This window comes from Dendrobates tinctorius, unplaced genomic scaffold (assembly GCF_039654945.1).
Source record: "Dendrobates tinctorius isolate UK_male_01 unplaced genomic scaffold, ASM3965494v1 ptg000107l, whole genome shotgun sequence".
Classification (NCBI taxonomy): Eukaryota; Metazoa; Chordata; class Amphibia; order Anura; family Dendrobatidae; genus Dendrobates; species Dendrobates tinctorius.
Window position 1 is genome coordinate 45,386,871 of NW_027361775.1, and position 144,179 is coordinate 45,531,049.

A 144,179-nucleotide genomic window follows, 5' to 3' on the forward strand; every position below is an offset into this window, starting at 1 on the left:
TCATTATTTTGCTGCAAAATAAATTTAGAGTCAATCAGATGCCTGTTTGATTGTTTTGCATGATGCCTAAATCTCTGTCTGAATTTCCCAGCATTGATGACTCCAGAAGATGGGCAACTTTGAGGACCATAGATACAGTAATAGGCCAATGACACTTAGAACAGCAAATAAATGACACATCAAGCTTACTTCCTCTCTAAATTGGAAGATTCCATCAGCGCCATCAGCTCAGACCTGGCAGCAATTTATGGAAAGCAGCTGCAGACAATTATTTTTCAGATAAATCTCTCCAGAAGTGGTCTTCATGGAAGAATTACGTCCAAAATGTATACCTTGAACATGGAAACAAGTTCAAGCCACTCAACTATGCATTAAAAGTAGTAACTTGAATGTAGAAAATGGTATCAGGGACTCTGGATTAATGTGAAATATTTTACTGTAACGAAAGGCTGCTTGATCACAACCTTCTGGACAGTGGTACAAAAATAAATATCTGCAGGCAACAGTGACGCAGGATGGAGGTTACTTACAAGCTTTGGGCAGCATTTCTGTGTATGGAGTTGGGAATTTAGTCAGGATTAATGGTGTTCCCAGTGATGAAAAATACAGGCAGATACTTATCCATCATGCAATGCCATCAAGGAGACATCAGATTGGTTTTAAATACATTTTGAGAGATGGAAGGACTTTTGCAAACTTACATCCACAGAATATCTGCGGTTAGTTCTCCAAGAAATTTGGAATAACCTCCCTGCCAAGTTCCTTCAATGTCTATGTGAAAGTATACCTAGAAAAATTGATACTTTGATGCTGTTTTGAAGGCAAAGGATGGTTACACCAAAAATTGATGTGATTTAAATTTCTCTTTTGTTTATTCAATTTGCAATTTGCAACTATTAAAACTTCCATTTTCTAAAGCATTCTTACTTTGCAGCATTTTTCCACTCCTGCCTAAATCTTTTGTACAATACTGTACATTTGTGAGAGTGATGCAGGAATGAATGGTCCGCAGAGCGTTGGTTCACAAATAAATTGTACAGTCTAGGTCTTCTCATATTAGAAATCTTTCTGATATTGTCAATATAAACCTACACTATGGAGGTTCTCTGGGCTATCTGGTTAAGATCTCACCACTATTATATATGAAAATAAAAAGATTGAAGGCTCATGTTCTATTTTTCTTTGTCTTCATTTTTTGTCTACCTTTATTTTATTGTTTAATGTTTAAATGGTTCAAAATTACACTCATATGTATGTGTTCATTAAAAAAAATGATGCAATAAAAGACAAAAGGCTAAATGACCAAAACATAATTTGACATTTGACATATGGCTCGTGCAAAAACTTGGATGTCACGCTTGAAACAAAAAAATGCTCACAACGGTTTCATTCTTTTAGTACTGCTTTAATGAAGCTCGTATTAAATCCATGGATAAATTATGTTCAAAATATCCATCCAATGTGGTAGCTGTAAATAATTTGCATATGAAAGAGACACTTTATGTAAGATGCACCAAAAAGTGTTACAAGTAGTACCTGCCCACCATGGAAGGGGTTACTTGGCTTTCCAGCGATCTCTCAAATCTGAGTAATCACAAGATCATCCAGTGTTAGGAAATAAAAGCTGGGGCTTCATGCATAGAAACAATAAATGGGTCTGCATTTTATTATGATAATATTGGATGTTATTCAAAAACAGCAATAATAACTAGATCCTGTTAGTCGGTGTTTACGCCATTTTTACTTGACCATTTTAATTCTAACTTATAAACGCTTGATAGGTCTGTTATACCAATCTGCGCTCTATGACCACCAATAATTGCCACAATAAAAAAGGCAGTATTGAGTTTCCTAGCATAGAGCCTATGCATACGCATTTATAATATTACTGACATACATGGTAAGTGGCTAATCATAAGAACATTGTTATATTATTTATGTCCAGTACTGTGGGAAGAAGCACCGAAGAACACGAGTGACTGCTGTGCTTGTTTTCCTGCCATATTCCAAAACCACAAATCAAGTCATGTAATCATTTACTCCATACAATAGGTTAAATGAACCTAACAGCTGATTCATGGCGCCGGAACACAGACAGCATTAATCAGAGTCCTACTCCAACTTTTTGGGCAGGTATGTTTCACTCTGAAATACTTTGGCATTTTATAGAAAACATACATATAGAAACCGGTCGAGGACCATGCCGCTTGGGTGACTAGTCCAAAAGTCTACATAGGTCTCCCCCTATACACACATTTTGGGAGAGACCAATCACTGTAGAGAAATGAGGTGGTGAGAAGTCCTCTTGCTTTAATCACCCCAGAGGCATAGTCACACAGACCACTTTATTTATGTCCCAGCACAGCTTTTAAAAGCAAATTTTCAGAATAAAAAAAATTAAAAAGCCTGTGGCTTGGACAGCATGCATCAGCTGTCAGGTTCACTTTACAGAAAAAGAGTGCCTGACAAAATTAAGCCCGTTCACATTTGCAGTTAGAATTTTCTGTTGGAGAACAATTCTTCATATGATGGAGGAGCGCCTAACTCCAGTTCCCCAAGTGATACAGAAGAAACTGAGGAATCGAAAGTTTGATGTGTGGACCATGACTGGGGATTCGGACACCCGGATGATTCTGTCACTGTGGGAAAGAAAAATGTGTGTTACATTCAATGTTTTCTAACACCAAGTGCACCACCTAGTGTACACTGTGCAGAAATAGCCCAATACATCTAATCCAAATGCCGTAAGATGATAAAATGTACCTGACGGGTTAGTTGTTAACCACTATTGAACATTACTGTGAACTTTATTCATTGCAAACAGGAAGAAAAACCTAAGCAGATGTATCCTCATACTGTATATTAGGCTACATAAAGAGTATAGGGCACCATTATTCATGTTGTTTCTACCATCAAGAAATTTTGAGTCTAAAATTCCTTGTAAATTTACATACCGTATACAGAGTCTGAGCCACTCACAGTGACAATTGTGACAATCTTTCTAGAAGACAATTTTACTGGTCTCTTGACACAACAATGGAAGCAGCAGGTAGCAACACAACGCACAATCACGAGTAACAGGACAAGCAGGAATATCCTGGAACACAAAAAACACTTACTTTAATGGTCAAATTGAGTTAATTTTTGACCCAGCATGCATGCTTTTTTAATGAGGAAGGAGGAATAAACTAATTTAACTATTTACAGGGGGTACAAAAGATGTTTAGCATATTCCACCTGGCCAGATACTTCTTTTCCCTTCATTGAAGTAATGTTAAAGAACACACATACAATATGTTACAGTTGTGGCCAAAAGTATTGACACCCCTGCAATTCTGTCAGATAATACTCAGTTTCTTCCTGAAAATGATTTCAATCACAAATTCTTTGGTATTATTATCTTCATTTAATTTGTCTTAAATGAAAAAACACAAAAGAGAATGAAGCAAAAAGCAAAATATTGATCATTTCACACAAAACTCCAAAAATGGGCCAGACAAAAGTATTGGCACCCTCAGCCTAATACTTGGTTGCACAACCTTTAGCCAAAATAACTGCGACCAACCGCTTTCGGTAACCATCAATGAGTTTCTTACAGTGCTCTGCTGGAATTTTAGACCATTCTTCTTTGGCAAACTGCTTCAGGTCCCTGATATTTGAAGGGTGCCTTCTCCAAACTGCCATTTTTACATCTCTCTACAGGTGTTCTATGGGATTCAGATCTGGACTCATTGCTGGCCACCTTAGAAGTCTCCAGTGCTTTCTCTCAAACCACTTTCTAGTGCTTTTTGAAGTGTGTTTTGGGTCATTGTCCTGCTGGAAGACCCATGACCTCTGAGGGAGACCCAGCTTTCTCACACTGGGCCCTACATTATGCTGCAAAATTTGTTGGTAGTCTTCAGACTTCATAATTCCATGCACACGGTCAAGCAGTCCAGTGCCAGAGGCAGCAAAGCAACCCCAAAACATCAGGGAACCTCCGCCATGTTTGACTGTAGGGACCGTGTTCTTTTCTTTGAATGCCTCTTTTTTTCTCCTGTAAACTCTATGTTGATGCCTTTGCCCAAAAAGCTCTACTTTTGTCTTATCTGACCAGAGAACATTCTTCCAAAATATTTTAGGCTTTTTCAGGTAATCTTTGGCAAACTCCAGCCTGGCTTTTTTATGTCTCGGGGTAAGAAGTGGGGTCTTTCTGCGTCTCCTACCATACAGTCCCTTTTCATTCAGACGCCGACAGATAGTACGGGTTGACACTGTTGTACCCTCGGACTGCAGGGCAGCTTGAACTTGTTTGGATGTTAGTCGAGGTTCTTTATCCAACATCCGCACAATCTTGCGTTGAAATCTCTTGTCAATTTTTCTTTTCCGTCCACATCTAGGGAGGTTAGCCACAGTGCCATGGGGTTTAAATTTCTTGATGACACTGCGCACGGTAGACACAGGAACATTAAGGTCTTTGGAGATGGACTTGTAGCCTTGAGATTGCTCATGCTTCCTCACAATTTGGTTTCTCAAGTCCTCAGACAGTTCTTTGGTCTTCTTTCTTTTCTCCATGCTCAATGTGGTACACACAAGGACACAGGACAGAGGTTGAGTCAACTTTAATCCATGTCAACTGGCTGCAAGTGTGATTTAGTTATTGCCAACACCTGTTAGGTGCCACAGGTAAGTTACAGGTGCTGTTGATTACACAAATTAGAGAAGCATCACATGATTTTTCGAACAGTGCCAATACTTTTGTCCACCCTCTTTGTTATGTTTGGTGTGGAATTATATCCAATTTGGCTTTAGGACAATTCTTTTTGTATTTTTTCATTTAAGACTAATTAAATAAAGAAAATAATAACAAAGAATTTGTGTTTGCAATATTTTCAGGAAGAAACTGAGTATTATCTGACAGAATTGCAGGGGTGTCAATACTTTTGGCCATAACTGTAAACACATTCAAACACACACACACTGCATGTAACACACACACACCCACACTGCATGTAACACACACATACACTGCACGTAACATACACACACCCACACTGCATACAACACACACACACACGTAATACGTACATGCGTTAGGCTATGTTCACATTGCGTTTTAGCCACAATTTTAGCCACAATTCAGTGACAACATTGGGGCTTCTTTTTTGAAGCTCAGAATTCAGCAGGTTCCACGAATGGGGGCAACTGACCTAATGAAGCAGAAGGAGTCAGCTTGTGATTTGTCTGACCTCCTTTTCAACAGTGTCTACCTTTTTTAAGGAGAGGACAAAATCATTGTCAAAAATGGGGTTAGCAAAGTGACTCCGTCTGCTTCATTAACCCCTTCACCCCCAAGGGTGGTTTGCACGTTCATGACCGGGCCAATTTTTACAATTCTGACCACTGTACCTTTATGAGGTCATAACTCTCGAACGCTTCCATGGATCCCGGTGATTCTGACATTGTTTTCTCGTGACATATTGTACTTCATGTTAGTGGTAAAATTTCATTCAAATAACTTGCGTTTATTTGTGAGAAAAACGGAAATTTGGCGAAAATTTTGAAAATTTCGCAATTTTCCAACTTTGAATTTTTATGCCCTTAAATCACAGAGATAAGGCACACAAAAAACTTGATAACTAACATTTCCCACATGTTTACTTTACATCAGCACAATTTTGGAACCAAAATTTTTTTTTGTTAGGAAGTTATAAGGGTTAAAAGTTGACCAGCGATTTCTCATTTTTACAACACCATTTTATTTTTAGGACCACATCACATTTGAAGCCACTTTGAGGGGTCTATATGATAGAAAATACACAAAAGTGACACCATTCTAAAAACTGCACCCCTTAAGGTGCTCAAAACCACATTCAAGAAGTTTATTAACCCTTTAGGTGCGTCACAGGAATTTTTTTGAATATTTAAAAAAAAATGAACATCTAACTTTTTTTCATAAAAAAAATACTTCAGGTTCAATTTTTTTTATTTTACCAAGGGTAACAGGAGAAATTGAACTGCAAAAGTTATTGTGCAATTTGTCCTGAGTACGCAGATACCTGATATGTGGGGGGGAACGACTGTTTCGGCGCATGGCAGAGCTCAGAATGGAAGGAGCGCCGTTTGACTTTTTCAATGCAAAATTGGCTGGAATTCAGATTGGACGCCATGTCACGTTTGGAGAGTCCCTGATGTACCTAAACAGTGGAAACCCCCTACAAGTGACCCCATTTTGGAAACTAGACCCCCCAAGGAACTTATCTAGATATGTGGTGAGAACTTTGAACCCACAAGGGCTTTACAGAAGTTTATAACGTACAGCGGTACAATTAAAAAATCATATTTTTTCCACAAAAATGATCTTTTCACCCCAATTTTTATTTTCCCAAGGGTAACAGGACCCTAAAAGTTATTGTGCAATTTGTCCTGAGTACGCTGATACCCCACATGTGGGGGTAAACCACTATTTGGGCGCATGGCAGAGCTCGGAAGGGAAGCAGCGCCATTTGACGTTTTTGGCTGGAATTGAGATCGGACACCATGTCGCGTTTGGAAAACCCCTGATGTACCAAAACAGTGGAAACCCCCCACAAATGACACCATTTTGGAAACTAGACCCCCTAAGGAACTTATCTAGATGTGTGGTGAGAACTTTGAACCCCCATGGGCTTCACAGAAGTTTATAACATAAAGCCATACAATTAAAAAATCATATTTTTTCAACAAAAATGATCTTTTCACCCTCAATTCTTATTTTTCCAAGGGTAACAGGACCCTAAAAGTTATTGTGCAATTTGTCCTGAGTACGCTGATACCCCACATGTGGGGGTAAACCACTATTTGGGCGCATGGCAGAGCTCGGAAGGGAAGCAGCGCCATTTGACGTTTTTGGCTGGAATTGAGATCGGACACCATGTCGCGTTTGGAAAACCCCTGATGTACCAAAACAGTGGAAACCCCCCACAAATGACACTATTTTGGAAACTAGACACCCTAAGGAACTTATCTAGATGTGTGGTGAGAACTTTGAACCCCCATGGGCTTCACAGAAGTTTATAACATAAAGCCATACAATTAAAAAATCATAATTTTTCCACAAAAATGATCTTTTCACCCTCAATTCTTATTTTTCCAAGGGTAACAGGACCCTAAAAGTTATTGTGCAATTTGTCCTGAATACGCGGATACCCCACATGTGGGGGTAAACCACTATTTGGGGGCATGGCAGAGCTCGGAAGGGAAGCAGCGCCATTTGACGTTTTTGGCTGGAATTGAGATCGGACACCATGTCGCGTTTGGAAAACTCCTGATGTACCAAAACAGTGGAACCCCCCACAAATGACACCATTTTGGAAACTAGACCCCCTAAGGAACTTATCTAGATGTGTGGTGAGCACTTTGACCCCCCCAGTGCTTCACAGAAGTTTACAACGCCCGGGCGTGAAAATAAAAAATTCGTATTTTTTCCACAAACATGATCTTTTAGTCACCATTTTTTTATTTTCCCAAGGGTACCAGGAGAAATTGGACCCCAAAAGTTGTTGTCCAATTTGTCCTGAGTATGCTGATACCCCATATGTGGGAGAAAACTACTGTATGGGCACACGTCGGGGCTCGGAAGGGAAGTAGTGACGTTTTGGAATGCAGACTTTGATGGAATGGTCTGCGGGTGTGATATTGCCTTTGGAGAGCCCCTAATGTACCTAAACAGTGGAAACCCCCCACAAATGACACCATTTTGTAAACTAGACCCCCCAAGGAACTTATCTAGATGTGTGGTGAGCACTTTGACCCCCCCAGTGCTTCACAGAAGTTTACAACGCCCGGGCGTGAAAATAAAAAATTCGTATTTTTTCCACAAACATGATCTTTTAGTCACCATTTTTTTTATTTTCCCAAGGGTACCAGGAGAAATTGGACCCCAAAAGTTGTTTTCCAATTTGTCCTGAGTACGCTGCTACCCCATATGTGGGAGAAAACTACTGTATGGGCACACGTCAGGGCTCGGAAGGGAAGTAGTGACGTTTTGGAATGCAGACTTTGATGGAATGGTCTGCGGGTGTCATGTTGCCTTTGGAGAGCCCCTAATGTACCTAAACAGTGGAAACCCCCCACAAATGACACCATTTTGAAAACTAGACCCCCCAAGGAACTTATCTAGATGTGTGGTGAGCACTTTGACCCCCCCAGTGCTTCACAGAAGTTTACAACGCCCGGGCGTGAAAATAAAAAATTCGTATTTTTTCCACAAACATGATCTTTTAGTCACCATTTTTTTTATTTTCCCAAGGGTACCAGGAGAAATTGGACCCCAAAAGTTGTTTTCCAATTTGTCCTGAGTACGCTGCTACCCCATATGTGGGAGAAAACTACTGTATGGGCACACGTCAGGGCTCGGAAGGGAAGTAGTGACGTTTTGGAATGCAGACTTTGATGGAATGGTCTGCGGGTGTCATGTTGCCTTTGGAGAGCCCCTAATGTACCTAAACAGTGGAAACCCCCCACAAATGACACCATTTTGAAAACTAGACCCCCCAAGGAACTTATCTAGATGTGTGGTGAGCACTTTGACCCCCCCAGTGCTTCACAGAAGTTTACAACGCCCGGGCGTGAAAATAAAAAATTCGTATTTTTTCCACAAACATGATCTTTTAGTCACCATTTTTTTTATTTTCCCAAGGGTACCAGGAGAAATTGGACCCCAAAAGTTGTTGTCCAATTTGTCCTGAGTACGCTGACACCCCATATGTGGGAGAAAACTACTGTATGGACACACGTCGGGGCTCGGAAGGGAAGCAGTGACGTTTTGGAACGCAGACTTTGATGGAATGGTCTGCGGGTGTCATGTGCGTTTGGAGAGCCCCTGATGTACCTAAACTATTGAAACTCCCCACAAGTGACCCCATTTTGGACACTAGACCCCCCACGGAACTTATCTAGATGTGTGGTGAGCACTTTGAACCCCCAAGTGCTTCACAGAAGTTTATAACACTCGGACGTGAAAATAAAAAAATCATTTTTTTTCCACAAAAATTATATTTTTGCCCCCAATTTTTTATTTTCCTAAGGGTAACAGGAGAAATTGGACCCCAAAAATTGTTTTGCAATTTGTCCTGAGTAGGCTGATACCCTACATGAGGGGGTAAAACACTGTTTGGGCGCATAGCAGAGCTTGGAAGGGAAGGAGCACCATTTGACTTTTTCAACTCAGAATTGGCTGGAATTGAGATCAGACGCCATGTTGCATTTGGAGAGCCCCTGATGTGCCCAAACAGTGGAAACCCCCAATTCTAACTCCAACCCGAACCCCAACACGCCCCTAACCCTAGCCCTAACCCTAGCCCTAACCCTAGCCCTAGCCCTAGCCCTAACCCTAACCCTAACCCTAGCCCTAACCCTAACCCTAGCCCTAACCCTAACCCTAACCTAACCCTACCCCAACACACCCCTAACCCTAGCCCTAACCCTAATGGAAAAATGGAAATAAATACATTTTTTTTATTTTATTATTTTTCCCTAACTAAAGGGGTGATAACGGGGGGTTTGATTTACTATTTATGGCGGTTTTTATGTTTGGCGGCTGTCGCACGCTAAAAGACGCTTTTTATTGTAAAAATAGTTTTTGCATCACCACATATTGAGAGCTATAATTTTTCCGTATTTTGACCCACCGAGTCATGTGAGGTCTTATTTTTTGCGGGACGAGTTGACGTTTTTATTGGTACCATTTTCGGGCACGTGACATTTTTTGATCGCTTTTTATTCCGATTTTTGGGACGCAGAATGAACAAAAACCAGCGTTTCATGAATTTCTTTTGGGGGGGTGCGTTTACACCGTTCCGCGTGCGGTAAAATTGATAAAGCGCTTTTATTCTTCGGGTCAGTACGGTTACAGCGATACCTCATTTAGGTCGTTTTTTTATGTTTTTGTCGGTTTTATGCAATGAAAACTATTTTATATAAAAAATAATTATTTTTGCATCGCTTTATTCTGCGAGTTATAACTTTTTTATTTTTTCGCTGATGATGCTGTGTGGCGGCTTGTTTTTTGCGGGACAAGATGACGTTTTCAGCGGTACCATGGATATTTATATGCGTCTTTTTGATCTCGCGTTATTGCACTTTTTGTTTGGCGGTATGATAATAAATCATTATTTTTTGCTTCGTTTTTTATTTTTATTTTTTAAGGGGTTCGCTAAAGGGGTTAACTAATGGGACAGTTTTATAGGGCAGGTCGTTACGGACGCGGCGATACCTAATATGTGTACATTTATTGTTTTTTTTTTTTATTATTTTCAAAAAATGAATTTATTGGGGAATATTTTTTTTTTTTTTTACTAATTTATTTGGCGATTTTTTTAAATTTATTTTTACACTTTTTTTTTAATTTTTTTTAACTTTATTACATAGTCCCAGGTGGGACATCACTGTCCTGTGACAGATCGCTGATCTGTCACATCACAGATCACTGTGACAGATCAGCAATCTGTCACAGGCAGTGCACAAGGCTTCCTCATGCCTGCGCTTTGCAGGCACTGAGGAAGCCAGCTTCCCCAGGCCCCCGAAGGCCCCCGTCGCCATCTTGGATTCGGGGGCCTGGAGGATAGGAGCCCCCCGCAGCAGCGCTGCACATTGCGCTGCCGTGGGGGGCTCAGGGAAGCACGGAGGGAGCCCCCTCCCTGCCGATGCTTCCCTTTAACTCCCTGGACACCGCGATCGCGTTTGATCGCGGTGTGCAAGGGGTTAATGTGTCGGGGGCGGTCCGTGACCGCCCCTGACACATTGTGCCGGGTGTCAGCTGTGATAATCAGCTGACACCCGGCCGCGATCAGCGGCGCTCACCACGTGGGCGCCGCTGATCGCGGTAGACGTACTATCCCGTCCCCGGTCATACGGGCCCGGGTACCGTGGACGGGATAGTACGTCTCATGTCAGGAAGGGGTTAAAGATAATGGTCCAGAGGCGTAAAAACCCGAACCCTATTTTTCAAGGCAACAACAAATTCACTGATATATTGCTAAAATGTGATGTGAACCCAACTGTTCTCCTAACTCCTAATTTTGGTGTTTCTACTTTATTGTTCGCGTGAACCTTTCCTTTACTTAGTAGCCTCTTTTATGTACAATATACTGTATATAGTCTAGGGGTTTGATCCTTCTCTCTTCTCCATGAAAGTCTTCATGATTTCCATACCTATCAGGTTAAAAAGACTAAAATTAAATACAATGATAAGGGAGCTATATGTCAGGAACAGTAAGGAGCAGGAACCAAAATCCCCCCCCCCCAAAAAAAATGGGGAAGGCTGATATTTAAACCAGGTACGACAATTAACTCTTAGTTAATCAGGCAAACCTGACTCCAACATATCCTTTCATCAAGAATGGCATGAATCAGTGTTTATGTGACCAGCATAATTCATGGAATCCCCTTTCGCAAAAAAAGGCTAAAAAAGGAAAAAAATCATTTTGTATAAAAATGTTTTGCCTTTTCGATCCTCTCCCACCTAGTTACTTACTGTCACTTCAAAATAGCCTCACTAAAAAGACCTAATGAATATTCACCAAACTAAAGAATTACTTGATCTTGGAAGCTTACATGCTGCACCATGTCATAGGCTCTGTTCATACGTCTAGTCACATGTTCAGTTTCTTTCTTTTCTATTAAGATAAACAGGATAAGAGATCCATGGTATCACTTATACAAATGTAGAAAGCGTAGTCCCATTTATTATTTTGGGGTCCGTCTGAGTTCCATTTTTAAGAATGGATGAAAACGTTCTGCATGCAGGACACCAAATAGACCCCATAATAATCAATAGGGCCCCTCTCTCTCAATTTGCAACAGTTTATTAATTCCATTTGTCTGCTCCTATAACGGACATGTAAACAGAAATGTAATATTACCCCAAAAATCCAAGTGAACATCAATTTATTCAATAGTTACTGTATGCTAACAATTGGTGATCAGGTCAGGTTCATGTACCCAGCATTTGTTTTGTTTTTTTACTAAACTGTAGCATATACCATAGCATCCAGCCAAGCAGTTTACTCTATTCTTTGAGCAAGCATGTGGCTACATGACAATGTTAGTAGCTCCTCTAGTGCCGTGTCCGTATATACTGGAACATTAGCTGTAACTACATATCACAAAACATCTTGTCAGCAAGGCGAGAGGTGCGCTCCTTACAATTCAGTTTTGGCATCTGAAAAGATTACTAAGGAGACTTCTGTCCTGTAAGATTGACTGACGCTGGTAAACCTGCCTCTCTCTGCGCTGCTAGGCACTTTTCACACTTACCGGTCACTCAACCAGGACCGCAACTTTAAAATGTAACATTCAGCCATCACCATCAGATAAAAATGATAAAGAATATTTGTCACTGCATACCTTTGAAGGATCAGACTTTATTTTTATTTTGGTGTTAGTTTTTTATGGCAATTGTAATGAATGGAAGTTAGGCCTTGTACACAGTGCCCTACTCTAGCCCCATGTGTCTTATCTTTATATGTAGTAAAAATGCAAATTGTCTCTTCAGAGAGGAAGAGGAGTATAACTCTAGCGCCACCTATTTGAAGCAGCAGAGGAGCTTGCATGGCTTGTAAGTCTCCTCAGTCTGACACGCTAAGCTCAGCTTGTAATTCTCAACAAGGAGCAACATAACCCCTTAGACTATATGAGATAAAGAAATGTTTGTCAATATGATATAAAAAGTATATAGCATGCTAGATTACACATGTATTTCTGACATGCCGCACCTAACAGACAACACCTAAAGAGCAGCAGTATACCCGACCATCTGTGGCGATGTTTGCTTCACGGTCCCAAAGCACTTGATTATGGTACCCCTGAGCATGTGCGCGTGTGTGCGATGTAGTGGGGTTGCTAACTACTCTTATAGAGGCCACAAGTGGTTTGATGTTATGGGAACCTTGCAAATAAACAGTGACAAAACAATGAGACCAGGATCCGTTGTAAAATGATCAGAACGTTTTTGCTGAGCCATGACAAACGATAGCTGGCACAATACTTTTGGAACATTTCTTCTGTGTAAAACAAAGGCGTTATGTCCTCACAAAATGAACGGGTTTCATATAGCTTAACAAGCAGCTAAACCGCTATACCAGGGTCCAATAAGGGACACTGTAGTTGAATCTGTCATTTATTGAACGTAGATATATATGTGTATGTTAAAATTACAAATAGAAACAGATACATAGAATCTGTATAGGATTCATGGAAATATACATTATACATAACATACAATCTGAGCTACTAGCTGAGCGGGGTTGCAACTAAGCTAGCTAATATAAGACAGAATATACAGGGAGAATAATTACATACCACCGATGCTAACGCAGGGGAATCAAAGCGATGAGGTGCTTCCAATCTGCAGGCTTAAAAGAAATGGCCGACTGAAGGAAAGAAGGGGGACGGGATAGACCATGATCCCTTGCAAAGTTACCCAGAATACATTAGGCATTGGAGGGAAATAATACAGGAAGTATAATACATAACATTATGCAGTAATATCTTTTGGCCACTAGATGGAACTAAGGAAACAAGAAACATTATCTAAGGAAAAACTGAATATCCTGTACATACAGCAATATGGTTATATGTTATCAGAACAGATGATTAAGAGTCATTTCTTATGTTGGAGACACAACAAAAGGCTCTCTTATTTTGCGTAACACACACGACATTTCGATGATACTGATATTATTTGTGAGTGACTGAGTAATTCTCAAGCTTCTTAGCTCTGACCTTGTGTCCCCTTCTGGTCAGATTAGGAACTGTCTAAACCTTCAGAACTGGTTAACATGGTGCCTGTTGTAGCCCACTCCTAGCTTCTTAGGAGAATTGCACGTCCCTCAGCTCCATTATGCTACAGCTGGTACTAAATAATGTTGAAAGGAAGCTTCTTAATACTCCTTCAATCTCTGCATTACGGCAGTGTAAGGCTAGGTTCTTATTAGCGTTTGAGCCCACAGCGCATCATTTGCATGCGCAAACGCGTACAAAACGCATGTTTACGCAGCGTTTTTTTATGCGCGTCATCTTACTCATGACAGAAAAAATGCTGCGTGTACATGCATTTGTATGCATTTTTGCATGTGGATCGGTCGCCCTCACCTAGGGCAGCGGGGTACTCGGTACCGGGCCCGTGGCGTTCAATGGGAGATGTCACGGTAGCTGTGACCCGGTCCGTGGCCCTGGGCGTCCATTGTAAAAGGGGAATGTTGAGTATGTGGATGATGATTAAAGTTTATTAGTGAATGATTCATGACGCCACCTGTGGTGTTCGGCACTGAAGATTAGAGTTGAGCGAAACGGGTCGAAAAATTTCAAAAGTCGCCGACTTTTGGTAAAGTCGGGTTTCATGAAACGAAACCCGACCCTAGGGTGAGGTCGGCCATGAGCTCGGCAACTTTAGCACCAAAGTCGCGTTTCAAAAGTTTGTTTTCCGCCCTTTTTCAGCCAATCAGGATCCACGGACACTGTGGGCAACGTGATGACATAGGCAGGGGTCACCACCATCTTTGAGAAGGGCATGCAAGTGATTGGCTTGCTTTGGGGGGCGTCACAGGGGGTATAAAAAGGCGTGCACGCCGACCGCCATGTTACTCATGGTGATCTCAGAATAGGGAGAGCTGCTGCTGCTGCTGATTCTGTAGGGAGAGCGTTAGGCAGGGAAGAAGACACCAAAAACTGCTTCTGCTGCTAGCGATTTTGCCTGTACAACACACCAGTCACTGTGTGTGCAGTGCAAGTGGAGGCTATATTTTGCTGGATCAGCTGTGTTGGTTGTTAGGCTGCCTTATAAGGCTTCCTGATAGCTGCATTGCTGTTTTCCCACTGCTCTGCAAACTGCTTTTTTAAAAGCAATCCAAATTTTTATTTTTGTCCTGGTGAGGTACTGAGCGTGCATTTTTTCACACCATACAGCGGTGTACGCTCCTCACACAGTACCGTGTAACGGCTGTTATCACGGCTACAGTGAAGCTATCTGTGTGTGACTCTGTAAGAATAAGTCGAGGACATGTTCCATTCTTACAGACCTCCACCTTCTAGTTTTGTCTGCTTTTCAAACAGTTAAGTATATTTGCTGTTTGATCACATTCAAAACTATAGAGAGACAGCATGTGTCAGTCCGTATACTTAAAAAACACGGAGCTTGACAACTTTACGGACACCGGACAGCGGTGTACGTGCACGCTCCTCTCTCAGTACCGTGTAACGGCTGTTATCACGGCCACAGTGAAGCTATCTGTGTGTGACTCTAAGGATAAGTCGAGGACTTGTTCCGTTCTTACAGACCTACACTCTAGGGAGATTCCTATTCTGCCCAATTCTATATACACCTTGTAGTTTGTCATACACTAGCCAATTTCTGCCTGTGACATAGCGGTGTGATATTCACTGGGCCTCACACAATCCAACAGTGTCCACAAGTGTGTTCAGAAATTCTACATCTACCCTGTCCTATAGTGACATTTTTCACACCTGCGACATTGAGCCTGTGACATAGCGGTGTGATATTCACTGGGCCTCACACAATCCAACAGTGTCCACAAGTGTGTTCAGAAATTCTACATCTCCCCTGTCCTATAGTGACATTTTTCACACCTGCGACATTGAGACTGTGACATAGCGGTGTGATATTCACTGGGCCTCACACAATCCAACAGTGTCCACAAGTGTGTTCAGAAATTCTATATCTCCCCTGTCCTATAGTGACATTTTTCACACCTATGACATTGAGCCTGTGACATAGCGGTGTGATATTCACTGGGCCTCACACAATCCAACAGTGTCCACAAGTGTGTTCAGAAATTCTAGATCTCCCCTGTCCTATAGTGACATTTTTCACACCTACGACATTGAACCTGTGACATAGCGGTGTGATATTCACTGGGCCTCACACAATCCAACAGTGTCCACAAGTGTGTTCAGAAATTCTACATCTCCCCTGTCCTATACACACCTTGTACCTTGTTTTACATAACTATATAGTTTGTGGGATTTTGTGTGCATTTTTACCAAAAATGAGGAAGGCTGGTGGAAGAGGCCGTGTAATTGGGTGGGGGTTGCCAGCTGGTAATGATTGTGTTGGTGGTGGATCTGATGGTAGTGGCAAAAGCAAAATAGGACCGAATGCAGGAGGTGTTGAGCCTGCATCATCGTCTGGCTCCACAAGGCCTCGAAGGCTTAGTTTTCTAGTAGTTGGCAAACCGTTTTTAAAGCCAGAGCTTCAGGAAAAAGTTTTGGCTTACATTGCTGACTCAGCCTCCAGTTCTATCGCCTACTCTTCTGAAGTTGTAAAAAATAAAAGCACTGAGTCGTCATTGGAGGCTCATGTTCATGAACCACACCTTTCCTTGTGTCCTTCACCCCAACCAAGATTGAAGGATGACGCAGGCCATACAACTGATTACTCCATGGAGCTGTTTTCACATACCATGCATGGGTTATCAAGTGAAATGGTGAATTACCCAGGTCAAGATGAATCTGACATGGAGTGCACTGATGCACAGCCACTGATAGATGATTCTGCTGGTACATTCACTCAGAGCACTACATTGTCCTCGCAGTGTAATGAGCCAGATTCTGACCCTGATGAGACTCAGGTGCCCATACTATACCACCATACACGGTGACACAGAGGAAGGTGCACATGACATTGAAGAGGAGGTGATGGATGACCCAGTTGTTGACCCAGATTGGCATCCATTGGGGGAAGAGGGTGCTGCTTCCAATAGCTCAGATGAGGAGGAGGAGCATCCACAGCAGACATCGACATCGCAACAGCTGTTATCTGGCAGGCCCGGAGCACTCCAAAGACAGGTTCCAAAAATGAAAAGAGTTGCTGGACAGCTTGTCTAGACGGTCAAAATAGCACAGCGTGCTAGGCCGCAAAATGTCTTCCAAAGTAGGAAGAGTGCAGTGTGGCACTATTTTGAACAAAATCCTCATGATCAGGCCAAGGTTATCTGTAAGAAGTGCGCAAAGACCTTTAGCCGAGGGAAAAATCTGAAAAATTTGAATACCATTTGCATGCTTAGACATTTAACCAGCATGCACTTGCAAGCGTGGACACAACACCAAACCTCAAGTACCACATGTGCAACTGATCACAAAGAAGGTAGTCAGCAACGCTACATTGTTTCCCCCACTGTAAGCCCACCGGTTAGCACAGCAGCAAATGTTGAGGTGTCGTTGCAAGGCCAAAGCAGTCAGGGAATCCCACTGTTATATCAACGAAAGACTGAATCTAGGCCATCAGAAAGAACACCAACTCCATCACCATCATCAACCCTCTCTCAGTCCGCCCTGTCCACCGCTAGTTCCACCATATGCAGCTCTCAAGTCCAGCCCACCCTCCCAGAAACTATGAGTAGGTCAAGAAAGTTCTCAGTCTCTCATCCGTGTACACTGGGTTTGAACGCCCACATTGCCAAACTAATCTCGTTAGAGATGATGCCCTATCGGTTGGTGGAAAGCGCAGCTTTCCACGAACTCATGGCCTATGCAGTACCACGCTATGACCGGGTTAATGTGGTGGATGCAGGGTCCACAGGGGACAGCGGTGGTGGGACAGTGCTGGCTAGCCCACGGTATAGGAAACAGTTGGCTGTAGGTGTTCGACCCTCCTCCTCCTCCTCCAGAAGCGAAAGCTCGTCCACAGAGCGCAGTCGTACGAGCACTCCATCTGCAGCTGCCACTGTTGCACACGAGGTGTCCCCCTATCGAGCAGCTAGTGGAAAGCGTCAGCAGATGATGTGTTTGGGCGACAGACACACCGTGGAGGTGCTGGCCGAGTACTTTCAGCGACAAACTGAGTCATGGCTGGGCAGTATACATCTTGAGGCAGGCAAGGTAGTTAGTGATAACGGCCGTAATTTTGTGGCAGCCATAGCCCTTTCAAAACTCAGCCACATACCTTGCTTGGCTCACACCTTGAACCTGGTGGTGCAGTGCTTCCTCAACAATTATCCGGAGTTAACAGCCCTGCTCCAGAAGGTGCGAAGACTGTGTGCGCACATCCGCCGGTCGCCTGTACACTCCATTCGTATGCAGAAGCTGCAGCGATTGCTCCACCTTCCCAACCACCGCCTCATTATCGACATTGCAACAAGGTGGAACTCCACCCTGCACATGGTTGAGCGGCTGTGCGAACAGAGGCAGGCCATAATGCATTTGTGGGAGGATACATGGCCAGGCACTTTGAGAGCAGACATGGAGTTGACAGGTGTGCAGTGGTCGAAGCTGAAAGACCTCTGTAAAGTCCTTCATTGTTTTGAGCAATGCACACGGCTGGTAAGCGCAGATGACGCCATCCTAAGCATGAGCATCCCACTTATGTGTCTGCTCATGCAAACTTTGATGCACCTTAAGCAGCAGGCGTCTGCAGCCAATGTTGACGAGGAGGAAGAGGAGGAGAGAATCCTTGATGACATTCAGCCATTATCTGCTCAGGGACCTCTCCTGGACGAGGTGGAGGAAGAAGAGGAGGAGGAGGATGATGATGGGGATGATTACTTAGGGGAGGAGGATGCATCTCGTGGGGCAAGTGAAAATGTTGGCGTGGCAAGGACTGATACAGGGTTTGTGCGTGACTGGAGGGATGTGGATTTGCCAGAAAGTGCTCCTCCAACCAGCATTTGCAGTGCATCATTGACACCGGGAACATTGGCCCACATGTCAGATTATGCCTTGCAGATCCTAAAAAGGGACCTCCGCATTGCCAAAATGATGAATGATGATGACTACTGGTTGGCCAGCATCCTGGATCCACGCTATAAAGGCAAATTACAAAACATCATGCCATAGGAGAACCTTGACCTAATATTGGCTAATAAACAAGCAACTCTGGTAAACCGGTTGGTTGAGGCATTCCCAGCACACAGCAGCGGTGATGGTTCTCACACGAGCCGTACGGGCCGGGGGCAGCTTGGCAGAGGTGTTCGTGGTGCACACAGCAGAAGTGGCGTTGGAGACAGGGGTTTCATGACAATGTTGTGGACTGATTTTCAAGTACCGCTCACACAACTGGTAATACTGCATCGATGGAAAGTGACAGGAGACAGCAGTTGTCAACTATGGTTACAAACTACTTTTCCTCCCATATCCATGTTCTCCCGCACAGGTCATTCCCCTTTGACTATTGGGCCGCTAAACTGGACACCTGACCTGAATTGGCACAATATGCCTTACAGGAGCTCGCTTGCCCAGCTGCAAGTGTGCTATCGGAAAGAGTCTTCAGTGCAGCTGGATCAATCCTGACAGAAAAAAGGACCCGTCTGTCAACCCAAAATGTCGATGATCTAACCTTCATTAAAATGAACCATGCATGGGTTTCCAAGGATTTTGTCCCACCTTCCCTTGATGACACATAGGTTGCCAGAAAAATGGCTTGCTTTGGTCCTCCTTCTATTCCGCGAACTTGACTTATTTCGCCTTTTGCAGCAACTGAATGTCCCACATCAACAGATGCCACTTTGTAAACCGCCCTAACTGGGCTGCCCCCCCCATGGCCGGGGTCACCACATAGCGCACGAAACTGTGCGAGTGCCGTTGCCCTGGACAGGTGGGTAGGCCGACTCTTGGGCGCGGGCACTGGCACAGGGTCCCTCATAGTGCAATCAAGTGTCTCTGACGGTGATGGTGCACACCCGCCGTAAGACACCCTGCCGTACTATGAGGGGCCCAGTGCCAGTACCGACGCCCACGAGTATGCCCCCTTTGCTTGGGCAGGGCCCCAGCATTTGCAACGTTTACCTCTCCCTGCTCCTCCGCTGTGTAGTCTGGGCTGTCAAATCCTTCACTGGGAGTGCCACTACAAATTGATTGAACTGAAAGATGATGGTTAAGATGTAGCTATGCCCTGTCCTGCTGGCCGGGCTCTAGCTCCAGATGATCAATGGCTTCCATTTCTTATGGACGTCGACTCACAATGACATGCAGTGGTGGCTTATCATCAGCTTTCACAGCTTTCCTACTCACAAACGTGTGACATTCCGGCGCACATTTTAAAATGTGACCTCTCATGCCAACCAAATAGAATCGCCTACAGCCTGTGGCTTCTGTCTTTTGCACTCCAACGTTACGTGACAGATCATGATAGCCAGTGAGCAACATGTTTACATCGCTCCCTGTGATAAAAATTTGATTGAGATGAGTAACAGTGATGGAATCAACGGAAGTGCGATACAGCAAGACTTTATTCACAAAAAAATGTTTTCACTGTCTCAACACACAAATTAATTGAGGGTCAGCATCGCCTATGAGAATTGTGATGAATGTTTTTCCCGTGAATAGTAATTCCTAGATTTCTGCAATCACTAGCCTTTATGTCAGTAATTGTATGCATCTCATTTCCTATTGCGGAGAGGCTGGACTGTATTACTGAGACAGAAATATATATGAAGATTTAAAAATAACACCAAAAGTATATAGTTGTGTACGCCTCAAATGCATTTCCTTTTTTCCACTTTTTAGATTGCTGTGTAATCCATACTGAGAACACGGAGATTTTACATGTTTAAACTATGCTATATATACCTGCTATCCAGTGATAAAGTACTGTGATAAAACACTCCGGGATCGCCTTTGCTGGGGTCAAAGGTCACATGCATTCAGCGTGAAACTCAGGCGCAGAGCTGGGATTCGGGTGTAACTGACCCTGGGTCAGGTTTATTAACGGTGAAAGCAATGCAAAAGGAAATAAAACATAAAACAAATCCTTGCCTGTCCGGCACTAACTAAACAAAGTACAACCTAACTACCAACTGGCGGGCTTCTCCCATCCAGCCAAACCACAGTTGCAGTGGGCACTGCTTCCACTCATGTGTGTCTCTCACACAGACAGGCTCTCTGTGTTCCCAGGCTGAGACACTCACACAACCACCTTGCATCCTTTTATATCCACCTCCCATTATTCATTAGCAAGCAGGTGCGATACTGACCAGACTAGGCTACATAGGAAAGGAATCTGGGCGAGATATACCTGCCCTCATCCACTATTCCCACATGATTCTCACATATCCCCCCCCTCTGCTCAGACCACTCTGGTCGAGCAATGACACCCGCCAAACAGTGCACTCGGGACAGGGCATCTGCATTTCCCCTCTGTACCCCTGGGCGGTGCTCCACCGTAAAAGTGTAGGCCTGCAGGGCAAGGAACCACCGGGTCACCCGGCTATTCCGTTCCTTGTTCAAGTGCATCCACTTGAGAGGGGCATGGTCAGTGATCAGCCTGAACTTTCGGCCCACCAGGTAATATTTGAGGGCCTCTAGAGCCCACTTAATGGCGAGGCACTCTTTTTCTATGACTGCATACCTTTGCTCGTGTTTATTCAGCTTCCTGCTGAGATAGAGGACTGGGTGTTCCACTCCGTCCCTCACTTGTGACAGTACGGCCCCGATACCGGTATCAGAGGCATCCGTTTGTACCACAAACTCACTGCGGAAGTCCGGAGTCACCAGTACGGGCTGAGAGCAAAGTGCCCGTTTTAGGCTATGGAAGGCTTCTTCAGCCGCTAAACTCCATTTAATCATGACGGAGTCTTTCCCTTTTGTAAGATCCGTCAGGGGGGTAGCGATGGCTGCAAAATTGGGTATGAACCGGCGATAATAGCCGGCGATCCCCAGGAAGGCTTGCACCTGCTTCTTGTTGACAGGTTGTGGCCAGTCCTGAACCGCCTGAATCTTATCAACCTGGGGTTTAACAACACACCTCCCAATTACATACCTCAAATACCGGGCTTCTAGCCCGATGTGACATTTCTTGGGGTTCGCGGTTAGACCTGCCTCCCACAGGTCATCAATCACAGCTTGTACTTTCTGGAGATGAGTCTCCCAGTCCAAGCTGTAAATGACAATGTCATCCAAATAGGCCGAAGCGTACCGCCTATGTGGCCTCAAGACTCGATCCATCAGTCTCTGGAAAGTCGCCGGTGCCCCGTGCAGTCCAAACGGCATATACACATACTGAAATAAACCTTCCGGCGTAGCAAATGCCGTCTTTTCTCTGGCAGCCTCAGCCAGAGGGATCTGCCAATACCCCTTTGTTAGATCTAGGGTCGTAATATATCGGGCTTTTCCTAACCGATCTATTAACTCGTCGACCCGGGGCATAGGATAGGCATCAAATTTTGAGACCGCATTCAGTTTCCTGAAGTCATTGCAGAACCGGATGGTGCCGTCCGGTTTAGGAATTAACACAATCGGGCTGGACCACGCACTGTGCGATTCCTCAATGACTCCTAACTCTAACATTGCCTTCACTTCTCGGGAAACGGCTTCACGGCGCGCTTCTGGGATTCGGTAGGGCTTTACGTGAACTGTGACACCAGGTTCCGTTACGATGTCATGTTTCATTAGCATAGTCTGCCCGGGTTTTTCTGAGAAAAACTTTTGGTTGTGAAGTAGAAACTGCCTGACCTCAGTCTTTTGCCGCTCCGAGAGAGTCTCTGCAACCCGTACCTCCGGTACGGTATGCGAGCAGACAGGACGGGCCAGCTCCGCTGACAAGGCAGACCGATCCTTCCAGGGCTTTATCAGATTTACATGATAAATCTGTTCAGGTTTCCGTTTACCTGCCTGGTATACTTTGTAGTTTACTTCACCAACTCTTTCCTTGATCTCAAAGGGGCCCTGCCACTTTTCCAGGAACTTACTGTCCACCGTGGGGACCAGGATCAACACCCTATCTCCGGGTGCAAACGTACGGATCTTGGCGCCCCTATCATATTCTTTTTTGGGCTCCTTGAGCCTGTATCATGTGTTCTTTGATGATAGGCATAACAGCCGCAATACGGTCCTGCATTTGTGTGACGTGATCTATCACTGTTTTAAACGGAGTGACCTGACCCTCCCAGGTTTCTTTTGCAACGTCTAACAGTCCGCGAGGACGTCGGGCGTACAATAGCTCGAAAGGCGAGAATCCCGTGGAAGACTGGGGTACTTCCCTGATGGCAAAAAGCAAATACGGAAGTAAATAGTCCCAGTTCTTCCCATCCTTGTCTATCACCTTTCTCAGTATCTGCTTCAGAGTTTTATTGAACCGTTCATCCAACCCGTCTGTTTGAGGGTGATACACGGATGTGCGTAACGGTTCGATTTGTAACAATCGGCAGAGCTCCTTCATTATCCTGGACATAAAGGGGGTCCCCTGGTCGGTGAGTATCTGTTTTGGTATACCGACCCGACTAAACACATGCACCAGCTCCTTGGCAATCGTCTTGGTGGCCGTGTTACGCAAAGGGATGGCCTCCGGGTAACGAGTGGCATAATCCAAGATGACCAGGATATGTTGGTGTCCACGTGCAGACCGTGGAAGGGGCCCAACTAAATCTATCCCAATTCTCTCAAACGGGACTTCAATAATAGGTAGGGGTACCAAAGGGCTACAGAACCGGGGCTTAGGTGCAGAGGCTTGGCAGTCAGGACAAGACTCGCAATATACACGAATATCGTAATGCATGCCTGGCCAAACAAAACAGTGTAATATCCTTTCGGTGGTTTTCTGGACTCCCAGGTGACCTCCCATCACATGTCCGTGGGCCAGGTCCAGCACCTGCCGCCGGTAGGGTTTTGGCACGACTAATAGTTGCACTGAATCTTCCCCCTTTTTCTCTATCTGATAGAGTAAATCATTCTCCAGAACCATGTAAGGATATGCCAGCCTAGAGCCAGGTTCTACGGGTACCCCATTTATCACTTTTACATTTGTCCTAGCCTGAGAAAGGGTAGGATCCTTTATTTGCTCGCTTTGGAAGTCATCTTTCTGAACTTCTAAATCCGGCAAACAGGGAGGTGGACGGCTGTCAGCCTCCTCCTCTTCCCCGGTCTCCTCATTATCACCCGCCATGACTGAAAACGGGAACTGCAGGTCATTTCCCACAGACTCTTCCCCCGAGTCTTCCGGGGAGACCTCTTCCAGGGGTTCGGGACCCACACGCTCCCTGGTAGAAGAATCATGTACACTATTACCCGAGGGCATCAACTGATTCTCCCACAATTGCCAGAAGTGGGGAAAATCCCGGCCCAGGATAACATCATGCAATAACGCCGGGACGAGTCCCACTTTATGTTGCACAGACCCATAGGAAGTTGTAATGCATATGACCGTGGTGAGGTACGAACAGGTGTCTCCATGCACACACGGTACAGAAAATTTGTCTGATGGTCCAGTCGGGGCTGACACCAGACTGGCCTTCACCAGAGTCACCACACTTCCCGAGTCTAACAATGCCACCACATTTTTGCCATCAACAGTTAAATCACACAAGTGTTTTTCCACATCCTTTTGACCGGCATTCACACTCACTACCCGTGCAACCATAGACATGCAGTTTTTAGAGTCTGTGACGTCGCACTGCATGGGTTCAGTAGTGACCGGACAGTTCGCAGCAATATGTCCCATCTCTTGGCAGCGGAAACACCTAACGGGCCCCTTGCTTAGACCATAGTTCGTTACTCTCGGCCTCGCAGTGCGGGCAGTCCCGTTTTCCTCCCCCACTGTCTTAGGGATTTTTCCATCTCCCCTACTCCCTGGAACAGTCTTACCGGTTCCACGTGGAGATGATGAAGAACGAGGTGGGGTAGCGTCGTCTCGGAGTCCTTCCGCCACGGAGTAACGTTCAACCAGATCCACCAGTTGATCTGCCGTCGTAGGATTTCCATGGCTTACCCACTTCCTCAGGGCTGGCGGTAGAGCTCTCAGGTACTTGTCCATGACGACTCTCTGGATTATCTCTGGCGCTGTCAGCACCTCGGGTTGTAGCCACTTCTTCGTCACGTGGATCAGGTCAAACATCTGTGACCGCGGTGGTTTATCCGGCTGATAAGTCCATTGATGCACTCTCTGTGCACGGACAGCGGTCGTCACTCCCAGCCGGGCCAAGATCTCGGCTTTCAATTTGTCAAAGTCCTGCGCGGCTTCAAGCTCTAAGTCATAATAAGCCTTTTGGGCCTCACCGGAAAGAAGCGGGGCAATCAGGCTGGCCCATCGTGCCTTCGGCCATTTTTCTCGCACCGCCGTCCGTTCAAACGTGGTCAGGTATGCCTCGACGTCATCTTCGGTCGTCATTTTCTGCCAGTACCGACTCACGTGAATCACTCTCGACTCGGCTTCCAGGTTAAGCTCAGGTAAGCTTGCCAAGCGCTGCGCCACCTGCTTGAGAAGCGAACGATCGGTAACTGTCATGTCCACCATCTCCTTCAGCTGGGCCATCATCACCCGATTAGCTTCTTGCTGGACGGCGGTGGACTGTACCAGCGCTTTCACCACGTCCTCCATGCCCATGCTTGCAACGTGATGCCCGCATTCTCCACCAAAATGTGATAAAACACTCCGGGATCGCCTTTGCTGGGGTCAAAGGTCACATGCATTCAGCGTGAAACTCAGGCGCAGAGCTGGGATTCGGGTGTAACTGACCCTGGGTCAGGTTTATTAACGATGAAAGCAATGCAAAAGGAAATAAAACATAAAACAAATCCTTGCCTGTCCAGCACTAACTAAACAAAGTACAACCTAACTACCAACTGGCGGGCTTCTCCCGTCCAGCCAAACCACAATTGCAGTGGGCACTGCTTCCACTCACAAGTGTCTCTCACATAGACAGGCTCTCTGTGTTCCCAGGCTGAGACACTCACACAACCACCTTGCATCCTTTTATATCCACCTCCCATTATTCATTAGCAAGCAGGTGCGATACTGACCAGACTAGGCCACATAGGAAAGGAATCTGGGCGAGATATACCTGCCCTCATCCACTATTCCCACATGATTCTCACAGTACCCTTTCTCAAGTTTGTACAATCTGGTCAAATCCATACTGGGCCTGAGAACATCTGAGTCTGCCTCCTGATCTATAGACATATATTTTTAATGTGTAAACTAGGCTTCATATATACGTGTTATCCGGTGAAACTGTACCCTTTATCAACTTTCTACAATGTTGTTGAATCCATACTGGGCCTGAGAACGGCTGCCGAGCTGCTAAGCAAGCTACAGCACCTGTGGTTTGGACACGTAATTTTTTCAGGAATGATGGTTAGGTCTAACTCCGGAATTGCGGTTGACCTGAACTTACTGGGAAATCATCGTTCGCGGGGAATAATCTGAATCCCAGATCCCCATCACTAACGGAGTTCAGCAGGTTATCTGCACCTGTAAGCGACAAAAGCTGGTCCTTTCAGTGCAGCATGCATGCAGCCCTGGACATGTACGGGAATGCTAGACCTATTATTGCTCGATCTCACGTGTCAGAGCCTCGCTTATCCCTCTAGTAAGCTTGACGCGTACTGCGGGGGCATGCCGGAGTCTCGGTTGTTAACGGAATAAAGCTGAGAAATCGCTAGCACAACTACAAACACACATACCACACCACACACAAAATGGACAAAGCTTTCAAAGTGTGCATGTTTTCTTTAGGTGGCATGGTTGTGGTTTCCCGGGTGGAGTCCAATTAAGCCACAGGCTCCACTCCTGGTGGTGCCCTTTTGGACATTCCTTTAAGGTTCAGCTTTGCAATCATACTGCCCCCGGAAACCAAAAACTTTGCTTTAATGAACGCTGTTTTAGGTTCGTGGGAATAACGCCGCCCGATCAGCAGTCGGCATATGGGTCGCCCTCCCAGGGCTGTGGGGTACTCGGTACCGGGCCGGTGTCAGTGGGATGTGTCACAGCAGCGGTGACCCGGACGGTGGCCCTGGGCACCCATGTAAATGGCGTGGTATAATGGTAAAGAGTTTATATAGATAGTTTGACGCCACCTGTTGTGTTCGGCAACATAGATGTTAGGCCAACGCTGAATGCAGATCCTCTGGGACTGATGGTGTTGTGCACCAAAGATGGTGAAGCTCCCCACAGGTGGAGCTGGAGTCGCAGGGAAGTGTAGATGTAGTGATGGGGGAAAGGCACAGGCGGTGTAGATGCTGGTACCCAGATGTAGCGGTGCTGGAATAACTGTAGGACACCAGAGCGTGCAGTACCAAAGCTTTACTCACAGTCTGCAGGTTACACAGATGCCTGCCTCCGTGCTGTGTCCTCCGGGTCAGGACCTCAGCCAACCTCCGGGACCAAAATGGAAAGCTCCCTTCCAACACTCCGCCAACATGTACCTTCCTGAACGTCTCCTTTCTAGCGATTGTGGGGGAAGCACTCACAGGACCGTGGTTCACTCAAGCGCCTCCTGTCTAACAGATGTTCCTCAGACTTTACTTGTATGGCAGACAGCTGTAGCCTTTTTCTTCTGGTTTCCACACGTCGATGCTGGGGCCTCTGAGCCTTAGTTGGGTACAGAGCATTTATAGCTGTTACTTCCCCCGGTTTCTGCTGCAGGAACGTCAGTATCCCTACAAACTCGGAGACCGGAATCGGGACCATGCGCTCCAGCTAGGAGTGAGCCTTAACTCTGCTCATCCTCCAGCTCCCCTTCTCACGTCCACACACTTCCCCTTCCCTGCACAGAGTGCCCTAACTTACCTCCTCCCGACCACAGAGAGCAGTTCCTCAGCAGTCAGGTTCAGAGGTCTCCCTGCTAGCCTGGAGTGGGAAATGTGTTGTGTGTTGGTTTCACTGCTAGAGAGATCCTTCGTTGCTCCCAAGCTTGACAACACACTCCCTAGGAGGAAGGTAATGCCACAGTGGCGACCGTACTCTCGGGGACGCCACAAGTGCACTGAGGCCCAGCCACTGCTGGATGCTGCTGCTAGTACATTGACCCAGACCACTACATTCCCCTCGCACTCTACACTGCCAGAATCTGACCCAGAGGAAACTCCGGTTCCCCTTCCCACATACTATACCACCTTACACGGTGACAAAGAGGAAGGTGCAGATGAAAGTGCAGGTTCCTTGAGCAGGTGGGGGGGCATACTCATGGGTGATGGCACTGGCACAGGGCACCGCATAGTACGCAAAAGTGTCTCTGCCGGTGGGAGGGCCTAAACAGCCAAGTGCAGTGAGATGGAAGATGGGGACGACAAGGAGTTCAGAATAGTGCAGGGATTCCCTAGCAAGGAGACTTATGTAATTGTTTTCAATGTTGGGACAGCAATTTTTGGGGAGCACTATACTCTGGTGAATGATATATGGGGCCCACCATACACTGGAGCATTCCAAAGGTGGACATCAGACACTGGAGCAGCATTTACAGGGCCCATTATACACTAGAGCAGTAGAAATGGGGCCCATTATATATGGAGCATTATTTGAGCCCATAAGACAGTGGAGCTTCATCCATTGGGACCAACATATACTATAGCATTATGTGGAGCTCATCATATACGGTTTGAAACATTATATGGGATCAATGATTCCATATGGAGAAATATATGGGCCTCATTACTCTGTATAGCGCACTAAGCGCTGGCCATAATACTGTATGGAGTTATATACTGTCCGTTTTTGGAGATATTGGAGAATTTAAAATGGATATCAGTCATGAGCTTAAGTAATAAGAATTGATGCTTTTGGCATTCAAATGGGTGTGTTTCCTGTCCTCCTTTCACTGCCGACTTTTATTCCCCATTGACTTACATTGGGTTTCGTGTTTCGGTCGGACCCCCGACTTTTCCCTATAGTCGGCCGATTTTGCTCGACCCGACTTTTGGAAACGCATTTCCTTGCGTACCAATGCATTCCCATAGACAGTAATGCGTTTTTTGACGCACTCATCCACATTCGCATGACTGCGTATATTTGAGTTTTTTGCCGCCTCAAAAAATGCACCATGTTGCGTTCGCCGGACACAGCAAAATGACGCATGCGTACGCAAAAGCATGCGAACGCATGTCCCTGCGTACACCATGTTAAATATATGTACGCATGACGCATGCGGATCTATGCAGATCAAACGCTGCGCACACAAACGCTACTGTGAGACCAGCCTAATACATCAGTTGCTTGTGAACTTGCTCTAGAATTTGCTATCCTTTGATCTTCCTGTTGCTGGACACACTTCTTACTTGTAGCCTATGATCTGGATAACAGTATATAAAACTTCATTCTTCAATAGTTTCCCTTCAACTCTCTCCTACAAACAGAAACTAAGTTCCTACATGCTCACTTAAAATTTCCAAACTTGGGCAGGCACTAAGTTAACTCTGTCCCCTCTAAATAACCAGGATAATAATATATGAGAAGTCTTCAGAGAGGTTGCTTAGTTGACTTCTCCATCATTGCACATGGTGGTGGAGAGCTGCAGGAGACACCTCAGTATAAGCTGCAGGGTACTGTGTGCATTCAAAGAGCCTCCAACACATGACAATGGCACCTATAAGAAACCTTAAATGGGTTCACTGATTTAGATAATCCCTATATGTCAGAAGAGTTTCCCGCCTATAACCAATCTCTGATGCAATGCCACAACAGTGGAAATTAAAGAGGCACACCAAGTCTATAAATGATCCCTTATTGATAGAATAAGTGATTACTGATTGATCTCTGGGATCTCTCCATTGGGAACCTCCTATTCTTGAGAATGGGGCTCTGCAGAGTCACATCTGAATGGAGTAGAATCAAAGTAAGAGCTACTCCACTCCTTGCATTATCAGTGGGACTGCTGGAAATTGATGTGCAAAGTATTTGGCTATCATTAGAAGTCTCTAAGAAAATGAATGGAGACACGCTGCATGTACTTTAAATCTGCTTCAATTAAATAGAGATCTTTAGCGCACCATTGTTGGGAGGTAGGTGGGGTCTCAGCCATTGGACCCCCAGAGAGCAATAAGCTATTCCTTATCCTATTGATAGCTGATAAAGATAGCTGATAAAGATAGCTCATATGATTAACACAACCTCTTTTAAGCTTCACAAAATTCTCATTGACATTAAGGTGCCTAAGGGTACCGTTACACTAAGCGATACACCAGCGATCCCAATAACGATATGAATCGCTGGTGCATTGCTAAGTGGTCGCTAGTGAGCTGCCACACAGGCAGATCTCACCAGTGACATAGCAGCGGTAGGGGGTCGCTACTTACCTGTCAGACGCGGCGATCCTGACGTCCTCCCGCCCGCGACCACGTGTCGCTCGTCGGCGCCACAGGAAGCCCAGCCGGAAGCGCCCGACGAGAAATGGTCCAGGACGTTCTCGCGCGATCAGCGATAACCAGCGGGGGAGCCGGTCGGAGGTAAGTATCAGACATAGAGATATCGCTGCTGCATCACAAAACCAGTGACGCTTCAGCGATATTGCTAGCGATCTCGCTGTGTGTAACGGGAGCTTAAGTTTTAGTATGATTATTTTCACTGGTTGCATAAGAGCTTATGTACATGGCTATATTATCTCTGAATTTCTACAATTTCATGAGGAGAGTTTTACTGTCTAAGGGCCCCGTCACACATAGCGACGCACAAGTGATCCCGATAACGATATTACCTTGTCAGGATCGCTGGTGTGTCGCTACATGATCGCTGGTGAGCTGCCAAACAGGTAGCTTCACCAGCGATCAGCACCAGCGACACGTGGGTAACAAGCGACGCACGTTGCTAAGTTACCAACTGTGTACCTTAGTTACCAGCGTGCTGGTGCAGGGAGCTGGTAACCAAGGTACACATCAGGTTTCTAAGCTGCGCGCGGCACTTAGAAACCTGATGTGTACCTTGGTTACCAGCTCCCTGCACCAGCGTGCTGGTAATTAAGGTACACATCGGGTTTCTAAGCGCTGCGCGCCGCTTAGAAACCCGATGTTTACCTTAGTTACCAGCGGCAGCTCGCTGATCGCTGGTCTCCCGCCTGTCACACGCAGCGATGCATGATGGCCAGCGGGAGACCAGCGATCATAAAAATGTCCTGGCCATTCCAGGATGATCAGCGATACCCAGCAGGGGGGCAGGTCGCTGAGAAGTGTCACACACAGCGATCTCGCTGGTGAGATCGCTGTTGCGTCACAAAGCTTGTGACTCAGCAGCGATCTCGCTAGCGAGATCGCTATGTGTGACGGGGCTTAATACATACAAATCCACTAAAAAACCAATCATGTCATGCTCCTGCAGACTTCATATGTATAGAGGAAGTCTCCACTAGAAGCATTAAATATATCTGTGCACATAATGTTTGCGAGTGCATGCAGAGTGGTACACGGAGGTTGGTTCTGTGCATTGCCATAGAAACATTGTGCGCAACACTGCCTAGCAAAATTTAAGTCTGCAGATCATATTCATGAAATCCTATCATATTATATGCGATGGTCGATCACCACCTCTGATCCACTGGATGAATGGAGTGGAAGTGTTCATAATCCACCACACTATTCGCATGGAACTCCTCAGAACCCCGGTTCTCGGGATCTGTGAGAGTCCCAGTGGTTGGACTCTTAGTGGTTGGGAAGTTAACCCCTATCTTCTACATAGGGAATTACTTCTAAACTTGGCACAACCCCTTTAAGTATCCTTCCAATGGGACCAGGGGTGTACATAGAAATCATCGGGCCCCATAGCAAACGTCTGAATGGACCCCCCCAAAAAAAATAAAATAAAATAAAAAAAAAAAAAATCAACAGGTGCTCTTAACTCTAGGCATGCATGTTATAGGTCAAACAATTAATTTTATAGCTAGTCTTTGGGTTTTTTCAGTTCTCAGCATGTATGTACTGCTGAGAACAATAATAATCTATGCACACAAAACAATCTATACTGATCATCCTGTGAGCATAAGAAATGCCAAAATGGGCTATCAGCTGTTGGCCAACAAGTAGCTGATTGATTGTCAATATATATAACACAGACATTTAGCAAGGCAGAATAAGTCATTGGTGGCTCAGTAGTGTATATATATATATATACATATATATATATATATATATAAAAAGGAAAAAAATAGGCAGCACTCAAATTAAATGTGAAAACAGTGGGTACTTTACTGATCCTCAGGTGGCAACGTTTCAACGGTAACCCGTCTTACTGGGTTACCGTTGAAACGTTGCCACCTGAGGATCAGTAAAGTATCCACTGTTTTCACATTTAATTTGAGTGCTGCCTATTTTTTTCCTTTTGTTATTTTGGCTGTTTGGACACTGCTGAATAGGTTTTGCACCTACTATATTATTTTGGTAGTGCTGCCCTTTTTTCACGATTTTTATATATATATATATATATATATATATATATATACAGTACTAGCTGAAGAGCCCGGCGCTGCCCGGGCATAGTAACTAACTGTGGTTAGTTATAGCAAATTATAATTATCCTCCATCCCATAGACCCGTGCCCATATGCTCATCATACATATCCTCCATGCCCATATACCCATCATACATATCCTCCATCCCATAGTCGAGTGCCCATATACCCATCACACATCCTCCATCCCATAGTCCCATGCCCATATACCCATCATACATATCCTCCATCCCATAGTCCCGTGCCCATATACCCATCATACATATCCGCCTTCCCATAGTCCCGTGCCCATATACCTGTCATACATATCCTCCATCCCATAGTCCTGTGCCCATATACCCATCACACATCCTCCATCCCATAGTCTCGCGCCCATATACCCGTCATACATATCCTCCATCCCATAGTCCAGTGCCCAAATACTCATCACACATCCTCCATCCCATAGTCAACCATTATGACTAGAGTTGAGGGAAACGGGTCGAAAAATTTCAAAAGTCGCCGACTTTTGTCAAAGTCGGGTTTCATGAAACGAAACCCGACCCTAGGATGAGGTCGGCCACGAGGTCGGCGACTTACGCGCCAAAGTCGCGTTTCAAAAGTTTGTTTGGCGCTCTTTTACAGCCAATCAGGATCCACGGACACTGTGGGCAACGTGATGACATAGGCAGGGGTCACCACCATGTTTCAGAAGGGCATGCAAGTGATTGGCTTGCTTTGGTGGGCGTCACAGGGGGTATAAAAGGGCGTGCACGCCGACCGCCATCTTACTTCTGCCGATCTCAGTATAGGGAGAGGTTGCTGCTGATTCTGTAGGGAGAGTGTTAGGCAGGGAAGAAGACAAAAAAACTGATTCTGCTGCTAGCGATTTGGCCTGCACAACACACAAGTCACTATGTGTGCAGTGCAAGGGGAGGCTATATTGTGGTGTATCAGTGGTGTTGGTTGTTGGGCTGCCTTTTAAGGCTTCCTGACAGGCTGGCATTGCTGTTTACCCACTGCTCCGCAAACTGCTTTTTTAAAAGCAATCCAATCTCCCTTATCCTGTAGTCACTTTGGTCACAGCTGTGCCATCGAGCCTGTCACATAGCGCTCAGATATTCATTGGGCCTCACACAATCCAAAAGTGTCCAGTGTCCAAAAGTGTGTGCAGAGATTCAAAATCTCCCTTATCCTCTCGTCACTTTGGTCACAGCTGTGCCATCGAGCCTGTCACATAGCGCTCAGATATTCATTGGGCCTCACACAATCCACAAGTGTCCAGTGTCCAAAAGTGTGTGCAGAGATTCAAAATCTCCCTTATCCTCTTGTCACTTTGGTCACAGCTGTGCCATCGAGCCTGTCACATAGCGCTCAGATATTCATTGAGCCTCACACAATCCACAAGTGTCCAGTGTCCAAAAGTGTGTGCAGAGATTCAAAATCTCCCTTATCCTCTCGTCACTTTGGTCACAGCTGTGCCATCGAGCCTGTCACATAGCGCTCAGATATTCATTGGGCCTCACACAATCCACAAGTGTCCAGTGTCCAAAAGTGTGTGCAGAGATTCAAAATCTCCCTTATCCTCTCGTCACTTTGGTCACAGCTGTGCCATCGAGCCTGTCACATAGCGCTCAGATATTCATGGGGCCTCACACAATCCACAAGTGTCCAGTGTCCAAAAGTGTGTGCAGAGATTCAAAATCTCCCTTATCCTCTCGTCACTTTGGTCACAGCTGTGCCATCGAGCCTGTCACATAGCGCTCAGATATTCATTGGGCCTCACACAATCCACAAGTGTCCAGTGTCCAAAAGTGTGTGCAGAGATTCAAAATCTCCCTTATCCTCTCGTCACTTTGGTCACAGCTGTGCCATCGAGCCTGTCACATAGCGCTCAGATATTCATTGGGCCTCACACAATCCACAAGTGTCCAGTGTCCAAAAGTGTGTGCAGAGATTCAAAATCTCCCTTATCCTCTCGTCACTTTGGTCACAGCTGTGCAATCGAGCCTGTCACATAGCGCTCAGATATTCATTGGGCCTCACACAATCCACAAGTGTCCAGTGTCCAAAAGTGTGTGCAGAGATTCAAAATCTCCCTTATCCTCTCGTCACTTTGGTCACAGCTGTGCCATCGAGCCTGTCACATAGCGCTCAGATATTCATTGGGCCTCACACAATCCACAAGTGTCCAGTGTCCAAAAGTGTGTGCAGAGATTCAAAATCTCCCTTATCCTCTCGTCACTTTGGTCACAGCTGTGCCATCGAGCCTGTCACATAGCGCTCAGATATTCATTGGGCCTCACACAATCCACAAGTGTCCAGTGTCCAAAAGTGTGTGCAGAGATTCAAAATCTCCCTTATCCTCTCGTCACTTTGGTCACAGCTGTGCCATCGAGCCTGTCACATAGCGCTCAGATATTCATTGGGCCTCACACAATCCAAAAGTGTCCAGTGTCCACAAGTGTCTGCAGAAATTCAAAATCTCCCCTGTCCTATAGACACCTTGTACCTTGTTTTACATTACTATATAGTTTGTTGGATTTTGTCTACATTTCTACCAAAAATGAGGAAGGCTGGTGGAAGAGGCCGTGGAATTGGGCGGGGGTTGGCAGCTGGTAATGATGGTGTTGGTGGTGGATCTGATGGTAGTGGCAAGAGCAAAATAGGACCGAATGCAGGAGGTGTTGAGCCTGCGTCATCGTCTGGCTGCATAAGGCCTCGAACGCTTAGTTTTCTAGGAGTTGGCAAACCGCTTTTAAAGCCAGAGCATCAGGAAAAAGTTTTGTCTTACATTGCTGACTCAGCCTCCAGCTCTATCGCCTCCTCTTCTTCAGTTGTAAAAAGTAAAAGCACTGAGTCGTCATTGGAGGCTCATGTTCATGAACCACACCTTTCCTTGTGTCCTTCACCCCAACCAAGATTGAAGGATGACGCAGGCCATACTACTGATTACTCCATGGAGCTGTTTTCACATACCATGCCTGGATTATCAAGTCAAATGGTGAATTACCCAGGCCAAGATGAATCTGACATGGAGTGCACTGATGCACAGCCGTTGATGGATGATTCTGCTGGTACATTCACTCAGAGCACTACATTGTCCTCGCAGTGTACAGAGCCAGATTCTGACCCTGATGAGACTCAGGTGCCCCTTCCCGCACACTATACCACCATACACGGTGACACAGAGGAAGGTGCACATGACATAGAAGAGGAGGTGATGGATGACCCAGTTGTTGACACAGATTGGCATCCATTGGGGGAAGAGGGTGCTGCTTCCAATAGCTCAGATGAGGAGCATCCACAGCAGACATCGACATCGCAACAGCTGTTATCTGGCAGGCCCGTAGCACTCCAAAGACAGGTTCCAAACATCAAAAGAGTTGCTGGACAGCTTGTCCAGAGGGTCAAAAGATCACAGCGTGCTAGGCCGCAAAATGTCTGCCAAAGTAGGAAGAGTGCAGTGTGGCACTTTTTTGAACAAAATCCTCATGATCAGGCCAAGGTTATCTGTAAGAAGTGCGCAAAGACCTTTAGCCGAGGGAAAAATCTGAAAAATTTGAATACCAGTTGCATGCTTAGACATTTAACCAGCATGCACTTGCAAGCGTGGACACAACACCAAACCTCAAGTGCCACATGTGCAACTGATCACAACGAAGGTAGTCAGCAACGCTACATTGTTTCCCCCACTGTAAGCCCACCGGTTATCACAGCAGCAAATGTTGAGGTGTCGTTGCAAGGCCACAGCAGTCAGGGAATCCCACTGTTATATCAACGAAAGACTGATTCTAGGCCATCAGAAAGAACACCAACTCCATCACCATCATCAACCCTTTCTCAGTCCGCCCTGTCCACCGCTACTCCCACCATATGCAGCTCTCAAGTCCAGCTCACCCTCCCAGACACTATGAGTAGGTCAAGAAAGTACTCAGTCTCTCATCCGCGTACACTGGGTTTGAACGCCCACATTGCCAAACTAATCTCGTTTGAGATGATGCCCTTTCGGTTGGTGGAAAGCACAGCTTTCCGCGAACTCATGGCCTATGCAGTACCACGCTATGACCTACCCAGTCGCCACTTCTTCTCTCGCAAAGCCATCCCAGCCCTCCACCATCATGTGAAAGACCGCATTGTCCATGCACTCAAGCAGTCAGTGAGCGGAAAGGTGCACCTCACAACTGATGCATGGTCCAGTCGGCATGGCCAGGGCCTTTACGTGTCCATCACTGCGCACTGGGTTAATGTGGTGGATGCAGGGTCCACAGGGGACAGCGGTGGTGGGACAGTGCTGCCTAGTCCACGGTATAGGAAACAGTTGGCTGTAGGCGTTCGACCCTCCTCCTCCTCCTCCTCCTCCTCCAGAAGCGAAAGCTCGTCCACAGAGCGCAGTCGTACAAGCACTCCATCTGCAGCTGCCACTGTTGCACACGATGTGTCCCCCTATCGAGCAGCTAGTGGAAAGCGTTAGCAGGCTGTGTTGCAGATGATGTGTTTGGGCGACAGACACACCTCCGAGGTGCTGGCCGAGTACTTGAAGCGACAAACTGAGTCATGGCTGGGCAGTGTACATCTTGAGGCAGGCAAGGTAGTTAGTGATAACGGCCGTAATTTTGTGGCAGCCATAGCCCTTTCAAAACTCAGCCACATACCTTGCTTGGCTCACACCTTGAACCTGGTGGTGCAGTGCTTCCTCAAAAATTATCCGGAGTTAACAGCCCTGCTCCAGAAGGTGCGAAGACTGTGCGCGCACATCCGCCGGTCGCCTGTACACTCCGTTCGTATGCAGAAGCTGCAGCGATTGCTCCACCTTCCCAACCACCACCTCATTATCGACATTGCAACAAGGTGGAACTCCACCCTGCACATGGTGGAGCGGCTGTGCGAGCAGAGGCAGGCCATAATGCATTTGTGGGAGGATACACGGCCAGGCACTTTGAGAGCAGACATGGAGTTGACAGGTGTGCAGTGGTCGAAGCTGAAAGACCTCTGTAAAGTCCTTCAGTGTTTTGAGGAATGCACACGGCTGGTAAGCGCAGACGACGCCATCCTAAGCATGAGCATCCCACTTATGCGTCTGCTCATGCAAACTTTGACGCACCTTAAGGAGCAGGCGTCTGCAGCCAATGTTGATGAGGAGGAAGAGGAGGAGGGAATCCTTGATGACATTCAGCCATTGTCTGCTCAGGGACCTCTCCTGGACGAGGTGGAGGAAGAAGAGGAGGAGGAGGATGATGATGGGGATGATTACTTAGGGGAGGAGGATGCATCTCGTGGGGCAAGTGAAAATGTTGGCGTGGCAAGGTCTGGTACAGGGTTTGTGCGTGACTGGAGGGATGTGGATTTGCCAGAAAGTGCTCCTCCACCCAGCACTCGCAGTGCATCATTGACACCGGGAACATTGGCCCACATGTCAGATTATGCCTTGCAGATCCTAAAAAGGGACCCCCACATTGCCAAAATGATGAACGATGACGACTACTGGTTGGCCAGCATCCTGGATCCACGCTATAAAGGCAAATTACAAAACATCATGCCACAGGAGAACCTTGACCTAATATTGGCTAATAAACAAGCAACTCTGGTAAATCGGTTGCTTGAGGCATTCCCAGCACACAGCAGCGGTGATGGTTCTCACACGAGCCGTACGGGCCGGGGGCAGCTTGGCAGAGGTGTTCGTGGTGCACACAGCAGAAGTGGCGTTGGAGACAGGGGTTTCATGACAATGTTGTGGACTGATTTTCAAGTACCGCTCACACAACTGGTAATACTGCATCGATGGAAAGTGACAGGAGACAGCAGTTGTCAACTATGGTTACAAACTACTTTTCCTCCCATATCCATGTTCTCCCGCACAGGTCATTCCCCTTTGACTATTGGGCCGCTAAACTGGACACCTGGCCTGAATTGGCCCAATATGCCTTACAGGAGCTCGCTTGCCCAGCTGCAAGTGTGCTATCGGAAAGAGTCTTCAGTGCAGCTGGATCAATCCTGACAGAAAAAAGGACCCGTCTGTCAACCCAAAATGTGGATGATCTAACCTTCATTAAAATGAACCATGCATGGGTTTCCAAGGATTTTGTCCCACCTTCCCCTGATGACACATAGGGTGACAGAAAAATGGCTTGCTTTGGTCCACCTCTTCCTGGGACTTCACCTATTTCGCCTTTTGCATCAGCTGAATGTCCAACATCAACATATGCCACTTTCTAAAACTCCCTAACTGTGCTGCCTCCCCCCCCATGGCCGGGGTCACCACCTAGCGCACGACACCGTGCGAGTGCCGTTGCCCTGGACAGGTGGGTAGGCCGACTCTTGGGCGCGGGCACTGGCACAGGGTCCCTCATAGTGCAATCAAGTGTCTCTGACGGTGGTGGTGCACACCCGCCGTCAGACACACCGCTGTACTATGAGGGGCCCAGTGCCAGTACCGACGCCCACGAGTGGGCCCCCCTTGCTTGGGCAGGGCCCCAGCATTTGCAATCTTTACCTCTCCCTGCTCCTCCGCTGTGTAATCTGGGCCGTCAAATCCATACTGTGCCTGACACCGTCTGAGCCTGCCTCCTGAGACATATATTTTGAATGTGTATGCTATCCATACATGTTATCCGGGGAAACGGTACCCTTTCAAACCTTTGTGCAATCACGTGCAATCCATACTGGGCCTAACACCATCTGAGCCTGCCTCCTGAGACATATATTTTGAATGTGTACGCTATCCATACATGTTATCTGGGGATACGGTACCCTTTCTAACCTTTGTGCAATCACGTGCAATCCATACTGGGCCTAACACCGTCTGAGCCTGCCTCCTGAGACATATATTTTGAATGTGTATGCTATCCATACATGTTATCCGGGGAAACGGTACCCTTTCAAACCTTTGTGCAATCACGTGCAATCCATACTGGGCCTAACACCATCTGAGCCTGCCTCCTGAGACATATATTTTGAATGTGTACGCTATCCATACATGTTATCTGGGGATACGGTACCCTTTCTAACCTTTGTGCAATCACGTGCAATCCATACTGGGCCTAACACCGTCTGAGCCTGCCTCCTGATGTATAGACATATATTTTGAATGTGTACGCTATCCATACATGTTATCTGGGGATACGGTACCCTTTCTCACCTTTGTGCAATCACGTGTAATCCATACTGGGCGTGAGAACGGCTGGCGAGCTGTTAAGCAAGCTACAGCACCTGTGGTTTGCACACGAAAGTTTTTAATTTTTTCAGGAATGACGGTTAGGCCTAATTCCGGAACTGCGGTTGACCTGCACTTACTGGGAAATCATCGTTCGCGGGTAATAATTGTAATCAGTGATCCCCATCACTAACATTGTTCAGCGGGTTATCTGCACCCGTAAGCGACAAACGCTGGCCTTTTCATTGTAGCGCACATGCAGCCACGGACATGTAAGGGCATGACACACCAGTTATTGGCCAATCTCATGTGCCAGAGCCTCACGTGTCCCTCTAGTAAGCCGGACTCGGACCGCGGGGCATGACGGAGTCTCGTTCATTAACGGAATTAAGCTTGCAATGTGTGCATCTGTTCTGTAGCTGGCATGGTTGAGGTTTCCCAGGTGGAGTCGAATTTAACCATAGGCTCCACTCCTGGTGGTGCCCTTCTGGACATTCCTTTAAGGTTCAGCTTTGCAACCATACTGCCCACGTAAAACAAACACTTTGCCTTCATGAACGCTGTTTGGAGGGTCATGACTCGTGGGAATAACGCCGCCCAATCAGTTAACCTGCTAGAGAGATCCTTCGTTGCTCCCAAGCATGACATCACACTCCCTAGGAAGAAGGTAATGCCACTGTGGCGACCGTACTCCTGGGGGCGACACAAGTGCACTGATGCCCAGCCACTGCTCGATGAATCTGCTGGTACATTGACCCAGACCACTACATTCCCCTCGCACGCTACACGACCTGAATCTGACCCTGATGAAACTCAGGTTACCCTTCCCATATACAGTTCCATCTTACACGGTGACAAAGAGGAAGCTGCAGATGAAAGTACAGGTTCGGCCCACCCGCCATCAGACACACCACCGTACTATCATGGGCCCTGTGCCAGTGCCGTCGCCAACGAGTGTGCCCCCCGCTTGCCCAGGATCACAGCACTTGCAAAGTTGAAATACTGTGCAGTGAGATGGAAGATGGGGACGACGAGGAATCCAGAGAAGTACAGGGATTCCCTAGCGAGGAGACTTATTTGATTGTTTTCAATGTTGGGACAGCAATTTTTGGGGAGCACTATACTCTGGAGAATGATAGATGGGGCCCATCATACACTGGAACATTCCAAAGGTGGACATCAGACACTGGAGCAGCATTTACAGGGCCCATTATACACTAGAGCATTAGAAATGGGGCCCATTATGTTTGGAGCATTATTTGGGCCCATAAGACAGTGGAGCTTCATCCATGGGGACCAACATATACTGTAGCATTATGTGGAGCTCATCATATACTGTTTCAAACATTATATGGGACCAATGATTCTGTATGGAGAAATAGATGGGCCTCGTCATGAGATGTAAAAAGTGAGGTATTTTTCATTGTACTATACCGCTATTTCTCTGCCGTATCGGAGCATGATGAGTTGTGGTATGTGTTAAAGGGGCGCTCTTTCGCCCAGGGCACATGAAAACCTGCAGCCAGCCCTCCCCCCCCACAACTTTAGCCAAATAACCCCCATTTTTCAGTGCGTAACTTGTATTATGAAGTTAATTAAGGTTGACAAGCTTAAGTAAGAAGAATTGATGCTTTTGGCATTCAAATGAGCACTGTAGGTGTGTTTCCTGTCCTCCTCTCACTGCCGACTTTTATTCCCCATTGACTTACATTGGGTTTCGTGTTTCGGGACGACCCCGACTTTTCCCTATAATCGGACGATCTTGCTCGACACGACTTTTGGAAAAGTCGGGTTTCACGAAACGAAACGTGACCCTAAAAAACCAAAAGTCGCTCAACTCTAATTATGACATCATAATGAATGGCGGGGCTTGCAACCTATGATGACATCAGTGTCGTCATGGCAACCATTATGACATCATAATGAGGGGCGGGGCTTGATACACACACACTATTTCCCCATTATGTAGATAGGGGCAAAATTGTTTGGTGAATTGGAGCACGCGGGCTTAAAATTTCGCCTCACAACATAGCTTAGGACACTCTCGGGGTCCAGACGTGTGACTGTGCCAAATTTTGTGGCTGTAGCTGCGAGGGTGCGGATGCCAATCCCGGACATACACACACACATACACACATACATACATACACACACTTGAGCTTTATATATTAGATATATATATATATGCATATACACACACACACCTGCAGTGCATGCAGGGCCCCCTCCACCCTCCACAGTGCATGCAGCTGGGCCCCCCTCCCTAAGGTGCAAAGTGCAGCCAGAGCCATTGTAAATGTAAAGTGCCAGACTGCCAGCAGGCGCTGAATATTAAACACAGGACACTGTATATCGCACACAGGACGCTGTATATCGCACACAGGACACTGTACATCGCACACATGATGCTGTATATCGCACACTGGACACTGTATATCACTGTATATCGCACACAGGACGCTGTATATTGCACACAGGACGCTGTATATCGCACACAGGATGCTGTATATCGCACACAGGATGCTGTATATCGCACACATGATGCTGTATATCGCACACTGGACACTGTATATCACTGTATATCGCACACAGGACGCTGTATATCGCACACAGGACGCTGTATATCGCACACAGGACGCTGTATATCGCACACAGGACGCTGTATATCGCACACAGGATACTGTATATCGCACACAGGATGCTGTATATCGCACACAGGATGCTGTATATAGCACACAGGACGCTGTATATCACACACAGGATGCTGTATATCGCACACAGGATGCTGTATATCACACATAGGATGCTGTATATCACACACAGAATGCTGTATATAGCACACAGGACACTGTATATCACACACAGGACGCTGTGTATCACACACAGGACGCTGTGTATCACACACAGGACACTGTATATCGCACACAGGACGCTGTATATCGCACACAGGACGCTGTATATCGCACACAGGACGCTGTATATCGCACACAGGACGCTGTATATCACACATAGGATGCTGTATATCACACACAGAATGCTGTATATAGCACACAGGACACTGTATATCACACACAGGATGCTGTGTATCACACACAGGATGCTGTATATCGCACACAGGATGCTGTATATCACACATAGGATGCTGTATATCACACACAGAATGCTGTATATAGCACACAGGACACTGTATATCACACACAGGACGCTGTATATCACACACAGAATGCTGTATATAGCACACAGGACGCTGTATATCGCACACAGGACGCTGTATATCGCACACAGGACGCTGTATATCGCACACAGGATGCTGTATATCACACATAGGATGCTGTATATCACACACAGAATGCTGTATATAGCACACAGGACACTGTATATCACACACAGGATGCTGTGTATCACACACAGGATGCTGTATATCGCACACAGGATGCTGTATATCACACATAGGATGCTGTATATCACACACAGAATGCTGTATATAGCACACAGGACACTGTATATCACACACAGGACGCTGTATATCACACACAGAATGCTGTATATAGCACACAGGACGCTGTATATCGCACACAGGACGCTGTATATCGCACACAGGACGCTGTATATCGCACACAGGATGCTGTATATCACACATAGGATGCTGTATATCACACACAGAATGCTGTATATAGCACACAGGACACTGTATATCACACACAGGACGCTGTGTATCACACACAGGACACTGTATATCGCTGTATATGGCACACAGCACAGTGAGGGGACACATTTAACAAAAAAAGTCCACCCCCAGCCGGGCTCACCGAGTCACCATCTTGTGTGTGTCCCTGTCTCTGAGTGAGTGAGGCTCATGATGAATGTTTTCTGCTTCCTGCAATGCATGCTGCTCTCTGGCTGCCAGGACGCATGGCGTTCTTATGCAAATTAAGCTAGAGACTTCAGCCAACTGCTGACCAGGAAACAAGGAAAGAGGAGCTTCAAGGGGCCCAGCCAGGGGGTATACAGGCGCCGGCGGCCGTCGCTTACATTTAATTAAAGGAGATAGTACTGTGTCAGCACAGCACAGCTGCCAAACCGCAGCGGCCGTCGCGGGCCCCCTCACCCCTCAGGGCCCCCTCACCTTTCCGGGCCCCATAGCAGCTCAGTGGTCTGCTACTATTGACAGTATGCCCTTGAATGGGACTTTCTAGTTTACACTATAATATTCTAATGTTCTAATGCAAACTCTAACACATTCTTTGCAATACCACTTCATGGTGCCATTTTTAGGTACCATAACTGAGCTGAGTGATGTGCATGACTCTGAAAATGACACTTTCTACATTCTCAGTGCAATTTATATTTGCTACTACATCTTAAAAGGATATTGCATCTACATTTGAAACTAGAAGTTTACATACACTTTATAAAAAGACACGTATGCATATTTTTCTCAATATCTGACATGAAATCAGGATAAACCTTTGCCGTTTTCGTTTGATTAGGATTATCATAATTATTAATATTTGCCAAATGCCAGAATAATGAGAGAGAATGTTTCAAGGCATTTTTATTACTTACTGCAAAGACAAAAGTTTACATACATTTTATTAGTATTTGGTACCATTGCCCTTAAACTGAATGACTTGGGTCAAACGTTTGGGATATCCTTCCACAAGCTTCTCACAACAGTTGGTGGCAATTTGGGCCTATTCTTCCTAACAAAACTGGTGTAACTGATCCAGGTTTGTAGGTCGCCTTGCTCCCACCTGCCTTTTCCGCTTTGCCCATATACAGTGGGGAAAAAAAGTATTTAGTCAGTCAGCAATAGTGCAAGTTCCACCACTTAAAAAGATGAGAGGCGTCTGTAATTTACATCATAGGTAGACCTCAACTATGGGAGACAAACTGAGAAAAAAAAATCCAGAAAATCACATTGTCTGTTTTTTTTTCATTTTATTTGCATATTATGGTGGAAAATAAGTATTTGGTCAGAAACAAAATTTCATCTCAATACTTTGTGATATATCCTTTGTTGGCAATGACAGAGGTCAAACGTTTTCTGTAAGTCTTCACAAGGTTGCCACACACTGTTGTTGGTATGTTGGCCCATTCCTCCATGCAGATCTCCTCTAGAGCAGTGATGTTTTTGGCTTTTCACTTGGCAACACGGACTTTCAACTCCCTCCAAAGGTTTTCTATAGGGTTGAGATCTGGAGACTGGCTAGGCCACTCCAGGACCTTGAAATGCTTCTTACGAAGCCACTCCTTCGTTGCCCTGGCGGTGTGCTTTGGATCATTGTCATGTTGAAAGACCCAGCCACGTTTCATCTTCAATGCCTTTGCTGATGGAAGGAGGTTTGCACTCAAAATCTCACGATACATGGCCCCATTCATTCTTTCATGTACCCGGATCAGTCGTCCTGGCCCCTTTGCAGAGAAACAGCCCCAAAGCATGATGTTTCCACCACCATGCTTTACAGTAGGTATGGTGTTTGATGGATGCAACTCAGTATTCTTTTTCCTCCAAACACGACAAGTTGTGTTTCTACCAAACAGTTCCAGTTTGGTTTCATCAGACCATAGGACATTCTCCCAAAACTCCTCTGGATCATCCAAATGCTCTCTAGCAAACTTCAGACGGGCCCGGACATGTACAGGCTTAAGCAGTGGGACACGTCTGGCACTGCAGGATCTGAGTCCATGGTGGCGTAGTGTGTTACTTATGGTAGGCCTTGTTACATTGGTCCCAGCTCTCTACAGTTCATTCACTAGGTCCCCCCGCGTGGTTCTGGGATTTTTGCTCACCGTTCTTGTGATCATTCTGACCCCACAGGGTGGGATTTTGCGTGGAGCACCAGATCGAGGGAGATTATCAGTGGTCTTGTATGTCTTCCATTTTCTAATTATTGTTCCCACAGTTGATTTCTTCACTCCAAGCTGGTTGGCTATTGCAGATTCAGTCTTCCCAGCCTGGTGCAGGGCTACAATTTTGTTTCTGGTGTCCTTTGACAGCTCTTTGGTCTTCACCATAGTGGAGTTTGGAGTCAGACTGTTTGAGGGTGTGCACAGGTGTCTTTTTATACTGATAACAAGTTTAAACAGGTGCCATTACTACAGGTAATGAGTGGAGGAAAGAGGAGACTCTTAAAGAAGAAGTTACAGGTCTGTGAGAGCCAGAAATCTTGATTGCTTGTTTCTGACCAAATACTTATTTTCCACCATAATATGCAAATAAAATGAAAAAAAAACAGACAATGTGATTTTCTGGATTTTTTTTTCTCAGTTTGTCTCCCATAGTTGAGGTCTACCTATGATGTAAATTACAGACGCCTCTCATCTTTTTAAGTGGTGGAACTTGCACTATTGCTGACTGACTAAATACTTTTTTTCCCCACTGTATTTCAATAGGATTGAGATCAGGGTTCTGTGATGGCCACTCTAAAACATTGACTATGTTATCCTTAAGCATCTTTGTTACCATTTTGGCAGTATGCTTCGGGTCATTGTCCAATTGAAAGACCTATTTCTGCCCAAGCTTTAACTTCATGGCTGATGTCTCGAGAATTTGCTTCAGTATTGCCACGTAATCTTCTTTTGTCATGATGACATCTATTTTGTGAAGTGCCCCAGTCCCTCATGAAGTAAAACAACCCCACAACATGATGCTGCCACCCCCATGTTTCACAGTTGAGATGCTGTTCTTAAGCTTCCAAGCTTCTCCCTTTTTCCTCTAAATGTAACAATGGTCATTAGATCATTATGCACAAAAAGTTAAATTTTAGTTTCACCAGACCCCAGGACATGTCTGAAAAAATTAAGGTCTTTGTTCATGAGTGCATTTGCAAACATTAATCAGGCTTTTTTTTATGTTTCTTTTGGAGTAATGGCTTCTTCCTGGCAGAGTGACCTTTCAGCCCATGTTGATACAGTATTGGTTTCACTGTGGATATTGACACAATCTTACCAGCTTCCGCCATCATCTTCACAAGGTCTTTTGCTTTTGTCCTTTGGTTGATTTGCACATGTCGGACCAAAGCACCTTCAACTCTGAGACACAGAACCTGTCTCCTTCCTGAGCGGTATGATGGCTGGACATTCCCACTTTGTTTATGCTTGCGTATTATTGTTTGTACAGATGAACGAGGCACATTCAGGTATCTTGAAATTGTACCCAAGGATGAACAAGACTTGTGCAAGTCCACAATTTTCTTCCTGATATCTTGGCTGATTTCTTAAGGCTTTCCCATGATGCTACACAAAGAAGCAGTGTGTTTCAGGTGTGCATTAAAATACATCCACAGGTGTATCTCTAATTATCTCAGATGTTTCCAAAAAACTTATCAGCAGCTTCCAAACACATGACATCACCATATGGGCAGTCCAGAACTGTTTAAAGGCATAGCAGTCTTAGTGTATGTAAACTTTTGACTTTGCAGTAAGTAATAAAAATGTCTTAAAACATTCTCTCTCTCATTATTGTGGCATTTGGCAAATATTAATAATTATGGTAATCCTGATTGACCTAAAACAGGAAATGTTTATTCTTATTTCATGTCAGATATTGAGAAAAATACGCATACGTGTCTTTTTATATAGTGTATGTAAACTTATAGTTTCAACTGTCGAAATTTGTGGCCAAAAATGAGAATATCTGTCTGTATGTGCCAGCTGCAAGGAATTGGGCTCTATTTTTGGAGTTATGGAAAAAGTCTAGCAGAATCCACTCGGTTGTTTCTGGAGCCCCAATTTCCTGTTGCCAGCACACAGAGGCAGATATTCTCATCTTAACCTTGAATTGCTGAGATAAAATAGGAATAATGCCTTAAAAACAAACTTTCAAAAGGTTTTTAGAGTCTGAACTAACATAATATACAGTAAGTAAAGCATCTAAAATATTGACTATATATCTATACCTTTAGTGAACACCACACATAAAGGAAAAACAAGGGGAAAACCAGCAGGGCAATCACACAGTGATACATGCAGACCCAGTGGTATCTACAGCTGATAACCTCACAGACTACATAATTATAATTGTTAGGACAGTCAAATCACTGAACACAGCACAAAACACAAGAACACATTGACCATAAGTCCTGAATGTAAAAATATATATACTTTATTAGTTTATAAATAAAGGTACTTGAGGTATTTTAAAAGTAGCAAAGCATCAGCGTTTTATAACATAAAAATATACATAAGAGGGCAGTACTATCCATTTCATAAGGGCATACTATTGCAGTAAATGGTGCTAACAAATATATATATATATATATATATATATATATCTCAACAGTGAAAAAAAAATATTTAAAAACCAAAATGATAATATATATTCATAAGTAAGGTGCATACAAATTAGTAAAAATTGTATATCAATTCCCAATAGGTGTTCATCATAATTACAGAATAAGAAAACGTATATAAAGTGCAAAAAATATAAAGGTATTAAAGTGCAATATTAGTGCAAAAATAGTGAACACCATATGTGTCACTGCATAGATATACCACATAAATAATGGGAATAATACCCAATAGCACCAATAGGTGTCAGTATATGCGTAGTTTATGTCATGGACCAGGAAACTTTCTGAAAACAGCATTAGACATCAAAGAGTATGGTAAGTATAAGGTATAACTTACAAGCTACACTGCACCTGGTCTAGACAGCCGCCCTCCCCAACACGTGTTTCGGCCCTTAGCCTTTGTCAGGGGGTGGTGCCTATAGGAGACAGGTAAGTATATATATATCTATACCTTTGTATTATAAATCCGTAGGAATCCATCTTTATAGCAATGAGCTGGAAGAGAAGGGGACCTGGTATGTACTTACAGAACTCAGCCCTTTCTATCTACTCCTCTTCCAGTTGCCAGCCTTCTGTCAGTGACCTATAGATAACACTTCTCTGTCACCTGCTCCCCCGCCCAAGATCTCACTCAGGTTTAGTCATTCCCTAAGGTAGCTCCTGCGCCTTAAGGTCCTGCTGATGTTGCAAGAGTTGGACTATCGACCTGCGTATACACTGCCTCGCCCGAAATGAAGGCGCCTGCACGAGATTTTAGGTTGTGGTGCAGGTCACAGAGAAGAGTGACCTGTCAGTCACTGACTGAAGGATGGCAACAGGAGTAGAAAGAGGGGAGCAGGCAGGAGAGCTGTAAATGCCGATCAAGCCTCCTTCACCTGTGAGCTTATTTGCATAAAAATTTACCAAAAGGTTTCTAGAAAATGGAGAAATGGGCTTACAATACAAAGGATTTGACATACTGTATATACTCGTGTATAAGCTGTGATTTTCAGCCCATTTTTTTGGGCTGAAAGTCCCCCTCTCGGCTTATACGCTAGTCATATATGGGGGTCGGTGGGGGAGGGGGAGTGCGGTGTGTCAGAGACCATACTCCCCCCTCCTGGCATGGTCTCTGCAGCCCCCCTGCTTCCCCCATGATCTCAGTGTCCCAGCTGTTCCTGCATTCAGCGGTCACGTGGTACCGCTCATTAAACTCATGAATATGCGCATATTTAATGAGCAGTACCATGTGACCGCTGAATGCAGGATCAGCCTAGAACGCTGACATCATGCTAGAAGCAGGGGATGAAGAGACCGGGCACCAGAAGGGGGGTGGTGAGTATGACGGGGGAGCAGAGCAATACTTACCGCTCCCTTTCTGTCGCTGTCTCCAGGTCCTCTGGCTGTGACATTTAGCAAAGGGCACGATGACGTAGTCAGTGCACGCCCTCTGCTAACGTCACTGCACAGGACCCGGGAGACAGCGATGGATTCAGGAACAATAAATATAGCCAATGCCGGGGGCCTGAGCCAGTGGCTACACCGGCACCTGACCCCCAGCGATGAAGAGGTGAGTATGTCTTTTTTTTATAGCAGCAGTGGCAGCAGCATATGCAGGGTATTTATGTATGTAGCATCTACTTGGGCCACCATTAACCCTTGTGCAGCATATGGGGGGTATTTATGTATGGAGCATCTACTTTGGCCACCATTAACCCCTGTGCATGATATGGGGGGTATTTATGTATGGAGCATCTACTTGGGCCACCATTAACCCTTTTGCAGCATATGGGGGTATTGATGTATGGAGCTTCTACTTGGGCCACCATTAACCCTTGTGCAGCATATGGGTGTATTTATGTATGGAGCATATACTTGGGGCACCATTAACCCTTGTGCAGCAATATATGGGGGTATTTACATAGAGAAGAAAGTGGATAGGCACATTCCGTCCCGTGCAAAATAATCCTTTATTGTGGCATCAAGTTACCAACAGCAGGCAGATAAAACCATGGAGCAAGTACAGACGACGATTGTTTGGCGCTTACATTGCGCTTCAACAGGATGACCTGTTGAAGCGCAATGTTAGCATGAAACAATCGTCATCTGTACTTGCTCCATGGTTTTATCTGCCTGCTGTTGGTAACTTGATGCCACAATAAAGGATTATTTTGCACGGGACGGAATGTGCCTATCCACTTTCATCTCTATGGATATACAGACTATTTTCCTTGGAAGTGGCACCCGTCTTCCCTGATGTGTGTGCAGCTTCATTAACCCAAGGTCATACAGCTGTGCCTTTGTCCTGCTTTTTCTCTTCTATGGTATGTGACATGGGGGTATTTATCCTTGGAACATCTTGTTGGGCCACCATTAACCCTTTTGCAGCATTTTATGGGGGTATTTATCTATGGAGCATCTTTTTGGACCACCATTAACCTTGTGCAGCACCACCCTCGGCTTATACATGAGTCAATAAGTTTTCCCAGTTTTTTGTGGCAAAATTAGGGGGGTCTGCTTATACGCGTGTCGGTTTATAAGGAGTAGATACGGTAATCAACATTTCAAATTATTTAAATAATTACGCTAGTTTAGGGTCAAAAACATGCTGACAGACTAATTTATTGGTAGAACTTGAACAGGCCCAATGTAACTGCAAGAGCACTCATGGTTCTTAAATAATCTCATTTACACAGAAGACTGAGCAGATGGAACCACTGGACACAAATGAGAAAAAAAAATGATTGTAGAACTTTAGTCTGAATTTCATGATCAGATCAGAAAAGAAACAGCTTTAGAGAATACTTCTAACCATATTACAGTGCACCGCCCACATTTAATTGCTTTCAATCTTAGATGTTTTTGCATACACCACATCAATAAAGTCTATTACGTTTTTTGCTAACCCATAAGAAAAACCCTATAATGGCAAGTGAATCCAAAGTTTGCTCCATTTAGGTTTGTTTCTGCTGGATCTTTGCGACCAATATTGTGTTGGAACCTGAGCCTACTAAAAGATTTTCTGGTGGCCTAGAGTGACCGTCAGTACAGCGACCAATGAAGTAAGGTTGGACTCACAGACATTTTTTGGTAAATGAGGATTAAGAAAAGTTTCAGCTAACATCAAGGACTGTGCCTTGTTCACATAGACTGGAACATTGTTACAGTATGTCCCAAAATATTTTGTCAGCAAGACGAGAGTTGCACTTTGTAACATTTAGACCTTGCAATTCAGTTTTGGCATCTAGAGTGATTACTAAGGAGTCTTCAGTACTGTAAGATTGACTGATGTCTGTAAACCAGCATCGCAATTTCAAAATGTAACACCCAGTCATCAGGATGAGATAAAAATGATAAAGAATGTACTGTCCCTGCATTCCGAGGAGGATGGGAATTTGCGGAGAAGTATGACCTTTTATTTTGGTATTTGTCCTTCAAGGCAGTTGTAATGAATGGACGTTAGAGCTAATGCACAGGGCACTATTAGCACTGCCAGGCACAGGGGCGGACATATCATTGGTACAACCTGTGTGGCCGCACAGGGGACCATTTCTACCTCCAAAGCAGCTGCAATTTAGCATTTTTAGGAGCTCTTGGGCTACAAAGGGCCCATAGATTGTTCTTGCACAGGGGCCCTTTTCTGTCAGTGTCCCCCAGTGGCAAGGCAGACATCTGAATAAGAGCTTATGTACATGGCTGTATTATCTCCACATGTCTCCACTTGCTAGAGGAGGCATAAAGATTTTTATTATCTAATATTGTACAAATCCACTAGAAAAACAATCATGGCATGACCATCGGATTTCATATGTATAGGGCCCCAAATGCTAAAATATTGAGTTCAGGATGTTAAACATGCGCGATCATCATTATTGCACAAAAAAATCCCAGAACCTCATGGGGGGACCTAGTGAATGACCTGCATAGAGCTGGGACCACCGTAACAAAGGCTTCTATCAGTAACACACTACGCTGCCAGGGACTCAGACTCGATGCCAAACGTGTTCCCCTGCTTAAGCCAGCACATGTCCTGGCCCATCTGAAGTTTGATAGAGAGCATTTGGATTATCCAGAAGAGTGTTGGGAAAATGTCATATGGTCTGATGAAACCAAAGTATAACTGTTTGGTAGAAACAAAACTCATCATGTTTGGAGGAGACAGAATGCTGAGTTCTCGCCCGTGGAATGGCAAGCTAAAAGAGAGGGAGAATGTAAGGAGGTCGACGAGATTGCGGGTACCTGCGTGCCAGGTCCGGAACTAAAAGGGCTGAATCTTTTGTTCCCGGGGGAAAGCCTGAGTGGACCGGACCAACCTCTGAACCCAGGAGGGCGGGGAAAACCTGAAAAGGGCACACAGCATCAGAAGCATAAGAGGAGAAAGCACACAAAGCAGGGGAGTCTGGCGCTGGCGGAGTGCAGTGCAGAGGACAGCGCAGAGAGCAGCACACAGAGCGGTGAGTAGCATGCCCTGCTTCCCCCACCAATGGGTACCGGTGTGGCAATGGGCCATATAGAAGGAGCCACGGTCGCCTGCAGAGAGAGCCGTGGAGAGTAGTTTTTAGGCTGGAGGTTAATATCAATGGCCCCTTACCAGTCTAAGAAGCCATGCCAGTGGAGCAGAGCCGTGCCAGCAGAGCACAGCTGTGCTAGCAGAGCAGAGCCAAGCCAGGTGCAGCAGCAGCCGGGGAGAGGAGTGTTCCATCCGGGGAGCACCAGCGCCACACAGACCAGCGACCGCTGTCATCCACCATCAACAGCGGGGACCAGAGGGAGAGAGATGGGCAGTGTGTGCCCAGCAACCATCATAAAGCCAGGTGCCAGACGCTTCAGGATCGTGAGTATCATGCACGGGCTGCCGGAAAGAGACTGGGAGCATGACCGTTATCCACACTCCGACTGCGCTAGAGAATACCTGCCCAGACACGTTTGACCTGACCTTACCAGCAAATATTTTATGGAGCCACGCTGGGCTCGTGTAGGACGGTGGCCCTCACCATTGTTTAGCCACTACAGTATATGGACTAGGAGCAGTGGAAGGTACCGGAGGCCAACCAGTGTCACCAGAAGATGGGGTATTGTCATTAGCCGGACCCCACTAGAAAAGACACAGTTGCCGGCGCTATTAAGTTCGCAGCAGGAGCTACAGTGCTAAGACTTCCTGATACGCTTGCTACCAAATTGCAGTTATTTGAACCGTTGCACTTCACTTTGCCATTTATACTGTTTAACTCTTTACCTCCCTGCGTGGAGTATTCCCCTGTAAATAAACCTGTTAACCCTTGCTCTGCCTCCCGTCCGTCACTGCATCCCGCATTCCTACAACTTCTACCCATCACTGCTCTAGAGGAGATCTGCATGGAAGAATGGGCCAACATACCACAACAGTGTTTGCCAACCTTGTGAAGTGTTACAGAAAACGTTTGACCTCTGTCATTGCCAGCAAAGCATATATAACAAAATATTGAGATGGATGGGATGCCTACCCACCTTACCTCCACCTCCAGGGTGTGTCAGGAGGGTAATAAATGCCCAGCCATTTTTTTTTCTCTGTCTGTGGTGTGGAGGAAGGAAGCCTCCAGACTGAAGCTCCTGTGAGAGCTGCCGTATGTGTTATCCTGGAAGGTGGGAACCATACTAGGAAAGACTGTATATGAACTTATTACTTTTATTTGAGCCAGAAAGACTGTTTTTCTGTTAGTAGTTTGGGCTAATTGGTGTATGATGCAATAAACCACCCAGAGACTGTAACCAATCATGCTCCTGTATCTACCTCGGGGAGCAGCTAAGTGAGCCAGCCTTCCACAGTAGCAATAAACATCTGTGATTAACCACAAACTGCAGTGTCTGTCGTTTATAGTGTGTTTAAAGACCCTATTAATCACATTTACATGGACCTTAAGTCCTCTTCACACAACTATGTTTCCAGTATGTGTGGTATCCATTTTTTTCACGGATACCACACATACCCATTATAACCTATATTGCTATGCAAATGTCCTTGTTCTTTCAGCAGCATGGATGATAAAGGCCAATGCAAGTCTACGGGTCTGCGAAAAACATGTACAGTACAGATTGACACCCTGCACCTCCACCGATCATCTCCTATGAGTTATAGTGGTGTATGGTTTAAATAAGGTATGGAGGAGAACAGCACGGCTCTGTACACTATTTAGTGAGGAGCAGAAAAAATATCAAAGTGGAGGGAGGGCAATCCCTTTTACTTTAACAATTCCATGCTTTATGTGTACATTATGCATTTATATATTTTTATAGAATTTATGAAAACATTATGTGTGCTCTAATTGGTAGTATATTAATTTAATTAGCATTCAACACAAACAATTCCTGCCACTATTCCACACTAGAAAGCTTTTTTTGGTGGCATTTGTACGAGAGGGTATGCACATTCTGTAGCCCGAAAACAGATGAATAAAGACAGGTGAGGTTAGATCATTCCAGCTATACTTACCATATATACCATACACTCAATGGTTGTTCAATATAACTGACACATCTAGAAGATACAAAATAGACATCTGAGATATAGAGGGAATTTAATAACGCAGGTCTAAAAAAACATTATTTTTGATGAGCCAATGTTTTTTGAATGGTTTAAGGGTGCTTGAAGGTGCTGAATAAAAAAATCCCTTACTTTTGCTGATTTGGTTCTAGTTTTTAAGATAATTCATCCATGAAAATAATTCCTCAATGCGACTTGTGTACGATAACAAATGCACTAGATTTTTGTATTTTGACTCTTTAACAGTGTCTTAGGTAATGAAATATCTCATATAATTATTTTGTATTTCAATTTGTAGGCTTACAATATTATAAAAGCAACTTTTTGAAGCTGGAATTCTACTGTAATTAATTAATTAATTAGCTTTTAAATATCTCAGAAACTGGGGCCAATCTGGAAAAAAATGCAGCCATATTCTTAATAAGCACCATAAACTTGAAATAAAACCGTTCAGAAATCGTTGGCACCAAAATCACTGTATACCAATATAATCAATAATTAAAGTGGAATTAAAGTAAACTTACATCTCAGACAGGTCACACAAATTAGAGCTGGAAGGCTGTGGATAAATAAAATGTTTAAGGTCAGTGTCAATTCTCTGACATTTAACCCCTTCACTACCAAGGGTGGTTTGCACGTTAACTACCGGGCCAATTTTTACAATTCTGACCACTGTCCCTTTATGAGGTCATAACTCTGAAACGCTTCCGTGGATCCCGGTGATTCTGACAATGTTTTCTCGTGACATATTGTACTTCATGTTAGTCATAAAATTTCATTCATATAACTTGCGTTTATTTATGAGAAAAACGGAAATTTGGCGAAAATTTTGAAAATTCCGCAATTTTCCAACTTTGAATTTTTATGCCCTTAAATCACAGAGATATGGCACACAAAAAAGTTATTAAGTAACATTTGCCACATGTTTACTTTACATCAGCACAATTTTGGAACCAAAATTTTTATTTGTTAGTAAGATATAAGGGTTAAAAGTTGACCAGCGATCTCTCATTTTTGCAACACCATTTTATTTTTACGGACCACATCACATTTGAAGCCACTTTGAGGGGTCTATATGATAGAAAATACCCAAAAGTGACACCATTCTAAAAACTGCACCCCTTAAGGTGCTTAAAACCACATTCAAGGAGTTTATTAACCCTTCAGGTGCGTCACAGGAATTTTTTGAATATTTAAAAAAAATTAACATTTATCTTTTTTTCACAAAAAAAATTACTTCAGGTTCAATTTTTTTTATTTTACCAAGTGTAACAGGAGAAATTGGACTGCAAAAATTATTGTGCAATTTGTCCTGAGCACGCTGATACCTGATATGTGGGGGGGAACCACTGTTTCGGCGCATGGCAGAGCTCAGAAGTGAAGGAGCGCCGTTTGACTTTTTCAATGCAAAATTGGCTGGAATTCTGATCGGACGCCATGTCGCGTTTGGAGAGCCCCTGATGTACCTAAACAGTGGAAACCCCCCACAAGTGACCCCATTTTTGAAATTAGACCCCCTAAGGAACTTATCTAGATATGTGGTGAGAACTTTGAACCCACAAGGTCTTCACAGAAGTTTATAATGTACAGCGGTACAATTAAAAATCATATTTTTTCCACAAAATGATCTTTTCACCCCCAATTTTTATTTTCCCAAGGGTAACAGGACCCTTAAAGTTATTGTGCAATTTGTCCTGAGTACGCTGATACCCCATATGTGGGTGTAAATGACTATTTGGGCACATGGCAGAGCTCGGAAGGCAAGCAGCGCCATTTGACTTTTTTTTGCTGGAATTGAGATCAGACACCATGTCGCGTTTGGAAAGCCCCTGATGTACCAAAACAGTGGAAACCCCCCACAAATGACCCCCTTTTGGAAACTAGACCCCCCCAAGGAACTTATCTAGATGTGTGGTGAGAACTTTGAACCCCCAAGTGCTTCACAGAAGTTTATAATGCCCAGGCGTGAAAATAACAAAAAAATTTTTTTCCACAAAAATGATATTTTTGCCCCAAAATTTTTATTTTCCTAAGGGCAACAGGAGAAATAAGACCCCAAAAGTTGTTTTGCAAATTGTCCTGAGTAGGCTGATACCCCATATGAGGGGGTAAAACACTGTTTGGGTGCATGGCAGAGCTTGGAAGGGAAGGAGCACCATTTGACTTTTTCAACGCAGAATTGGCTGGAATTGAGATCTGATGCCATGTTGCGTTTGGAGAGCACCTGATGTGCGCAAATAGTGGAAACCCCCAATTCTAACCCTAACCCTAGCCCTAACCCTAGCCCTAACCCTAGCCCTAACCCTAGCCCTAGCCCTAACCCTAATGGGAAAATGGAAATAAATACATTTTTTTAATTTTATTTTTTTTCCCTAACTAAGGGGGTGATAACGGGGGGTTTGATTTACTATTTATGGCGGTTTTTATGTTTGGCAGCTGTCGCACGCTAAAAGACGCTTTTTATTGTAAAAATAGTTTTTGCATCACCACATATTGAGAGCTATAATTTTTCAATATTTTAACCCACCGAGTCATGTGAGGTCTTATTTTTTGCGGGACGAGTTGATGCTTTTATTGGTATCATGTTCGGGCATGTGACATTTTTTGATCGCTTTTTATTTCGTTTTTTGGGACGCAGAATTTACAAAAACCAGCGTTTCATGAATTTCTTTTGGGTGGTGCGTTTACGCCGTTCCGGGTGCGGTAAAATTTATAAGGCGGTTTTATTCTTCGGGTCAGCACGGTTACAGCGATACCTCATTTAGGTCGTTTTTTTATGTTTTGGCCCTTTTATGCAATGAAAACTATTTTATATAAAAAATAATTATTTTTGCATCACTTTATTCTGCGAGCTATAACTTTTTTATTTTTTCGCTGATGATGCTGTGTGGTAGCTTGTTTTTTGCGGGACAAGATGACATTTTCAGCGGTACCATGGATATTTATATGCGTCTTTTTGATCGCGCGTTATTGCACTTTTTGTTCGGCAGTATGATAATAAATCATTATTTTTTGCTTCGTTTTTTTATTTTTATTTTTTAAGGGGTTTGCTTAAGGGGTTAACTATTGGGACAGTTTTATAGGGCGGGTCGTTACGGACGCGGCGATACCAAATATGTGTACTTTTATTGTTTTTTTTTTTTTTTATTTCCAAAAAATGAATTTATTGGGGAATATTTTTTTTTTTTTAATTTACTGTATTTGGCGATTTTTTTTAAATTATTTTTACACTTTTTTTTTATTTTTTTTTTACTTTATTACAATGTCCCAGGGGGGACATCACTGTCCTGTGACAGATCGCTGATCTGTCACATCACAGATCACTGTGACAGATCAGCGATCTGTCACAGGCACTGCACAGGCTTCCTCATGCCTGCGTTTTGCAGGCACTGAGGAAGCCAGCTTCCTGCAGGCCCCCGGAGGTCCCCGTCGCCATATTGGATCCGGGGACCTGCAGGAAAGGAGCCCCCCGCAGCAGCGCTGCACATTGTGCTGCCGTGGGGGGCTCAGGGAAGCAAGGAGGGAGCCCCCTCCCTGCCGATGCTTCCCTTTAACCCCCGGTACACCGCGATCGTGTTTGATCGCGGTGTGCAAGGGGTTAACGTGTCGGGGGCGGTCCGTGACTGCACCTGACACATTGTGCTGGGTGTCAGCTATGATAATTAGCTGACACTCGGCCTCGAATAATAATAATTCGTAATATTCTGTCCATGGTAATTAGGTCCATGGTCACATGGACGGAATATTACGTCATTTGTAGGTAAGGGGTTAATGTACTTCTACATTGCAGTCACTAAATAATTCATCATCCACTCACACTGTGGGGTAACTATGTGCCCTGATGGAAAATTTGGATCTGGGTCCCCACCCCACCATTATTTTCGTCAGATCTACAGGCACCTGTAGCTTTTTAGATGCTATAAAGACATATGTATTCTCCCCCTCGCCCTGATAAAAAAAGCTCCAAATAAAATATGTAAACCACATAGAAATCTTGGCAATAAAATCTTTTTTAAGTAATACTTGTAAATATTAGTGATACAGTTACCAAATACCAATATACAGTTAGGTCCATATATTTGGACAGAGACAACATTTTTCTAATTTTGGTTCTAGACATTACCACTAGAGATGAGCGACTTTGCCTTTTTTGGGGTCGAGTCGGTTTTCATGAAACCTGACTTTCACAAAAGTCGGGTCAAACGAAATCGGCCGACTGAAACACGAAACCCAATGCAAGTCAATGGGGACGCAAAGTCAGCAGGGAGTGGAGGACAGTAAACACATCTACAGTGCCCATTTCAATGCCAAAAGCATCAATTCTTATTACTGAAGCTTGTCATCCTTAATATACTTCCTACTAATAGTTACGCATTGAAAACTGGGGGTTATTTGGCTAAAGTTGTGGGGGGGTTGGGCTGACTCCAGGTTTTCGTGTGCCCTGGGCCAAAGAGTGTCAGTGCACCCCTTTAACACATACCACAACTCATGATGCTCCGATATATTTCTCCATACAGTATAATTAGTCACATATAATGTTCCATACAGTATATGATGAGCTCCACATATTGCTACAGTATATGATGGTCCCTATGGACGATGCTCCAGTTTATTATGGGCCCAAATAAAGCTCCATATATAATGGGCCCCATTTGTAATGCTCCAGTGTATAACGGGCCCCTTAGATGCTGCTCCTGTGTCTGATCTGCCCCATTTACAATGCTCCAGTACATGATGGGCCTCATGAACGATGCTCCAGTGTATGATGGGCTCTAATAATGCTCCATATATAATGGGCCCCATTTGTAATGCTCCAATGTATAATGGGCCCCTTAGATGCTGCTCCAGTGTCTGATCTGCCCCATTTACAATGCTCCAGTACATGATGGGCCTCATGGATGATGCTCCAGTGTATGATGGGCTCTAATAATGCTCCATATATAATGGGCCCCATTTGTAATGCTCCAGTGTATAATGGGCCCCTTAGATGCTGCTCCAGTGTCTGATCTGCCCCATTTATAATGCTCCAGTATCTGATGGGTCCTATTTTTAATTAACCCAGGCATGGTAGGTGAAAAGAGCTCCATGGAGTAATCTGAACTGTGTGCTGCCACATCCTTCATTTTTGGTGTGGGTGAAGGACACAAGGAAAGGGGTTGCTCCTGACCAGAAGCCTGCAGATATGACTCAGTGCTTGCATTTTTTACAACTTCAGAAGAGGAGGCGATAGAGCTGGAGGCTGTTTCAGCAATGTAAGCCACAAACAGTTCCTGATGCTCTGGCTTTAAAAGCAGTCTACCTACTCCCAAAAAAGGGAGCCATACAGGTCTTCCATAGCTACACCATGACGCAGGCTCAACATCTCCTGCCTTAGCGGCTATTGTGTTTTTGGCACTACCAGGAGATGCACCACCACCACCATCAATACCAGGTGGCCCCCCACGCCCACGTCCGTGTCCTCTTCCACTATACTTCCTCATGTTTTGGAAAATGGACCCAAAATACCAGCAGATATATGGCACTGTATCAGAAGCATACAGCTCTATACAGTCTATGGATAACAGTAAATCTCCGTATATATTTCATGAGGCATACACAGATGCTCACAGGCTCAGTATGGATTACCCAATAAAATAAGCTGAAAAAGGGTACAGTATCACCAGATACAAGGTATATATAGTGTGAAGCCTTTAACAGCTTTCTTCATAATTGTTTATTTATTGTCCTTCTGTGATTTCTTATGCTTGTCATTTATAATGCAACAGCGCCACCTACTGGCTGTCTGTACAAACAGCTTTGGAGTTCATTCTAGTCTACTTCTCTTGTTTGATCTATCCGGCCACCGTAGTCTCTACCTTTGACCCCTGGGAGACATCATATAACCTTATTCTCCAGGAGCCATTTTAGTTTTTCATTCCATGTGGTACTGAAGCATCTCTCTGCCTCCCGGCTTACAGAAGCACTGTCGGTAAGGTGATTCAGGTTTTGACTTAGGACTATCTATACGTCAGTGCTTTTGTGTTTCTCCTTTGTAGTCAGCATTAGTTAGATCTCGTTTCCGTTTAAATAGGAACTACTTATGTACATATCTGTGATTTCAGTTCATGTATTACTTTACTATGTATGTACCATGTACTAAATGCTCCTATTGTTGTTTCACAGTTTCACTCTGCTTCATTGCAATAAAAGTTGAATACGGAAACTTCTCCAATCAATGAGTTGCGTGAAGGGAGTTAGCTTTATGTCGATTTATGTACGCCTTACACATAAAGAGGACAGAACATATAGTATAGTGTAAACATTATGAATCTCCACTTACATTTCAATAACACAAACGCTCTCAGGCCCAGTATGGATTACAGAAGAATATGAAAAGCTGTAAATGGGTAATGTAACACAAGTGTACAGCTATATACAGTGTTGGGGTGATCTTAAAGCTCCAAATATATTGCTGGAGTAACAGACAGACGTTTACAGGCTCATTATGGATTACACCAGAATCTAAATAGCTAAAAAGGTTACTGTATCAGAAGCGTTCTGCTGTATACAGTGTTGGCCAAATTGAAAATCTCGGTATATATTTCCGGAGTCACCCTCAGGCACTCACTCAGTCTGGGTTTGACCATAATAAAAAATGTTGCAAAAAAGGTACTGGATAACAAGATATCAAGTATATATATTTTAGGGTACAATTGAAATCTCCGTATAAATAGTCCCGTAGCCATTCTCAGACGCTTACACAGTATGGATTTGACCATAATGCTAAATGTCAAACAAAGGTACTGTATAACAAGATACAGGCTGTATCGAGTTTAGTGTAAAAATTGGTATCTCCGATTCACCGTATATATAGAAGGCATAACCCACACATGCTCACTCACTATGGATGATGTAGGGAAGGTGGACTGACAGACAAACCTGCCTGTAGTGAGAAGCAGAGGAGTAGCGCAGTGTAGGTGTGAAACCGCTAAGATAAAGAGAAAGGGTGCAGTGTTTTTGCTTGCCCAGTGGAGAGTGTAGGAGTGGGACTGAATAACTGCCATTGGTCAGAGAAACTGTCAGGTGATGGTGGGCAGAGTTACCAGAACTGGAAGTATAAAAGGCTGAGGGAAGGTTCTGGAAGAGTCAGTCAGCGAAGGGAGCACAGTAAAGAGGAAGTTCTGCTGAGGAAATAGAGACAGTGGAAAGGTTCCAGAGAGGACTGACAGTTGAGGCGGTCACGGGGGGGTGGCCCAGAGGACGGTGGCCGCAGACGAAGACAGCCTGGGGCTATCATAAGGACGGTGTGCTCAGACTGGTGAAGCGCTGTGGTGGATGGGTCTAGGGCAGCCCCAGTGGAAGAGCCACAGAGGACGCCATGATTAGAGTAACAAAGGAGGGTGAAGGTACCGGGGCCTGTGTACAGAGAAATGTGAAACGGCTGTGGTGAATTGCTGTGGTCGACAGAAGGATGGGCAATAAAAATGGACCTGTTCAATACAAACTCTGTCTCAGTCTCGTGTTTGTCTGCAGCAAGAAGAGGGTCCCCCCAGTTGGTTATCCTACAGATGGTACCGTAATACAAATTTTTGAACAAAGTTACTGTATCAGCACATACCAGGTGTATCCAGTCTAAGGGTAAATTTCCATATATACTTACGGAGTCAGACACAGACACTCACAGGCTCACTATGTATTACACCAGAATTAAAAAAGTAGAAAAAGGGAAAGGTATTCAAAGCATACACCAGTATACAGTGTTGTGGTACTTTTAAATCTTCGTATATACTTCAATCTCAGTAAGCAAGTCCAGACTCTCCGCTACTGGAAACTACATGGATACAAGTAGAGATGGAAAGTCAAGTGTTAGCAGAAATTTTGGAATTACTCATTGCGGGAAAACCTCCCAGTAGATGTTGCAGAGGCGATGCAGACCCTCAATTACTGTGTCTGTGGAGAAAGCGAAAAAGGTTCTGTCACGTCGGCAGTGACCACTGCCGTTTCAGCAGCGGCGGGGCCCACCGCTGTCTCCACTTACCCGCCCAGGGCTTGTCGTGAGGTGCCCGCCTCCTCCACCTCGTTCCCGTCCTCCCGGCACGTGGCTGCTCTGCGCAGGCGCCCTAGGCCGCGGGCACACGCTCTGCAGGTTTCTAAACCCTGCAGTGCCCGCCCAGTGGTTCTGGCCATCCAATCATCCAGCGGCCTATGGAATATCAGGCATCTCCAAGATGGTGGAGACGCCTGATTATCGTATGCTAACCCTTGCTCTTTTCTGGCCAAGTTATAGGGGTCTCCCTACAACTTCTTTCTGTACTCAGTCCTGTACTCCGTCTTGTACTCTGTCCTGTACTCGGTACCCCGTCTTGTACTCGGTACTCAGTCCTGTACTCTGTCCTGTACTCTGTACTCCGTCCTGTACTCCTCACCCTGTCCTGTACTCCGTCTTGTACTCCGTACTCCATCAAGTACTCTGTACCCCGTCCTGTACTCTGTACTCAGTCCTGTACTCTGTCCTGTACTCCGTACTCCGCCCTGTACTCCGTACCCCATCCTGTACTTCATACTCTGTCCTGAACTCCGTACTCTGCCCTGTGTTCCTGATCCATCCTGTATTTCCGGTCCTTCCTGTGCTCTGGTTCCCCCAGTTGTTCTCTGGTCCTTTGAGCCGCCCCTCTTGGTTCTAGCTGTTGCGGTATCTGTCTTCCGATGGTCTGCCCCTAATGTTCCCTGTATAGGGGTCAGCTCCACCTGGCGCGCTCGCCCCCGGGAGCTCCAGTTCCGCGATCCAGAGGGTCCACTCTCGGACGTTGCCATCCTTGGTCGTCACAGGTTCTTTGTGAAGAAAGGATTGCTTTATCGAAGTAGCTTGGATCACATCACCATTACTCGTCTCCATCAAATTATGATCACAGGGAGAGATGTACCCTTGGTCCTCACTGCCTATCATGATGTGTCTGGTCATTTTGGAATGCAAAAGACAGAAGCTACAGGTCGTAGGCGATTCTATTGGATTGGCATGAGAGGGGACATTGAAAAATAGTGGTAGGAATGTCACACGTCTGAGACTATCACAACTGTGAAAGGTGATCATAAACCACCACTGCATCCGCTTGTAAGCTGACGTCCATTTCAAATGGTAGCCATTGATCATCTGAAGGTAGAGGCCAGCAGGACAGGCCATAGCTACATCTTAACCATCATCGATCAATACACCAAATTTCTAGTGGCCGTCCCTGTGAAGGATTTAACTGCCCAGACTAAACAGCGGTGGAGTACGGAGAGGTAAGTATTGCAACTTGCAAGTGCTGTGCCCATGACCAAGCAGGGGGGCACACTCATGGGCGATGGTACTGGCACAGGGCCCCTCATAGTACGCTGGTGTGTCTGACGGCGAGTGGGCCCCCCACCATCAGAGGCACTGTATTGTACTATGAGGGGCCCTGTGCCAGTGCTGTCGGCCATCAGTGGGCCCATCCACCTGTTCAGAGCAACGGCACTTGCCCGGGTGCGCCAGGTCTTGACCCCAGCCGTTGGGGGAGGGATGGGCAGCCCACATAGGGAGGTTTAAAAAATGGCATATGTTGATGCGTTGGCTGGACATTCAGCTGCTGCAAAGGGCGTAATTGGGGAAGTCCGAGGAAGAGGAGGACAAAAGCGAGGCAGTTTTCTGACAACCTTTGTGTCTTCAGGGGAAGGTGGGACAAAATCCTTTGAAACCCATGCATGGTTCATTTTAATGAAGGTAAGATCATCAACATTTTGGGTCGACAGAGGGGTCCTTTTTTCTGTCAGGATTGATCCAGCAGCACTGAAGACTCTTTCAGATAACACACTAGCAGCAGCGCAAGCGAGCTCCTGTAAGGCATATTGTGCCAATTCAAGCCAGGCGTCCAGTTTAGACGCCCAATAGTCAAATGGGAATGACCTGTGAGGGAAAACATTGATATGGGAGAAGTAGTTTGTAACCATAGTTGACAACTGCTGCCTCCTGTCACTTTTAATCGATGCAGTATTAGCAGTCGCGTGAGCGGTACTTGAGAAATCATTCCACAACATGGTCATTAAACCCCTGTCTCCAACGCCACTTCAGCTGTGTGCACCACGAACACCTCTTCCATTGTGCCGACTATGGCTCGTGGGAGAACCAGCACCACTGCTGTGTGCTGGGAAAGCCTCAAACAAACGGTTTGCCACAGTTGCTTGTTTGTTAGCCTATATTATCTCTAGGTTCTCCTGTGGCATGATGTTGTGTAATTTGCCTTTGTAACATGGATCGAGAATGCTGGCCAGCCAGTAGTCATCATCCCTCATCATTTTGGCAATGCGGGGGTCCCTTTTTTGGATCCGCAAGGCATAATCGCACATGTGGGCCAATGTTCCAGGTCTTAATGATGCACTGCCAGTGATGGGTGGAGGAGCACTTTCTGGCAAATCCACATCCCTACAGTCACGCATAAACACTGTACCTGACCTTGGAACGCCCACATTTTCTCTTGCCCCCTGAGAAGCATCCTCCTGCCCAAAATAATCATCCCCCTCAACCTCCTCTCCTCCTCTTCCTCTTCTTCCTCCACCTCGTCCAGGACAGTTCCCTGACCAGACAATGGCTGACTGTCATCAAGGCTTCCCTCCTGCTCCTCCGCTGCAGATGCCTGATCCTTAATGTGCGTCAAACTTTGCATGAGCAGACACATAAGTGGGATGCTCATGCTTATGATGGCGTCGTCTGCGCTTACCAGCCATGTGCATTCCTCAAATCACTGTACCAGTACCATCTCTATGCTGACGACACCCAATTATACGCTTCTTCTCCTGACATCATGCCAGCCTTTCTAGAAAACACTGGCAATTGTCTAAACACTGTGTCTAACTTCATGTCCTCACTATATCTGAAACTGAACCTGTCAAAGACTGAACTCCTTGTGTTTCCTCCTGCTACTAATGTACCTATACCTGACATTGCCATTTCCATGTGTGGTTCCACTATTACTCCCCAGCAACATGCCCGGTGTCTTTGGGTCATACTTGACTCGGAGCTTTCCTTTGTCCCCCACATACGATCACTGGCTCGCTCTTGTTATCTGCACCTCAAAAACATTTCTAGAATTCGACCTTTTCTTACTTTTGACTCCACAAAAACTCTGACTGTTTCTCTTATTCATTCTCGTCTCGACTATTGTAACTCCCTTCTAATCGGTCTCCCTCTTACCAAACTCTCCCCCCTCCTATCTGTCTTGAATGCTGCTGCCAGGATCTTATTCCTTGCCACTCATTACACGGATACCTCTACCTTGTGCCAGTCATTACACTGACCATCCACTCCAGAATCCAGTACAAACTTATTACCCTCACCCACAAAGCTCTTCATGGCTCAACACCACCCTACATCTCCTCCCTTGTTTCAGTATACCATCCTACCCGCGCCCTCCATTCTGCTGATGACCTGAGGTTAGGATCCTCAATAATCAGAACCTCCCACTCCCGTATCCAAGACTATACACGTGCTGCGCCAATTCTTTGGAATGTACTTCCCAGGTCAATACAATTAGTCCCCAATCCCCACAATTTTAAGCGTGCCCTGAAAACGCATTTATTCAGACTGGCCTACTGCCTCAACACATTAACCTAATCTTTCCCTATGTGGCACAGCCAAAAGTTTTTACCATAACCAGGTTCCCCGCATTATGTTCCCACATGCTTTATGCATCCATTAGCCCTCTGCATCTGTACTGTTGCACACTTAACATTATGGCTGTTCCATACAATCAGGGCAACTGTTACCACCCACCTTTCGTGTCTCCCCTTTTTCCTCATAAATTGTAAGCTTGCTAGCAGGGCCCTCATTCCTCTTGGTATCTGTTATGATGTATGTGATTATTGTTATGCTGTAATGTCTATTTTCTGTACATGTCCCCCCTGAATTGTAAAGTGCTGCGGAATATGTCGGCACTATAGAAATAAAATTTATTAACATTATTATTATAACACTGAAGGACTTTACAGAGGTCTTTCAGCTTTGACCACTGCACACCCGACAATTCCATGTCTTCCCTCAAACTGCCTGCCCGTGTATCCTCCCACAAATGCATTACAGCCTGCCTCTGTTCGTACAGCCTCTCAACCATGTGCAGGGTGGAGTTCCACCTTGTTGCAACGTCTATGATTAGGCGGTGCATGGGGAGGTGGAGCAATCGCTGCAGCTTCTGCATACGACTGGAGTGTACGGCCGAGCGACGGATGTATGAGCACAATCTTTGCACCTTATGGAGCAGGGATGTTAACTCCAGATAATTATTAAGGAAGCACTGCACCACCAGGTTCAAAGTGTGAGCCAGGCAAGGTATGTGTGTGAGTTTTGCACGGGCTATGGCTGCCACAAAATTACGGCTGTTATCACTGACTACCTTGCCTGCCTCAAGATGCAGACTGCCAAGCCATGACTCTGTTTGTCGCTGCAAGTAGTCGGCCAGTTGTCAAGTGGGCCAGTCCTGTGTGACACAACCCACAGGCCGGTAACTAAAACGACAAGACACGGGGGAAGGGGAAACAGTTACAGCGGTGGGCCCTGCAATAGGGAACGGGGACATGGAGACCTACTGCACTCCCCTGAGACAGTGTCCCTAACACTAATAACGTTAGTGTCAAAGGTCACAAATTTATGACGACCTTTGACACTCTCAATGCTGGAATGAATGTGTCGCATGGTTTTATGTCTTTTTACATCAATTAAGGAATTTGCTCCTAACACCTTGTAGGGGCATCACAACGCATTAGGAGACCCCAATCAGAGGACAATAAAACATCCGGGCTCCTTATCTATGAACTGGTCCAATATTTATGTTTCTCCCTCTCCCATAATCATAATTCTGCTTCACGTCACTTGTCTCATCTATTGCATTTTTTCTGTGCTGTATTGTGCATAAATATGTGACTCTTCAGATTTTGTATTAGTCTATGCCTGATGAAGAGACCTGAGTAGTCTCAAAAGCTTGCAATGTGTTACCATCTTTTCAGTTAGCCATTAAAAGGTATCAACCACTGAGGACTCTCGATCCTGAATATTTTTCTATCTACTGGCTAACAAGGTACAAAGATATACATCTTTCCTGTGTGTATATATATATATATATATATATATATAAATATATATACTCTATGTGTATATATCTTTTCTTTGCTACCCTGTCAGTGTGATTTTACTGTGCACCGCATATGAATTACCGGCTTTTCTTCTAACTATCTATCTATGTAATATAAATACATATATATGTGTGTGTGAGTCACAGACATGTATATATACTGTATATATGTATTCTATGCGTATATATCTATTCTATCTATTGTTTCAGTGTGATTTTACTGTAGCAGCACATGAAATGCTGACTTTTCAAAGGACACCGGTGCATTAAAATCGGACTGCACTTGCATGGTGCGAGTGCGTGCAATTTTTTTTCTCTCACCCGTAGACTTTCATTGGTGAGTCTCGGCCGACATACGCAGCAAATCGCAGCATGCTGTGATATCACTCACACGTATAATATGGCCGAGAATGCTGATGGGAGCTGCCCCATAGATAATCAATGAGCGGTCCGAGTGCTATGTGATGTTTTATCGCATAGCACTTGTCCATATTCCTCGCAAGTGTGACTCCGGCCTTACTCTGCTGTTAGCGTGTGTCATAAAGGTGATATAAAAAATAAAAAAAATTACATTGGTTAATTAAATAGAGAATATTTATCTATCAGTTGTGTGACTGGCGCAAAGCCTGCAGAGATACGCAAACGTTACTATTAACAAAAACTTTCCTGGTTCTGCTTTTGGCATGTGTCATAAAGGCAATATAAAAAAATTGCTCAGCTATTGGTTAAATAAATAGGGTATCTTTATCTAGCAGTTGTGCGATTGGCGTAAAGCCTGCTGAAGAACGCAAACATAATAAATAATAATAATCTTTATTTTTATATAGCGCTTAGACTGGTTTCACACTTGCGTTTTTTTGCGCTGTTTTTTTGCACAAAAAAGCATGCGTTTTTTTTCCCTATACTTTACATGGGTGCGCAATATACACATGCGTTTGTACGCGTTTGTATGCACATTAGTGTTGAGCGATACCATTCGATACCTAAAAATATCGTATCGGATGGTATCGCCCGATACGAAAAAAATATCGGGTATCGCCGATTCCGATACCGGAAGTCCCATTCAAGTCAATGGGACTTCCGGTATCGGAATTAAAAAAAGCCCTTTATTTCCTTGTTGGCTAATTCTACATAATTGAAAACAAATAAGAATCATGTAGAATGTATTGTGGGAGGTGGAGGAGACATTAAAAGCATAGTGGTTTATTCAAATCACATGGCATAGCATTAATTCCAATTTTTTTTTTCAATACGTTCGGAGTTAAAAAGATATTGACTATGTTAACCTTTTTTATATTTTGTCAGATATGTACTGTATGTTTCACAACTTCCATGCTCTTCACCTTCTTTTGTACTTCTCTCACACTTTCTCCTTCATGATCCGCAGCAGTAGCATTTTTTTCATCAACTTTTTCTTCACCTTATTCATCTTCTTCTTCTTCATCTTCTTCCCATTAATTTTTTTTTCCATTCTTCATATTCTTCTTATTCAGCTATTATTAATATTAATATGCTATTTCTTCATCTTCTTCCTATTCTTCTTTGTCTTCATTTTCTTATGGTGACAGGCATTACTGTAGTACTTATATATAAAAGTTATAAGATTACACCTAGGCCAAAGGCTCTGGCGAGAACCAGCAGACAGTGCTGGAACCCGGGTGAGTAGCAGAAGGTACCCATTCAAAGCAAAGTAGCCAGGCCGCAAGCCGGCCGCAGTTACCGAAACCCACAGTCCTACAGGGGGTCCATGTCCCATTGGCACTACGGATCCAGCCTTCAGTACCAGTTCCCGCAGCCCACATAGGAGTCACCTAAACTGCAGGCACCGTAGATTCGGCTAACCCGGCCGCAAGACGACAGGACAACGGATTGGTGGCATTGTGACCTTGACACTACCCGGAAACAGCAGGCGTGCTGGAACCAGGCTGGGCAACAGGGAGTCCCCGTGCCAAAGACACTGCCGAGCACCAACTGGCGTTGTTGGAGCCCAGGGACAATCATGGTGTAGGCCGAGGCCTACTTGGTGGTAGTTTTAGATTGTTTGTAGGCTACAACAGACTGTCAACGTGCTCCAATTAGGCATCTGTCTCCACTCTGTTTCCAGGATTTCACGTAACCACCAACACCGCCAGTTTATGCGTACAGCAGCCGTCTGCCCAATCCACACGTGTTCCTGGGTTACTGGGGTTCTGTAATGTCAGCAGATCCCCTGATGTGTGTCTGCCACTGTCTCCTGCTCTGTCCACATTCCCACCGCTTGCACTGCCGTCTGCCCAATCCACACGTGTTCCTGGGTTACTGGGGTTCTGTAATGTCAGCAGATCCCCTGATGTGTGTCTGCCACTGTCTCCTGCTCTGTCCACATTCCCACCGCTTGCAGTGGGAAGGTGGACAGCGCAGGAGACAGTGGCGGACACATATTGGGGGATCTGCTGACGTTACAGAACCCCAGTAACAAAGGAACACGTGTGGAATGCGTGGACGGCAACTGTGAGCAGGAACTGGCGGTGTTGGAGGTCAGGGGAAATACTAGAGACAGAGTAAAGACAGAGGCCAAATCAGAGAATGTTTAAATCTGAAGTAGTTACAATTTGGAGGCAGCAGCAGTTTGCCCTCCACACAGCAGGGGATCAGCTGACATTACCAAACCCCACTTTCACATGAACGAGTGTGTTTTTCTGTGTGGACAGCACTTCCGAGCACCAACTGGCGTTGTTGGAGCCCAGGGACAATCATGGTGCATGCCGAGGCCTACTAGGAGCCAGGAGTAAAGTTGAGGTATTTTGACTTTGGAGGGAGCAGGACACTTTGCCATACACACAGCAGGGGATCAGTCGACGTTACCGACCCCCACATTCACATGAACAAGTGTTTTTTTCTGTGTGGACAGCACTTCCGAGCAACAACTGATGATGTTGGAGCCCAGGGATAGTCATTTCGTAGGCTGAGGCCTACTTGGAGGCATTTTAAGATCAGACGTTGTTTGAATTTGGAGGCAGCAGCAGTTTGCCCTCCACACAGCAGGGGATCAGCTGACGTTACCGACCCCCACTATCACATGAACAAGTGTGTTTTTCTGTGTGGACAGCACTTCCGAGCACCAACTAGCGTTGTTGGAGCCCAGGGAGAATTATGGTGTAGGCCGAGGCCTACTTGGTGGCAGTTTTAGATTGTTTGTAGGCTACAACAGACTGTCAATGTGCTCCAATTAGGCATCTGTCTCCACTCTGTTTCCAGGATTTCACGTGACCACCAACACCGCCAGTTTATGCGTACAGCAGCCGTCTGCCCAATCCACACGTGTTCCTGGGTTACTGGGGTTCTGTAATGTCAGCAGATCCCCTGATGTGTGTCTGCCACTGTCTCCTGCTCTGTCCACATTCAGTGGGAAGGCGGACAGCGCAGGAGACAGTGGCGGACACATATTGGGGGATCTGCTGACGTTACAGAACCCCAGTAACACAGGAGCACGTGTGGAATGCGTGGACGGCAACTGTGAGCAGGAACTGGCGGTGTTGGAGGTCAGGGGAAATACTAGAGACAGAGTGGAGACAGAGGCCAAATCAAAGAATGTTTAAATCTGAAGTAGTTACAATTTGGAGGCAGCAGCAGTTTGCCCTCCACACAGCAGGGGATCAGCTGACGTTACCGAACCCCACTTTCACATGAACGAGTGTGTTTTTCTGTGTGGACAGCACTTCCGAGCAACAACTGACGATGTTGGAGCCCAGGGATAGTCATTTTGTAGGCTGCGGCCTACTTGGAGGCAATTTAAGATCAGACGTTGTTTGAATTTGGAGGCAGCAGCAGTTTGCCCTCCACACAGCAGGGGATCAGCTGACGTTACCGAACCCCACTTTCACATGAACGAGTGTGTTTTTCTGTGTGGACAGCACTTCCGATCAACAACTGACGATGTTGGAGCCCAGGGATAGTCATTTTGTAGGCTGAGGCCTACTTGGAGGCAATTTAAGATCAGACGTTGTTTGAATTTGGAGGCAGCAGCAGTTTGCCCTCCACACAGCAGGGGATCAGCTGACGTTACTGACCCCCACTTTCACATGAACAAGTGTGTTTTTCTGTGTGGACAGCACTAACGAGCACCAACTAGCATTGTTGGAGCCCAGGGACAATCAGGGTGCAGACCGAGGCCTACTAGGAGCCAGGTGTAAAGCTGTGGTATTTTGAATTTGGAGGCAGCAGCAGTTTGCCCTCCACACAGCAGGGGATCAGCTGACGTTACTGACCCCCACTTTCACATGAACAAGTGTGTTTTTCTGTGTGGACAGCACTTCCGAGCACCAACTAGCGTTGTTGGAGCCCAGGGACAATCAGGGTGCAGGCCGAGACCTACTAGGAGCCAGGTGTAAAGCTGTGGTATTTTGAATTTGGAGGCAGCAGCAGTTTGCCCTCCACACAGCAGGGGATCAGCTGACGTTACTGACCCCCACTTTCACATGAACAAGTGTGTTTTTCTGTGTGGACAGCACTTCCGAGCACCAACTAGCATTGTTGGAGCCCAGGGACAATCAGGGTGCAGGCCGAGGCCTACTAGGAGCCAGGTGTAAAGCTGTGGTATTTTGAATTTGGAGGCAGCAGCAGTTTGCCCTCCACACAGCAGGGGGTCAGCTGACGTTACTGACCCCCATTTTCACATGAACAAGTGTGTTTTTCTGTGTGGACAGCACTTCCGAGCACCAACTAGCATTGTTGGAGCCCAGGGACAATCAGGGTGCAGGCCGAGGCCTACTAGGTGCCAGGTGTAAAGCTGTGGTATTTTGAATTTGGAGGCAGCAGCAGTTTGCCCTCCACACAGCAGGGGATCAGCTGACGTTACTGACCCCCACTTTCACATGAACAAGTGTGTTTTTCTGTGTGGACAGCACTTCCGAGCAACAACTGACGATGTTGGAGCCCAGGGATAGTCATTTTGTAGGCTGAGGCCAACTTGGAGGCAATTTAAGATCAGATGTTGTTTGAATTTGGAGGCAGCAGCAGTTTGCCCTCCACACAGCAGGGGATCAGCTGACGTTACTGACCCCCACTTTCACATGAACAAGTGTGTTTTTCTGTGTGGACAGCACTTCTGAGCCCAACTGGCGGTGTCGGAGCCCAGGGAAAATCAGGTAGTAGGCCGAGGCCTACTTGGTGGCAGTTTGCGATTGTTTCTAGACTACTACTAACTGTCAACGTACTCCAATTAGGCCTCTGTCTTCACTCTGTTTCGAGTATTTCCTCTGGCTTCCAACCACGCCAGTTGCTGCTCTGAAATGCCGTCTGCACACCCCACACTTGTTCCTGTGTTACTGGGGTTCTGTAACAGCAGCTTCTCCCTAGAGGTGAGTCAGGCAATGTCTCCTGCTCTGTCCACATTTCCACTACAAGTAGTGGGAATGTAGACAAAGCAGGAGACATTGCCGTGCTCACCTCTGGAGATGAGCAGATGTTACAGGACCCAGGTAACAGAGGAACAAGTGTGGATTGTGCAGACGGCACTTGAGAGCAAAAACAGGCGGTGTTGTAGGCCGGAGGAAATACTCAAAACAGAGTGGAGACAGAGGGCAAATCAGAGAACATATTAAATCAGAGGTAGTCAGAAGTTGTAGGCAGCAGGAGAGTTTGCCGTACACACAGCAGGGGATCAGCTGATGTTACCGAACCCCACTTACACATGAGCGAGTGTTTTGTCTGTGTGCAGAGCACTTCTGAGCACCAACTGGCGGTGTCGGAGCCCAGGGAAAATCAGGTAGTAGGTAGAGGCCTACTTGGAGCCAGGTGTAAATCTGAGGTTGTTTGACTGTGGAGGGAGCAGGACACTTTGCCATACACACAGCAGGGGATCAGCTGACGTTACCGAAACCCACTTACACATGAGCGAGTGTTTTGTCTGTGCGGACAGCACTTCTGAGCAACAACGGGCGTTGCTGTAACCCAGGAAATAAAGTTCAGGTCATAGAAACATGAACACAACAGGAGACCTGGATCCTGTTGCCAGCCAATTATTTATTCTGGAAGAGGACTGGCAAATTCAGGTGAGATCCAGGCCTTGTTCATTTTCACAAAAGTAAGCCGGTCAACATTATCGGCGGATAGTCGCGTGCGACGGTCTGTTACCACACCACCTGCAGCACTAAAGACACGTTCCGATAATACACTGGCAGCAGGGCAAGCCAGCACCCCCAATGCATACTGGCTAAGCTCTGTCCATGTATCCAGCTTAGAGACCCAAAACTTGAATGGGGAAGAGCCGTCTGGGAGTACACTAACAGGGCAAGACAAGTAGTCTGTCACCATCTGACGGAAACGTTGCCTCCTGCTGACTGGAGCCGTCTGTGATGGTGTAGCCGTTTGTGGCGGTCCCACAAAACTTTTCCACATTTGGGCCATACTGGCCTTGCCTTGTCCTGCGGCACTGCCTCTGCTACCTCTTTGTGCAGAGCTTCCTCCACTGCCTCTACCCACATGGCTGCTTTGAAAAGCACTACCAGCAACACTTGCGGGGGGAATGGAGAACATGATGGCCTGCACAAGTGTTTCTTGGTACTCCCGCATTTTTTGCTCCTGGTTCAACTGTGGTATGAGGCTTTGTAAGTTGTCCCGGTAGCGAGGATCTAGGAGGGTGTACACCCAATAATCAGCCGTGTAGAGAATGTTGGCGATGCGGCGGTCATTTAACAAGCACTGCAGCATGAAATCAACCATGTGCTGCAGACTGCCAACTGGACCGGAAACGCTGTCCCCAGCTTGAGGCAGCATCTCTGCCTGCTCAGCATCACCCCACCCTCGCTGTACACACTGACTCCTAGAGCCTTGTGTACCTCCCTCCTCTGGAGAGATGTGTTCCTCCTCCTCCATTGACTCCTCGTCATCCTCCTCACTAAGTGTCCCCTGCCTGGGCCTTTGTGTGGAAGCACATTGCGCAGATTTGCCAGAAGCAGATGGCATTTCTGACTGCTCATCCTCGACCTCTTCAAAAACCTCCTCACTTAGTGCTTGTAAGGTTTTTTGAAGCAGACAGATGAGGAGGACAGTCATGCTGATTAGTGCATCATCTGCACTGGCCATCCGCGTGGAGTCATCGAAGGCACGCAAAACTTGGCAGATGTCCCTCATAGTGGCCCACTCAGTGGTGGTGAAGTGTGTCCGGCGCACAGTGCGACTTGTTTGCGCCTGATGCAGCTGGTACTCCATTACTGCTGCCTGCTGCTCACACAACCGCTCCAACATATGTAACGTTGAATTCCACCTGGTGGGGAGGTCACATATGATGCGATGTTCTGGCAGGCGGAATCGTCGTTGCAGAGATGCAATGCGCGATCTTGCAAGGCTGGAACGCCGCAAGTGAGCACACTCTAGGCGAACCTTGTGCAGCAGTGCATCAAGATCCGGATAGTCCCTCAGAAAGCTCTGCACGACCAAATTGAGCACGTGTGCCAGACATGGTATGTGAGTGAGGTTGCCTAGGCCCAGAGCTGCCACTAGATTTCGGCCATTGTCACTCACTACCAAACCTGGCTGGAGATTCGCTGGCACAAACCACACATCGCTCTCCTGCTTGATGGCATTTCAGAGCTCCTGTGCTGTGTGGCTCCGATTCCCCAAAGAAATTAATTTAAGGACGGCCTGTTGACGTTTGGCCACACCTGTGCTCATATCTGGCCTAACAGGCTCACGCTGTGCTGATTCCGAGGAACTAGAGTAGGAGGAGGACTCAATATGTACAGACTGCATTCCTGCAATCCTTGGAGTTGGCAGAATACGTACAGAGCCACTCTCCAGATCTGTACCCGGCTCCACAACATTGACCCAATGGGCAGTGAGGGAAAGGTATCGTCCCTGTCCATGGCTACTGGTCCACGCATCGGTGGTCAGGTGGACCTTGCTACTGACGGCATTTAGTAGCGCATTTTTAATTTTTCCCTCCACATGCTTTTGCAGGGCAGGGACGGCTTGCCTGCTGAAATAAAAGCGGCTGGGCACATTGTATTGTGGAACTGCCAATGACATAAAGTTCCGGAAGGTGTCAGTCTCCATCAGCCTGAATGACAGCATCTCAAGGGCCAGTAGTTTGGCAATGCCGGCATTCAGAGCCAGTGCTCGGGGATGGTTTGCCGAGTATGGCCGCTTTTTCTCCCATGCCTGTGCTACCGATTGCTGGTGAGTGGCCTGGGAGGGTGCTGATGACTGCGAACGTGGTTCAGTGGGTGGAATTTCACTGGGTCTCTGGACAACAGTGGTAGTGGTTCTTCCATGGCGTTCCAGTGAGGAAGCCAAACCAGCTGTGTGTGAGCTGGAGGAAGAGGCCCCAACACGAGCTGAAGAGGTGGTAGGTGCTGCTGAAGGTTGGCCTACATCTTCAGTGTGTCTGTGTAACTCCACCTCGTGCTTGGTACGCACATGTTTCCACATATTTGTGGTATTGAGGTTGCTCACATTTTTCCCTCGTTTCACTTTCTGATGACACAGCTTGCATTTGACAAAGCAAATGTCATCTGCAACTGTGTCAAAAAAAGACCATGCACTGCAAGTCCTGGGAGTGCCCGTTTTGTGTTTTGGAAGAGGATTGCTCCTCACGGGTGCCAAAGTGGAGGCTACAGGCAACCAAGTCTGCCCCCGCCCTCTCCCTCCTCTTTTGGACGTTCGGGGAATCTCTTCCTCAGAGCTGCTCCCACCACCTTCCTGTGGCTGACGGCATGATGGGTCAAGGACCTCATCATCTCCACTCCCCTCTTCAAGCACCGGCTGGTCCTGGGTTGTCTCGCCAGCACCGTACGCACCAGAAATTGGCAACTGAGTCTCATCATCATCAGATGAGCACTGAGGTGTGCTGACAATAGGCACTGGCCCACCCGCCTCTTCAGATTCAGAGGGACAAAGCAGTTGCGCATCACTGCATACTCCCTCTTCTTCACGCTCTAGAATGCTGCTTGGCTGGCCACCTCTTTCCAAGCCAACAGATTCTGAGAACAGAAGTAAAGATTGAGATGGCTCCTGTCCAGGGCTCTCAGACTGCCTGGGCAATTTGGCAGGTGGTGAAGAGACAGATGGTTGCTCTTCAGTGCTCTGGCCTTGAGAGGATGCGGAAGTCATTGAAGTGGATGCGTTAGCTGCCATCCATCCGACAACGGCTTCAATTTGTTCGTCACGCAGCAGTGGGGTACGGCGAGGTCCTACAAAGCTGCGCATGAAGGACTGTTGCCTGGTAAAAGTGGGGGATGCCGGGTCACTGGTGGCCGCAGCAGACACCGAATCCCCACGTCCTCTCCCTGCTGAATCCCCCCGTCCTCTCCCTGCTGAAAATCCACGGTCACGACCACGTGCCTTACTCCCTGCCTTCTTCATCTTGGTAGATTGATAAAGATAGGCAGAAAAGTAAAAAAGGGGTGGCTTAGTGTTCTTATTCCTGAACACCTGCTAACCAGTATAAGAAACACTAATTTGGCTAAGAGTGTGTGTACTACACTTTAATATGATCTAATGTGGCCTAGACAACTGTAAAGTGGAGTGTTTGGTGAACTTTAGTTCCTTTTTTTTTTTTGGGGGGGGGGAAGAAAAGGATGTGACCAAAGTTTGAAAGCTATAGTATCACAAACTTTTTGGAGCGATTACAATGCAGGAAGCTAACCTACAATGCAATTGATGAGGCTCCAAAAAATAGGGTGATACTAGTCTGGCTGGCCCTGAAGGGCACAAGCCAGCAAAAAGGCTCCTCTATCTAATCCTATATAGTGTTTGCAACCAACCAATGACAATGGATGCGGTTGGAAGCACACTAATATAGGAGCAAAAATCTGGCTAAATTAGCTGCAAAAAAAGGACTATGTATGAGGCAGTGACGCACGCTGAGCGGCTAGCGGTGTCTGTAGAACACACTGCAACGTGAGCTGCACTCACACACAGAGAGACCTATCAGACAGCCAAAAACAGTCCAGAGAAATGGGCTATAGCACTGAAAGGCTGCTGAAAGGCTCCGCTGTCCACTCCTTTAGTGTTTGCAACCAACGTATATGGATACGTATAGAAGCACACTATACAGGAGAAAAAAAAAGCAGCAATAAAAGAAAAATGTGTATGAGGCAGAGACACACGCTGGGCGGCCTACAAGCAGACGTGCCTGCAGGACACACTACACAGCGTGGGTCTGCACTCACACAGCCCTTGCAGACAGCTGTGAACACTGTTGCTAGGCAAAAGAAAGCTACAGTGGTGGTTTATGTAGCCTGGATAAAGCACAATATTGTTTTTAGAATCGCTATTTCTAACTGTCCCTCACAGTCTTCAACAGCAGCCTGTCCCTAACTGAATTCACAGCAGAGTGACCAGAAATGGCGGCTGCAGCGGTTTTTATAGTGCATCATGACATCATTTCAGCAGCCAATCACAGCCATGCCAGTAGTTAACATGCCTACATGCCTAACAGGATGTGCCCACACTTCTGAGGATCCCCATTGGCTGAATCAAATCGAGCGGGCTCTTAGCATTATGGGAACTTCCGATTCCGGTATTCGATATGAAAAAAGTATCGGAACTAAGTATCGGAATTCCGATACAGCTAATATCGGCCGATACCCGATACTTGCGGTATCGGAATGCTCAACACTAATGCACATGCATTTTTTGTAGTGTGCGCTCGGGCGCACAAAGTGCATCCTGCTGCATTTTTTGTGCATCCGACTTGCCCCAAAAAAAGCATGCGCAAAAAAAGCATGCTTTTTTTTTTAAAAAACGCACCCAAATCCGCAAAAAAACGCACACAAACGCATGATGCATTTTTTATGTGCGTTTGCACATTAAACGTGTGAAAGTAGCCTAACATATACCGCAGCGCTTTACAGTTTGCACACATTATTATCGCTGTCCCCAATGGGGCTCACAATCTAAATTCACTATCAGTATGTCTTTGGAATGTGGGAGGAAACTGGAGTACCCAGAGGAAACCCACGCAAACATGGGGAGAACATACAAACTCCTTGCAGATGTCGTCCTTGGTGGGATTTGAACCCAGGACTTCAGCGCTGCAAGGCTGCAGTACTAAAACCTGAGCCACGATGCTGCCCTAAACATGACTTTTTACCTGGAATTTTACAGGTTCTGCTATTGCTGCGTATAATATAGCTGATATCTGAAAACCCACACATTGCTAGATACAGAGAATTTGCACATACAGTGGGTACAGAAAGTATTCAGTCTCCTTTAAATTTTTCACTCTTTGTTTCATTGCAGCCATTTGGTAAATTTAAAAAATGTTATTTTTTTCTCATTAATGTACACTCTGCACCCCATCTTGACTGAAAAAAAACAGAAATGTAGAATTTTTTTCAAATTTATTAAAAAAGAAAAATGGAAATATAACATGGTCATAAGTGTTCAGACCCTTTGCTCAGACACTCATATTTAAGTCACATGCTGTCCATTTCCTTGTGATCTTCATTGATATGGATCTACTCCTTCATTGGAGTCCAGCTATGTTTAATTAAACTGTTAGGACTTGATTTGTAAAGGCACACATCAGTCTATATAAGACCTCACATCTCACATTGCATTTCAGACTTAATGAGAATCATGAGGTCAAAGGAACTGGCCAAGTAGCTCAGAGAGAGAAATTGTGGCTAAGATCTGGCCAAGGTTACAAATGAATTTCTGCTGTACTCAAGGTTCCTAAGAGCACAGTGGCCTCCATAATCCTTAAATGGAAAAAGTTTTGGACCACCAGAAGTCTTGCTAGACCTGGCCGTCCAGCCAAACTGATCAATTGTGGGAGAAGAGCATTGGTGAGAGAGGTAAAGAAGAATCCCATGATCACTGTGGCTGAGCTCCAAAGATGCAGTAGGGAGATGGGAGAAAGTTCCACAAAGCCAACCTATCACTGCAGCCCTCCACCAGTCAGGCCTTTATGGCAGAGTGGCCCGACAGAAGCCTCTCCTCAGTGCAAGACATGAAAGCCCGAAGAGAGTTTGCTAAAAAACACATGAATGACTTCCAGACTATGAGAAATAACATTCTTTGGTCTAATGAGATGAACATAGAACTTTTTGATGATAGTTCTAAGCGGTATGTGTGGAGAAAACCAGAGACTGCTCATCACCTGCCCAATGCCATCCCAACAGTGAAACATGGTGGTGGCAGCATCATGCTATGGGGGTGTTTTTCAGCTGCAGGGACAGGACAACTGGTTGCAATTGAAGGAAACATGAATGCGGCCAAGTGCAGAGATATCCTGGATGAAAACCTCTTCCAGAGTGCTCTGGACCTCAGACTTGGACGAAGGTTCGCATTCTAACAAGACAATGATCATAAGGACACAGCTAAAATAACAAAGGAGTGGCTTCAGAACAACTCTGTGACCATTCTTGAGTGGCCCAGCCAGAGCCATGACCTAAACCCAATTGAGCATCTCTGGAGAGTCTTGAAAATGGCGTTCCACCAACGTTCACCATCCAACCTGACGGAACTGGAGAGAATCTGCAAGGAATAATGGCAGAAGATCCCCAAATCAAGGTGTGAAAAACTTGTTGCATAATTCCGAAGAAGACTCATGGCTGTACTAGCTCAAAAGGGTACTCCTAACTCCTACTCAATACTGAGCAAAGGGTCTGAATACATATGTCCATGTGATATTTCAGTTTTCCTTTTTAAATAAATTTGTAAAAAAAAATTTTTGCCCCTTTCCCTGTGTTACGGCCTTCCCAATCTTCTGTCCAGGAAGCAGGCACTGATGCCTCCTGCCCACAACCTGCAATTGCACAGACAAAACAGTCAGCAACAACGTCCAGTTTGTTGTCCCAGCAGCACGTTTATTTGTCCCTGCCCAAGACTATTCACAGGAAGCAGAAATATCAACCCAACCACAGGCCCAAACGCTAAATACCCACTTTGCCAGATTGCTAACCCTGGAAATGTTCTTGTTTCGGCTTGTGGAAACTGAGTCTTTTTGCGACCTCTTGGCAGTGGCAGTCCTATGGAACTAGATTCCCAGCCGCCACTATTTTTCCCGGTGCACTGTCCATGCGTTACAGGAACACGTGTTACACAATATCAGCTGTGCTCTGGCCAATGCAGTCACAGGGAAGGTTGTTATGAATGGGTAACCGAGGAGGATGGCAGGAACAGGCTAAGCCACCAGAAAACCAGAGAGGTTGGTAACTAAACAGATTGTAGACCACTGATCCTATCAACACAACTAGCAGTAGCTGTGGAGCGTTCCTACGATGCCCTAGATACTTCGTCACAGCCGGAGAACTAACTAAGCCTAAAGCCAGAAAGGTGAAATCTAACCTGCCCCGGAGCAGATCCCCAATGGAGTAGACAGCCCCCAACATATATTGTCGGTGAGACAAGATGAGAAACAAACACAGACAGAAAACAGACTGAGCAAACAGTGGGGCCCAAGCTGTCTAGACAGGACAGGACAGAAAAGATACTGTCTGCAATCATGCACAAAACCCTAAAAAAAATCCAACACTTCTGATATACAAAAGACCTGAGGCCACACGACCTCACCCCCTCTAAATCAGCACTCTGGAATAAACTGGAAGCAAAGCAAAAGATACGATACCAACATAACAGGACTGAACAAGCTGTAACATATGAAGCAGGGCCCAGCGCTTCCCTGGCAGGGAGCATGCTGAACCCTAGCAACAAAGCAGAAAGCAAAAAAAAGGCACAACCAGATTAGATGCAAAGGATTAGCAAAAGAATCACTTAGCTGAACCATCAGGCAGGGGATAAAAGAACTCCAAATGCACAGGAAGGAAATCACCAGCAACCACCAAGAGCAGCCAGCTCAATTATATGCTCCCAGCCAGTAATCCCAGGTTCCCTATTATCGTCGTCAGGTGGGGAACTTCCATCAACCCGATCAGCTCCACTACTCTCAGTAAACACCAGAGGGAGTAGAGGGAGCTTCGTCTCAGAACTCCGAGCAGGGAATTCACAACAGTACCCCCCTTTGAGGAGGGGTCACCGAACCCTCAACCACGCCACCAGGCCGATCAGGATGGGCCTGGTGAAAGGCACGAATCAATCTCTTGGCATGGATGTCAGAAGCAGAGACCCAAGAATTATCCTCCTGGCCATAACCCTTCCACTTGACCAAGCACTGAAGTCTCCATCTAGCCAGACGAGAATCCAATATCTTCTCTACCTCATACTACAAATTACCCTTAACCAGTACAGGGTCAGGGGGCGCTGCCATGGGAATGACTGGCTCCACAAACCTTTTCAGCAAAGATTTATGAAAGACGTTATGAATCTTAAACGTAACTGGAAGAGCCAAACAGAAATAAATGAGGTTAAGGTTTTCCAAAATCTTATAAGGTCCAATAAACCTTGGCTTGAATTTTGGAGATGCAACCTTCATGGGAATATTTTTTGAGGACAACCAAACCATATCACCCACTTTAAACCGGGGACCCATGGTCCTATGCCGGTTGGAAAACCGTTGGACCTTTTCTTGAGAGTGGGACAACTTATCCACTGCTTGGTCCCAAATCTGCTGCATTCTCTCCACCACAGAATCCACTCCTGGGCAGGCAGAAGCTTCCACCTGCCCCGAAGAAAATCGAGGATGAAACCCAGTTACAAAATAAAGGGGACATCAAAGTGGCAGAATTAGCCCTATTGTTTAGCGCGAATTCGGCCAAGGGCAAAAATGAGACCCAATCATCCTGATCAGCAGATATGAAACATCTCAAATAGGACTCCAAAGTCTGGTTTGTTCTCTCAGCCTGCCCATTGGTCTGAGGATGAAATGCAAAGGAGAAAGACAACTGAATTCCCCATTTGGAACAAAAAGCTCTCCAATATCTGGAAACAAACTGGACCCCTGTCAGGACTCTAATGTCAGGACTCTAATGTCAGGACTCTAATGTCAGGACTCTGTCAGCGTCGGCAAACTGCCACGCAGAGCAGGGTGACTTACCCACACTATGGGAGAGCACGGGGTCCAATACTTTAGTGATGATTCAAGCAGACAGGACCTGCGGCACTGAAAATAGTAAGGAGTCCCAGGACCTACGATCATGTGACTGCAGGGGGCGGGGCTTAGCGTCCTACTGTTGCAGATGATGTAACGTACCTACTGCAGGGAAACTGCTGTAGAGGAGAGGAAAACACAGGTCAGACAAGCGAGGGTTCGTACACGGAGAGTGCTGTGCGGTACCAGAGGGATGAGCAGAGAATAGTCAAGTCACAGGCAGAGGGTCATACAAAGAGAGGTAGCGCAGTACAAGAGGGACAGGCAGAACTTGTAACAGGGACAGAACCGGATCAAAACCAAACAAGCAACAAGTTATCAGGCACAAGGCACACGTATGCACGAGGTCAACTAACTCAGCCAAGGGCAAGAGTATAACTGACACCGGACATAGGTCAAGTGAGCATTAAATAGCCATCCTCTGCCAGAGAGAGGCAGAAACAACTAACCCCTGTCTGACCAGGACGGGCCAAAGACAAACCCCATCCTGGATCATGACAACCCCTCTGTCCGACACAATGTTCTCAGGAATCCCGTGCAAACGAACCACTTATTGTAAAAACAAGAGCGCCAACTCAGAAGTAGATGACAACTTTGGGAGTGGCACAAGATGGACCATCTTAGAAAATCTATCACAGATCACCCAAATAACAGTCATTCTCTGAGAGACAGGAAGATCAGAGATAAAATCCATTGAGATATAGGTCCATGGCCTCCTGGGCACCGGCAGGGGCATCAACAAACCACTAGCATGAGAACAGGTCTTAGACTAAGAACAAGTCCCACAGGACTGCACAAAATTCCTGACATCACGAGATAAGGCAGGCCACCAAAAAGACCGACTCACCAAATCTCTGGTACCAAAAATACCTGGATGACCAGCCAATGCGGAGCAATGAACTTCAGACATCACTCTCTTCCTCCACTGGTCAGGGACATACAATTTTCCCATAAGGCATCATTCAGGTTTATCCTCCTGAAATTAATCCAGGGCATGTCTCAAATCAGGAGAGATGGCGGAAAGAACTACACCCTCATTTAGAATGGTAGTAGGCTCTGTCACATCAAGAGAATCCGCAAATAAACTCCTAGAAAGGGCATCCGCCTTAACATTTTTAGTGCCCGGAAGAAAGGAGACCACAAAATTAAAACACGTGAAAAACAAGGCCCACCTAGCCTGTCTAGGATTCAAGCGCTTGGCTGATTCAAGATAAATCAAATTCTTGTGATCGGTGAGGACCACAACTTGATGTCTAGCTCCCTCCAACCAATGTCTCCAGTCTAGAGTTGAGCGACTTTTGTTTTTTTAGGGTCGAGTTTCGTTTCGTGAAACCCGACTTTTCCAAAAGTCGGGTCGAGCAAGATCGTCCGATTATAGGGAAAAGTTGGGGTCGTCCCGAAACACGAAACCCAATGTAAGTCAAAGGGGAATAAAAGTCGGCAGTGAGAGGAGGACAGGAAACACACCTACAGTGCCCATTTGAATGCCAAAAGCATCAATTCTTCTTACTTAAGCTTGTCAACCTTAATTAACTTCATAATACAAGTTACGCACAGAAAAATGGGGGTTATTTGGCTAAAGTTGTGGGGGGGGAGGGCTGGCTGCAGGTTTTCATGTGCCCTGGGCAAAAGAGCGCCCCTTTAACACATACCACAACTCATCATGCTCCGATACGAAAGAGAAATAGCGGTATAGTACAATGAAAAATACTTCACTTTTTAAATCTCATGACGAGGCCCATCTATTTCTCCATACAGAATCATTGGTCCCATATAATGTTTGAAACAGTATATGATGAGCTCCACATAATGCTACAGTATATGTTGGTCCCCATGGATGAAGCTCCACTGTCTTATGGGCACAAATAATGCTCCAAACATAATGGGACCCATTTCTAATGCTCTAGTGTATAATGGGCCCTGTAAATGCTGCTCCAGTGTCTGATGTCCACCTTTGGAATGTTCCAGTGTATGGTGGGCCCCATCTATCATTCTCCAGAGTATAGTGCTCCCCAAAAATTGCTGTCCCAACATTGAAAACAATCAAATAAGTCTCCTCGCTAGGGAATCCCTGTACTTGTCTGGACTCCTCGTCGTCCCCATCTTCCATCTCACTGCACAGTATTTCAACTTTGCAAGTGCTGTGATCCTGAGCAAGCAGGGGGGGCCCACTCGTTGGCGACGGCACTGGCACAGGGCCCATGATAGTACGGTGGTGTGTCTGATGGCGGGTGGGCCGAACCTGCACTTTCATCTGCAGCTTCCTCTTTGTCACCGTGTAAGATGGAACTGTATATGGGAAGGGTAACCTGAGTTTCATCAGGGTCAGATTCAGGTCGTGTAGCGTGCGAGGGGAATGTAGTGGTCTGGGTCAATGTACCAGCAGATTCATCGAGCAGTGGCTGGGCATCAGTGCACTTGTGTCGCCCCCAGGAGTACGGTCGCCACAGTGGCATTACCTTCTTCCTAGGGAGTGTGATGTCATGCTTGGGAGCAACGAAGGATCTCTCTAGCAGGTTAAGTGATTGGGCGGCGTTATTCCCACGAGTCATGACCCTCCAAACAGCCTTCATGAAGGCAAAGTGTTTATTTTACGTGGGCAGTATGGTTGCAAAGCTGAACCTTAAAGGAATGTCCAGAAAGGCACCACCAGGAGTGGAGCGTACGGTTAAATTCGACTCCACCTGGGAAACCTCAACCATGCCAGCTACAGAACAGATGCACACATTGCAAGCTTAATTCCGTTAACGAACGAGACTCCGTCATGCCCCGCGGTCCGAGTCCGGCTTACTAGAGGGACACGTGAGGCTCTGGCACATGAGATTGGCCAATCACTGGTGTGTCATGCCCTTACATGTCCGTGGCTGCATGTGCGCTACACTGAAAAGGCCAGCGGCCAGGTGCAGATAACCCGCTGAACAACGTTAGTGATGGGGATCACTGATTACAATTATTACCCGCGAACAATGATTTCCCAGTAAGTGAAGGTCAACTGCAGTTCCGGAATTAGGCCTAACCATCATTCCTGAAAAAATGAAAAACTTACATGTGCAAACCACAGGTGCTGTAGCTTGCTTAACAGCTCGCCAGCCGTTCTCACGCCCAGTATGGATTGCACGTGATTGCACAAAGGTTAGAAAGGGTACTGTTTCCCCGGATAACATGTATGGATAGCGTACACATTCATAATATATGTCTATACATCAGGAGGCAGGCTCAGACGGTGTTAGGCCCAGTATGGATTGCACGTGATTGCACAAAGGTTAGAAGGGGTACCGTATCCCCAGATAACATGTATGGATAGCGTACACATTCAAAATATATGTCTATACATCAGGAGGCAGGCTCAGACGGTGTTAGGCCCAGTATGGATTGCACGTGATTGCACAAAGGTTAGAAAGGGTACTGTATCCCCAGATAACATGTATGGATAGCGTACACATTCAAAATATATGTCTATACATCAGGAGGCAGGCTCAGACGGTGTTAGGCCCAGTATGGATTGCACGTGATTGCACAAAGGTTAGAAAGGGTACCGTATCCCCAGATAACATGTATGGATAGCGTACACATTCAAAATATATGTCTATACATCAGGAGGCAGGCTCAGACGGTGTTAGGCCCAGTATGGATTGCACGTGATTGCACAAAGGTTAGAAAGGGTACCGTATCCCCAGATAACATGTATGGATAGCGTACACATTCAAAATATATTTCTATACATCAGGAGGCAGGCTCAGACGGTGTTAGGCCCAGTATGGAATGCACGTGATTGCACAAAGGTTAGAAAGGGTACCGTATCCCCGGATAACATGTATGGATAGCGTACACATTCAAAATATATGTCTATACATCAGGAGGCAGGCTCAGACGGTGTTAGGCCCAGTATGGATTGCACGTGATTGCACAAAGGTTAGAAAGGGTACCGTATCCCCGGATAACATGTATGGATAGCGTACACATTCAAAATATATGTCTATACATCAGGAGGCAGGCTCAGACGGTGTTAGGCCCAGTATGGATTGCACGTGATTGCACAAAGGTTAGAAAGGGTACCGTTTCCCCGGATAACATGTATGGATAGCGTACACATTCAAAATATATGTCTATACATCAGGAGGCAGGCTCAGACGGTGTTAGGCCCAGTATGGATTGCACGTGATTGCACAAAGGTTAGAAAGGGTACCGTTTCCCCGGATAACATGTATGGATAGCGTACACATTCAAAATATATGTCTATACATCAGGAGGCAGGCTCAGACGGTGTTAGGCCCAGTATGGATTGCACGTGATTGCACAAAGGTTAGAAAGGGTACCGTTTCCCCGGATAACATGTATGGATAGCGTACACATTCAAAATATATATCTATACATCAGGAGGCAGGCTCAGACGGTGTTAGGCCCAGTATGGATTGCACGTGATTGCACAAAGGTTAGAAAGGGTACCGTTTCCCCGGATAACATGTATGGATAGCGTACACATTCAAAATATATGTCTATATATCAGGAGGCAGGCTCAGACGGTGTTAGGCCCAGTATGGATTGCACGTGATTGCACAAAGGTTAGAAAGGGTACCGTTTCCCCGGATAACATGTATGGATAGCGTACACATTCAAAATATATGTCTATACATCAGGAGGCAGGCTCAGACGGTGTTAGGCCCAGTATGGATTGCACGTGATTGCACAAAGGTTAGAAAGGGTACCGTATCCCCAGATAACATGTATGGATAGCGTACACATTCAAAATATATGTGTATACAACAGGAGGCAGGCTCAGACGGTGTTAGGCCCAGTATGGATTGCACGTGATTGCACAAAGGTTAGAAAGGGTACCGTATCCCCAGATAACATGTATGGATAGCGTACACATTCAAAATATATGTCTATACATCAGGAGGCAGGCTCAGACGGTGTTAGGCCCAGTATGGATTGCACGTGATTGCACAAAGGTTAGAAAGGGTACCGTATCCCCGGATAACATGTATGGATAGCGTACACATTCAAAATATATGTCTATACATCAGGAGGCAGGCTCAGACGGTGTCAGGCACAGTATGGATTTGACGGCCCAGACTACACAGCGGAGGAGCAAGGAGAGGTAAAGATTGCAAATGCTGGGGCCCTGCCCAAGCAAGGGGGGCCCACTCGTGGGCGTCGGTACTGGCACTGGGCCCCTCATAGTACGGCGGTGTGTCTGACGGCGGGTGTGCACCACCACCGTCAGAGACACTTGACTGCACTATGAAGGACCCTGTGCCAGTGCCCGCGCCCAAGAGTCAGCCTACCCACCTGTCCAGGGCAACGGCACTCGCACGGTGTCGTGCGCTAGGTGGTGACCCCGGCCATGGGGGGGGGAGGCAGCACAGTTAGGGAGTTTTAGAAAGTGGCATATGTTGATGTTGGATATTCAGCTGATGGAAAAGGTGAAATAGGTCAAGTCCCAGAAAGAGGTGGACCAAAGCAAGCCATTTTTCTGTCACCCTATGTGTCATCAGGGGAAGGTGGGACAAAATCCTTGGAAACCCATGCGTGGTTCATTTTAATGAAGGTTAGATCATCCACATTTTGGGTTGACAGACGGGTCCTTTTTTCTGTCAGGATTGATCCAGCTGCACTGAAGACTCTTTCCGATAGCACACTTGCAGCTGGGCAAGCGAGCTCCTGTAAGGCATATTGTGCCAATTCAGGCCAGGTGTCCAGTTTAGCGGCCCAATAGTCAAAGGGGAATGACCTGTGTGGGAGAACATCGATATGGGAGGAAAAGTATTTTGTAACCATAGTTGACAACTGCTGTCTCCTGTCACTTTCCATCGATGCAGTATTACCAGTTGTGTGAGCGGTACTTGAAAAATCAGTCCACAACATTGTCATGAAACCCCTGTCTCCAACGCCACTTCTGCTGTGTGCACCACGAACACCTCTGCCAAGCTGCCCCCGGCCCGTACGGCTCGTGTGAGAACCATCACCGCTGCTGTGTGCTGGGAATGCCTCAAGCAACCGATTTACCAGAGTTGCTTGTTTATTAGCCAATATTAGGTCAAGGTTCTCCTGTGGCATGATGTTTTGTAATTTGCCTTTATAGCGTGGATCCAGGATGCTGGCCAACCAGTAGTCGTCATCGTTCATCATTTTGGCAATGCGGGGGTCCCTTTTTAGGATCTGCAAGGCATAATCTGACATGTGGGCCAATGTTCCCGGTGTCAATGATGCACTGCGAGTGCTGGGTGGAGGAGCACTTTCTGGCAAATCCACATCCCTCCAGTCACGCACAAACCCTGTACCAGACCTTGCCACGCCAACATTTTCACTTGCCTACTCGGCTAGCACCTCCGCGGTGTGTCTGTCGCCCAAACACATCATCTGCAACACTGCCTGCTGACGCTTTCCACTAGCTGCTCGATAGGGGGACACCTCGTGTGCAACAGTGGCAGCTGCAGATGGAGTGCTCGTGCGACTGCGCTCTGTGGACGAGCTTTCGCTTCTGGAGGAGGAGGAGGAGGAGGGTCGAATGCCTACAGCCAACTGTTTCCTATACCGTGGGCTAGGCAGCACTGTCCCACCACCACTGTCCCCTGTGGACCCTGCATCCACCACATTAACCCAGTGCGCAGTGATGGACACGTAACGGCCCTGGCCATGCCGACTGGACCATGCATCAGTTGTGAGGTGCACCTTTCTGCTCACTGACTGCTTGAGTGCATGGACAATGCGGTCTTTCACATGATTGTGGAGGACTGGGATGGCTTTGCGAGAGAAGAAGTGGTGACTGGGTAGGTCATAGCGTGGTACTGCATAGGCCATGAGTTCGCGGAAAGCTGCGCTTTCCACCAACCAAAAGGGCATCATCTCAAACGAGATTAGTTTGGCAATGTGGGCGTTCAAACCCAGTGTACGCGGATGAGAGACTGAGTACTTTCTTGACCTACTCATAGTGTCTTGGAGGGTGAGCTGGACTTGAGAGCTGCATATGGTGGAAGTAGCAGTGGACAGGGCGGACTGAGAGAGGGTTGATGATGGTGATGGAGTTGGTGTTCTTTCTGATGGCCTAGAATCAGTCTTTCGTTGATATAACAGTGGGATTCCCTGACTGCTGTGGCCTTGCAACGACACCTCAACATTTGCTGCTGTGCTAACCGGTGGGCTTACAGTGGGGGAAACAATGTAGCGTTGCTGACTACCTTCGTTGTGATCAGTTGCACATGTGGCACTTGAGGTTTGGTGTTGTGTCCACGCTTGCAAGTGCATGCTGGTTAAATGTCTAAGCATGCAACTGGTATTCAAATTTTTCAGATTTTTCCCTCGGCTAAAGGTCTTTGCGCACTTCTTACAGATAACCTTGGCCTGATCATGAGGATTTTGTTCAAAAAAGTGCCACACTGCACTCTTCCTACTTTGGCAGACGTTTTGCGGCCTAGCACACTGTGATCTTTTGACCCTCTGGACAAGCTGTCCAGCAACTCTTTTGATGTTTGGAACCTGTCTTTGGAGTGCTCCGGGCCTGCCAGATAACAGCTGTTGCGATGTCGATGTCTGCTGTGGATGCTCCTCATCTGAGCTATTGGAAGCAGCACCCTCTTCCCCCAATGGATGCCAATCAGGGTCAACAACTGGGTCATCCATCACCTCCTCTTCTATGTCATGTGTCTCTGTGTCACCGTGTATGGTGGTATAGTGTGCGGGAAGGGGCACCTGAGTCTCATCAGGGTCAGAATCTGGCTCTGTACACTGCGAGGACAATGTAGTGCTCTGAGTGAATGTACCAGCAGAATCATCCATCAGCGGCTGTGCATCAGTGCACTCCATGTCAGATTCATCTTGGCCTGGGTAATTCACCATTTCACTTGATAATCCAGGCATGGTATGTGAAAACAGCTCCATGGAGTAATCAGTAGTATGGCCTGCGTCATCCTTCAATCTTGGTTGGGGTGAAGGACACAAGGAAAGGTGTGGTTCATGAACATGAGCCTCCAATGACGACTCAGTGCTTTTACTTTTTACAACTGAAGAAGAGGAGGCGATAGAGCTGGAGGCTGAGTCAGCAATGTAAGACAAAACTTTTTCCTGATGCTCTGGCTTTAAAAGCGGTTTGCCAACTCCTAGAAAACTAAGCCTTCGAGGCATTATGTAGCCAGACGATGACGCAGGCTCAACACCTCCTGCATTCGGTCCTATTTTGCTCTTGCCACTACCATCAGATCCACCACCAGCACCATCATTACCAGCTGCCAACCCCCGCCCAATTCCACGGCCTCTTTCACCAGCCTTCCTCATTTTTGGTAGAAATGTAGACAAAATCCAACAAACTATATAGTAATGTAAAACAAGGTACAAGGTGTCTATAGGACAGGGGAGATTTTGAATTTCTGCAGACACTTGTGGACACTGGACACTTTTGGATTGTGTGAGGCCCAATGAATATCTGAGCTTTATGTGACAGGCTCGATGGCACAGCTGTGACAAAAGTGACGAGAGGATAAGGGAGATTTTGAATTTCTGCAGACACTTGTGGACACTGGACACTTTTGGATTGTGTGAGGCCCAATGAATATCTGAGCGCTATGTGACAGGCTCGATGGCACAGCTGTGACAAAAGTGACGAGAGGATAAGGGAGATTTTGAATTTCTGCAGACACTTGTGGACACTGGACACTTTTGGATTGTGTGAGGCCCACTGATATCTGAGCGCTATGTGACAGGCTCGATGGCACAGCTGTGACCAAAGTGACTAGAGGATAAGGGAGATTTTGAATTTCTGCACACACTTGTGGACACTGGACACTTTTGGATTGTGTGAGGCCCAATGAATATCTGAGCGCTATGTGACAGGCTCGATGGCACAGCTGTGACCAAAGTGACTAGAGGATCAGGGAGATTTTGAATTTCTGCACACACTTGTGGACACTGGACACTTTTGGATTGTGTGAGGCCCAATGAATATCTGAGCGCTATGTGACAGGCTCGATGGCACAGCTGTGACCAAAGTGACTAGAGGATAAGGGAGATTTTGAATTTCAGCAGACACTTGTGGACACTGGACACTTTTGGATTGTGTGAGGCCCAATGAATATCTGAGCGCTATGTGACAGGCTCGATGGCACAGCTGTGACCAAAGTGACTAGAGGATAAGGGAGATTTTGAATTTCTGCACACACTTGTGGACACTGGACACTTTTGGATTGTGTGAGGCCCAATGAATATCTGAGCGCTATGTGACAGGCTCGATGGCACAGCTGTTACCAAAGTGACTAGAGGATAAGGGAGATTTTGAATTTCTGCACACACTTGTGGACACTGGACACTTTTGGATTGTGTGAGGCCCAATGAATATCTGAGCGCTATGTGACAGGCTCGATGGCACAGCTGTGACCAAAGTGACTAGAGGATAAGGGAGATTTTGAATTTCTGCACACACTTGTGGACACTGGACACTTTTGGATTGTGTGAGGCCCAATGAATATCTGAGCGCTATGTGACAGGCTCGATGGCACAGCTGTGACCAAAGTGACTAGAGGATAAGGGAGATTTTGAATTTCTGCCCACACTTGTGGACACTGGACACTTTTGGATTGTGTGAGGCCCAATGAATATCTGAGCGCTATGTGACAGGCTCGATGGCACAGCTGTGACCAAAGTGACTAGAGGATAAGTGAGATTTTGAATTTCAGCAGACACTTGTGGACACTGGACACTTTTGGATTGTGTGAGGCCCAATGAATATCTGAGCGCTATGTGACAGGCTCGATGGCACAGCTGTGACCAAAGTGACTAGAGGATAAGGGAGATTTTGAATATCTGCACACACTTGTGGACACTGGACACTTTTGGATTGTGTGAGGCCCAATGAATATCTGAGCGCTATGTGACAGGCTCGATGGCACAGCTGTGACCAAAGTGACTAGAGGATCAGGGAGATTTTGAATTTCTGCACACACTTGTGGACACTGGACACTTTTGGATTGTGTGAGGCCCAATGAATATCTGAGCGCTATGTGACAGGCTCGATGGCACAGCTGTGACCAAAGTGACTAGAGGATCAGGGAGATTTTGAATTTCTGCACACACTTGTGGACACTGGACACTTTTGTATTGTGTTGTGCCCAATGAATATCTGAGCACTATGTGACAGGCTCGATGTCACAGCTGTGACCAAAGTGACTAGAGGATAAGGGAGATTTTGAATTTCAGCAGACACTTGTGGACACTGGACACTTTTGGATTGTGTGAGGCCCAATGAATATCTGAGCGCTATGTGACAGGCTCGATGGCACAGCTGTGACCAAAGTGACTAGAGGATAAGGGAGATTTTGAATTTCTGCACACACTTGTGGACACTGGACACTTTTGGATTGTGTGAGGCCCAATGAATATCTGAGCGCTATGTGACAGGCTCGATGGCACAGCTGTGACCAAAGTGACTAGAGGATAAGGGAGATTTTGAATTTCTGCACACACTTGTGGACACTGGACACTTTTGGATTGTGTGAGGCCCAATGAATATCTGAGCGCTATGTGACAGGCTCGATGGCACAGCTGTGACCAAAGTGACTAGAGGATAAGGGAGATTTTGAATTTCTGCACACACTTGTGGACACTGGACACTTTTGGATTGTGTGAGGCCCAATGAATATCTGAGCGCTATGTGACAGGCTCGATGGCACAGCTGTGACCAAAGTGACTAGAGGGTAAGGGAGATTTTGAATTTCTGCCCACACTTGTGGACACTGGACACTTTTGGATTGTGTGAGGCCCAATGAATATCTGAGCGCTATGTGACAGGCTCGATGGCACAGCTGTGACCAAAGTGACTAGAGGATAAGTGAGATTTTGAATTTCAGCAGACACTTGTGGACACTAGACACTTTTGGATTGTGTGAGGCCCAATGAATATCTGAGCGCTATGTGACAGGCTCGATGGCACAGCTGTGACCAAAGTGACTAGAGGATAAGGGAGATTTTGAATATCTGCACACACTTGTGGACACTGGACACTTTTGGATTGTGTGAGGCCCAATGAATATCTGAGCGCTATGTGACAGGCTCGATGGCACAGCTGTGACCAAAGTGACTAGAGGATCAGGGAGATTTTGAATTTCTGCACACACTTGTGGACACTGGACACTTTTGGATTGTGTGAGGCCCAATGAATATCTGAGCGCTATGTGACAGGCTCGATGGCACAGCTGTGACCAAAGTGACTAGAGGATAAGGGAGATTTTGAATTTCTGCACACACTTGTGGACACTGGACACTTTTGGATTGTGTGAGGCCCAATGAATATCACAGCGCTATGTCACAGGCAGAAATTGACTAGTGTATCACAAACTACAAGGTGTATGTAGAATTGGGCAGAATAGGAATCTCCCTAGAGTGCAGGTCTGTAAGAACGGAACATGTCCTCGTTTTATTCTCACAGAGTGACACACTGATAGCTTCACTGTGGCTGTGATAACAGCCGTTACACGGTACTGTGTGAGGAGCGTACATCGCTGTATGGTGTGAAAAAATGCACGCTCAGTACCTCAGCCGGACAAAAAATTGGGATTGCTTTTAAAAAAGCAGTTTGCGGAGCAGTGGGTAAACAGCAATGCAGGAATGTCAGGAAGCCTTAGAAGGCAGCCCAACAACCAACACCACTGATACACCACTATATAGTCTCCCCTTGCACTGCACACACAGTGACTGATGTGTTGTACAGGCAAAATCGCTAGCAGCTGAAGCAGTTTTTTTTTCTTCTCAGCAGGACAAAAAATTGGGATTGCTTTTAAAAAAGCAGTTTGCGGAGCAGTGGGTAAACAGCAATGCAGGAATGTCAGGAAGCCTTAGAAGGCAGCCCAACAACCAACACCACTGATACACCACTATATAGCCTCCCCTTGCACTGCACACACAGTGACTGATGTGTTGTACAGGCAAAATCGCTAGCAGCAGAAGCAGTTTTTTTTTCTTCTCAGCAGGACAAAAAATTGGGATTGCTTTTAAAAAAACAGTTTGCGGAGCAGTGGGTAAACAGCAATGCAGGAATGTCAGGAAGCCTTAGAAGGCAGCCCAACAACCAACACCACTGATACACCACTATATAGCCTCCCCTTGCACTGCACACACAGTGACTGATGTGTTGTACAGGCAAAATCGCTAGCAGCAGAAGCAGTTTTTTTTTCTTCTCAGCAGGACAAAAAATTGGGATTGCTTTTAAAAAAGCAGTTTGCGGAGCAGTGGGTAAACAGCAATGCAGGAATGTCAGGAAGCCTTAGAAGGCAGCCCAACAACCAACACCACTGATACACCACTATATAGCCTCCCCTTGCACTGCACACACAGTGACTGGTGTGTTGTACAGGCAAAATCGCTAGCAGCAGAAGCAGTTTTTGGTGTCTTCTTCCCTGCCTAACGCTCTCCCTACAAAATCATCATCAGCAGCAGCTCTCCCTATTCTGAGATCAGCATGAGTAACATGGCGGTCCGCGTGCACGCCCTTTTATACCCCCTGTGACGCCCCCCAAAGCAAGCCAATCACTTGCATGCCCTTCTGAAAGATGGTGGTGACCCGTGTCTATGTCATCACGTTGCCCTCAGTGTCCGTGGATCCTGATTGGCTGAAAAAGAGCGCAAAACAAACTTTTGAAACGCGACTTTGGCGCGTAAGTCGCCGACCTCGTGGCCGACCTCATCCTAGGGTCGGGTTTCGTTTCATGAAACCCGACTTTGCCAAAAGTCGGCGACTTTTGAAATTTTTCGACCCGTTTCGCTCAACTCTACTCCAGTCTTTAAATGTCCACTTCATGGCCAATAATTCCCGATTCCCCACATCATAGTTACGTTCAGATAGAGAAAATTTTCGAGAAAAGAAGGCACAGGGATTCATCTTAGAGGTTACCGGATCTCTTTGAGACAAAACGGCTCCTGCACCAATCTCAGAAGCATCTATTTCCACCTGAAATGGGAGTGAAACATCAGGTTGCCGTAGAACCGGAGCAGAAGTGAATCTCTGCTTAAGCTCCTGAAATGCCGAGACTGCCTCTGGAGACCAATTCACCACATCAGCGCCCTTTTTGGTCAAATCCATCAGAGGTTTAACAATACCAGAAAAATTACGTATAAATGTACGGTAGAAATTAGCAAAACCCCAAAACTTCTGAACAGCCTTCAGAGAAGTGGGCTGAACCCAATCAAAATGGCCTGTACTTTGGCTGGGTCCATTTCAATAGGAGATGGGGACAAAATGAATCCCAAAAATGAAATCCTCTGCACACCAAAAAGACATTTCGATCCCTTAACATACAGAGCATTTTCCCTCAAAATCCGGAACACAGCCCGGACATGTTCCACATGAGAATCCCAATCACTGGAAACAATCAAAATATCCTCCAGATAAATGATCAAAAACTTATCCACAAGATCCCGGAAAATATCGTTCATAAAAGATTGTAAGACGGAAGGGAGAATTAGTGAGCCCAAAATGCATCACCAGGTACTCAAAATGTCCATCCGGAGTATTAAACGCCATCTTCCATTCATCCCCGTGCTTGATGCGAATAAGATTATATGCCCCCCTGAGGTCAAGTTTGGTAAACCAACAAGCACTTTTAGTTCTAGAAAATATAATCAGAAATCAGGGGTAACGGGTAGTGTTGAGCGATACCGTTCGATACCCAAAAATATCGTATCGGATGGTATCGCCCGATACGAAAAAAATATCGGGTATCGCCGATACCGGAAGTCCCATTCAAGTCAATGGGACTTCCGGTATCGGAATTAAAAAAAAGCCCTTTATTTCCTTGTTGGCTAATTCCACATACAGTGGGGCAAAAAAGTATTTAGTCAGTCAGCAATAGTGCAAGTTCCACCACTTAAAAAGATGAGAAGCGTCTGTAATTTACATCATAGGTAGACCTCAACTATGGGAGACAAACTGAGAAAAAAAAATCCAGAAAATCACATTGTCTGGTTTTTTTTTTCATTTTATTTGCATATTATGGTGGAAAATAAGTATTTGGTCAGAAACAAAATTTCATCTCAATACTTTGTGATATATCCTTTGTTGGCAATGACAGAGGTCAAACGTTTTCTGTAAGTCTTCACAAGGTTGCCACACACTGTTGTTGGTATGTTGGCCCATTCCTCCATGCAGATCTTCTCTAGAGCAGTGATGTTTTTGGCTTTTCGCTTGGCAACACGGACTTTCAACTCCCTCCAAAGGGTTGAGATCTGGAGACTGGCTAGGCCACTCCAGGACCTTGAAATGCTTCTTACGAAGCCACTCCTTCGTTGCCCTGGTGGTGTGCTTTGGATCATTGTCATGTTGAAAGACCCAGCCACGTTTCATCTGAATGCCCTTGCTGATGGAAGGAGGTTTGCACTCAAAATCTCACGATACATGGCCCCATTCATTCTTTTATGTACCCGGATCAGTCGCCCTGGCCCCTTTGCAGAGAAACAGCCCCAAAGCATGATGTTTCCACCACCATGTTTTACAGTAGGTATGGTGTTTGATGGATGCAACTCAGTATTCTTTTTCCTCCAAACACGACAAGTTGTGTTTCTACCAAACAGTTCCAGTTTGGTTTCATCAGACCATAGGACATTCTCCCAAAACTCCTCTGGATCATCCAAATGCTCTCTAGCAAACTTCAGACGGGCCCGGACATGTACAGGCTTAAGCAGTGGGACACGTCTGGCACTGCAGGATCTGAGTCCATGGTGGCGTAGTGTGTTACTTATGGTAGGCCTTGTTACATTGGTCCCAGCTCTCTGCAGTTCATTCACTAGGTCCCCCCGCGTGGTTCTGGGATTTTTGCTCACCGTTCTTGTGATCATTCTGACCCCACGGGGTGGGATTTTGCGTGGAGCACCAGATCGAGGGAGATTGTCAGTGGTCTTGTATGTCTTCCATTTTCTAATTATTGCTCCCACAGTTGATTTCTTCACTCCAAGCTGGTTGGCTATTGCAGATTCAGTCTTCCCAGCCTGGTGCAGGGCTACAATTTTGTTTGTGGTGTCCTTTGACAGCTCTTTGGTCTTCACCATAGTGGAGTTTGGAGTCAGACTGTTTGAGGGTGTGCACAGGTGTCTTTTTATACTGATAACAAGTTTAAACAGGTGCCATTACTACAGGTAATGAGTGGAGGAAAGAGGAGACTCTTAAAGAAGAAGTTACAGGTCTGTGAGAGCCAGAAATCTTGATTGCTTGTTTCTGACCAAATACTTATTTTCCACCATAATATGCAAATAAAATGAAAAAAAAACAGACAATGTGATTTTCTGGATTTTTTTTTCTCAGTTTGTCTCCCATAGTTGAGGTCTACCTATGATGTAAATTACAGACTCCTCTCATCTTTTTAAGTGGTGGAACTTGCACTATTGCTGACTGACTAAATACTTTTTTGCCCCACTGTAATTGAAAACAAATAAGAATCATGTAGAATGTATTGTGGGAGGTGGAGGAGACATTAAAGGCATAGTGGTTTATTCAAATCACATGGCATAGCATTAATTCCAATTTTTTTTTTCAAGACGTTCGGAGTTAAAAAGATATTGACTATGTTAACTTTTTTATATTTTGTCAGATATGTATGTTTCACAACTACCATGCTCTTCACCTTCTTTTGTACTTCTCCCACACTTTCTCCTTCATGATCCGCAGCAGTAGCATTTTTTTCATCAACTTTTTCTTCACCTTATTCATCTTCTTCTTCACCTTCTTCCCATTAATTTTTTTTTCCATTCTTCATATTCTTCTTATTCAGCTATTATTAATTTTCATATGCTATTTCTTCATCTTCTTCCTATTCTTCTTTTTCTTCATTTTCTTATGGTGACAGGCATTCCTGTAGTACTTATCTATAAAAGTTATAAGATTACACCTTACGTTCTGCCTGTCACAAAAGATTTACTACAGGATTTGTCCGCGTTCAGTTTGGCCTGCAGCAGCAGGCATTTTCCAGGGACACCACGAGGAGGAACGGACTCACCCCCATTTACTGCTTAGTCTTCTTCTGCTTATAATTTTGATTTCTTCTATGCTGATTTTTAGTCTTATGCTTAATGTTCTTCTGCTTTCTGTTCTTCTGCTTTTGCTTCTTCTGCTTCTTGTTCTTCTGTCTTTTGTTCTGTATCTTGGTGGTTGTCTTCATGTTCTTTGTCCTCTTGGTCATATTATTTAGGGTCATATTTCTGGTCTTCTTTGGTGTGGTCTTCAGGGTCGTCGTCATCAGGGTCGTCGTCGTGGAGATCAATAAGGATTACCAAAGACAATTTCAAAAAGCTTGATCTTGGAAATGTAGCAGAAGGTACAAGAAGGCTGAGAAACTGGCGAGAACCAGCTGACAGTACTGGAACCCCTAGTGGCAGCAGAAGGAACAATAGCCAATGGCACTACTGAGGAACAGCTGACGGTACTGGACCCCGGTTACTATGCAGGAGGTACCTGTGCTAGAAACCACTACCAAGGACCAGCTGACGTTGCTGGACCTCGGATACCGAGATGGAGGCACCTAGGCCAAAGGCTCTGGCGAGAACCAGCTGATAGTGCTGGAACCCGGATGGGTAGCAGAAGAAACAAGATCCAATGGCACTACCGAGGACCAACTGACGGTGCTGGACCACGGTTACTAAGCAGAAGGTACCTTTGCTAAAAAGCACTACCAAGGACCAGCTGACGGTGCTGGACTTCGGATACCGAGATGGAGGCACCTAGGCCAAAGGCTCTGGCGAGAACCAGCTGACAGTGCTGGCACCCGGATGGGTAGCAGAAGGAACAAGAGCCAATGGCACTACCGAGGACCAACTGACGGTGCTGGACCACGGTTACTAAGCAGAAGGTACCTGTGCTAAAAAGCACTACCAAGGACCAGCTGACGGTGCTGGACCTTGGATACCGAGATGGAGGCACCTAGGCCAAAGGCTCTGGCGAGAACCAGCTGACAGTGCTGGAACCCGGATGGGTAGCAGAAGGAACAAGAGCCAATGGCACTACCGAGGACCAACTGACGGTGCTGGACCACGGTTACTAAGCAGAAGGTACCTGTGCTAAAAAGCACTACCAAGGACCAGCTGACGGTGCTGGACCTCGGATACCGAGATGGAGGCACCTAGGCCAAAGGCTCTGGCGAGAACCAGCTGACAGTGCTGGAACCCGGATGGGTAGCAGAAGGAACAAGAGCCAATGGCACTACCGAGGACCAACTGACGGTGCTGGACCACTGTTACTAAGCAGAAGATACCTGTGCTAAAAAGCACTACCAAGGACCAGCTGACGGTGCTGGACCTCGGATACCGAGATGGAGGCACCTAGGCCAAAGGCTCTGGCGAGAACCAGCTGACAGTGCTGGCACCCAGGTGGGTAGCAGAAGGTACCCATCCAAAGCAAAGTAGCCAGGCCGCAAGCCGGCCGCAGTTACCAAAACCCACAGTCCTACAGGGGGTCCATGTCCGATTGGCACTACGGATCCAGCCTTCAGTGCCAGTTCCCGCAGCCCACATAGGAGTCACCTAAACTGCAGGCACCGTAGAGTCGGCTAACCCGGCCGCAAGACGACAGGACAATGGAATGGTGGCATAGTGACCTTGACACTACCCGGAAACAGCAGGCGTGCTGAAAACAGGCTGGGCAACAGGGAGTACCCGTGCCAACGACACTGCCGAGAACCAGCTGACGGTGCTGGAACCCAGATGGGTAGCAAAAACTACAAGAGCCAATGGCACTACCAAGGAACAGCTGACGGTACTGGACCACGGTTACTAGGCAGGAGGTACCTGTGCTAGAAAGCACTACCAAGGACCAGCTGATGGTGCTGGACCTTCGGATACCGAGATGGAGGCACCTAGGCCAAAGGCTCTGGCGAGAACCAGCTGACAGTGCTGGAACCCGGGTGGGTAGCAGAAGGTATCCATCCAAAGCAAAGTAGCAAGGCCGCAAGCCGGCCACAGTTAAAGAAACCCACAGTCCTACAGGGGGTCCATGTCCGATTGGCACTACGGATCCAGCCTTCAGTGCCAGTTCCCGCAGCCCACATAGGAGTCACCTAAACTGCAGGCACCGTAGAGTTGGCTAACCCGGCCACAAGACGACAGGACAACGGATTGGTGGCATAGTGACCTTGACACTACCTGGAAACAGCAGGCGTGCTGAAAACAGGCTGGGCAACAGGGAGCACCCGTGCCAAAGACACTGCCGAGAACCAGCTGACGGTGCTGGAACCCAGATGGGTAGCAAAAGCTACAAGAGCCAATGGCACTACCGAGGAACAGCTGACAGTGCTGGACCACGGTTACTAGGCAGGAGGTACCTGTGCTAGAAAGCACTACCAAGGACCAGCTGACGGTGCTGGACCTTCGGATACCGAGATGGAGGCACATAGGCCAAAGGCTCTGGTGAGAACCAGCTGACAGTGCTGGAACCCGGGTGGGTAGCAGAAGGGACCCATCCAAAGCAAAGTAGCCAGGCCGCAAGCTGGCCGCAGTTACCGAAACCCACAGTCCTACAGGGGGTCCATGTCCGATTGGCACTACGGATCCAGCCTTCAGTGCCAGTTCCCGCAGCCCACATAGGAGTCACCTAAACTGCAGGCACCGTAGAGTTGGCTAACCCGCTGCAAGACGACAGGGCAACGGATTGGTGGCATAGTGACCTTGACACTACCCGGAAACAGCAGGCGTGCTGAAACCAGGCTGGGCAACAGGGAGTACCCGTGCCAAAGACACTGGCGAGAACCAGCTGACGGTGCTGGAACCCAGATGGGTAGCAAAAGCTACAAGAGCCAATGGCACTATCGAGGAACAGCTGACGGTGCTGGACCACGGTTGCTAGGCAGGAGGTACCTGTGCTAGAAAGCACTACCAAGGACCAGCTGACGGTGCTGGACCTTCGGATACCGAGATGGAGGCACCTAGGCCAAAAGGCTCTGGTGAGAACCAGCTGACAGTGCTGGAACCCGGGTGGGTAGCAGAAGGTACCCATCCAAAGCAAAGTAGCCAGGCCGCAAGCCGGCCGCAGTTACCGAAACCCACAGTCCTACAGGGGGTCCATGTCCGATTGGCACTACGGATCCAGCCTTCAGTGCCAGTTCCCGCAGCCCACATAGGAGTCACCTAAACTGCAGGCACCGTAGAGTCGGCTAACCCCGCCGCAAGACGACAGGACAACGGATTGTTGGCATAGTGACCTTGACACTACCTGGAAACAGCTGGCGTGCTGGAACTAGGCTGGGCAACAGGGAGTACCCATGCCAAAGACACTTCCGAGCACCAACTGACGTTGTTGGAGCCCAGGGACAATCATGGTGTAGGCCGAGGCCTACTTGGTGGTAGTTTTAGATTGTTTGTAGGCTACAACAGACTGTCAACGTGCTCCAATTAGACATCTGTCTCCACTCTGTTTCCAGGATTTCACGTGACCACCAACACCGCCAGTTTATGCGTACAGTAGCAGTCTGCCCAATCCACAAGTGTTCCTGTGTTACTGGGGTTCTGTAATGTCAGCAGATCCCCTGATGTGTGTCTGCCAATGTCTCCTGCTCTGTCCACATTCCCACCACTTGCAGTGGGAAGGTGAACAGCGCAGGAGACAGTGCCGGACACACATTGGGGGATCAGCTCACGTACAGAACAGGAACAAGTGTGGAATGCGTGGACAGCAACTGTGAGCAGGAACTGGCGGTGTTGGAGGTCAGGGGAAATACTAGAGACAGAGTGGAGACAGAGGCCAAATCAGAGAATGTTTAAATCTGAAGTAGTTACAATTTGGAGGCAGCAGCAGTTTTCCCTCCACACAGCAGAGATCAGCTGATGTTACCGACCCCCACTTTCACATGAATGAGTGTTTTTTTCTGTGCGGACAGCACTTCCTAGCACCAACTGGCATTGTTGGAGCCCAGGGACAATCATGGTGTAGGTCGAGGCATACTATGAGCTAGGTGTAAATCGAAGGTATTTTGTCTTTGGAGGGAGCAGGACACTTTGCCCTCCACACAGCAGGGGATCAGCTGACATTACCGAACCCCACTTTCACATGAACAAGTGTTTTTTTCTGTGTGGACAGCACTTCCGAGCACCAACTGGCGTTGTTGGAGCCCAGGGACAATCATGGTGTAGGCCAAGGTCTACTTGGTGGTAGTTTTAGATTGTTTGTAGGCTACAACAGACTGTCAACGTGCTCCAATTAGGCATCTGTCTCCACTCTGTTTCCAGGATTTCACGTGACCACCAACACCGCCAGTTTATGCATACAGTAGCCGTCAGCCCAATCCACACGTGTTCCTGTGTTACTGGGTTTCTGTAATGTCAGCAGATCCCCTGATGTGTGTCTGCCAATGTCTCCTGCTCTGTCCATGTTCCCACCACTTGCAGTGGGAAGGTGGACAGCGCAGGAGACAGTGCCGGACACACATTGGGGGATCAGCTCACGTTACAGAACACCAGGAACACAGGAACAAGTGTGGAATGCGTGGACGGCAACTGTGAGCAGGAACTGGCGGTGATGGAGGTCAGGGGAAATACTAGAGACAGAGTGGAGACAGAGGCCAAATCAGAGAATGTTTAAATCTGAAGTAGTTACAATTTGGAGGCAGCAGCAGTTTGCCCTACACACAGGAGGGGATCAGCTGACGTTACTGACCCCCACTTTCACATGAACGAGTGTTTTTTTCTGTGTGGACAGCACTTCCGAGCAACAACTGACGATGTTGGAGACCAGGGATAGTCATTTTGTAGGCTGAGGCCTATTTGGAGGCAGTTTAAGATAAGACGTTGTTTGAATTTGGAGGCAGCAGGAGAGTTTGCCGTACACACAGCAGGGGATCAGCAGACGTTACCGAACCCCACTTTCACATGAACAAGTGTTTTTTTCTGTTTGGACAGCACTTCCGAGCACCAACTGGCATTGTTGGAGCCCAGGGACAATCATGGTGTAGGCCGAGGCCTACTTGGTGGCAGTTTTAGATTGTTTGTAGGCTACAACAGACTGTCAACGTGCTCCAATTAGGCATCTGTCTCCACTCTGTTTCCAGGATTTCACGTGACCACCAACACCGCCAGTTTATGCGTACAGAAGCCGTCTGCCCAATCCACACGTGTTCCTGTGTTACTGGGGTTCTGTAATGTCAGCAGATCCCCTGATGTGTGTCTGCCAATGTCTCCTGCTCTGTCCACATTCCCACCACTTGCAGTGGGAAGGTGGACAGCAAAGGAGACAGTGCCGGACACTCATTGGGAGATCAGCTCATGTAACAGAACACCAGGAACACAGGAACAAGTGTGGAATGTGAGGACGGCAACTGTGAGCAGGAACTGGCGGTGTTGGAGGTCAGGGGAAATACTAGAGACCGAGTGGAGACAGAGGCCAAATCAGAGAATGTTTAAATCTGAAGTAGTTACAATTTGGAGGCAGCAGCAGTTTGCCCTCCACACAGCAGGGGATCAGCTGACGTTACTGACCCCCACTTTCGCATGAACGAGTGTTTTTTTCTGTGTGGACAGCACTTCCGAGCAACAACTGACGATGTTGGAGCCCAGGGATAGTCATTTTGAAGGCTGAGGCCTACATGGAGGCAGTTTAAGATAAGACGTTGTTTGAATTTGGAGGCAGCAGGAGAGTTTGCCATACACACAGCAGGGGATCAGCTGACGTTACCGAAACCCCACTTACACATGAGCGAGTGTTTTGTCTGTGTGGACAGCACTTCTGAGCAACAACGGGTGTTGCTGTAGCCCAGGAAATAAAGTTCAGGTCATAGAAACATGAACACAACAGGAGACCTGGATCCTGTTGCCAGCCAATTATTTATTCTGGAAGAGGACTGGCAAATTCAGGTGAGATCCAGGCCTTGTTCATTTTCACAAAAGTAAGCCGGTCAACATTATCGGTGGATAGTCGCGTGCGACGGTCTGTTACCATACCACCTGCAGCACTAAAGACACGTTCCGATAATACACTGGCAGCAGGGCAAGCCAGCACCTCCAATGCATACTGGCTAAGCTCTGGCCATGTATCCAGCTTAGAGACCCAAAACTTGAACGGGGAAGAGCCGTCTCGGAGTACACTAACAGGGCAAGACAAGTAGTCTGTCACCATCTGACGGAAACGTTGCCTCCTGCTGACTGGAGCCGTCTGTGATGGTGTAGCCGTTTGTGGCGATCCCACAAAACTTTTCCACATTTGGGCCATACTGGCCTTGCCTTGTCCTGCGGCACTGCCTCTGCTACCTCTTTGTGCAGAGCTTCCTCCACTGCCTCTACCCACATGGCTGCTTTGAAAAGCACTACCAGCAACACTTGCGGGGGGAATGGAGAACATGATGGCCTGCACAAGTGTTTCTTGGTACTCCCGCATTTTACGCTCCTGGTTCAACTGTGGTATGAGGCTTTGTAAGTTGTCCCGGTAGCGAGGATCTAAGAAGGTGTACACCCAATAATCAGCCGTGTGGAGAATGTTGGCGATGCAGCGGTCATTTAACAAGCACTGCAACATGAAATCAACCATGTGCTGCAGACTTCCAACTGGACCGGAAACGCTGTCACCAGCTTGAGGCAGCATCTCAGCCTGCTCAGCATCACCCCACCCTCGCTGTACACACTGACTACTAGAGCCTTGTGTACTTCCCTCCTCTGGAGAGATGTGTTCCTCCTCCTCCATTGACTCCTCGTCATCCTCGTCACTAAGTGTCCCCTGCCTGGGCCTTTGTGTGGAAGCACGTTGCGCAGATTTGCCAGAAGAAGATGGCATTTCTGACTCCTCATCCTCGACCTCTTCAAAAACCTCCTCACTTAGTGCTTGTAAGGTTTTGTGAAGCAGACAGATAAGGGGGACAGTCATGCTGACTAGTGCATCATCTGCACTGGCCATCCTCGTGGAGTCATCGAAGGCATGCAAAACTTGGCAGATGTCCCTCATAGTGGCCCACTCAGTGGTGGTGAAGTGTGTCCGGCGCACAGTGCGACTTTTTTGCTCCTGATGCAGCTGGTACTCCATTACTGCTGCCTGCTGCTCACACAACCGCTCCAACATATGTAACGTTGAATTCCACCTGGTGGGGAGGTCACATATGATGCCATGTTCTGGCAGGCGGAATCGGCGTTGCAGAGATGCAATGCGCGATCTTGCCATGCTGGAACGCCGCAAGTGAGTACACTCTAGGCGAACCTTGTGCAGCAGTGCATCAAGATCCGGATAGTCCCTCAGAAAGCTCTGCACGACCAAATTGAGCACGTGTGCCAGACATGGTATGTGTGTGAGGTTGCCTAGGCCCAGAGCTGCCACTAGATTTCGGCCATTGTCACTCACTACCAAACCTGGCTGGAGATTCGCTGGCACAAACCACACATCGCTCTCCTGCTTGATGGCATTCCAGAGCTCCTGTGCTGTGTGGCTCCGATTCCCCAAAGAAATTAATTTAAGAATGGCCTGTTGACGTTTGGCCACACCTGTGCTCATATCTTGCCTAACCAGGCTCATGCAGTGCTGATTCCGAGGAACTAGAGTAGGAGGAGGACTCAATATGTACAGACTGCATTCCTGCAATCCTTGGAGTTGGCAGAATACGTACAGAGCCACTCTCCAGATCTGTACCTGGCTCCACAACATTGACCCAATGGGCAGTGAGGGAAAGGTATCGTCCCTGTCCATGGCTACTGGTCCACGCATCGGTGGTCAGGTGGACCTTGCTACTGACGGCGTTTATTAGCGCATTTTTTATTTTTACCTCCTCATGCTTTTGCAGGGCAGGGACGGCTTGCCTGCTGAAATAAAAGCGACTGGGCACATTGTATTGTGGAACTGCCAATGACATCAAGTTTCGGAAGGTGTCCGTCTCCACCAGCCTGAATGACAGCATCTCAGGGGCCAGTAGTTTGGCAATGCCGGCATTCAGAGCCAGTGCACGGGGATGGTTTGCCGAGTATGGCTGCTTTTTCTCCCATGCCTGTGCTACCGATTGCTGGTGAGTGGCCTGGGAGTGTGATGATGACTGAGAACGTGGTTCAGTAGGTGGAATTTCACTGGGTCTCTGGACAACAGTGGCAGAGGTTCTTCCATGGCGTTGCAGTGAGGAAGCCCAACCAGCTGTGTGTGAGCTGGAGGAAGAGGCCCCAACACGAGCTCAAGAGGTGGTAGGTGCTGCTGAAGGTTGGCCTACATCTTCAGTGTGTCTGTGTAGCTCCACCTCGTGCTTGGTACGCACATGTTTCCACATATTTGTGGTATTGAGGTTGCTCACATTTTTCCCTCGTTTAACTTTCTGATGACACAGCTTGCATTTGACAAAGCAAATGTCATCTGCAACTGTGTCAAAAAAAGACCACGCACTGCAAGTCCTGGGAGCGCCCGTTTTGTGTTTTAGAAGAGGATTGCTCCTCACGGGTGCCAAAGTGGAGGCTACAGGCAACCATGTCTGCCCCCGCCCTCTCCCTCCTCTTTTGGCCATTCGGGGAATCTCTTCCTCAGAGCTGCTCCCACCACCTTCCTGTGGCTAACACCATGATGGGTCAAGGACCTCATCATCTCCACTCCCCTCTTCAAGCACCGGCTGGTCCTGGGTTGTCTCGCCAGCACCGTACGCACCAGAAATTGGCCACTGTCTCATCATCATCAGATGCGTGCTGAGGTGTGCTGACAATAGGCACTGGCCCACCCGCCTCTTCAGATTCAGAGGGACAAAGCAGTTGCGCATCACTGCATACTCCCTCTTCTTCACGCTCTAGAATGCTGCTTGGCTGGCCACCTCTTTCCAAGCCAACAGATTCTGAGAACAGAAGTAAATATTGAGATGGCTCCTGTCCAGGGCTCTCAGACTGCCTGGGCAATTTGGCAGGTGGTGAAGAGACAGATGGTTGCTCTTCAGTGCTCTGGCCCTGGGAGGATGCGGAAGGCATTGAAGTGGATGCGTTAGCTGCCATCCATCCGACAACGGCTTCAATTTGTTCGTCACGCAGCAGTGGGGTACGGCGAGGTCCTACAAAGCTGCGCATGAAGGACTGTTGCCTGGTAAAAGTGGGGGATGCTGGGTCACTGCTGGCCGCAGCAGACACCGAATCCCCTCGTCCTCTCCCTGCTGCATCCCCCCGTCCTCTCCCTGCTGAAATTCCACGGCCACGACCACGTGCCTTACTCCCTGCCTTCTTCATCTTGGTAGACTGATAAAGATAGGCAGAAAAGTAAAAAAGGGGGGGCTTAGTGTTCTTATTCCTGAACACTTGCTAACCAGTATAAGAAACACTAATTTTGCTAAGAGTGTGTGTACTACACTTTAATATGATCTAATGTGGCCTGCACAACTCTAAAGTGGAGTGTTTGGTGAACTTTATTTCCTTTTTTTTTGGGGGGGGGGAATAAAAGGATGTGACCAAAGTTTGAAAGCTATAGTATCACAAACTTTTTGGAGCGATTACAATGCAGGAAGCTAACCTACAATGCAATTGATGAGGCTCCAAAAAATAGGGTGATACTAGTCTGGCTGGCCCTGAAGGGCACGAGCCAGAAAAAAGGCTCCTCTATCTAATCCTATATAGTGTTTGCAACCAACCAATGACAATGGATGCGGATGGAAGCACACTAATATAGGAGCAAAAATCTGGACAAATTAGCTGCAAAAAAAGGACTATGTATGAGGCAGTGACGCACGCTGAGTCGACTACAACCAGCGGTGGCTGTAGAACACACTGCAACGTGAGCTGCACTCACACACAGAGAGACCTATCAGACAGCCAAAAACAGTGCAGAGAAATGGGCTATAGCACTGAAAGGCTGCTGAAAGGCTCCGCTGTCCACTCCTTTAGTGTTTGCAACCAACGTATATGGATACGTATGGAAGCACACTATACAGGAGAAAAAAAAAGCAGCAATAAAAGAAAAATGTGTATGAGGCAGAGACACACGCTGGGCGGCCTACAAGCAGACGTGCCGGCAGGACACACTACACAGCGTGGGTCTGCACTCACACAGCCCTTGCAGACAGCTATTAAAACAGCACTGCTGGGCTAAAAAAATGCTACAGTGGTGGATTATGTAGCCTGGGTAGAGCAATAGATATGTTTGATGATCGCTATTTCTAACTGTCCCTCACAGTCTTCAACAGCAGCCTGTCCCTAACTGAATTCACAGCAGAGTGAACCCGAAATGGCGGCTGCTGTGGTTTTTATAGTGCATCATGACATCATTTCAGCAGCCAATCACAGCCATGCCAGTAGTTAACATGCCTACATGCCTAACAGGATGTGCCCACACTTCTGAGGATCCCCATTGGCTGAATCAAATCGAGCGAGCTCCTAGCATTATGGGAACTTCCGATTCCGGTATTCGATATGAAAAAAGTATCGGAACTAAGTATCGGAATTCCGATACAGCGAATATCGGCCGATACCCGATACTTGTGGTATCGGAATGCTCAACACTAGTAACGGGTACTGATTTTTAACAGTGATTTTGTTAAGGGAACGATAGTCAATACATGGCCTTAATGAGCCATCTTTTTTGGCCACAAAAAAAAACAACACCCAAAGGCGAAGAGGATGGTCTGATATGACTCTTCTCCAATGATTCCTTGATATAAGATCGCATAGCATCATGTTCAGGTACAGATAAATTGAAAAGCCGACCCTTTTTGAAATTTACAACCGGGCATTAACTCAATTGCGCAGTCATAACTCCTATGAGGAGGCAAAGACGCGGACTTACTCTTACTAAATACATCAGAAAAATCAGCCAAATAATCAGGAATATCATGAGACTGGGGAGAGGTGGAGAAAACAGGCGTGTCACTAAGAACACATTGACAACCCCAACTCACCACAGAGACAGATTTCCAATCCAAAACAGGATTATGGGCCTGCAACCAAGGAAAACCCAGCACAACAATATTATGCAAATTTTGCAACACCAAAAATTTACAATTCTCTTGATGGTTTGGGGCGACCCGCATTATTACCTGGGTCCAAAACTGGGGTTTATTCTCTGCCAAAGGGGTAGCATCAATCTCCCTCAAGGGAATAAGGGTTCTCAGGGGCACCATGGGGAAACCACAACTTTTGACAAAGTCAAGATCCATCAGATTTAAGGCTGCTCCTGAATCAACAAAGGCTTTAGCAGTAAATGTAAACAAGGAGCAGATCAAGGTAACTGCCAACAGGAACTTAGGCTGTACACTGCCCACGGCAAATGAGTGAGCAAAACGTTTTTCTCACTTAGGGCACACAGAAATAACATGAGAGGTATCCCCACAAAAGATGCATAACTTATTACGCCTTCTGAACTCTTGACGTTGCATCCTAGACAAAACACAATCACTAGCGAGATCGCTGATTTTGTGATGCCACAGCGATCTCGCTAGCGAGAACGCTGTGTGTGACGGGGATCAGCGACCAACCCCCCGCCGGGTATCGCTGATCGTGCTCGATCGGCCTGGGCCATTTTTTGATCGCTGGTCTCCCGCTGGCCAGAGCGCATCGCTGCGTGTGGCAGTGGGAGCCAACGATCAGCGAGGCTCCCAGCGCTCTAAGCAGGCACTGGGAGCTGGTCTCTAAGGTAAAAATTGGGTTACTAAGCAGCGCACGTCACTTAGTTACCCGATGTGTACCTTAAAAACCTGCGTGCTGGCAACTCCCGGCGCGAGCACGCAGGTTTCTAAGGTACACATCGTGTAACTATGTGACGCACGCCGCTTAGTAACCTGATATTAACCTTAGAGACCAGCGTCCTCGCTGGTGCTGATCGCTGGTGAAGCTGCCTGTTTGGCAGCTCACCAGCCATCATGTAGCGATGCACCAGCGATCCTGACAAGGTCATATCGCTGTCGGGATCGCTGGTGCATCTTTATGTGTGTCGGGGCCTTTACACAGAATAATATTATGAGTATTGTAATGAAACACTCTCTATATATACTATATATATGGTGCTAGTTCGAAAATATTGCCCACACATCCCTTTGTAAAGGGAAATTCAACATAATACCTCTGTTAGCATACGTCATATACTACTCATATACGCAGCACCCCAGTAGGTGGGCGGAATGCCTGGGTACAAAATCTGTGTCTGAGGGTGAAACCAATGGCCCTTCCCATGTGTAGCTTCCTTCGCAATCTGCTGTCCAGGAAGGAGGCGCTGATGCCTCTTGCCCACAACCTGCAGTTGCACAAACACAACAGTCAGCAGCTAAGTCCAGTTCACTTTCCCAGCACAGCATTCTGTTATCTCTTGTCAGCATATATCTCTTCCTAAATCGTTAGATAAGGCATACATATTCGTTAGCACTTTACATTTTCCGGTGCTGGAAAAAGACCATTGCTGGCTTTTCCAGGCTACTAAATGACATTGTGTCTCTTTATTGATCCGTTGCTTACTTTAAATCTTATACATTTTGGTAAAAAAAGAAATGGTGGTGGAGTATTGGCCAGTTGATGAAGAGACTGGGTTAATACGCTCCACAGACCTATGCAGGCCGCAGCCTTACACATATTGGAACATGGTCATAGCCACGATAATGCCTTTACCTGAGCTCTGTAGCACTGCCTAAGTAATACACTACACAGACTTTGTAACTTTCTCTGTGACAAATCCTCCATTGTTGCTCAAAACCATTCAAAAAATAAATTCTGCCTGGTTGGGTAGTATCCAGAAGATGTACGTAGGCTTGTGCAGATTTGTCAATGGCACTTCTGTCTCTTTCCCTTGAGGAGGCTGCTTCCAAGTAAAATGAGGTTTTCAGGCCTGACAGACTGAGTACAATTCAGGCCCTCGCTTGCATACATTGTACTCAGAATTTAATTCTAATGCTTTTGGTGTCTGATAGAATCCAATTTACAGACATAGAGCATACAGCTCACCCAACGCCTGTATTATATTCGCCTTACAGCGGCTTTACCTGCTATGACAGTGGCTCCAATGAGAACTGGTGGCCAAAATGAACTGTGGAGCTCACAAAACTCAGGTATCATGGCACCGTATAATGACATAGTGGTGGACATCGTGGTGGCGGGCAATGCCCAAAATTCAAATGGGCATGTTTTAGCTGGCATTTTAAAGTGATGGGGACAATGTATTCCACTATCTAGCAAACAAATTTGAATGAGGGAGGACCTCCCAAATGTAGGAGTGAGAGCTCTCCCAAATGAATGATACAGGGCCCTCTGAGGGCCATTCCCAAAATCAAGTTTCACGGCACCTGCTGGCCCTCTGAATATGTCAAGCGAGGGCTACATAATGATATGTCAATGAACGTGGTTGTGGTGGCGGGCGAAGCTCAAAATTCAAATGGGCATGTTTTAACTGGCATTGTAAAGTGATGCGGAATATTATTCCACTATCTAGCTAACAATTTGGAATGAGGTAGGGACCTTCCAAATGTAGGAATTTAAAAGGAAAAACTAAAGCCAAAATGCTCCCTGTGAACAAATGCTAGAGGGGATGTATAATTTTTAATTTTTTTTTATTTTGTGTCATATACATGTAATCATGAAGGAAAATGAAGGAAAAAATGTGTATTAGCATTTTTCCCTTTAAAAAAAATTAGGTTTGGTTTGGTAGGTCCTCTTGTAAATCTGTAAAACAGGCACAATAGTCTGACAACATTATTCCCAGATATCATATGTGAGTCAGAGAGGCATGCAGGCTTCTTCTCCATGCTGTTCCCATTTAGTTTTAGCACTTTCCCGTCCATTTCAGCTTTATTCTCAGGCCCCCAGGCCTGTTTATTGGGTCCAGCAGAAAAATGTTTGACTTTCCCATTGACTTGCATTGAATTTGTTATTTGGTTCGAATACATGGATATTAGAAATTAGTCATGACAATTTTCCCAAATCCAAATATTTCACTATTCGCTCATCACTAGTTACGAAACAGAAAAAATATTTTTTGGCCTGTGGATAACACCTCTATAACATAGACTAGATGCTCCAAACAATTTCAAAATGAGATCACCATTAGTTAGTACAGAAAAATAGTTTTTAGTGTGGATGAGGACTGTATAATCTAGAAGACAATTTCAAACTCTAATCTCGGCTGCTGTATCATGTTTGTAAAAAAATATATATATATTTAACCCCTTAATGACCAGAGGTATTTTTGTTTTTGCATTTTGCATTTCATTTGCTCCCCTTTTTTATTTTTTGGTCAAAATGGCCATGTGAGGGCTTTGTTTTTTGCGGGATGAGTTGTACTTTTGAACGATAGCATTGGTTTTAGCATATTGTGTAATGGAAAACGGAAAAAATTCCAAGTGCAGGAAAATTGCAAAAAAGTGAAATCCCAGAGTTTTTTTTACATGTTTTTTTTTTACCATGTTCATTAAATGCTAAAACTGACCTGCCATTATGCTTCTCTAGGTCTTTACAAGTTCATACATACCAAACATGTAGTTTCTTTTTATTTAAATGGTGAAAAAAATCCCAAAGTTTGTTAAAAAAAAAGCGCCAATAACCGTAGCGTCTCCATTTTTCGCAATTTGGGGTTGGATGAAGGCTTATTTTTTTGCACGCCGAGTTGACATTTTTAATGATACCATTTTGTTGCAGATAGAATCTTTTGATCACCTGTTATTGCATTTTAATGCAATGTTGAGGCGACCAAGAAAATATAATTCTGGATTTTTTACTTTTGTTCCCTTTACGCCGTTTATTGATTTGGTTAATTTTTTTTTATATTGATAGATCGGGTGACTCTCAACCCGGCAATACCAAATATGTGTACATTTGATTTTTTTTTTTTTAAGCATAGGGCGAAGGGGGGGGTGATTTGAGCTTTTATTTTTTTATTGTTAAATATTTATAAAAATTTTATTTTTTTACTTTTTGCATAGTTTACATGGGAGACTAGAAGCTGCAGTACTTTGATCAGCTCAGATCATCTGTATGTAGCAGAAATGCTCACCGGGCAGCGCTCATAGCAATCTGTCTATGACCACCATATAGGTCTGCTGGAGACCTTTAGTTGTCACGTCAATCTATCGGTGACCCGCAATCAAGTGACGGGGTCACCGATGGGTGGGATTTCTGGCATGCTTCCCATAAGCGCTAACTAGTTAACAGCAACGGGTGGATTGCGATTCTACCCGCGGCTGTTGCGGACACATGTCAGCTGTGTATATCAGCTGACATGTGCCCGGAAAGGTGTGGGTTCAGGGCCAGAGCCTGCATCAAACATGGGGAGTCCGACATCAGCGCACTATTATGCTTGATGTCGGAAAGGGGTTAATGTGCAACAGCTCTGCACACAAAACAATTTCAATGCAACTAAATGACAAGGTGGGATATGGCTGACTGTATCACTAAACATAATTTTTTTTAATGTGCATTAAGTCTGTATACAGCTTCATATCACCACCACAAAATTACAACGTTGGATACGGTGGGTTGTATTACGTTTTGCCACAGAAAAACATGTTTTTATTACTGTGCGTGAGGTCTGCAGACAGCTTCATATCACCGCTACACAATTACAACGTGGGCTGTATCACATTTTGAAACAGAAAACCTTTTTTTTAAAAGTGCAAGAGCTATGTAGACTGTGAAATCACAGTGAATCACAGTACCAACTGTCCCCCTCATGAGTAAGACTGCTTAGTGCAGTCGAAACGCGTCGACTGGGTCATGTCGACCACGAAAATTTTCTTTTGTATGCACTATATTTTCTTATGAAAAATAAAAGGAAAAGAAAAATCCAGTCCTGTTGAGCCGGACTCCAATTTTTTCTATTATTCCAGCTCTATTTAATGTGTAGTGAGCTCTGCTGACTACTGCAGAACAGCTCATATTGTTTTGATAATACCTGTAACAGCTAATTGGTGGTGATTACTTGGTGTTGGACTGCTGCTGATCTGATATTGATGACTTTTCTTAACACACACACTCAGGCTTGCAAAAGTATTCATTCCCTTGAAAATTTTCATGTTTTCTCATCTCATAACCTGGAGTTTCACTGTATTTTTTTTGAGGGTTTGCGTCAGTTCATGTAAAGAACATGCCTAGAACTGTGAACATTTGGTTTTCTTTTTAATGTGAAGCAAACAAAAAATACAAAATAACTGGAAACTTTAGTGTGCATAACTCTTCAGTACATTGCAGAGCCTACTTTTGCGGCAATTAAAGCTGCAAGTCGATTTTGGATAAGTCTCTATAAGATCTCCTCATCTTGCCACTGGGATTTGTTCCCATTCCTCAAGGCTAAACTGCTCCAGCTCCTTCAAGCTAGATGGTTGCCTCTGTTGAACAGCAATCTTCAAGTATGCCCACAGATTCTCAATTGGGTTAAGGTCTTGGGCTTTGACTAGGACACTCCAACACATTTACAAGCTTCCACATAAAACATTTAAGTGATGTTTTAGCAGTATGATTTGGATCCTTGTCTTGAACCTCTGTCCCAGTCTTAAATCATTGACAGACAGAAACACGTTTTCCTCCAGAATATCCATGTATTTTGCACCATAGATCTTCCCCTTGACTCAAACCATTTTCCCTGTCCCTGCTGCTGAAAAACATTACTACAGTATGATGCTGCCACAACCATGTTTCACTGTGGAGATGGTGTTCTTGGGGTGATGAGCTGTGTTGGTTTGGCGCCAGACTTAGTGTTTGCCTTGAAGGCCAAAAAGTTAAATTTTGCCCTGCACCTTCCTCCCTATATTTGGGAGTGTCTAACATGTATTTTGGCAAACTCAAAATGAGCCTTACAGTTTTTGTGTGTAAGTAAAGGCTTTTTACTGCCCACTCTTTCGTAAAGGCCACCTCTATGGAATGTATGGTTTATTGTGGTCAAATTAACAGATACTTCAGTCTCTGCTTGGGAACTCTTCAGCTCCTTCAGAGTTCATTTGGTTCTTTTGATGCTTTTCTGATTGATTCCCTCCTTTTCATGGCTGTTAGTTTTGGTGAGCGGCCCTCTCTTGGCTGGTTTGTTGTGGAACCATGTTCTTTCCATTTGATGATAATGGATTTAATCGTGTTCCAGGGGTTCGTCAGAGATTGGGATATTTATTTATGATCCAACCCTGTATTTTACTTCTCAACCACTTTGTCCCTGACTTGTCTGGAGATCTCCTTGGTCTTCAAGGTGTTGTTTGGTTAGCGGTGCTTCTTGCTTAAAGAGGTTGTGCACTACATTTATGCTGATGATCTATCCTTAGGATAGGTCATCAATGTCTGATCGGTCGGGGTCCGACACCTCGCATCCCCGCTGATCAGCTGTTATCGGTGTTGCCAACTGAATGTTCTCACTTGCCAAACTGCTCAGACTACTTGTAGTGGCCACTCCAGAGTACTATACATGCGCCTCCTATTCAAATCAATAGTAGTCAGATGTGCAGTACCAAGCCCTGGCCACTACAAGTAGATGGTGCAGCTCGTCAAGTGAGTTCTTCCGGCAACTGCCGACACTCATTACAGCTGATTGATGCAAGCTTCTCTCTGAATCCCAGAAACTCACTTAGCTTTTATGCACATGCTCTGATTACAAGCAAACAGGTCACAGGTGAGGATGTTATCCTTAGTAGTCATTCAAACCAATTTGCGTCATCTTCTCTGCATGTTATCAGGCTAAAATCACTAAGGTATGTAAACTTTTGATCAGGATCATTTGGATGTTTTGGGTTGTCATTATGATTTAAAAAGAGAAAACACAGTAGTTTGACAATAAATGGCTTCACCTAACCACTAACCATGAGATGAGAAAAATTTAGGGTGTTATCATTCATATTCTCTGAATAAAGGCCAAGAAAGCAAAACTTCCGCTGGGTTATGTAAACTTTTGAGCACAACTGTGTATAACAAAACATGTAATTGCAATAATTTTCTGGGAGAAATATTTTATCTTCTGGAAGAATTTCAAGGGTGCAAATAATTTTAGCCCTGAATGTATATACAGTAGGTGAAATTAAGACAACGGTTCCAAACACAGAGCCAGGGAAACTCTCAATTTCAGATAAAAAAATAAAGCTGCAAAAAGGCCCAGCCAATCACCTGACCTGAATCCAATAAAAAATTTATGGAAGAAACTAAAGTTCAGCGTTGATAGCATGAGCTAATGGAATCTTTAGGATTTAAAGACTGTTTGTGTTTAAGAATGGGCTAAAATCACACCTGAGCAATGTATGCGACTAGTTTCTCCATACAGGAGGCATCTTGAAGCTGTCATCACCAAAAAAGGCTTTTGTAAGAAGCATTAAATACATTTCAATAAGCGTCTTCTATACTTTTTCCCTGTGTCATTTCTCATTATTACACATAACTTAATTTACGAACATCTAAGCTTTGATTTATTTGCATGTGTTGATTAGATGGGTTGTTACTGATATCTCCTGAAAATTTTATGTCAATAACATCTTTAGCAGAGACGAATACCAAGAGATGGGGTCAGAGATCAGTTTGGGTCATACACCTGGATATAAGTCAAAGGCAGGAGCATAACCAAGGTACAAGGGTCAGAGGCTCTGAACTGGAAGCTTGAGCTATCACTAACACTGGTCAGCAGGCTGTGATGGACTGAAATAGCCCAACTAACTCCAGAACGAGGCTGAGGAGATTAACCCACGCATGACCAGTCCAGAGTGAAGGCAGCAGAAAATAAACTCTGGACTATTCCATGACTAGACCCATTTCAGTCTCAGAGATCCCATAAGCATACAGTACTATATTATGCCTAGTGCAGTACAGTATGTAATTAATGAGTAAAGTAAATCTTTGGAAGTTGTGTAGTGCAGGAATTTACGGTGCATTTATACAACACTCTGCATAATTCTTCTCTAATTACATGCCACTATTCAATACCCATACTGGGAGAAATCAATGGACCACTCTCAGCTCTACCACCAGAAGAGCAGACAAAAGGTCATTATCCATTTTAAAGCAAATCCGTTTAAAAAACATATGAAGTGAATAATTAGTTTAATCGAATAAGCTAGATGTAATTTCAGTCACACAATAAACTTGCTGCAGCTAATGTACAAGGCATGTTCCACAAGTTGCAGATCAGCAGCCCTATCAATTGTACCATTAGCAATTGGGAAAATAATGAGAATTGATTCAAACACTCCCAGTTTGTTCCTATTAACAACATCATTTCTCTTGCCCATCGGAAATTCACGCTGAAGTGCAAAAATATTCTAACTTTTCTTATTTAGTTAAATAAAATAAGAAAGCCATCGAAATGCCAAATTATGTACAGTAGTAACAATGATGGAAATCAAGGGAGATAAATTACGGTATTTTGTTTTTATTGAAAATTCTGAATTTTCTGACGGATCAATATAATTACAAAGACCAGACATTGGATGCTCACAACGGAGACTTCCGTTTAATACTGACCTTACATAAATGTACATCTCTATATCCTGCCTTATATTACCTGGAAATTGGTTGATAAGGGATATTATCATGCAGAAGATTTGTAAGAATCATCCAAATAGAACTTGCAGAATTTCAAGCATATGTTTCAGTGCTATACACTTTTAAATATATTTTCAACCAAGAGAAATTGAAGTATTTGACATTTGATAAAAAAGGAAAATCCATAAATGTTGTTGTTTATAGACACTTCCATGCTCGTACTTGCAGAAATACTGAACAATATGAACATATGATTAGCACACAAACATGAAAATTTGCTTTTTTGGGTGGCTACAAAAAGTAATGTTACATACCGACTAAATGGAAATTTTGTGCATTTGAGAAGAGAAATTATTTAGATTTCTGCCCAATAAGCTCTGAAAGGCAATATCAGAATAAGGCTAGAGTCACACGACACTATAAAAAATCAGTCAGAAGTGCATCCTGAAAAGTGGGACTATTTTTTCTCACTTGCTGTCCTTGTGCAATCCATTTTTAAACTTAAGCAATTATTAATAATTTACAAGACCATTTATAGTTTCCTGTTACAGAATTGCAATGTATCTGTTAAAATCCGGTGCTAAACTGTGGCTCCATATGGCACCCGATTCATTTCTCACACCCATTTACTTGATGGGTGAGTCTCATATGATTTTCGGAGGAAATTTGTTCATGATCCACAAATGCCACTACTTCAAGACTAGAGAGGAGCGACTTTGCCTTGTTTAGGGTCGAGTCGGGTTTCATGAAACCCGACTTTCTCAAAAGATGAGTCGAAGGAAATCGGCCGACTATCGTGAAAAGTCGAAGGTCCGACTGAAACACGAAACCCAATGCAAGTCAATGGGGAAGCAAAGTCAGCAGGGAGTGGAGGACAGTAAACACACCTACATGCCGGACCGCTTTTTTAAAGTGCGTGAAAACTCTCTCTTTCTCTCTCTCTCGTCATCTCATTGCCCACAGTGTACGTCCTTGCTCAGTGGCTGAAAAAAGTCACGTACAAGCATTCTGGGAAATCCAACTTTGGCGCTCGTTTTACCGACCGCATGGCCGACTTCACGTTGTGGTCGGGTTTCGGTCGGCGAAACCCGACTTTGCCATAAGTCGGCGACTTATGAATCTGGTCAACCTGTTTCGCTCAACTCTATTCAAGACTATTCAGTTTTATGAAATTAGTTATTTAGTCAAAGAACCATCTGCAACAAATCTATGTGTGTAAACCTATCCTACCCTAAGTGTTGTCCAAGGCTGCAGTCCAGTCCAGGTATCTGCACTTTGTGCCCAGTAGGCTGGGGATACAAGGCAATATATCTCAAGCTGCACAGTCAAAAACATTTGTGACATTTGCCTGCTATTATAGAGCTGTGATTGTGCTTAAATAAATGGCCAAGAGACCGAGAAGTCCTACGCAATTCTCAATGATACTCAACATTTTAGGAAACATTTGTTACTCCATGTCACATTCACAGGAAGAAGCAGATCAGAGTACATCCCCAGAGGAAATCACAATGCAAAACTACGATTTGAGTGTCGGACAACATGTTGCCTTGTAGCCCTGGCCTTAGACTTGCCATTTCTTTATGAGTTATTTGCCTATAACTGGATGCTGTGTACAATGTTGCAGGTAGTAATTTACTGGGCTCTTTTACAAGGTCTTCAAGGCTTTTTAAGAAGCCAAATGTCTGGAAATTGTACAAAAATCTCTTATACAATCTTGATAAAATATACCTACATTTTTGGATAATATTAATAATAATAACTTTAACATATGTATTAGTAATTATAACAATAGCATTACATTGAAATAATAAAATAAATTGACCATCCTGTTTCTTGTTTCTACTTGGACAAGTGTTATACAAACTTCAATTCAGTTTGTATTCCACTAAGATTTTCTTTTTTGAAATATTTTGGACATTGAGCGATTGCCGGGATAAGAACTGAGCAGCAAGGCTCTTACCAGTGATTGAATTGAGTGCGACAGCCATAGAGCATAATCTTCTGCAAAATACCATCTATCAACTCATCTTTAATGTTATACTTCAGATAACTCAGGGTACCTGCGCCTGAAAATCCCACAGAACTATTACATGAAATACCGGCCAACAGCTATGATATTGACCGGCACAGTCATTTATCAATAAACTTCTTAATCTTTCCGGCTGCACTTTCTGTACTGCATTTTCAAGACTCATTAGCTTACATGCAATTAAGTATACTATCACTTCACAAACTTTGCAATTGGAGGTGGAAAAATCTGGTTATAACGTTAAAAACAAGTAATGCGTATTTATGTATGGTATGCAATGTTACCTGAGGAAAAGCAAAATACACCAATCCGTTTAAAGGGTTGAGGAAGTAGGAGCACACTGTTTTAAACCTCATTATGAGTGTGAAGAATCCTATTTAGATTTGCGCTCACAGCTGGTATGTCGGTCTCCTCTGCTTTTGAAGTTCTTTGCTCTGCTTGCTGAATTCATTAGAGAGTTCTCCTGTGTGACCAACTGATTATGAGATGTAGAAAGTACTGCTTTAAAGGGTGTTAACAGCAAATGAACTTTTGTTTCACACCATTAGACACAGAAGCACATAAGCTGTCCACAGATAATTTCCTTTCTGAAGGAGTCAAAATTCAACTCATGTACACCGCATGCTTCTGGTCTCCAATATCAGATGGTCGTGTGTAGCGGCTTAACAGTGGAGACTGAGAATCTCTTTGGTCCATCATTGTGATGAGGGTTCTTGTCAGAATTATTGATTTCGAAGGCAGCAGTGAAAACACAGGTCAGTGGCCATCACAAGCTTGACTTGATGGTGATTGCAGGGGACTTTTCATTTACAGCAGAGAATAGTCAGACAATCATTCAGCACATAACTTCCTGGCAGACCACTAAGAGCTCCTTCAGACATCAATTTTTCTCACAAGAAAGAAATACGGACCGTTTAATATGATCAAACTTTGATCAGAGTGTGGTCCAAGTGTCACAAGTTTTTCTCATGCATGGAGAAATTTTTTCTCTCAATCTTAGCCGAGTGCTGTCCAATTATCACAGATTATCACGAAGCAGGTCATCTGAGTAAGGTCTGATTTTCACAAACCCAAAGACTTACATTGCTGATTTTGATCCGACCCTCGGATTAAAATTGGACACATCTGTGTGAATTACGATGGAACCGTCAGTCAGCGAAAAATCACGGATATGTGAATGGTCCCATAGACTATCACAGGTAAGAGTACATATGAGAAAACTGGTTGTCTAAATGAGGCCTAACTCAAACTTTATTTTATGCCTCAAATATAAAAGATGATCCCACAATGAGCTTTAGGTGAGTTTTTTATGTTGAAGAATTTCTGCACCTATTAAGTAAATTAGGTTACTTGCGTTTTTTATTACGTTTTTGAATCAATTTTTTACATACATGTTTATTGCATTTTTGACGCCGCAGTTCTTGTCTCTTGTTGTTGTGTCATGTACTAAATAAAGCTGACTTATTTTTGATACTTCCTGGTATTTGGCTTCAACAAAACTTTACTGATACAGTCATGTGCAGATTGCATGCATTTTTAATATTCCTCTGTTAGGTTCAACAATAAGAAATGTTCACTAATTGCCTACTCCTGGCCTAATGGATATTGATCAAGTGCATGCACTAAAGAAATAACACCAAACGCACACAGTCAGATGTAATCTCTCCTTGATCAAGCTATGGCTCAGCTCCAAGATCTTTATTTAATCCGAACATAAATTCATATAACCCCTGTAAGGGGGCTCGGTTAGCTCTAAAGTAGGAGTGATCGGATGTATTCCATTGGTTAGAGGGTTGGGAAATGAGGTAGTCCATGTGCAGAACAATGAAGTCATCAGGCTGGGTTGGTCCATGAGGTCATCAGGGTGGGCGTCATCATGAGCGGATCCATGAGGTCATCAGGATGGGTTGGTCCATGAGGTCATCAGGGTGGGCTCATAAACCACTGCAGAATGAATGAAATCATGTCTGCGCAGGTGCCCCGGCTGCCCGGGTATGAACTCATAAGCGTGGGAAAGTTCTGAACCTTCACGAACTACCACTGACGTCACTGAGTCAGTGTGGAGTCCCCACCTGACCTGAGGTGAACTCAGGAGCGTAGGAAAAAGTTCTGAAACTTTCTGACACTAATCAGTTCATCTCCGTTCAGCCGAGGAGCCTGCGCAGATATGATGTAATTCATTCTGCAGCGGTTTACAGCAGGGCCAGTATCATTAGCACCGGTCCCTGTTGTAAACTAGTTAACCCCTTGAGATAGATTTCAGCTGGGGACCTGACTGAACTGCGGAGAGGTATGGATATTGTTGGTTTTTTATTTTATTTATTTTTTTACAGGAGAACAAGGGATTCTGATGGATTGGTAGTATAATAAATTTGGTCAAAAACTTTGTGTAATTATTTCATTAAAATAATTTTTAATTAATGTATTTTTTTAGCCCTTTACTACTCTAGGATTAATAATGGATAGGTGTCTTATTGACACCTCTCCATTATTAACCCAGCTTAATGTCACCTTTCAATAGCAAGGTGACATTAACCCTTTATTAACCCATGAGCCACCACTAAAGGCATTGGGAATAGGGAGGCTAAGTGCCAAAATTGGCGCATCTTATAGATATGCCTTTTCTGGGGTGGCTGGGGGAAGATTTTTTAAGCCAGGGGAGGCCCAAAAACAATGGTCCCTCTCTAGGCTATTAATATCTGCCCTCACACACTGGCTTTCACTCTCTGGCAGAGAAAATTGTGCAATTTGTTTCCACGATTATAGCCTTAAATTTAACCCCTAGAGTTTCAAATTTTTCCTAACTAATAAATTTAGTAAACACTGACATTTATAAATTGTTTTGATATGACATGGTTTACTATATGTAAACCATGTATCATATCATGTCGGGTTCTGTAATGATTTTACAGAAGCCGGCAATTAATTTAGTGGCTTTTATGCTATGTAGAACTCTATGAAATATAAATATATATATATATATATGTGTCTCAATGACATGTATATATATTTATATATTGTAACGTTCCACACTGCCTGTGGATGGGGATTACTCACTTTGCTGGTCTTGGAGGTAAACACTAGCACACTCAGGGTTAAAACGAGTCCAATTGGTTTATTATTCACCAGTATGCAGCAGCCATTACACTGTCTGTTACACATTCAGCTTTACCAAAATGAACAGTCTCTCACTGACCCCGGCCAGCATAACACGGACTCCGTTCCATGACCTGTTGGATCGGCATCACAGGTGTCATGGTCCTGTCCGGAGTTTATTTTCTGCTGTCTTCACTCTGGATTGGTCATGTGGGGGTTAAGCTCCTTAGCCTCGTTCTGGAGCTAGCTGGGCTATTTCAGTCTCTCACAGCCTGCTGACCAGTGTTAGTGATAGCTCAAGCTTCCAGTTTAGAGCCTCTGACCCTTGTACCTTGGTGATCCTCCTGCTTCTGACTAATATCCACGTGTATGACCCGGACTGATCTCTGACCCCGTCTCTTGGTATTGTCTCTGCTCCTACGTTTCCTCTCTGGCATTTGACTTCCCGGCTTGTACCCCGACCATGTATTTCGCTTCACATTTCTGGACCCTGTGCTCATGTTTTGGCTTTCTGACCCTCGGCTTGGTATTTTGACTACGTGTATTGCTGCTCCTTCTGGTACGTCTGCTCCTGCTAGTTTCTGACTCGGTTCGTCTGACCATTCTCTCATTACCTGTCACACCTGTGCTATTGCTCAGTGTTTGCTGCTCTTAGTGTGTAACCTCTCTTCCCTCACCAGCTCCCCCTGGTGGAGGTTTCACTACAACAGGTTCTCGGATCCCTCTTATCCTCAGAGGTATCCCATAAGCATCAATTCAAACATAGTCTCTTTCTGACCCCGGTCAGCATTACACGGACTCTGTTCCGTTACCTGTTGGCCACGGTGGTTCTTGGCTCTCTCTTGTCCGCAAAGGAATCCCATAAATATCTCTCACTGAACCCAGTCAGAATAACTCATGGTTTTCAAAACCATCTACTCCTCTGGCTCAGACTCGCCAGCACTGCTTCCCCAGGCTATGTGATGACGTCCAGCCTGGAAACATGGGAGATCTGTCCAGGCTGACAGACTCATAACACACTCTCTCCCATGTGCAACACACCTTCCTTAGATAGCTGTAACCACTCCCAGTTATCTATCACATGGCTAGTCACATGATCATGACCTCTTCATGCGGCATCAGTCACCGGATCCGTCTTTTTTTAAAATTCGATAGATTGCAACTGATAGCAAAAAACTGATATGTGAAAGGGGCCTAAGATGCTGCGTCTCTGACACAGTGAAAATACACAGCTTCAAAATTGTCATTAAAAACTCATCATGGGCACATAGTATCAAGGTTCTGAGATACTGCACATGTACTTGTCACTATGGACACATTCACATAACAGTAATTTTTCTCATTTCCAAAAAATAATGGTCTGAATTTCATTACTCCTTTGTATCAGATTTTCATCAGTGTTTGGTCAGTGTGTCAGTTTTTATTATTAGAGTTTCATTATTTTTTATCGTATGCAAAAAAGCTGTTGGAAATTTCTCAAGCTTCTACTATTAATGAAAAACAGACAGCATAAAGACAATATCCAAGTGCTGGCTGATTTTTTTCATGGACTCATAGACTTGCATTGATAACTGTGGCTCAGAACAAATTCAGACACATCTCCATGTTTTCATGCAGACCACTTGGTCTGCCAAAATATCCCGACATGTGAACCAACCCATAGACTATGATAGGTATGGGTTCTATGAGTAAAAACCCAGAATAATTTTCATATGTGAAGAACTGATGTATGAATGAGTCTTCACAAACATAAATTCAATTTCATTGAAGGCAGATTCCTGGAATTTAGAGTGTAAAAGTAAAACAATGAACCACATAAAGATGCATAAAAAAAAGAATAAAGAAAGCTTCAAAGGAAAAACTATTGCAAAGAGTTTAAACATCAGATTTCAGTATTACACGTGCTTCTACAAAAACAGTATATCACAATTTTGCTTAAAATACTTGAGTTTGTCAGCAGTAGTTTTCATATAGGCAATATAGGAGTAATTGCAGTATGTTATGTTTTTTTTAATTTCAGTAGCCTGATCACTATTAGGCCAGGTTTACATGATCACTAGAGATGAGCGACTTTGCCTTTTTTCGGGTCGAGTCGGGTTTCATGAAACCCGACTTTCACAAAAGTCGGGTCGAGCGAAATCGGCCGACTATAGGGAAAAGTTGGAGGCCGACTGAAACACGAAACCCAGTACAAGTCAATGGGGAAGCAAAGTCGGCAGTGAGTGGAGGACAGTAAACACACCTACATACAGTGCCCATTTCAATGCCAAAACATCAATTCTTATAGCTGAAGCTTGTCAACCTTAATTTACTTCCTAATAATAGTTACGCATTGAAAACTGGGGGTTATTTGGCTAAAGTTGTGGGGGGGTTGGGCTAGCTCCAGGTTTTCGTGTGCCCTGGGCCAAAGAGTGTCAGTGCGCCCCTTTAACACATACCACAACTCGTGATGCTCTGATATGCCACAGAGAACATAGTTATAGCACAATGACACATACTTCACTGCTTACATGACATGACTGATCTATTTTAAATTGTACAATAGCTCAAAAACAGGACAGTATATTACTCCATACAGTGTTATGGCCACCACATTGTGCGCCATACAGAATAATGAGCCCCATATATTTCTCCATACCAAATAATTAGTCACATATAATGTTCCATACAGTATCTGATGAGCTCCACATAATGCTCCATATATAATGGGCCCCATTTGTAATGCTCCAGTGTATAATGTGCCCCTTAGATGCTGCTCCAGTGTCTGATCTGCCCCATTTACATTGCTCCAGTACATGATGGCCCTCATGGATTCATGGATGATGCTCCAGTGTCTGATGGGCTCCAATAATGCTCCATATATAATGGGCCATATTTGTAATGCTCCAGTGTATAATGTGCCCCTTAAATGCTGCTCCAGTGTCTGATCTGTCCCATTTACATTGCTCCAGTACATCATGGGCCTCTTGGATGATGCTCCAGTGTATGATGGGCTCTAATAATGCTCCATATATAATGGGCCACATTTGTAATGCTCCAGTGTATAACGTGCCCCTTAAATGCTGCTCCAGTGACTGATCTGCCCCATTTACATTGCTCCAGTACATCATGGGCCTCATGGATGATGCTCCAGTGTATGATGGGCTCTAATAATGCTCCATATATAATGGGCCACATTTGTATTGCTCCAGTGTATAATATGCCCCTTACATGCTGCTCCAGTGTCTGATCTGCCCCATTTACATTGCTCCAGTACATGATGGGCCTCATGGATGATGCTCCAGTGTATGATGGGCTCTAATAATGCTCCCTATATAATGGGCCACATTTGTTATGCTCCAGTGTATAATGTACCCCTTAGATGCTGCTCCATTGTGTGATATGCCCCATTTACATTGCTCCAGTACATGATGGGCCCTATTTTTAATTAACCCAGGCATGGTATGTGAAAAGAGCTCCATGGAGTAATCTGAGTTGTGTGCTTCCACATCCTTCACTTTTGGTGTGGGTGAAGGACACAAGGAAAGGGGTTGCTTCTGACCAGAAGCCTGCAGTTACGACTCAGTGCTTGCATTTTTTACAACTTCAGAATAGGAGGCGATAGAGCTGGAGGCTGTTTCAGCAATGTAAGCCACAAACAGTTCCTGATACTCCGGCTTTAAAAGCAGTCTACCTTACTCCCAGAAAAGGGAGCCTTACAGGCCTTCCGAAGTTATACCATGACTCTGGCTCAACACCTCCTGCCTTAGCTGCTATTGTGTTTTTGGCACTACCAGCAGTTGCACCACCACAACCATCAGTACCAGGTGGCCCTCCACATCCACATCCGCATCCTCTTCCACCATACTTCCTCATGTTTTTGAAAATGGACCCAAAATACCAGCAGATATATGGTACTGTATTAGAAGCGAACAGCTCTGTACAGTCTATGGATAACAGTAAATCTCTGTATATATTTCATCAGGCATACACAGACGCTCACAGGCTCAGTATGGATTAAACAATAAAATAACAAGTTGAAAAAGGGTACAGTATCACCAGATAAAAGGTATATATAGTATAGTGTAAACATTCTGATACTCCGTATACATTTCAGGAGGCAGACATAAATGCTCTCAGGCCCAGTATGGATTACACAAGAATATGAAAAGCTGTAAATGGGTTATGTAACACAAGCGTACAGCTGTATACAGTGTTGGGGTAATCTTAAAGTTCCAAATATATTGCCGGAGTAACAGACAGACGTTTACAGGCTCATTATGGATTACACCAGAATCTAAATAGCTAAAAAGGTTACTGTATCAGAAGCGTACAGCTGTATACAGTGTTGGCCAAATTGAAAATCTCGGTATATTTTTCCATAGTGACCCTCAGACGCTCACTTAGTTTGGTTTTGACCATAACAAAAAATGTTGTAAAAAAGTTCCTGGATAACAAGATAGCAAGTATATATGTTTAGGGGACAATTGAAATCTCCATATAAATATGGAGCGCATGGCCGGGGCCCGATCCCCGAGGTTGTATGGATACTAATGGTCCTACAGCAGACACCTGTGGAGTAGTGGGCTGTAAATGCACTACTCCCAACTAAGACATGGGGGTATAACAGCAACCTTGATAGTGAGCCGGGACTCAGGAGTAAGGAGTCCCCGAAGCAGGCTACAGCTGTCTGCCGTACAAGTAGAGTTCTTAGGAACATCTGTCAGGAGGCACTCCAGTGTAACTCAGTACTGGGAGTACTTCACACTTAAAGGCGCTATAAGAGGATATGTTCAGAAAGGCACATGTTGGTGGAGTGTTGGAAGGGAGCATTCCATCTGGCCTAGAGGTTGATTGAGTCCCTGACCCGGAGTACACGGCATGGAGGCGGGCACCTGTGTGTGTGCTACAGACTGTGAGTAAAGCTTTGGAACTACAAGCCTGGTGTCCTACATTGATTCTTACGCCAACACACCCAGCACTGCTACATTGGGGTACCAGTTTCTACACCGCTTGTGCATCTTCTCTACCCCTACATCTACACTGCCCTGGGGCTACAGCTCCACCTCTGGGGAGCTTCACCATCTTGGCTGCAATACACCACCAGCCCCAGAGGATCTGCATGCAGCGTCGGCTCAACATCTCACTTGCTGAACACCACAGGTAGCGTCACAAACTGTTCCATTAATTACATTCCACCATTCAACTTCCCCTGTTAATTGGGCGCCCAGGGCCACGGACCGGGTCACCGCTGCTGTGACACATCCCACCGGCGTCGGCATGGTACCGAGTGCCCCACGGCCCTGGGAGGGCGACCCAAATAGTCCTGTAGTCAATCTCAGATGTTTACACAGTATGGATTGGACCGTAATGCTAAATGTCGAACAAAGGTACTGTATAGCAAGATACAAGCTGTATCGAGTATAGTGTAAAAATTTGTTTCTCCGATTCACCATATATATAGAAGGCGTAACCCACACATGCTCACTCACTATGGATGATGAAGGGAAGGTGGACTGAAAGACAAACCTGCCTGTAGTGAGAAGCAGAGGTGTAGCGCAGTGTACTGTAGGTGTTAAAACACTAAGATAAAGAGAAAGGGTGCAGTGTTTTAGCTTGCCATTGGAGGGCAGTGGAGAGTGTAGGAGTGGGACTGAATAACTGGCATTGGTCAGAGAAACTGTTAGGTGATGGTGGGCGGAGTTACCAGAACTGGAAGTATAAAAGCTGAGGGAAGGTTCTGGAAGAGTCAGTCAGCGAAGGGAGCACAGTAAAGAGGAAGTTCTGCTGTGGAAATAGAGACAGTGGAAAGGCTCCAGAGAGGACTGACAGTTGAGGCGGTCACTAGGGGGTGGATCAGAGGACGGTAGCCGCAGACGCACTGGGGCTATCATACGGACGGTGTGCTCATACTGGTGCAGCGCTGTGGTGGTTGGGCCTAGGCCAGCCACAGTGGAAGAGCCACATAGGACGCCACGATTATAGTTACAAAGGAAGTGAAGGTACCGGGGCCTGTGTACAGAGAAATGTGAAATGGCTGTGGTGAATTGCTGTTGTCGACAGAAGGATGGACAATAAAAATGGACCTGTTCAGTACAAACTCTGTCTCAGTGTCATGTTTGTCTGCGGCAAGAAGAGGTTCCCCCCACAGATGATTATCCTACAGATGATACCTTAATACAAATTTTTGAAACGAGGTACTGTATCAGCACATACCAGGTGTGTCCAGTCTAAGGTTAAATTTCCGTCTATGCTTCCAGAGTCAAACAGCCACTCACAGGCTCACTATGTATTACACCAGAATTAAAAAAGTAGAAAAAGGGATATGTATTCATAGTGAACATCAGTATACAGTGTTGTGGTACTTTTAAATGTTCGTATATATTTCAATCTCAGTAAGCCAGTCAAGAATCTCCACAACTGGAAACTACATGGATACAAGTATAGATGCAAAGTCGAGTGTTAGCAGAAATTTTGGAATTACTCATGGCGGGTAAACCTTCTGGTATATGTTGCAGAGGCGATGCAGACCCTCAATTACTGTGTCTGTGGAGAAAGCGAAAAAGGTTCTTTGTGAAGAAAGGATTGCTTTATTGCAGTAGCGTGGATCACATCACCGTTACTCATCTCCATCAAATTGTGATCACAGGGAGAGATGTACGCATGGTCCTCACTGCCTATCATGATGTGTCTGGTCATTTTGGAGTGCACAAGACAGAAGCCACAGGCCGTAGGCGATTATATTAGTTTGGCATGAGAGGAGACATTGAAAAATGGTAGCAGCAATGCCACATGTCTGTGACTATCACAACTGTGAAAGGTGATTATAAACCACCACTGCATCCGCTTGTAAGTTGACGTCCATTACAAATGGTAGCCATTGATCATCTGAAGGTAGAGGCCAGCAGGACAGGCCATAGCTACATCTTAACCATCATCGATCACTACACCAAATTTCTAGTGGCCATCCCTGTGAAGAATTTAACTGCCCAGACTACACAGCGGTGGAGCAGGGAGAGGTAAGTATTGCAACTTTCAAGTGCTGTGGCCCTGACCAAGCAGGGGGGCACAATCGTGGTCGAAGGTACTGGCACAGGGCCTCTCGTAGTACGCTGGTGTGTCTGACGGCGAGTGGGCCCTCCCACCGTCTGAGACACTATATTGTGCTATGAGGGGCCCTGTGCCATTGCCGTCGGCCATCAGTGGGCCCAGCCACCTGTTCAGAGCAATGGCACTTGCCCGGGTGTGCCAGGCCTTGACCCCAGCCATTGGGGGAGGGGTGGGCAGCCCAGTTATGGAGGTTTAAAAATTGGCACATGAAGATGCGTTGGCTGGACAGTCTGCTGCTGCAAAGGGCATAATCGGGCAAGTCCAAGGAAGAGGAGGAAAAAACCGAGGCACTATTCTGGTAACCTATGTGTCATCAGGGGAAGGTGGGACAAAATCCTTTGAAACCTATGCATGGTTCATTTTAATGAAGGTTAGATCATCAACATTTTGGGTGAACAGATGGGTTCTTTTTTCTGTCAGGATTGATCCAGCAGCACTGAAGACTCTTTCAGATAACACACTAGCAGCAGGGCAAGCGAGCTCCTGTAAGTCATATTGTGCCAATTCAGGCCAGGCATCCAGTTTAGAGGCCCAATAGTCAAAGGGGAATGACCTGTGAGGGAGAACATCGATATGGGAGGAAAAGTGGTTTTTAACCATAGTTAACAACTGCTGCCTCCTGTCACTTTTAATTGATGCTGTATTAGCAGTCGTGTGAGCGGTACTTGAGAAATCATTCCACAACATGGTCATTAAACCCCTGTCTCCAACGCCACTTCTGCTGTGTGCAACACGAACACCTCTTCCATTGTGCCCACTACGGCTCGTGGGAGAATCAGCACCGCTGCTGTGTGCTGGGAAAGCCTCAAACAAATGTTTTACCAGAGTTGGTTGTTTGTTTGCCAATATTATCTCTAGGTTCTTCTGTGGCATGATGTTGTGTAATTTGCCTTTGTAGCGTGGATCGAGGATGCTGGCCAGCCAGTAGTCGTCATCCCTCATCATTTTGGCAATGCGGGGGGTCCCTTTTTAGGATCCGCAAGGCATAATCGCACATGTGGGCCAATGTTCCAGGTGTCAATGATGCACTGCCCGTGGTGGGTGGAGGAGCAGTTTCTGGCAAATCCACATCCCTACAGTCATGCACAAACACTGTCCCTGACCTTGGAACGCCAACATTTTCTCTTGCCCCCTGAGAAACATCCTCCTGCCCAAAATAATCATCCCCCTCATCCTCATCCTCCTCCTCTTCCACTTCTTCCATCACCTCGTCCAGGACAGTTCCCTGACCAGACAATGGCTGACTGTCATCAAGACTTCCCTCCTCCTCCTCCGCTGCAGACGCCTGATCCTTAATGTGCATCAAACTTTGCATGAGCAGACGCATAAGTGGGATGCTCATGCTTATGATGGCGTCGTCTGTGCTTACCAGCCATGTGCATTCCTCAAAACACTGAAGGACTTTACAGAGGTCTTTCAGCTTTGACCACTGCATACCCGACAATTCCATGTCTTCCCTCAAACTGCCTGCCCGTGTATCCTCCCACATATGCATTACAGCCTGCCTCTGTTCGTATAGCCTCTCAACCATGTGCAGGGTGGAGTTCCACCTTGTTGCAACTTCTATGATTAGGCAGTGCTTGGGGAGGTGGAGCAATTGCTGCAGCTTCTGCATACGACTGGAGTGTACGGCCGAGCGACGGATGTGCGAGCACAGTCTTTGCACCTTATGCAGCAGGGATGTTAACTCCGGATAATTATTGCGGAAGCACTGCACCACCAGGTTCAAAGTGTGTGCCAGGCAAGGCATGTGTGTGAGTTTTGCACGGGCTATGGCTGCCACAAAATTACAGCCGTTATCACTGACTACCTTGACTGCCTCAAGATGTAGACTGCCTAGCCATGACTCTGTTTGTCGCTGCAAGTAGTCGGCCAGTACCTCCGCGGTGTGTCTGTTGTCGCCCAAAGACATCATCTTTAATACAGCCTGCTGACGCTTACCACTAGCTATTCGATAGTGGGACACCTCGTGTGCAACTCTGCCAGCTGCAGATGTAGTGCTCGTGCGATTGCGCTCTGTGGATGAACTTTCGCTGACAGATGAGGAGGAGGAGGAGGGAAAGCCTACAGCCAACTGTTTCCTATACCGTGGGCTAGGCAGCACTGTTCCACTGCCACTGTCCCCAGTGGAGCCTGCATCCACCACATTAACCCAGTGCGCAGTGATGGACACGTAACGGCCCTGGCCATGCCTACTGGTCCATGCATCCGTTGTGAGGTGCACCTTTCCACTCACTGACTGTCTTAGTGCATGGACAATGCGGTCTTTCACATGCCGGTGGAGGGCAGGGATGGCTTTTCGAGAAAAGAAGTGCCAACTGAGTAGGTCATAGCGTGGGACAGCGTAGGCCATGATGTCGCGGAAAGCTTTTCTTTCAACCAAACGGTAGGGCATCATCTCTAATGAGATTAGTTTGGCAATGTAGGTGTTCAAACACAGTGTGTGTGGATGAGAAGATGAGTACTTTCTTGTCCTACTCAGAGTGTCTGGTAGGGTGAGCTGGACAGGAGAGCTGCATATAGTGGAAGTAGCGGTGGACCGGATGGAGTGAGAGGGGGTTGGTGATGGTATTGGTGGTGATGGCCTAGATTCAGTGTTGTGTTGCAAAGCCATTGTGTTTCCCTGAGTGCTTTGGCCTTGCGACGACGCATCCACATTTAGTGCTGGTGGTGTGCTTAATGGTGGCGGTGGTCTTACAGTGGGAGTAGCGATGGAGCGTTGTTGGCTACCTTCAGTCGGAGCAGGTGCACATGTGCTACCTGAGGTTTTGTAGTCCGTCCACGCTTGCAAGTGCATGTTGATTAACCCCTTCACCCCCAAGGGTGGTTTGCACGTTCATGACCGGGCCAATTTTTACAATTCTGACCACTGTACCTTTATGAGGTCATAACTCTGGAACGCTTCCATGGATCCCAGTGATTCTGACATTGTTTTCTCGTGACATATTGTACTTCATGTTAGTGGTAACATTTCATTCAAATAACTTGCGTTTATTTGTGAAAAAATGGAAATTTGGCAAAAATTTTGAAAATTTCACAATTTTCCAACTATGAATTTTTATGCCCTTAAATCACAGAGATACGGCACACAAAAAACTTGATAAGTAACATTTCCCACATGTTTACTTTACATCAGCACAATTTTGGAACCAAAATTTTTTTTTGTTAGGAAGTTATAAGGGTTAAAAGTTGACCAGCGATTTCTCATTTTTACAACACCATTTTACTTTTAGGACCACATCACATTTGAAGCCACTTTGAGGGGTCTATATGATAGAAAATACCCAAAAGTGACACCATTCTAAAAACTGAACCCCTTAAGGTGCTCAAAACCACATTCAAGAAGTTTATTAACCCATTAGGTGCGTCACAGGAATTTTTTTGAATATTTAAAAAGAAATGAACATCTAACTTTTTTTCACCAAAAAAATACTTCAGGTTCAATTTTTTTTATTTTACCAAGGGTAACAGGAGAAATTGGACTGCAAAAGTTATTGTGCAATTTGTCCTGAGTACGCTGATACCTGATTTGTGGGGGGGAACGACTGTTTCGGCGCATGGCAGAGCTCAGAATGGAAGGAGCGCCGTTTGACTTTTTCAATGCAAAATTGGCTGGAATTCAGATCGGACGCCATGTCACGTTTGGAGAGTCCCTGATGTACCTAAACAGTGGAAACCCCCTACAAGTGACCCCATTTTGGAAACTAGACCCCCCCAAGGAACTTATCTAGATATGTGGTGAGAACTTTGAACCCACAAGGGCTTTACAGAAGTTTATAACGTACAGCGGTACAATTAAAAAATCATATTTTTTCCACAAAAATGATCGTTTCACCCCAATTTTTATTTTCCCAAGGGTAACAGGACCCTAAAAGTTATTGTGCAATTTGTCCTGAGTATGCCGATACCCCACATGTGGGGGTAAACCACTATTTGGGCGCATGGCAGAGCTCGGAAGGGAAGCAGCGCCATTTGACGTTTTTGGCTGGAATTGAGATCGGACATCATGTCGCGATTGGAAAACCCCTGATGTACCAAAACAGTGGAAACCCCCCACAAATGACACCGTTTTGGAAACTAGACCCCCTAAGGAACTTATCTAGATGTGTGGTGAGAACTTTGAACCCCCAAGGGCTTCACAGAAGTTTATAACATAAAGCCGTACAATTAAAAAATCATATTTTTTCCACAAAAATGATCTTTTCACCCTCAATTCTTATTTTTCCAAGGGTAACAGCACCCTAAAAGTTATTGTGCAATTTGTCCTGAGTACGCTGATACCCCACATGTGGGGGTAAACCACTATTTGGGCGCATGGCAGAGCTCAGAAGGGAAGCAGCGCCATTTGACGTTTTTGGCTGGAATTGAGATCGGACACCATGTCGCGATTGGAAAACCCCTGATGTACCTAAACAGTGGAAACCCCCCACAAATGACACAATTTTGTAAACTAGACCCCCAAGGAATTTATCTAGATGTGTGGTGAGCACTTTGAACCCCCCAGTGCTTCACAGAAGTTTATAACGCCCGGGCGTGAAAATAAAAAATTCTTACTTTTTCCACAAACATGATCTTTTAGTCACCATTTTTTTTATTTTCCCAAGGGTAACAGGAGAAATTGAACCCCAAAAGTTGTTGTCCAATTTGTCCTGAGTACGCTGACACCCCATATGTGGGAGAAAACTACTTTATGGACACACGTCAGGGCTCGGAAGGGAAGTAGTGACGTTTTGGAATGCAGACATTGATGGAATGGTCTGCGGGTGTCATGTTGCCTTTGGAGAGCCCCTAATGTACCTAAACAGTGGAAACCCCCCACAAATGACCCCATTTTGGAAACTAGACCCCCTAAGGAACTTATCTAGATGTGAGGTGAGCACTTTGAACCACCAAGGGCTTCACAGAAGTTTATAATGCCCGGGCATGAAAATAAAAAAATTGTATTTTTTCCACAAACATGATCAATTAGTCCCCAATTTTTTCATTTTCCCAAGGGTAACAGGAGAAATTGGACCCCAAAAGTTGTTGTCCAATTTGTCATGAGTACGCTGATACCTCATATGTGGGAGAAAACTACTGTATGGACACACGTCGGGGCTCGGAAGGGAAGCAGTGACGTTTTGGAATGCAGACTTTGATGGAATGGTCTGCGGGTGTCATGTGCGTTTGGAGAGCCCCTGATGTACCTAAACTATTGAAACTCCCCACAAGTGACCCCATTTTGGACACTAGACCCCCTCTCGGAACTTATCTAGATGTGTGGTGAGCACTTTGAACCCCCAAGTGCTTCACAGAAGTTTATAACGCTCGGACAAGAAAATAAAAAAAATCAATTTTTTTTTTTGCCCCCAAATTTTTATTTTCCTAAGGGTAACAGGAGAAATTGGACCCAAAAATTGTTTTGCAATTTGTCCTGAGTAGGCTGATACCCTATATGTGGGGGTAAAACACTGTTTGGGCGCATGGCAGAGCTTGGAAGGGAAGGAGCACCATATGACTTTTTCAACTCAGAATTGGCTGAAATTGAGATCAGACGCAATGTTGCATTTGGAGAGCCCCTGATGTGCCCAAACAGTGGAAACCCCCAATTCTAACTCCAACCCGAACCCCAACACACCCCTAACCCTAATCTCAGCCCTAACCCTAACCCTAGCCCTAACCCTAGCCCTAACCCTAGCCCTAACCCTAACCCTAGCCCTAACCCTAACCCTACCCCTAACCCTAGCCCTAACCCTGGCCCTAACCCTAGCCCTAATGGTGACCGCCCCTGACACATTGTGCCGGGTGTCAGCTGTGATAATCAGCTGACACCCGGCCGTGATCAGCGGCGCTCACCACGTGGGCGCCGCTGATCGCGGTAGACGTACTATCCCGTCCATGGTCATACGGGCCCGGGTACCGTGGACGGGATAGTACGTCGGATGTCATGAAGGGGTTAAATGTCTTAGCATGCAACTGGTATTCAAATTTCTGAGTTGTTTACCTCGGCTAAAGGTCCTTCCGCACTTCATACAGGTAACCTTTGCTGGACAAACAAGTGCCACACTGCACTCTTCCTACTATGGTAAACATTTTCTGGGCTTGCACGCTGTGCTAAGTTGACCGTCTGGTCAAGCTGTCCTGCAATTATTTTAGTTTTTGTTCCACGTTTTAGGACAGCTACGGGCCTGCTAGATAACCGCAGCTGCGATGTCAATGCCTGCTGTGGATCCTTCTTCTTATCTTAACTATTGCCAGCGCCACCCTCCTCCCCCAATGGATGCCAATCCGGGTCAAGAACTGGGTCATCCATCACCTCCTCTTCAAAGTCATCTGCACCTTCCTCTTTACCTTCCTCTGTGTCACCGTGTAAGGTGGTATGGTATGCGGGAAGGGGCACCTGGGTTTCATCAGGGTCAGATTCTGGCTCAATAGACTGCGAGGGTAATGTAGTGCTGTGGGTCAATGTACCAGCAGAATCATCTCGCAGTGGCTGTGCATCAGTGCACTCCATGTAAGATTCATCTTGGACTGGGGAATTCAGGATTTGACTGGATAACCCAGGCATGGTATGTGAAAAGAGCTCCATAGAGTAATCTGAAGTGTGGGCTGCCGCATCCGTAACTTTTGGTGGGGGTGAAGGACACAAGGAAAGGGGTTTTTTATGACCAGAACCCTGCACTGACGACTCCGTGCTTGCAGTTTTCGACCATTCAGAAGTGGAGGTAATAGAGCTGGTGGCTGTTTCGGCAATGTACGCCAAAACCTGTTCCTGATGCTCCGGCTTTAAACGCGGTTTTCCGACTCCAAGAACCTTACAGGCCTTCTTGGCCCAGAGGGTGACGCAGGCTCAACACCTCCTGCATTAGCTGCTATGGTGCTTTTGCCTGAAGCAGCCAATGCACCACCACCATCAGTAACGGCTGCGCCCCCCCTGCACACGTCCGCGAACTCTTCCACCATACGTCCTCATGTTTGGGAAAATATACCAAAAATACCAGAAGAAAGATGGTACTGTATGAGGAGCGTCCAGCTGTGCAAGGTGTATTAGACAAATTAAATCAACGTATATATTATGCTAGTCACCGACGCTCTCACAGTATGTATTGGACCGTAATCTAACAAGCAGATATACGGAACTGTTTGAAAAACGGACACGACTCTAAGGTGTAGGTCTGGAAAAACGGAAAAACTCCTCATTTTTTTTTTCCAGAGTCACACACAGGTAGCTTCTATTTGTCCGTGCTAGAAGGCGGTACACGGTAGTGTGTGAGGAGCGTACACTGCTGTACGGTGTGTGTATGTAAAATTGTCAAGCTCCGTGTATTTGTATACGGACTGACACACGCTGTCTCTGTCTAGTTTTGACTGTAATCAAACAGCAGATATACGAAACTGTTTGAAAAACGGACATGACTCTAAGGTGTAGGTCTGGAAAAACGGACAAACTCCTCGTTTTTTTTTCCAGAGTCACACACAGGTAGCTTCGATTTGTCCGTGATACCAGCCGGAATACACGGTAGTGTGTGAGGAGCGTACACCTCTAGACGGTGTCTGTATGCAAAATTGTCAAGCTCCGTGTATTTGTATACGGACTGACATACGCTGTCTCTGTCTAGTTTTGACTGTAATCAAACAGCAGATATACGAAACTGTTTAAAAAACGGACACGACTCTAAGGTATAGGTCTGGAAAAACGGACAAACTCCTCGTTTTTTTTTTCCAGAGTCACACACAGGTAGCTTCTATTTGTCCGTGATACCAGCCGGAATACACGTTAGTGTGTAAGGAACGTACACCGCTAGACGATGTGTGAAAAAATGAACGCTCAGTAACTCACCAGGACAAAATAATAAAATTTGGAGTGCTTTGAAAAAAGCAGTTTGAACAGCAGTGTGCCCACAGCAATGCAGCTAGCAGGTAGCCTTAAAAGGCAGCCTAATCACCACCAGCGCTGCTGCACACAACAAAAATCCTCCCTTTTCACTGCACACTAACTGTACAGTGAAAAGCGCTATCAGCAGAAGCAGGTTTTTTTCTTCTTCCCTGCCTAACGCTCTCCCTGTTCAGAATCAGCAGCAGCACCTCTCCCTATTGTAAGATCGGCAGAAGTAAGATGGCGGTCGGCGTTCACAGCCTTTTATATCCTCTGTGATGCCACTCAAAGCCAGCCAATCACTACAATGCCCTTCTCTAAGATGGTGCTGGCCGCTGCGCATGTCATCGCGTTGCCCACAGTGTGCGTCCTCCATCATTGGGTGAGAAAAGGTGCTGAAAGCATCATTTGAAACGCGACTTTGGTGCTCGGGTCGCTGACATCATGGCCGACCTCACGCTATGGTCTGGTTTTGTTTCATGAAACCCAACTTTGGCGAAAGTCGGCGATTTTTTAAATTGACCGACCTGTTTCGCTCAACTCTAACGATCACATTTACTAATTGTAAAAAAAAAATGGGCAATGCATGGACAACACAAGGACCTACAGTATGTTATTCAATGGGGCAGGGCAGATGAGCAATATGCACTGGGTTTTTTTTTCAATTAATCAGATGAAATTTGCCATTCAAGTCTATGTGTATGCAAAAAAATAAAATGTCACACTGTATAGCATCTGTTCTTTAACGGCTACATTGCAGTCCTGAAAGATAGGCAACTTTAAATGGTCTTGTAAGATATTAGTAGTTGCTGCTGTAAAACAATGGATTGCATACGGATTGCATAAGTGTGAAAAAAAACTGTCCCGAGTTTTCAGGAATCTCTTTTTTATATGTTTGTGTGAATCTGCAACTTTAAGTAGAAGTTGTATGGAGCTGCAAAATGCCACCTTTAGTGGTGCCCCCATATACCTTTAAGGCAATCTGATTTTTTTTGTCACATTGTGTCATTCTGCAATAAGTGTCCAATTGTGAAGGTAAAGCTATACAAGTCATTTAGGCTCGAAGTAGGAGACCTTAATATTTACAGAGACATTAAATTGTTAACACCAGGATTTATAACACAACTTTAGCTCAAACTTGGAAGCCAAAAAATAAAAATTGCCTTTTGATAACCCTATATTTGCAGCTTCTTGAGATGATCAAATTGATGTCTCATTCCTCCAGCTCTGTCCTACTGTGCTCTGCAATACAGAAACCTACTTGAGTAATATCATGATGAAAGTAATGAGAGCTGAAAGTGTTGGGAATCATTGTAATAACATAGCAGTGGCGGGCAGCAGTAGTAATCAATGGTGCCCTTATGACCTATCATATCAAGCTTCTTTATAGCTCTATCATGCAATTACAAAAAGAAATTGTCATTTACACAAAAAAAATGATGTTCATAAAAAAATACAAGGGTAAGCACAACAAAGAAGAATATGAAAGAGACGCATAATCACACTTTTGGGAAATATTCCTTTTATTAAAGCTCCCTCGACCATAATGATGCTTAATCTAGTCATAGGATTTCTCAAAAGGAACAGTCAATTTAGTTTTATCCTAGCAGCAATCACCACAGTGTCCTGCAGTGACATTACAACAGTGCCTCCTCAGTCATTGGACTCGGTAGTACTGTTTTTCTTCAGTCACAGCAGGACCAATCCTTATTTTTCCTAGCGCTTAGACAAGAGTGGATCTTTTGAGACTTAAATTCACCGGGTTCAACCATTTTCCAAAGAAATTCAATTTGCGTCAAATATATTTGTCGCAAATTGCAATACTGAAAAGAAACTAATTGCCTAAAAAAGAAAGGGAGAGGCAGAAGGAGGGAGGGAGCAAGGGAGACAGCGAGAGAGGAGAAGAGAGAGAGAGGGAAAGAGAGAGAGAATCAAACTAACCCTCCTTGTTTGCAGTTTGTCAAGATTTTTTAAAAAAGCTGCTATTAAGGTGCAGGTACTGCCATATAGCACAGATCAATCAATTCACAGCCATGACTATGCATGGACAGCAGTTCACTTTTTCATTTGTATCCTTTTCCTTGCCCTGCAATAAACAGAGAAACTCCTCATCATGAAGAAGCTTACTACTCTGAGGTCCAATAAGGACTCCTTCCTTTATATGTGCTTTACTCAACCGTGGAAATGTATCAATGAGATACTTGAACGTTTTCCATTTTGATCCATTACCTTTACAAAATTATTCATTAGATATAATATGATTTGCAATGGTGGTAACAATTTTTTATGTGGGTCAACAAGTGCTGGATGCAGGACATTATTCTCCCTGGCTGAAGTGAATGTTGGAGAGACCAGTCTCTTTTATTATAGTGATATTCTCTGCACGACTATCGCACTCTCACAGAAAGTAGCAGTACTTTGTGTAACCACCCTGGAGACAAAGTAAGAGGGCTACCACCTTTAAGTCACCACATAGGGACCACAACTGTTGGTCACTGTTCAGGCACCTCAACAGCTATTTCATGTTGTTATAGGTTTCTTTCAAGTGAACTGTATAACCAACGGCAATTGAATGTAGTACAATGCGATTATGCAGGAAAATGGCTTTAAGGCTTGCTTCGGATGAATTCATGAAGAGCCTTCAGTCCTGTAGATTATGAGTTATCTTCAGATCTTCCATTAAACTGTTGATGTAGTTGCATGCAATAACATTTCCCTCCATGAAGTACAGTAGTATTAGACAAGCTTTTTATCACAGTTGCTGAACCGCTATGAGATTCCACTACTGAATCCTGGAACCTAACGGCTCAGCCTTACAGATCCAAATCTCTATCAAGATCATGCAGTTCACTTTGTGTTATAAGGTGTGGTTCAGTTGAGGTTGCTGACAGAAAGTCTGGGTCATGAGAGGAAGATGCTTCATGACACCAAGTGCCCTCATCTTCCTCACTTGACTAGACTGAAAATATTTCTGGTGCCTTTGGAAGCGGCAGTTCTTCTGTACTTGGTACTGGACATATTGCAGATGGAATGTCTGGATAATGTAAAGTCTACTACTTCTTCCTTGAAACTCATTTTGTAATGGGGGGCACCATGCAGAAATTGTAATTGTTAGTGTGATCGGTTGGCTCTCTCCAGGTCATTGAGATTGCAAAAGGCATTGATTGCCTCTTCTTATGCAACAACTGGATGTGATGCATTTATTGCAGCATATGTGTGGAGACCAACTCTTGTCCTGATCTCCTATTCTGCAGTCAAAAAACAGGTTGTGGGCTTTCCTTATAATGGCAGTCAAGTTTCACTTTTGTGTCACAAAAGTCACTTCTCCACACATGTGGCAAAAACTATCCGCTTTAATGCAAGAATGAGGCATATCTGAAAAACATGTAGAAACATGTCAATATGCTTAGAAATCCTAAGTTCAGCTGTTTTAGTCTCTGAACTAATTTGGCTGCAGAACAGTGTTATCATTCACAGACTCAAACTAATGATCTCATTATCCATGGAGTTCAGCACTGCAGTAGTACACCACAATCACATTATACCTTTTCCTAAAGCCCCCGTTACACACTGCGATATCGCTAGCAATATCGCTGTAAAGTCACCGATTTTGTGACGTTGCAGCGATATTGCTAGCGATATCGCTGCATGTGATACTTACCTCCGACCGACTCCCCCGCTGATTATCGCTGATCGCGCCAGAAGCTGCTGGATCATTCCTCGTCGGCCACTTCCTGCGGCGCTTCCTGCTGTGACGACGAGCGACGCATGGAGCCGGGCGGGAGGACGCAGGATCGCCGCGTCTGACAGGTAAGTAGCGATCCCCATCCCCTGCGATGTCGCTGGTGAGATCTGCCTGAGTGGCAGCTCACTAGCGACCACCCAGCGATTCACCAGCCATCCTGACCGCGTCATATCGCTGGTCGGGATCGCTGGTGACTCGCTAGGTGTAACGGTACCCTAACTCTATATGGAATTAGCTGTAAGTTCTGACCTCCTATCCCTACATTATACTAAAGAGTTCAAGCATAAAATGGCGTTCCTTAGCAGGACCCCATCTTTCATACTGGCCATAATAGCCCTGTGATTGGAAGCTCCACCAGTGTGTAAAATAACACTAAGTATTTATTAAATTATTTTGCAATCCTCAAGAATCCATGGAAAAGAATCTGCCATTTTCAGGAAATTGACACCTCTCTTTTATTAACCAGGCTTAATGTCACCTTACAATAAAAAGGTGACATTAACCTCTTATTACCCCATATGCCATGCCTGAATTGGTGCATCTTACAGATGTGCCTTTTCTGGGTTGGTTGGGGGCAGATGTTTTTAGCCGGGGGCAATAACAATGGTCCCTTTCTAGGCTATTAATATCTGCCCTCAGTCACTGGCTTTCCCTCTCTGGCGGAGAAAATAGCGTGGAAGCCCATGCAATTTTTTTCCGTGAATTAATTCTTTAATTTAACACCTACATCCAATATTTTACTCAAACACAGTAATAACATTATTAGTTAGGGACATATATAAATCTAACTGATATGCAATGGTTTACTGTATGTAAACCATGTCTCCTATCCTGTCGGCTAATGCAATGATTTTACAAAAGCTGACAAATGAATTACTGGCTATTCTACTATGTATCTCTCTATGAAATATAAATATATACCATATTTTTCGGACTATAAGACGCACCGGACCATAAGACGCACCCCAATTTTCAGAAGGAAAATAGGGAAAAAAATAATAATGTGTCAAATGGGGGTCCGTCTTACAGTCCGAATTCAGCTTACCTGGGAAGGGATCCGGCACAGGTGGAGGTGTAGTCACAGGGGTCATTCAGTGGTCCAGGCTCATGCGGTGACGGCTCTGTGCTGGGGCAGGTTGGTTGTGCTGGGGCAGCTGTGCTTGGGCAGGGGCAGCTGTGCTGGGTCAGGGGCAGCTGCACTGGGGCAGCTGTGCTGGGTCAGGTGACCTGTGCTGAGCTGGGGCAGGTGGGCTCTGCTGGGTGAGGGTGGCGGCGGGCTGTGCTCCGGTGCAGGGGCGGCGGCTCTGCCGGCATTTCCTCGCAACCCGGAGGCCCCCGCACATCCCTTGCTGGCCGCCTCCATGTTGCGGTGGCCTCCGGGAACATGGATGCCAGAAAGATGGCCGCCGGTCCGGGGACGGCGCATGCGCGGGTTCAGATCTCGTCCCATCCCGCGTCCCGAGATCTGTTTGGTATTGACATAATTGTATTGATGAGGAGAATCATATTGTGAGTTCTTTCTTACCACAAAATGTACACCGTAAAAACAATTCCCAAACAACAATGTCAGAAATGTGCTTTTTTTCACAATTTCACTGCACTTTTCAATTATGCTATGTGTTAAAATGAATAGTGTCATTCAAAAGTACAATTTGTCCTGCAAAAAAAAGCTCTCGTATGTCTATGTGGACGGAGAAATGAAAAATGAAAGAGTTATGGCTCGGGGATGAAGGGGAGGAAAAAACAAAGATGATAAAATGAAAATAGGCTGGGGCATGAAGGCATTAAAGGGAATCTGTCGCCAGATTTTTGCTAACTCATCTAAGAGCAGCATAATGTAGGGTCAGTGACCTTGATTTCAGTGATGTGTCACTTTGTGATGTAACTGCTGCACCAATTAAACTATCAGAGTCTTTAGATGTAGTGTGTAGCAGAGCTCAGAAAGCTAACCCCACCCACACCACAGGTTTCTATGTACATTGTCTATTGACAGTGGGCTGCTTATCAGAGCAAGCAGGTATGAAGAGCACATCTATATCTTCAGAGCTAATTTAAGTATGGTACTCTGGAGATAGGACGATACTGCCTGTCAGAGGAGGTGATTGAAGCTGGATCCGACAGTGTGTTGGGAGAGGTTGATGGGTGAATACTGAATGGGGGCATTTTGGGAACCCATGGATCTTGTTATTCTGCTTTGGAGTAATTTCTCTGGAAAAGCTTTGGTTATAATTTAACCAGTAATGGGGGCATCGGTTGCCACCACTGTGAGGGGGTGGGAGCTAAATGTGGATCGTGACCCTCTCTCAGAACTGAATGTAGCTTGCGACCCTTTCTCAGACCTGAATGTGTCTCTCAAGGTCAGAAAGTTTGAGGACCACTGGGTTAAAGCATGAGGGAAGCTCAAAGCTTATGAATAGTGAGAGCAATGAGAATAGTCAGATTGCACACATCTTGAATCAATTTTTGCTGCACCTAATAAAAATGTAATTGAAGGAAAACTACAAAAAAATTAGGGTCTCTTTTAATACTTTATGATAGTAAAGCAAACACCTGATCAAAGTTTCCCTTTAAACAAATTTTCTATGTCTGGTATAAACTCATGAAGCTTGTGCTGATATTGCTGAAAGCTTCTATGAGAGGTCGCACTTTTCCAGCTACTCCCATTAATTAAAGGCCGGTCATTGTGTGAGTATAGCTTAGATCCCAGAAACCACATAAAAACATTTGGCCTTTTTATAACCACAAGCTGTAATTGGATGCAGCATGAGCTCTTACCTATTTCCAGAATGGTAATAATGTTGTAAAACATGGGTACAGTTATGGTCATGTTTGATTTTAGAAAGTGAAGTTCAGCCCAATTTGCTTAGGAACATTAAACTTTTATCTTGACTTGAAAAATATTCATCATCCCTCTTGTCATTTCGTATCCATTTAATT

The 144,179-nt window shown here is 45.6% G+C and overlaps 1 protein-coding gene across 1 annotated transcript; it reads right to left on the reverse strand.

Annotated features, from left to right (window-relative positions):
- Positions 1-1,384: 1,384 nt before the first annotated feature.
- Positions 1,385-119,813, reverse strand: TMEM207 (transmembrane protein 207). The gene is made up of 5 exons (XM_073589458.1): positions 119,742-119,813; positions 54,563-54,597; positions 53,988-54,032; positions 2,955-3,097; positions 1,385-2,639 (listed from the first exon to the last, which is right to left on the reverse strand). Exons 1-5 carry the CDS (start codon positions 119,811-119,813, stop codon positions 2,494-2,496), a joined length of 441 nt encoding a protein of 146 aa, XP_073445559.1. The 3' UTR covers positions 1,385-2,493.
- Positions 119,814-144,179: the final 24,366 nt, after the last annotated feature.

What these genes read in the sequence shown, in the direction of transcription:
- TMEM207 (XM_073589458.1), bottom strand. Translation starts at nt 119,813, where the DNA reads ATGAGGTTTAAAACAGTGTGCTCCTACTTCCTCAACCCTTTAAACGGA. An exon ending in TGTATTTTGCTTTTCCTCAG is followed by an intron (nt 54,598 to 119,741) that starts GTAACATTGCAT and finishes ATTTATCCACAG; the next exon opens with CCTTCCAGCTCTAATTTGTG. An exon ending in TTGTGTGACCTGTCTGAGAT is followed by an intron (nt 54,033 to 54,562) that starts GTAAGTTTACTT and finishes TGTATCTTCTAG; the next exon opens with ATGTGTCAGTTATATTGAAC.